At 24.6% G+C, this 123373-nt stretch overlaps 7 protein-coding genes across 11 annotated transcripts; 2 read left to right on the top strand and 5 right to left on the bottom strand.

Annotated features, from left to right (window-relative positions):
* Positions 1-3836: 3836 nt before the first annotated feature.
* LOC113549372 (dynein light chain 1, axonemal) lies at positions 3837-5399 on the bottom strand. The gene is made up of 5 exons (XM_026950645.1): positions 5371-5399; positions 5149-5300; positions 4790-5082; positions 4278-4424; positions 3837-3948 (listed from the first exon to the last, which is right to left on the bottom strand). Exons 1-4 carry the CDS (start codon positions 5374-5376, stop codon positions 4318-4320), a joined length of 558 nt encoding a protein of 185 aa, XP_026806446.1. The 5' UTR covers positions 5377-5399; the 3' UTR covers positions 3837-3948; positions 4278-4317.
* A 1331-nt stretch (positions 5400-6730) lies between these two features.
* On the bottom strand, positions 6731-13404 carry LOC113556016 (trifunctional purine biosynthetic protein adenosine-3). The gene is made up of 18 exons (XM_026960712.1): positions 13344-13404; positions 13161-13243; positions 11920-12009; positions 11419-11666; positions 11151-11331; positions 10871-11081; positions 10678-10808; positions 10464-10587; positions 10150-10363; positions 9860-10082; positions 8952-9150; positions 8641-8892; positions 8284-8487; positions 8059-8199; positions 7788-7930; positions 7582-7701; positions 7267-7524; positions 6731-7207 (listed from the first exon to the last, which is right to left on the bottom strand). Exons 2-18 carry the CDS (start codon positions 13233-13235, stop codon positions 6989-6991), a joined length of 3033 nt encoding a protein of 1010 aa, XP_026816513.1. The 5' UTR covers positions 13236-13243; positions 13344-13404; the 3' UTR covers positions 6731-6988.
* A 12055-nt stretch (positions 13405-25459) lies between these two features.
* Positions 25460-32701, top strand: LOC113549764 (WAS/WASL-interacting protein family member 3-like). 2 transcript variants are annotated; one of them, XM_026951226.1, is made up of 9 exons: positions 25463-26482; positions 26735-26878; positions 29690-29802; positions 29868-29963; positions 30057-30351; positions 30424-30713; positions 30778-30865; positions 30926-31030; positions 31731-32137. In XM_026951226.1, exons 1-9 carry the CDS (start codon positions 26257-26259, stop codon positions 31766-31768), a joined length of 1395 nt encoding a protein of 464 aa, XP_026807027.1. In that variant the 5' UTR covers positions 25463-26256; the 3' UTR covers positions 31769-32137. The 2 variants fall into 2 exon arrangements, with proteins under 2 accessions (XP_026807028.1, XP_026807027.1); XM_026951227.1 differs by lacking the exon at positions 26735-26878 and having other exon boundaries at positions 25460-26482; positions 31731-32701.
* A 1260-nt stretch (positions 32702-33961) lies between these two features.
* LOC113549172 (biogenesis of lysosome-related organelles complex 1 subunit 1) lies at positions 33962-34988 on the bottom strand. Its single transcript, XM_026950354.1, has 4 exons — positions 34771-34988; positions 34572-34644; positions 34179-34396; positions 33962-34110 (listed from the first exon to the last, which is right to left on the bottom strand). The coding sequence occupies exons 1-4, from the start codon at positions 34829-34831 to the stop codon at positions 34094-34096; spliced, it is 369 nt and encodes a 122-aa protein (XP_026806155.1). The 5' UTR covers positions 34832-34988; the 3' UTR covers positions 33962-34093.
* Positions 34989-35070: 82 nt separating this feature from the next.
* Positions 35071-36104, top strand: LOC113548609. The gene is made up of 3 exons (XM_026949571.1): positions 35071-35503; positions 35575-35667; positions 35856-36104. Exons 1-3 carry the CDS (start codon positions 35219-35221, stop codon positions 35982-35984), a joined length of 507 nt encoding a protein of 168 aa, XP_026805372.1. The 5' UTR covers positions 35071-35218; the 3' UTR covers positions 35985-36104.
* Positions 36105-37519: 1415 nt separating this feature from the next.
* LOC113548845 (inhibitor of growth protein 1-like) lies at positions 37520-43364 on the bottom strand. 3 transcript variants are annotated; one of them, XM_026949931.1, is made up of 2 exons: positions 43172-43364; positions 37520-38681 (listed from the first exon to the last, which is right to left on the bottom strand). In XM_026949931.1, exon 2 carries the CDS (start codon positions 38658-38660, stop codon positions 37791-37793), a length of 870 nt encoding a protein of 289 aa, XP_026805732.1. In that variant the 5' UTR covers positions 38661-38681; positions 43172-43364; the 3' UTR covers positions 37520-37790. The 3 variants fall into 3 exon arrangements, with proteins under 3 accessions (XP_026805732.1, XP_026805731.1, XP_026805730.1); XM_026949930.1 differs by having other exon boundaries at positions 43176-43364; XM_026949929.1 differs by lacking the exon at positions 43172-43364 and adding an exon at positions 42417-42711.
* Positions 43365-53524: 10160 nt separating this feature from the next.
* Positions 53525-108727, bottom strand: LOC113547901. 2 transcript variants are annotated; one of them, XM_026948477.1, is made up of 7 exons: positions 108567-108727; positions 72637-72806; positions 71281-71416; positions 69302-69447; positions 66782-66921; positions 65268-65480; positions 53525-54870 (listed from the first exon to the last, which is right to left on the bottom strand). In XM_026948477.1, the coding sequence occupies exons 2-7, from the start codon at positions 72683-72685 to the stop codon at positions 54439-54441; spliced, it is 1116 nt and encodes a 371-aa protein (XP_026804278.1). In that variant the 5' UTR covers positions 72686-72806; positions 108567-108727; the 3' UTR covers positions 53525-54438. The 2 variants fall into 2 exon arrangements, with proteins under 2 accessions (XP_026804278.1, XP_026804279.1); XM_026948478.1 differs by lacking the exon at positions 108567-108727 and adding an exon at positions 82372-82405.
* Between the last annotated feature and the right edge of the window lie 14646 nt (positions 108728-123373).

The raw sequence follows: 123373 nt of genomic DNA, 5'->3' as shown, positions 1-123373 counted from the left end.
TGACCAGTGTTTAGTGTATACATGAGCCATATATTTTTGTAAACGTGTTGCATCACCATTGGTAAAATGTATTAAAATTTTATAAATGTTAAAATAATATTTTATAATTTACGAGTATATAGTTGTTATTATTTTTAATTACACGATTTTAATGCTTGTTCATTTGAAAACCAAGAAAAAATGTTACAAAAACAAAATGTCTATTAGTACCTAGGTATCTATGTTTAAATAATGGATTTAATCGTTTTAACATCTTTGATCCAATAATTTTTTTAGGACAGACGAGAGGATTGTATAAAATCTTTTTTTTTGAAAGGGGGGGAGGGTCAAGTATTTGATAACTAATAGATATGTGAGGGGTCTTGCCCCAACACCTCCATCCGTTTTATAAAGTTACAATGTTTTATTTTTATAGACTTTTTTGTTATGTTAACAAAACCGACCATGCCTAACTAGGGGGGGTTGAACCCCCCGTATATGCCCCTGCATATACTTATAATATTATATATGTCTACGTGCACATTTGAATCGAAGAGTTCTACGACGGGAAATTGTATAAGTAGGTATATTAAATATGTATTCAATATAACTATACATAATCAGTAATCACTACAAAAGTACAAAATTACTAATTAGTGACGAAATCGCATCAGTTTCTATATTTTGCTTAGACTAATTATTTATATTTACCTATGGTCGGGCTTTAGATTTCAATAAGGTTTGACTAGTTGTGTACGTGAATACGTATCTTGTGATACTTGGGAGTTGGGGATGCCGCCACAGGGTGACTTATCACTTCTATATTCTGAATATTTCAACTACCTACACATTATATATTAAACAGATTGTAAATATCTTTTATATGTATACAAAAAAGAAAAAGAATGAGAAAAAAAGTGCGTGCAAAATGCAATAAAGTAATTATGTTTTGTGGAATGTATAAAAATATGTATCCTACTCATCGGCATAGGCGCAACTAAACCTCTAAAACGCGGGGTGCTAATATTGTTGACAGTTTACCAATTGATGGTATTTCAATTAAATAATAATTGTTAAGTATTAAAAACAAGGGGTACTAAAAACCTTTTTGCACCCCCCTAGTTGCGTTACTGCGTCATCGGGTTTTATCGAACTCGCCAGCTTAAAATAAAATATATTATTTAATACATAGATAAACAAAATAATTTAATTAAAATACCTATATATATATTTTTTAACGATTTTTTGACATTGTCCATTCACAAAGGTAAAACCCAAATATGCACGGTACGATAAAAAAAAAATATGAGGTTCTGTTAATGAATGGTCTCCTCTTTACATGATTCATGTTTGTTTATACTTTTTCTTCTATTATGTTATCATTATTACTTATTGTTTTGTATTTTAAGCAGATTGAATATTTAAAAAAAAAAAGAAAAAAAATATAGATGCCTAGAATATAAGATTTGTTACAAATTATAAATTAAATTGCCATATTTAAATTAGTGATTTTATATACCAGTTTAATATATTAAGTAAATCAATAAATTTTTAAATTTAAATAATTATCAACAATTTTTGTTATTTTTTTTCTGATCCAAAATGTTTGTTTTTACCGACCTAATTTGTATCGTCTACGTAAGAGAGTCCGTCGAAACGGGTGTAATAAGATAATGTGAGCGTGAGGATTCTGACGTTCCAAAAAATGAAACAAGACCGTTGTTGAAAGAAAAATGGTTTATTGAGTAAGTTTATGACATGATTAATTAAATTATAATTTACTTAATGTTAAACTGGTACGTCTTACAACTACGAAATAGGTCGAATATAACACGATTGACTTAACTACACTGGGTAGTGTCGTGTTAAAATCAGACATAAATGCCCATTCAGCAATAAACCCCACATTCAGAGACGTACACAGGAGGGTGTTTTGGGTGTTCAAACACCCACCGAAATATTTGGTTTTTGTATGGTTATTCACTTATTCTATTTTAATGTTAATTGCCATAATTATACTTTGATAGACAGGTATGATATAATAGGTAGGTAAATTGAGTCCGAAATACCGTTTTTGTGGTAAATTGAGTCCCGGATTTGAAAAGGTTTAAGATAAACGGAGTTCCTGGTTATAATAGGTTTAGTTTCCAAAACAGCACATTTTCTTTCTCACTTTTACAGGCTTAGTACTAATAGTATTATCTGTTATGTTAAAAATGTGCTTTTTTGTTTTTAATATCTAATATAATTCACAACGTCGTACATACAAATTACAATTAATTAAATATATAATAATATACAAATTCAAGTCAATTTTTTTTATTATTATTACTATTTATTGTTATTATGTACATGATAAAAATGTATTTAATATATTTTGAACGAATTCATATCTTGAAATATTTTTATTTTCTTATTTCAACATTTCTTGTCTCAAAAAAAAATTTTTCTATTGTTATTTTTTTCATTTTAATTATCTCTTTGCTACGTATTTTTATAAATGTATCTATTTGAATGTATTTAAGTAAGCAAATCGATAATCAATAATCATTAATTGGTGACTAATCACTATACAGTACTCATTGAATGTATCGACTTTTTATTTTTAAGTATAAGTACATTGTTGTTATTTATTAATTATTCTTTCGAAAAATGTTATTACTCGGGACTCAGTTTACTTAGCACGTTAAAGTGTTAACACATTGTGTTTGTGAAAAACTGGTTAAAGCAAAATAAAAATTTAATATTGAAAAATTAAAATAATTAATAAATTTGAATAAAAATAAAAATACTTAAACAGGATTTATAAATAAAATAAAATTATACGTTTTGTGTATTGACGTGGGTACGTATTTACGTAACAAAACTGGCGACGAAAGATTAGATTAATTAGTATTGTTAAATTTAGAGACATAACCACATAGGTGTTAATTGGAAGATATTCTTAATACAATGGCTAAAACTTCGTAAAAATTAGATTTAATATTGTAATTTTTTCTTTATATCAATATTTATACTTAAAAAGTAGGTATAGCTAGTTTTCATAAAAAAATTTTGTATGTTTTTAAAAAAAAAGTTCTACAACTGATTTTCAAAAACACATCCCGAAACTTTTTTCTACGTACGTCCCTGCCCATATTACTTATAATAATATACTTAATACATAAATACATGTATAATAAATAATAATTAATAATAACAGTATAAAAGTAGGTACTAGATAATAATAATCATGACGTTCATAACACTATTATTTTCTGAAAGGTTTCTATGCTGATTATTAGGGCTTAGATTTCAATGCATTTGCATTTTTTGGGGGAGATTCATTAAACAATACTCTCTAAGCTACAAATATGTTTCATATAGGTACTTTATTTTTTAATTACAATTTTTTTTCAGCATTTTTGACGTTTTAAATACTTTTTTTAAAATTTTATAAAGTTATTTTTGATCTATTTTTCATATCATGACTAAAAATTTGACTTAACTGAAATATAAATATAGTGTATAGGTTGTACAAATGTGCAATATAGGTACATAATGAAATACAAAATGTAATTTGTTAAATTTAAATTTTCACTCATTTTTTAGATTCTAAACGAAGTGATGAATGTATTGATTTTACAATGATGTGTTTTATTTTTTGTTGATATTTTAGTGCATTTAAATCCGAGCCCTTCTGATTATCATATTCATCACTTACATCATTAAATAATATATAAATTGCTATTATTATAGTATTAATAACTAGAATTTATGAGGATGTATGTGTGTGAACAAAAACCTTTAGGACTACCTAGGTACCTAAGGGAATACGTGAAATGTAGGTACAACTTGACATAGTTTCTTATTACATTTTACGATTTAGATTTTTTAGTCTTTTTCATTGAATATGTGAATAATGTGTGCAATTTCAAAATAATATGATATTATCCATCCAGACGGTTTATTCAAATAATTATACGGTTCCTAAAGATGATAAAATTAAATATAATTTTAATTAAAAACTAATTTTACGTGTACAAATCACAATGCCAATTTAATCATAGTCTCATTATCAACATTGATAGCTGATACTCCATATACGAGTATATCAAATATTTTGAGTATCTGCATAACATTATGAATAATAATAGACTCAGAAACTTAATTACTTTAAATAATAAAAATTTTAGATACCTATTAATTAATTCAAAGCTCAAGATTTGACATAACTTCAGTCAATAAATATGTTAATCTGGCATCGTAATAATAAATCATACATTTTAATTTTTAAATACGATAAAATATTAAATTACTTAGTAAATTTAGACTTGCTTGTTTACAATTGAGATTCTTTTAATCTCTTATGATTGGTACTCCATCCAATATTACTAGTTTAGGAAGCTTTCTAATACAATCACTACGCCATACAGATTCATCTAAACAGTCGTAAAGTGGATTTCCTAAGGAAATTGTAATTATTTATTATTCATTATTATGTTGTTAAATAAAGATAATGTGTGCAAATAATCTGATATCGTGCAATTTAAGAATATTGTGAACATTATTTTTTTTATAACTAGGTAACAATCTTAATTGAATAAATTAATATGGACTACTAACACATATACAATTAATATAATATACCTATATTATTGTAATATTATATCACGTATTAATTATTAATTAATAACAGTCAAAACTAAATAGAAAATAAATGTATATTTGTCCAGTATGAACAATTTTTAAGGTATTATTTGTTAATAATACAGTTAAGTGTGTATTAAATGCCTGATTTGAATAACATAGGTACATAATAATAAATTACCGACAAATAAAAAGTCTTTTAAGCTTTCCATTTCTGCAAGCTTATTTACTTCTGCCCATTCTTTAACATTATTATTAGACATGTGTAAAACTTTAAGTTTACGCATGCCTAGAACACCTTTCATTTTTTCAATAAAGTTATAAGATATCCACAATTCTTCTAAAGTATCAGCTAATGGTTCAAGCCCAGTAAAAGCCTTAATGTAGTTTCGTCCTAATGATAAAATTTTTAAATTCCTTAGAGCAGCAAGACCATTTATTTTCTCAATCATATTTGTACTTAATGATAATTTTCTATAAAAAAATATTAACAATTCTAAAAATATATAATATTTAAGAAACATTATTTTTATCACATACTCGCATTTAGTTAAAACTGATAAATTATTATCCATTTTTTCAATTGGCGGCCATTGAAATTGTAAACATATATTTGTAGCTTCACTTGCAGATTCCTTATTTTCATCTTCCCAATTTTTTATTGCATCTTTTATTGTAGTAGCTTTTAAATCCTATTAAATAAATAATATTTAATAATAAATATCAAGTTAATAATTGCTGATTTTATTATTATATACTTACTCCCATTTTTATTCAAAAAATAATCTGATTTTTAAACCTATGTTAAAATAGATAAAATATGCAATACAATATATTATGTTGCTATGGTTATATAGTTACTATTATGTTGTATTGTTGTGTATATCAATACCATTAAATTATTGATATAATATACTTAATTTCTATTTTCTACACTGAAAAAGTGAAAACTAAAGAATTAAATATTCTTTTATTATTGTAATACTGTGTAAAATTGTCTATTGTCTATAAGTAACAGTACTAAATTATACATTAAAACAATTGGAAAATATATTTAAATTGAAATTTCAAATTGTTATTGAGATTATTATTTTTTTTAATAGGTAATATTTATTTCATTATACACTTAATTAATTAGTTATGAAATATTCACTCCATAAAATATTTAATAAAACCTGTTAAATATACTGATACAGAATGATTATTTTATTATGAATTACACATTATTTCAAAAGCATGATTGATATAAATTGAAATATTCTGCTTCGGAACAGGAAATTAAAAATGTTATGTTTTCTTTCAAAAAAGTAAAAACCTAAAAATTATATCAATATAGAATATTAATATAGGTATAAATATTAAAAAGATGAGAAAGTGGGTATCACTCTGCTGTATAGTAGAGATGGAGAGTAGGTCACCATAATGGATGTGTTAAATTAGAATCCAATGACAGGTATCATTGTAAACAAAAACGATTCTAATACATGATTGTAATATATCGTTATTTTACTCGAAAAATAAATTTCATACGCTTATAAAATTTTAGATTCTGAACGAAGTGATGAATGTCTTTTTTTTTGATATTTAAGTGCATTTATATTCGAACCTTTCTTATTATCATATTCATCACTTACATTATTAAATAATATATAAATTGTTATTATTGTAGTGTGTGTGTCTTTTTTTATTTTTATGTCTGTCATCACATTTTGGAATAGTAATAGTGCTTTGATTTTTAACTTCAGCCCCTCTTTGAAAAGGAAATTGAATTTAGTTGGTACTTTGGGGAGGTCAAAAGTATTTTCTATATTGACGCTGGAGTTTTTTTTACAGTTCTTTGAAGAAAAAGTTATGGAAAACCTTGTGTTGAGTTTTTTAACCTTCTCTTAAATCAAAGCACTATTATTACTCCAAAACGTGATGACAGACAAAAAAATAAAAATACACATCATTGTAAAACATCACTGTATCACTCTGTTCAGAATCAAAAATGTTAAAAGAATAAAAAATAAAAGAATCACATTGTATATAAATATATATAAACATAAAAAATAAATGACGAAATAATAGTTTTATTTATTGAAACATATACATATTATAATTTAAAACAATAATGTATAATATTATTATAAATTGGTTGAAACAAAAATTGGTAAAAGAATGCATAAAAAATATAGATAATTTTACTTAAATACATAATATTATAGTAAAAATTAAACACAAGAAACATCAAAGTCAATAACAATATTTTAAGTATTGTATATGTATTCAGAAACAATTGTATAGTTATAACTAATGGAAATATTTATATCTAATAGAAAAATAAAATAAAAATTATAGAATATAAAATAAATGTAAAAATGATTTTTTAATTGTTTATTTAAATAATATTTCTTAATACATCACTTGAATTAGATAACCATTTTACTTTTCCAATATCTTTATCCAAACAAACTTGATTGGTAGCAAATAGTTTTAAAGCTTTTGGAAAAGCGATGTGTTCAACCTCCTTAATTTTTTCAGTAAGACTTTCTTCTGTTTCATCTAAACTTATATTCACACTTTCTTGTACAATAATTGCTCCAGCATCAATTTCCTCCTAAAAATTAAGAAATAAATTAAGATATATAAACAAAAAATAAAAACAAAAATATTTACTTCTACAAAATGAACTGTACAACCAGAAACTCGTACGCCAGATTCAATGGCTTGTTTTTGAGGACGAAGACCTTTGAATAAAGGCAAAAGTGAAGGGTGTATGTTTAATAGACGACCTCTCCATTTGCTCACAAAATTCTTTGTTAACACACGCATAAAACCAGCTAAGCAAACAACATCTACTTGTGTTTGTTCTAATTCATTCAATATTTTATTTTCAAATTCTTCACGTGATGTAAACTTAGTATGATCTATTGCCTAAATAATCAATATAAATAAATCACACTTACAAAATATAATTTATTAATGTATTACCAAAGCCAATATACCAGCACGTCTGGCACGCTTTAGACCTTCAACTCCAGGTTTATTGGAGATTACTAAGACAATTTCAGACATCATAGATGGATCATCAGTAGTAGTATCAATCAATGACTATATTAAAAAAAAAAAAGAATGATTGAGGGATTATTGAAATTATTTGGGCATTATAAATAATAATTAATACTATTATATTTTACCTGTAAATTGGTTCCAGATCCTGATATAAGAACAGCTACACGCATTTTAGGATGCATCCTGGATGCAACATAAGTCTGAATATGGGGACGCATCAAAGGCTCCATGGCATTCGCAAATTTTTTCACTTCAACTGGTTGTTCGTCTACAAGTATTAATGAAAGTTCACACTTTGAGCTCTCTTTTTTTCTAAATTATATATATGTATTGTTACATAGTCTACAAAAAGTTAATTATACTTTTTGATATATTATGTAAACTGGTGGGACTTACCAGACATTTTTTCATCAACTATGCCAACAACTTTACCATTAGTAGCAGATAGAACATCTTCAACGTGTTTCCTATCAACTATTAATATCATACCCAAACCACAATTCAGTGTTCGTAACATTTCCGTTTCATTGATGCTACCTATTCAACCAAATTAAATACATTTAACATAATAATAAAATTAATAATGGATTAAAATTAATATGTAATAAATATTAATTATACCTGTTGCAGCTATCCAACCATATACAGGCTGGATATTCCATTTTGTAGCATCTAAAACAACTTTTTTATTTTTTGGTAGAATACGTGGAATATTTTCTATTAAACCACCTCCAGTAATATGAGCCAATGCTTTTATATGATTATTTCTTATTGAAGGTAATACACGCTCAACATAAATTACTGTAGGAGTTAAAAGTTCTTCACCTAAAATTTTATTTAAACTTATAAGATATTTATAGCAAAAAAACAATTATTGAAATATTATTATAAATTAATTTTAATTATTGAGCTTAAATACATCAATATGCTGCTTTTATAATATACCTTCATAAACATATTTAAAAATGAAAAACTAACCATAAGTTTTCTTGTCCAAGCTAAAAGGGGCTTCATCTGTAAATTTATGACAACCCATGTCCATTATTTTACGAATCAAACTAAATCCATTAGCATGAACACCACTTGATTCTAAACCAATAACAACATCCCCAGAAACAATATCCTCAATATGAGGCAAAATCTTATTTCGCTCTACTGCTCCTACTGCAAAACCAGCTACATCATAGTCATTATTATGATAAAGGCCTGGCATTTCTGCTGTTTCTCCACCTAAAAATCAATGTCAATTAAATAATTTAGTTATATTAATAACAATAATAAATAATTACCTATAAGAGCACATCCAGATTGATGGCAACCATCTACAATGCCTTTAAAAACTTGAACAACAGCTCCTCCTTCCAATCGACCAGTTGCATAATAATCAAGGAAAAATAAAGGTTCAGCGCCATGAACTAATATATCATTAACACACATTGCAACAAGATCTTGTCCAATTGATTCATGACTATTACATGTTAGAGCAACCTTGGGAAAAATTGTGAATATAAATAATAAATCCAAGAAAAAATAAAAATATATTTTATACATTGAGACAACTGAGTTGTAACCACAATCATAAATAAATAGAAACAATTTAAATTTTATCCCAAACTTTTCTATACTTTAACTGTAGATATAAAAGAATTATTTATCCGTACATTAATTCCTCCAGTATACTGCAACCTTAGGGACTAAAGTGAACACATATCCAAAAATATAAGAAAATAATTTTGCTATCAAGAAAAGAACATCTCGGACTAAAAGAAATTAAAGTAGCACTGTTATCTATCTGTTCTAGCATCAGTTAAATTACAAACAAAAGCCGATTAATACTTTTTATTAGTATTAAAAATAATCAAAAAAACAATTATACAAAAAAGACTAGTTCAAATTAAACAAATAAATAACAAAAAAATATATAAAATGGAGATTTTATAAGAAAAAAAACGCTTTGATAATTGTAAATAATTTAAAATTATTGATTGCTAATTAAAAATAATGGTAACCACACCATTTAGATAAATTACACTATTCAGTCTATAGAAGTTGGATGAAATATAACATTTTTTAATTATTAAGGGGAATGACTTAAAATGTTTCTTTGAAAACCCCTAAGCGCCACTCTGACTTATCATTGAAAATTGTGAGATACAAATTCTAATACACTAAATAAAGTTATCCTAATTTTCCATACCTTTAATTTAGTACCAACTCCATCTGAACTGGACACAAGTATTGGATCCTGGAATGCAGCTGCTTTGAGATCAAACATGGCACCAAATGAACCCAAATCTCCAAGCACTCCTTGACGTTTTGTGATGGATACCATTTGTTTATAAATTGGAATTAAATTATTTCCAGCAGTTATGTCAACACCACTAGACTTATAGGTTGTTGCGCCCTTAGCAAGAATTGCTCTAAAAATATTAAAAACAACTACAGATAATTATCAAAAAAATAATAAAAATAAATAATGATTCAAACCTAGCAATTCCTCTATGGGCAATATCAGTTCTGAATTGAGCACCATTAAACATTATTCTGCCACAAGCCATAGTTGCTCTAGCAGCAGCTAAGACTAAGTCTTGATGAATAGTTATCACAATCAATACACGGCCTCCATTTGTAACTAATTCCCCATAATTGTTCAATTTAGTACCCATATGAAATACCATGCCTTTTGTTACACTAGGTAATCCTAAAAAATTCTCAATTATAACTATGTTTCAAAAAAAAAAAAAATTACAATGACAATAGCTTAATTAAATACTAATTAATAACTCAGTTACATAAATTACCAGATATTACATCGCCTTTACTGGATGTTAACGGATATCCTCTACTAGCCATTACAACACCGACACAAAATTTATCAGTTTTCCAATTAACTTCAACTTTATTCAAAGTACGATCACAACATGCCTAGTTAAGTACAAACATTTATAAATTTAAAATAATAGTTGTTAGGTAATATCTTAAAATTAATATCAATAATAATTACTAATTACACACTTTCATAATATCATAAAGGTCTGAATTTAATAGTGGCAATATTGTCTGGGTTTCAGGATCACCAAAACGACAATTGAACTCTAAAACTCTAATACCATCATTAGTAACCATTAATCCGGCATAAAGAACACCTAAAAAATATAAAATAAATAATAATTTTTAAAACTAACAATGATCAATAAAAAATACTCACCCACAAAAGGAGACCCACGATTACGGAGACCATCAACGGCCCTTTGTAAAATATTTTTTGCCTCGTCCAACTCATTTTGAGGCATGTTGTAACAAGGACAAAATGCTCCCATACCTCCAGTATTTGGACCCTTGTCTTGATTATATGCCCTTTTGTAATCTTGACTTGGTAGCATGACCTTTATATTAACACCATCAGTAAAACATAAAACCTATATAAAAAAAAAAAATACCAAATATAAATATAAACACTTTTCCAAATTAAAATGAATGTATCATACAGAAACTTCTTCTCCTTGTAACAATTCTTCAACTACAACAGTCTGACCAGCTTTACCAAAGCGATTTTCTGTTAAGATAGCATCTAATGCTAAGCATGCTTCTTGTTTATTAGAAGCAACTACCACTCCTTTGCCTGCAGCAAGGCCACTTGCTTTTATTACTAATGCAGGATAATCAGCCCTAGTACAATATATATACATAGATTAAATAAGTGTCATATACAAATAGCATTTAATACTATTTATAAATATTAGTAAGAATAATTACGAATAAACAAAATCTGTTGCTTGTTTAACATCATTGAATGATCTCCATTTGGCTGTTGGAATATTAAATTCATCCATAAATTGTTTTGACCATTCTTTATCACTTTCAATACGGGCCGCTTTAGCAGATGGTCCAAAACAATTCAAGTTGTGAGCAGCTAATACATCAGCAATTCCTGATGCAAGAGGATCTTCAGGACCAACAATTATTAAGTCTATAGATGTCTCTACACACCATTTTGCCAATAACTATAATTAAAAAAAAATTAATGTAAAATAATTTCCAAAAATAATATTTAAATTAATATAAGGTTTATTTTATTGTCTATGTGACACTCCTATATTACTGCTGTATCTATTTACTTTTTATCACAGAAAAATATTCAAAATATACCACTAAAAATAAACAATTAAAAATAGTAACTTCTTTATTTAAGTTAAAGTATACTATCAGTTGACATGATCCTCAATAAAAATTATAATAATACTTTTATCTTCATACTTCAAAATTGTTAACATCCAAATCTACAAATTCGACTTGAGGGAATAACGTAGCTCCAATATTGTTTGGTGTAATATAAATTTTATTCACCTGTAAAAAGAAAAAAGGTATAATAAGATATTTATAAATAATAGACATATAAATCTTCAAATAGGTTAACTTATCTACATATACAATTATTATAATTTCATTGTCTAGTATTTCCATTACTGGTTAAATACTATAAAATCTTGAATAATACTTAATTAATGTACACCATAGCTTATTTTGATGTAAAATGGATGGCTATTACTCTCACTCATTTAATACTATTATAGGATAAATAAATTAATTTTATTAAATTAAAAACAAATAAACAAAAATGTATCCTATTATTCTTATTAAATTTTATCTAAACCATGTTTCTGAAAACTATTAATATAAAATACTTGCATGGGTCTAATTTTAATATTTATTACATTGATACAACTTACAATATTATATTCTTTATTAAATGAGAAAAAATGACAGTAAGCATACAAATATATATATATATATATATAGCTCATGCTGGCTATTACAGAATTATGTATTTTGATGTACATAGGTTTTAATGAATCTAGCAAAAAAAAGCCCTGTACCAACTAAGTACATTATTTGCTATTTTATTATGATTTACATAATTAAATATAATCATTATATTTATCTATGTAACACTTCCTTAACATATCTATAAGTATAGCTGAAATCTGCATTTAACATTGTCGCTAATTGTCATTTATACCTAGATAATTAAAAAAAAAAATTGAAAATAATTAAAAAATGTTGAAGGTAAAAATTTAAAATAATTGTCATTTATCATTTGTATTATATAATTTAAAAAACGTTAAATAAATTTAAAAATGATTTAAAATATTAAATGCTGATTGCAGCTATACTTTTACATATGTTAAAGATGTGTTACATAGATAAATGTAAAGATTAAATTTAATTATGTTAATCGTAAAAAAAAAATGAATAATGTATTTAGTTGGTATAGGGCTTTTTTTTCCAATAAATGTTGTTAGAGGTTTTTTTCTAAATACCAATATATACATATACCTATCAAAACCAATTTTATACCAGCTTAAAATCAAATAAATAATAAAACATATATCTGATTAATTGGTTTTGTATTTTTGTTTGATGTATATAATTAATACTCAATATAAAAAATATTGACTTAATTTAATATTATTATTATACATTTAAATTATTCTTACTTTTGAAGAACTTGATAATTTCCAGGCAATTGCATTTTCTCGACCTCCGCCACCAACCACAAGTACACTAGCCATTACAAGATCTATAAAAATAAATGATATTTATAAAATTAATGAAAAATCCATTGACTTTTCAAAAAATATAAATTATTATTATATGAATCACTCGTTGGGTAAGACTACCTGAGTGATCAGGCTGAAACCGCAAAAAACCACGTGGAAAAAACAAATAAAACGAATATTGCACACAGCGCGAGAAGTACGTCTGTACTACAGTAGGAGTATCTAATAACAATTAATTATGAAATATATAGTTATTACTTATTAGGTATTAGTTATCAGACATTTAGATTCGCTTATAATACTCGTATGTAAAATAAGAATAATGATTATGAATTCCGATTAAGATTGAGGACCACAACATTTAATAGTGGTCAGTGCCCAGTGGATAATAATAATATATCAAATAATAGGTATTGCTTAATAATGGAAGAGGAAATATTAAACATGATAATATCTGTTTGTTGATAAATAGATCACGAAACGTGATTTTATAATCACTAACCAATATCAGTTTAATTTATTATATAATAACCTTAAAGAGTATGTTAACCGCCAAAATTGAGTATACGATTATTGTATTATTTTCTTGAGTGAAAAAGCGGGAATGACATTTGAAATATTCAGGTTTCGTGTGGTTTAAGTATTTAACGACATCTAATTTATAAAAAAGTAAAATTTAAATTGTTATTAATATTTTCCTTCCACAGATAATTAAATAATTAAATAGGTATTCAAATTTGTATTGTGTATAATAATAATAATATGCATTATAACGTCTATATGCTACTTAAATAATATGTTCCTTTTTTGTCTAAAATTAAAAATGGTTATTTTTAATTCATATTACTACAGACAAACACTATAGCATAATTGTTTTTTATTCTGATCAAATTATGAATAAAAATAATTACCGATTACAGATAATAATTTAAGAGGACGCTAGAATTTTAAAACGTTCATAACTTGCATTAAAATTAAAATATGTATAAAAAAAACCTATGAGGTTCACTAGGTAATATTTTAACTTTTAAATTGAAAAAGTATAATGAGTAAATTCACTGTATTATTTAAACATAGCGGAAAAAACCGAATTAAATGTTAAATGGATTCCTCAGAATGTACAATTTGCTGTGTTTTTAAAACGGAGACAACACATACAAACTACAAACACACGTTAAAAACTATAAGCTATTAAACTATATACATATAGTTCTGTGTTCTTGTATTGTTATTTGTTGGGTAAGTATATTGTATACCATATGTACCTATACATTATTACATTTTAAATATAATTAATAAGTATATTATTTTAGACAACGAAGACTATTCAGATTTTGAGATATCTAAGAATATTGTCGTCCTGGCAGTACTACAGTCCATTAAAGTCTCTAAATACCTACTTGAATAGCGATAAAAGACATACAGTTGTACAATTAATAAATTGAACCATTAATTTTATAATATATTATAAAATCAATGATCAAACTTAATATATTTATTGATAAAACATGAAAATCTATTAAATATTCGGTATATAAAAACATTGAAAACGTACGGTGAATGGTTATTTTATTATACTAAAATATTAATAATATTAAATATTAATACATAGGTATATATGTAATATATGTGAAGGTAAGTATAGGTATTATACTAGTGTAAACAATTTGGAATATTATAGTGTGTGAGTGTGTGACTTAGTCCTAGTCAAACTTAAAAACCTTAGATATTTTAAAAGACTGTGTAGATATTATTATATGTCGTTTGATTGAAATCACCCAACGGTAACAATTTTTTTTACTCGATATCAATAATCATTGTTTTTATATGAATAATAAATTTGCAATAGGTACTTGTGACTTATGGATGTTATGGTACACTCGAAACGTGTTAGGTTAGGATTATAATAAGTATACTTATAATATTATATTATTATAATAACCAGGGCTCAGGACTTATAGCACTTAAATTATTAAAATAAGCATTTAAAAAACTTAAATTTGAGCAAAAATATTTAATCAAAAAAAAAAATTCTTTTTTTACATGATGAAGTAGGTACTAGACATAATTTGTAACTGTGCTAAAAATAATATAATTCAAAATTACAAAAAATATTGAAATAAAATGATTAAGAAAAGTTTCTAACTAAAAAATCAGGAAAAAAAACCTTTATATTATAAAAAAATCAAATTTCACTTTCGAGACATTGTGCCTTATTGTTTATAGATTTTCCGAGGGATTTTCTGAAAAAAGTAGAAAAAACTGGTCAAAAAAGCAAATAAAAATCAGAAAAACTGGATATAAACATCGTTTTAAAAAATTGTTGAAAAAGGCAAAAAAAGCACTTTCATAATTTATCAATTTCATAATTGAATGTGTTATAACATGGCATACGCTTCTATAGCACTCTGCTACATTTTAAGTCAATCCATAAAAATAAACAAATACTAACTATTAGAAATTAGGATCAATATTATGTAATACAGTGGGGATCTTATTGAATATTATACAAAATATCTATAATAGATTTAAATCCAATGCCCACCAGTCGCCATAAAAAAGGTTTAAAGGTCAGATAATACAAGTATACAACTCTACATAATAACTAAATAGCTACTGATATATTGACGTAGCTAGTTCACATTATTTCATTTGAACAATCACATTATTGTATATTTGTATGGTATAGTTATATCATAATAGAATATAATGATAGTTTGATAATTCTATAATAATAATTGAATTTTTCTGTATCTAATTAAAAAATAATTTTGAAGTTTTATTCATTGTCTCGTTGATAGCTGATAGGTAATGACTAATGAATAATAACTTATAAATAAAACGAAAAACTATAGGACCAATAATAACAACAAGTAGTTAAACCAGTGATGCATTTAAGCCGGGGCTATCAGAGCCCCAAAATATGTCCAGGTTAATAAATTGTATTTATAATAAAAATAGTCATAATTAAAATACGAAAAATATTGTATAGTATCAAACTGTTTCTAGCATCACTATTTAATAATTTAATTTTTGAGTTTAAGCTCCTCACCTCCTTATCCTAGGGCACTAAGTTTCGTGTTACGCCACCAAGTTAAACCTATAGGTACTAGACAGGATAATTAAACATTTGAATACATATTGGTCACTAAAATAGTGTAAGCAATAAACAAGTAAGTACCTACTATAAGTAGGTATGTCTATTTATCTAAATATTTTTATATAATTTAACTTAAGTACCTACTTAACTTGACTTGACTTTATAACGTTTATTTTTACCTAATATATATATATATAAATAAGTACCTATAATATGTATGATTATATTATATTTAACCATTACTTCATTTAATTTATTGCAATTATTGCATTCAACTCATTCAAGTAAGAAAAAAGAAAAACATTAAATAGATAAATATAGTATACCTATATAATAACTAATAAGGAACTAATAATAGGAATTTATCTATGAATTCATAATTTCAACTAAAACATTAAATTATAACTATATATATGACATCGACATGCTTATCATAAATAATATTTTAGGTTTAATCTGTGCTCTTGAGCTTTGCACGTCTTATTTAGGAAGTTTAGGTAGGTACATAACCTGTCTGCAATGTTATAAAAAACGACAATAAATTAATGTACTTAATCTATGTAAGTTTTTATCAGGTTTTATTATACAGTTTATATTGATACAGTTAATTATAATTTATAATATCTATATGATTATATGAATACTATACCAATATCTTTTTATAATAATTTTCTTAAAACAATTTATCGTTAGATTAAATGATTATCTACATCATTGGTTTACAAAATTTTTAAAAATGCTGCATACCTAATTCATCTTTTACAAAGATTTTGCGGCACATTAATCCTTATGATACATGAAATATAAATATCATACAAAATCATAGGCACAATTTCAGTTTTAGACCTGTGGGGGCTCTGCCCAGTCTGCCCCCCCGTTCCTATAGGTATATGGTTATGGTATACCTATACCTATTAATTTGCGTGGGTAAATAGATAATATTATATATAAAATAAAATTTTTTTTCACCCACTTTCCTACGCATTTAATACAATTAATGGATTAATATATTATAGTACATCTATATATTATTAAAATGAAAAATATTTTGATAAAACTATATTTATTTATTTTTTTAATAAAAATATTTTAATAATTAAATTCATAAACTAATAAGTAATAAGCAATAGTGCTATGCGTTATGAGTTAGGAGTAACAAAATGGAGAATTGAAATACAAAATTCAAGTATATAATGAGTAATGACTAATGAATAATGACTGGGGTTAATGTTATGGTATTAAAAATACGTTATTACCAACTTTATTCTCAATAAATTGAAATGATTATCACTTATCAGTAATATATTGTAATTCGTAATACAATTATAGTATTATTAAATCCACGGCCAAATGTCCTTAGCCATGATAGTATCTAAACTATGTTCCGCGTGTGGATCCGATATACTATCGAAAACGCACAAGTAGGTAATGAATTGTTAAAACTTTAAAAAATTATTTTTTCAAACAACATTAACTATTATTGTGTAGATTAGATAATTAATGAAGAATTTCAAGAATTTAATACTTCAAAAAAAATATAAATTATTGGATGATCTAATTTTAATATTGGAGAAGCAAAACGTTCCAAGTTTCCTCAAACTATGCCTTAAGCAAATTACAATTCTTAATAAATGATGATGCTTTTAGATTCAGAACGAAGTGAGTCATATATATGATATAGAAACCTGATCATTTATAATATTAGGCATTTAGATTTTAGTTATTAAATGCAATACCTAGTATTGAACAGTATGTTATAATAATATTTGTAATGGGGGGGGGGGGGTAAACATTTTCAAAAATATTTGCATTCCCTAAACATGAAGGCTGATGGCTATGTTAAAATATTAAAAATGCGGCACTCTTCAAGGACGCTCGTGACACACCAGCCGCTGAGCATCGTAGTTAAAAACCACCGAATTTTTCATAGTCGGTTATTACAATTTTAGTTTAGTTATTACAAAATCAGTAATAAAAAATATATATTTATAAATTATAGAAAAAATCATGGTGGACACTTCGTAAAACACGTAATAAATTCATAATATATTATGTTTTAAATTGTTAAGCTTTTTGAAAAAAAGTATTTAGAAATATTTATCAACATTTAAAGAAAAAAAACTAAAAAACTTAGAAAAATCCATGTCTATAAAAGAGTTTAAAATTAGTCATCATTTTTTTATAATTGCATTGTGTATTGAAAATAGTTATTTCATTAATATCAGAAAGTTTTAAGTTCAATGATTAGTATTTTTCGAATAATAACAAAATAACAAAAACAAAAGGTAAAATGATTTTGCGGAAAACTGGTGTTACGTAAAAATGCACGCTTTTCAAAAATTTTAAATTCTGAGTGAAGCGACTATTGTTTTGACTTTATAATCATGTTTTTTTTTTTGTTGCTGTAGAAAAATGATTATATTTTAAACTTAAATATATTTTCTGAAAAGAAATGTTAGTTAGTACTTTAAATTGTCAGTAATTTTTTTAATAATTGGGGAAAAATAAGTGTCGAGCATCATCTCAAATGTGAGGAATAAGGATCATGTAAATGGATGTGTTAATACGAGTAGGTTGAATTTAATGATATATCATTGTATAAGTGTAAAATTATAAGTAAGTTATGATATGTTTTTCATATTTCTTATAAATTAATTAATTAATCTATTATTATTTCGATTATTATGGTAGAATTATTATATTATTGTGCTTATAAATATTTATATTATTTAATTATTATAAGAATATATATTTGTACCAAATTATATTATTGTTAATTTTTGAATGAATAACGGCACCTCATTGTAAAATAGTTCTGTTTATAAGTACACATTTTGAAAATATCGTTGCGTATCGTGAAATTAATAATAAATACGTATAAGTTTTAAGGCTCAAGAAATAATTTTTTGAATTATTACCAAATAATTAACATCTTTATTTATCATTTATGACGGAGAAATTCGACATTATGTACTATAAAGAAGAGTGGGTTATTATATCTACTATTCCCTCTTTTTTTTTTATTGAAGCTTGAATTTTTTTATATTATCAGTCATGATCCGTGACCTTTTAGTATAGAAGAAAATTATTTAATTTTTAATAGTAACTTTTTATAATTAGATGTTGACAAATTCATTAAATCCACAAAAAGTATAGATTATTTTTTAATTAAAAACTCATATAATCTACAAATGATCGCTAGAAATACATGTGTAATATGTAAGTACTCTAGTACTATATGCTATGATTATTAGTAACTATGATGCAGTTTTTACCTAAGCTATTCTACCTATTTTGCCCTTAGATCATCTTCATAATATGTGTATAAATTGTTTTATCTGATTACTTAATATTTTATTGTTATTTCAATTATTACCTATATTATCTATCAAGTATCAACTATAAAAACTAATTATTTGAAATTACAATTTCATTATTATTTCAATTTATTCAGATACAATAGTTACAATGAAAAGTAAAAGGATAAGTTGGGTAGGGCATGTATAGTGAGGTCGAGAACAGACTATCGGTCAAGTCACCAGCTGGAAGCTAAAGAGGAAAAGACTGCTCAGCAGTCTAAGTCGTCTAAGAAAAAAATGGATAGATAGGGTCCATAAAGACCTGAATATGCTGGGATTTTTAACGGTGAAGCATTAGTCATAGTCAGAGACAGATGGAGAGAAGTGGTGGTTGCGGCAAAGGACCTAAATGGTATATACTAAGCCAAAAAAAAAAAAAAAAAATGTCAACTTATTATAAAATGTATTTCTTTATGATGAAAATATTTTGGAGCTTAATACATTGGAAATATTATATAAAAAAAAATAGAAATATTTTAATACATGATTATTTAAAAAATAAAACTTTAAATACGTTAATATGTTTCCTACCTACGCATTTAATTTTAATAACCTTATTATATATCTATATTATTTTGTATTAATATTGCATTAATAGATTGAACCATGAAATATAAATTAATACTCAAATTATAAAAAAAATGTTATCATGTATTACCCCGTAATATTGTCAAAATATAGTATAATTTCATGTACTTAATACTATTGTTCTATTGTTGAGGACATTAGGATAATGCATCATAAAAGAGTACTGTCCTATGAACAAGAGTATGTGTCTGGCTATCATCATAATTCTTAAGTATAATCTAAAATTTCATAAATAGCTGTTGACAACAAAACCAAATTTCATATATATTTGATAATACCTAATTAATAATCGTACAAATTGTTTTACAATTTTATCGATAAGACTACACGAATATTTACTATTTAAATTCGATGACAATAACAATGTTGGTGATCACTGGTCGTGAGCTTTTACTACGTCACGGGCTCCCACGTAGTGCGATGCTGCGATGGGTATTGCGACGGCCAAGGATGAGATTTTCGAAGACTAAAATAAAATACACGTGAGAGTTCAACGAAACGTAACTATATTGGTACCATGTTTAATTTTATAACTCATGTATTTAAATAAATGTTCGTCGAAGGCGGTCGTATTACGTATCTGTGTATCGTTATTCGTTGATTATATAATATTAATTATAAATACATAATGTATATAAATAAACGCACCGCCTCACGCATAGAGCTTTGTTTAATTTTAAGCTACATTATAGATACTAAATATTGTGTAGGCATCTTAATAGAAGTATCTGAGATACTTTTTAAGATACAATTATTATATTATGCTGCAAAATGTAAAGTATTTAAATGAAAACTAAACTGAATTAAACCATGTATCAAAGAGTCCTGAGTTCTGAAGATGAAATATTTAAGTTTAGAGAATAATGATGGCAATACTGTTGAATAACCACTCAAGTTGTATAGACATTATCAAGATATTTTTAATAAAAAGTCCAATAACAATTTCTTAAAGTATTTAGTACGTAATGTTTATAAAGTATTCATGGAATATAATTCGATTCACCCTTCTATTATAGCGCTCTGTTGAGTCACTATTTATTATTGGTAGATACACAAATATATTAACCCCAAAAGTAAATTTACTTGATGGCGAATGTATTGGAGTATTTGTCTTACTTAATACTTTATTTAAAAATGGACACTAAAATCTAAGATTGTGTTTTTTTATTATAATTAATATTGATTTATTAACAATTAACGGATGACCTGGTGGGTAATACATTAATAATACCAGTTGGCTATTACTTATATTATTAAATATAATAATTTTTTATTTTATTTTCTTAAATTATAAAACACATAACTATTATTATTGTATTTGTATAAAATTATATTCAAAATCTGCTATAAAAATGATTACAACGATTTTGAATTATGTATTATTTATTTTTATATTAAATATTTACAAAGAAAATGGTTTGTTTTTAAATGTATCTTAAGATACTTAAAGTACTTATTACAGATATTGGCACAATTAGGGAAGGACCTCAAAATGTATTTTAGCCCCCCCCCCAAATTTGTTTAATTATTTAAAATTTTATAATAATTTAAACATAAGATAGTGAGATACATCCTATGACCTGTAAAAACCTAACCTAACCTGTATTACCTATACAATATGTCGTAGCGAATTATTGTAACAGAATTATTAAAAAGTAAATTGTATAAGTATTCAATATTAAAGTTTATTTTTCAATAATGTGTAATTTAATAATAACATTTTTATCTAAAAAAGTAATAAATATTATGCGGGCAAGGAACATTGACCAGCGACATTGCGGCGGTCACCATAATCAGAGCTGTGCCGTTAAGATTTGACGCCCAGGGCAAAATTAAAAATGTTCGCCCACTATTTTATTTATCATAATGCATTTAAATTTTTTTGGCGCCCCTTTAAACTATACGCCTGGGGCACATGTCCCCTAGGTCCCCCCACGGCACAGCTCTGACCAAAATACAATATTTTTATTTTATTTTGGTGATTAAAAATGGACAAAAAAAACTTATTTAGTAATTTTAATTTATCAAAAAAGTTGTAATCCAGTTGTATTCGAAAATTTGTTACTATTGAAAATGAAAATAACCCATACAATATCCCTAGTTTTTTGGTAAGCATGAAACTAAGTAAATTATATTAGGTATTTATTTGTGGAGCTATACAGCCCCCCTAATATTTTAGACCCAATTGCCCAATGTCTATATCTAGATACTATAATTGAAAGTATCTATAATTATAATTAGTAATTACAACACTGCCTATAAATATTTTAAAAATGTTTGCTCTTTCTCGTCAAAATACTTAACAATTAACGTATTGTTATTTATCGTTAAATACAAGTAATTTTGTCCAAATTGTAATTTAAAATGTCTATAAAAATAATTGTCTTTACTCTTTATATATTTTACTTTTTTTAGATTTTATGGTTTTAGTATAAATTACTTATGCAAATTTTTGTATTTAAAGTTTTCACAAAAAAAAGTGTCTATGCATTTTTTTACTATAATAAATAACTTTTATTATAATTATCATAATTTTAACAATTTTATCGAATTTCGGCAAAATTCTAATTTCAGATGCATATAAAAAAAAATGTTACCTATATATTTTTGTATTATTATAAAAGGTTATAAAGTACTAAGAATAACTTTTGTAAATTTCTTATTACATTTTTAAGAATTTTAACCCGACTTATAATTTTTTATTGACATTTGTAGGAAAAACTAAAAAAAATTGAAAATTTCTTATATCAATAAATAACGTATAATGCAAATGATTATATAATTATTTTAGTAAACATTTCAAGTATCTATTGTTTTTTTTTTTTTTAAATACAATAAAATATAAAACATTTTTGAGGAGAATTAATTATTTAACGGGTGAATTATATGGAATGCCGTAAACATTTGAACTTGACATGTTCTTAAAAATTGAATTTAGCTTTGAGTTAGATATTTTTTTTTAATAAAAAAACTTGATTATATAGCTCAAAAACAGTTGAAATATTTTGAAAATATTATTATAAATATATGTATATACATATATATATAATATATATATATATATATGTATATGTCTAGGGTGGCGTCAAACCCGGTCACTTGCCCCGAAAGTCTTTATCGAGGAGTGCCAAATTACCAAATAACAGTGGCATAATAGAGGGGGGCTAAATTATGAAAGGACACTAATTTTATACTTTGTATGCCCCGGGTAAAATTTATGCTAGATCCGGAATATAGGCTGACAAATATCATCAGTCACTGCTCAGAATCATTTTTTGTATACAAAATCATTGAATTTAAATTTAACACATCCACTATAATGATCCACTCGACAGTTACAGATACTATAGTAGTACAGTACAACATAGCTGTACCCACTTGTCCACCTCATGAAAAAAAAAAAAAAAATGTATACTTATGATACAAATATTTAATACATCAAATATTTGATATGAATGATTTGATAAAAGAAATTACTCAGCAGTATAACTTTAGACAAAAATTCGATTTAAATAATTAAATTTTAAAGATAGTTTTTGTTAAAGGTTTTTTGATTTGTATACGTATATCGGATACGTAAAGAGGAAATGTGTTAAATGCCTAACGTAGGATCATAAATTCTTAATGTATAATTAACCAACGCGTAGGTTCCAGGAACCTAACCAAAAATAATAAAAAGTATTTTATCTTTTTAATTTTTTGAACCCATTACTAAAATTAAGAATCTTTAATCTCAATAATACTTACTAATTTTTAATTTGTACCCATTAAAATCATACAAAACCCATATTTATCATAATATGAAAAAATTAAATAAAACATGTGTTTATTACTTTACAAACTATATAAGGTACGAAAATTTGAAAGTAAATTTAGATTGGTTTAGTTTATTTATGTGTAACATAAACCTCCAATTATCTTTCGCTTTATATTATTTTTAGAATTCTTCAAACCGTCCACCGTAAATTACAAATTATGTTTGTACTTAATTTGCATAATAAAAGCGTTTGAAAAAATAATTACTTCGAGTGAAGTGATAAAATTTTTATTTATTTAATTGTAAAGTTTTTTTTTATTAAAAACACACACACATTTATATATTATATACTATCAACGCTTTCCTCGTGCGTTATATAGACAGGTAGGTAGGTAGGTAGGTAGGTGGCAATGAAAAAAACGCTATAATTAAGTAAATAAAAAAATTACACTGGATACCTACCCATGCATATTTTAGCAATACTGACTGTACACTATTTATAGGATTATATATTTGTATTTTTACATTTGTCTACATTATAATATTATCTAGTGCCCTCGATAGTTTTACTTTATTATTGTTAAAGTATTAGACTGTATCCGTATGTTCGTAGTTTGTGAAACATTTTTTTTGTATCAAAATATTATGATTTCGATATTTGTAAACAAATACGGAAACAGATTATTGTTGATTTGGCCCCTTATTTATTCGGTAAACATTATAGGGGGCAGTGATCGACACCGGTGCATATTATAATACATTAATTCTCGTACACCAATGGAGTCCCCGACTCCCTGAACAGAAGAAAAACATTCTAATAGGTATTGAATCCACACTTGGCGAATAGCAAAACATGATGTATCAATTGAGTCTGCTAAGCTCTCCTCCTCCTCGTCATCACTATGGACGCGGTTGTTGGTAATTATTTAATGATGCTGCAATCAGGATTAGTGAGCAGTGGAGCTTATGAGCACTAAGAACCCCAGGGACTTGGTCCATGATGAGTATATTATTATACATTATTATTATTATACGGAGTGCGCTGTGCGTGGTGTTTTCCACACGGCCACACGTAGAGATATCGTCCACCGTCGGTGATGACGATGATGACGACGACGGCCTTGTGCCGCCGCCATGTTGCCCCTCCGCTCGAACGCGCGTGTTTCTTATTTTATCATATGTGTTTTTCACACGCACGTACACACCCGTGTCTCACAGTACACACACACTACAGTACTACACATTACACAAGCAATATACTATGTGTATACGTCATGTCACCTCGAGCGCACCTACATGATAATATAAATATTAATTTGTAATTTTTTTTTTTCTATTTATTATTATTATTTACAAATATAGTTATTATTATTATTATTATTAGTAGTAAATATAATATATGTATATATACACTACTGAATGCTGTATAGACATAATGTCATGTAGTTGTAATCAGTAACTGTCAACACAGAAGATCGAACGTATCTATATACTGTTTTAATATCGATAAAAAATAAGAAATAAAATTATTAATATTATAATAAAAATAATAATCGCACGCGATAACGGCGGTACGGTTGTTGTAGTTTGGTGATGATCTGAAATGAATTTAATTATTTCGTTATGGAAATGAATAATCGACGCCACATAATAATAATATTATTATTATTATAAGTACACACGGCAGTTGTACGACACACACACATGCACGTCGTACACACACACAATCTCAGCTGACTATCACGTCCGGTTGATCGTCCAGCGATATGCCCGTCGATTTGAAATTCGCGATCGTCGACGGCAACAAATCGTCCGCGACCTCGACGACGGCGGAAAAGAACCGTCGATGATCGACGCTAACAGGCAGCCGCAGCAGCAGCAGCAGTAGTCCCGGTCCGTACGAATCTCGCGGTAAGTGGACGCGACGCGCTCGACCGGAGTAGTGATAACCGCTCTCGGTAAAATCCTCTTATTGCGTACTTTCGTCATCGCCGCCGTCGCTTCCACTATGTCGCGCGCGCGTGACTCACACACGTCGTTCCGTCATTGACGGTGGGCCCCGCCGTGTCGCCAACACACATTACACACACGGTCCGACCGCGACACACCGCGTCCTCGCTCCGCCGGTCCTTAAGGCGAATGTTGGTCCGACCGTCGTAGTGGTGTCCCGTACGACTGACCTGACACTGCTTGTTTTTGTCTGATTTTCCGGCACGGGCGCAGACCGCTATGCCGTTCCCGCCTCCTCCGCCGCCGCCGCCTGCCCCTACAGCCCTGTCGGGCCCACCGCCGCCTCCGCCGCCGTCCGGACCGCCGCCGATGTTCGGTACGGGTGCGAGCAAGAAGGGCGGCAACAACCCGCTGCAGGCCAGGGACCAGCTGCTGCAGTCCATCAGGCTCGGCAAGCCCCTGAAGAAGACCGTGACCAACGACAAGAGCAGCCCGCTCATCAACAGTGAGTACTTACCCAGTGATGTGACCTGACCTGGTCGTATGTCCCCTTTTTTACAGTTTGCTCTGGGCCGTTGCATTGTTGTTTGACCGCGACCAATAGTATTATTGTCTGCCGTCATGACGTATGTAACCAACTGTTATAGTTAGCGTATTGATCAGTGTTTTGTACAAGACTCAATTACACAAATCATGCCTGTAGTATTTCATTTAGTTGCTTATGTGAAACGTTCAAGTCTGATTTTTAATAATATAGATTCACCAAAAACACCCGTAAAATGTAATGGTACTGTAAAAAACGGAGAAATGAGTTCTATAGCTGCACGAACACCTAATGGCTTAGCAGAGTTGTTTGCTGGAGGCATGCCTAAACTTAAACCGACTGGATTAGCTGTAACAGGTATGATTATGCTCTGATAAAATCAGAAAATTTGAAAAATAAAAATTTAATACAGTATCAGATCAGTAGGACAGAAAGACTAAGTCATTTGATACTATTAAAAAAACAGTTCTGACTTATAAATTGTAAGTACTTACTTATTATGATATTCCCAAGTTGTTTGGTTACCTATTTAGTATAATAATATCTAATAAGCTTACTTAAACTGTCATAAATGACTTAGTTTTTCTGACCTATATTGTGAATACCATCAAACATGTAAGTTGTTAGTAAACATTTAATAGTTAAAGGTAGGTAGTACTACCTATTTAGAATTTTTGTGAATGTTTATGTAATTTAAGAATTTAAGATCCTTAAGATCCTAATAAAGGATTAGGAATATGTATTGAAAAGTCACTTAACGTAACTCACTAATTTGTTTAGTAAAATCAAAGTAAAAAACATTATCAAAACATATAAATTATTATAACTATAGTCCATAAATGTTATATTATGATAATGTATTTATATTAAATGTTAATAGTAAAAACTATTATATTCTGCTTATATCTAAATCATATAAGTTGTTTAATACTGTTATTTTCTAATCTCATAGACTATACCCAACATTAAAAATAGAAAACATTACGTTCTTATTTTAATTTGTTAATAAGTATTTATTCCGTATCTGTCATTACATCATTACTCTACTTTCTTACAATTGTATTAATTATGTAGATTGTATTTTACTTGCAGATATCAATATATTTTCCATATTCTAAATGTGATAAAAATAATAAAAGAGAACAACTTATATCTATACCAATTATGCTGATTTGTATAAAGTTTCTATAAATGCTTAACATTTTAAGATTTGTCCTTTGACTATAATTTAGTTAAAATAATTAATATATTTTATTTTTATGGGTTTGACATCTTAATTGAACGAGTTATACAGAATTCATTAATGTGTATTCACTATTGACTTTCTTAGAAATTAGTAAATAATCTTTATTTCTTGTGCCATTAATTTGAGTTAAATTTACTTCTATTATAATTTGTTTTAATCAACTGATTTATAATAATTTAAATCAATAAACTTGGATATACTCAATTAATTTTAATTGCTAAATTACATTATTAAGTGATAACTGATAATAAAACAGTAACTTATAACCACATATTTATGTTATTTACACATACTATTATAATAGTTCTATTAGATTTTGTATTATAATGTTATTAATTTATTATACTATACTTAAATTACATCTTATTGCCTTTAAATAGTTACTAAATAAATACATTTGTAATATACATATTTTATAATAATGTATTCTACTAAATATTATTAAAATAATAATTTTTTATTTTAACTTTTGTATGGTATATGAAGAGCAATTTTTTATTTTGTATTATGAACCAGAAACATCTAAAAAAGAGAGAATTTTTGATATTTTATGGTTTACTCAGAAATACATGAAGTACTTAGTAAGTTTTTAACCAAAAAATAAATGATTTAAAAGTCATCTGTATTTTCAAAGATATTTGCTTAGTTTACTATGAAAAAACCATTCAAACATATATTTTTTTAATGTCTAGGAAACTATGAGAGAACTAATAATTCAATATTAATAATATGATCTATAAGATTAAAATATACTTTAAAAAACATACTTAAAACTATATATTTGACAAGAATATAATTTTTGTTGGTATATTTATAAAATTTATAAAAAAATTTATTTAATTCTTATATTTTTGTGGTTATACAAAATCGCTTATAATTTTTTATTTTATTGCAAGTAATTTATTAACATATTATTACATAAGTTGCTACCAGTACTGTCATCATATTTGCTTCACATGTGTTTCTTTTGTTAATAACTGTATTTAATCTAGATTTATTTGTGCATTATAGATAATTGTATAATAGTAGTTGTGTAACTACTTATCATTTCTTTTATACTATTGTTTCTTAAAATTAAGGTTAAAATGTTTATGAAGGAGATGATAAATATAACTATGTATTAAGTATTTACCAACATTAAACTATTTGTGTAGGCATTGATTTGATTGATGTTTAAAAAAAGTTTTTATTATGACCTTGATGAGATGACCTAATTTTTTTACCTGGACCTAAAAAAGGAAATGTTAGCATCTTGTATGTCAGTTAGTTATGCAGTTGATATTTCTTCACATTTTTCTTCATTTCTCCATTTGGATGCAATTGTCATATAGATGTACAAAGAGTGAATAGATCGTTGCTTGTAAATTGTAATACATTGATTGATTTCACTTTGAACACTATATAAATATATATTGTATTATGAATTTATTGAAATTTATTTTATTTAATGGCAAAATGTAAAGATTATTTTATTCTTTAGAAAATGTTTTTATCTAGATTTCTTATTGTTATTAACAGAATAAATTATTATTGGTAATTTGTTCTTATTTTATTTTCCAATAAATCATTATAATATGTATTCTAAAAAATGAAAAACAAAATGTTTATTTTATTATAATATTGGATATCAATATGACAAGTACATTTTTTTATTAATTTCATTATCTTTATTTTTAAAAATTAAATACATTTTATACAAGATGATGCAATATTGCCGATTGAATATTCAATACCTAATACATTTATAAACTTTATCAGGGGAAATATGGGATATCTGTATTTATACTTATTTTATTATTTTACTATGTCATATAAAAATAGTTAAAAATATTAGAGTATATTATGATTAGATTACTTTGAAAACTTATGACTTATACCAGTTATACCAATTTGTAAGATAAATAATAAATCACTAATTTTAGGACAATCAAGAACTCAAATGCCACCAACTAATAATTTATCACCGGTCTCATTGTTTAATCAAACAACTGCAAACCCCTCTCCTTCTAATACAAGTACTCTTCCATTACAGAAAGTGAGTTATAGGGTTTAGAAAATGTGTATGTATGAAAATTGATTATTTTATTATGATGTTTTTAGAAAAATGATGGCATAAGAAAAATTCAAAATGATATTAAACTAAGAGGACCACCTCCGCAACCACCACCATTCAATCAAAAACCAACTATTCCTTCGGTAATTTTATTTAAATAATATAATTTTTATATTTATTTTAAATTTTATTCATATAAATACATGTTGGTTAATTTTTTTTTTTTTGTTTTCTAGAGTACTTCTGAACCTGTTTCAATAATACCACCTGGCGTTGGTCACAACCTGACAGGTAGTGTCCCAAGTCTTGTGTCTGATAATGCGGCAGGAAGAGGTCCTCCACCAGGTGGATATGGCAAACCAAATGTAGCCCCAAAACCACCATCTATTAGGCCAGCTGTGCCCACAAAAAAGTCAACGTTGACAGTTAGTTCAACTAATTTAGTAACTGCAGTTGATGGAAGAAATCTTGTATCTAGAGCACAAAGCATGAGGATACCAAAAACACCTCCAGTTGCTCCAAATAGTCAACGTATGTGTTTATATAAAAAAATTGTATTAATAAACTGTGGTGTTTATAATGTTTTAATATTATTTTTTACAGCACCTCAATTTAATAACTTGACCATTAGTAGTAAAAATCAATTACCTGCTTTCCATCAATCACAAGACAGTATTTTGAGGAATTCTCAGAATCCTTCACCAAATGCCCAATGGGGATCACGTACATTACGGCCTATTAAACATCCAAACACTAGGCCACCACCTCCACCCATCAAGGCACCATTGAATCCACCGGTGTGTGCTCCACCGCCACCACCACCTCCACATCGAAGTGGGCCTCCTCCACCACCACCAAATGTACCCCCTCATAAAAGCTACCAAAATAACAATGTAAGTATTGACTTACATTCATTTAAAATTTAATAATTTATAGTTATTATAAATATTTATTTAGGTAACTAATGGAGCTCCTCCAACACCTCCAACACGTCATTCTTCTATGCGAAATGGTCCAACTTCTGTTTTAAGCATGTCCTTGTTGGGTAATATGACTTATTAATTTAATATGAATGATATTTAATATGGAAGTATAATTTTTGTAGAGGAAATGGAAATGAAGTTTTCTACTATGTTCAAACCATTGGTTAGGATTCCATCGCCTCCAATTTTCCAAAGAGTCGATAAAATTTATAATAGCAGACTAGTCGGTAAGCATAAACTTTTCTTCGTAGAAAATTTAAGTATACAGGGTGATTCTTTTATCATGAACCATTTATTATTGCAAAAAGTATTATGTTTTTGAAAATATTTTTTTACATTGTTTCAAGTTGTTAAAAAATCAACGTTTTTTAAAAAAAAATTATATTATTAAATATTTTTTATCCTTATATTTTTTTTAAGTTTTTACTTTTTTGAATGACAACATAGAGTTTTAATTTCATATTCTAAAGCAGATTAATTTCCTGAATATTTTGATATATAAAAATCAAATTTAGGACGAGCAGTTTATGAGTTATTCTTTTTAAAGTTTAGAAGATGCACAGAGTGGAGTAGTACGAGGTTATCCCGCAAAATGTTTGTCCACTACTCCGCTTGTCTAAACTTTAAATAAGAATAACTCATAGGTTACTCGCCCTAAATTCGAATTTTATGTATCAGAATACTCAGGAAATTATTTTGCTTTGGAATATGAAATTAAAACTCTATGTTGTCATTCAAAAAAGTAAAAAACTTACAAAAAATATAAGAATAAAATTTTTTTAATAAAAAGGTTTTTTAACAACTTGAAACTGTGTAAAAAAATATTTACAAAAACATGAATACTTTTTGAAATAATGAGTGGTTCATGATAAAAGAATCACCCCCCGTATATATTATATTAATGTTAAAATGTATTATTGATTTCAGTTGCAAAACACCAAGCTCCTAAGCCACCAGGCTATTGAACAGTATAATTTGTTTTGCTCAAGTGTGAGAAATTTTGGATTTATATTCCAATAATTTTACTTTCTACATAGGTTTGTATGTTAAATAATTTTTTCCTCAAGACAAAACTATATTTTTGCTTGTAAAAGTACAATATTATTTCTTTTAAACCAAAGGCATTATTGTGATAAAGATAATTTGAAAGTATCATTAATGGTGAAGAAAAAGAGAAAAGTATTTATTTTTGTTTTTACATGAATTATTCCAACAATAACTTTACAGTACTATTGTTATTGATATTATATTTTTAAATATACATTTTAAGTTTAAATTATAACATTTTGAAAAGAAACAATTTCCCCAAAAATTTGTGATAATATTTTTGCACTTGTTATTGTACTAAATGTGCTTTTATTTTTATACTTAAAAACCGAGGTTTTTTTTTTTTTAATGTAAATTAACCAAGTTGATTAGTCTGTTTTTATGGCATGTATCAATAAGAAAATATTATTTTTTCAAAATTAATTTGCCTAGTTGGCATTAAATTTTATACCATATAGGACAATATTCAGTCAATTTCTTCTGTTATTATGATTACATTTGCTAATAAGGGGGGTAATATATATGTTTTTATTTTATGATAAACTATATTACATTATTATTTATTGCATACATTTTTATTTTACTTAATCTCTCCTAGTCATAAATTTAGATAAATAATTGTGTGTACAGTTGCATTGTATATAATCATTAGGGAAAGGGATAATGAAAATTTTATAGTTGAATGAAATTTATAAGATAAATATAATCAAAAAAAACCAACATAAATTTCCATGAAATTTGTTTGGTCTTTGTATCATTAAACTGACTACCATTTTTATTTTTACTTTCTTATTGCTATTCTTTTCTATTACTATCCCTACTACATCAACAATCATACAATCATTTTTATTCATAAATAACATAGTTTATATATTTTAAATTAATTATTTTTAATTAATTTTATTGCGTTTTTATAGTTTTACAGTATATGTATAAGCATGATTGCATGTTTAAGTCTTAAACTATGTTTAATTTCTTTTAATTACATAGTATGTAAACTATTTAAAAAATGTAATTTTAACATCTTATTGTTAAAATATTAAATTGTACACCGATACAAGTTACTGTTGTTATCAAGAATTCTATTTGATGTATAAAATATATACACATAATAAAATGCATTGATTATTATTATACAAAAAATATTTGTTTTAATACCTTTCTGTGTTTAGTTCACTTGTATAATATTAAGTTTGTTGGGTATATTGTTTATGTATTTTTATCCTTCATCCTGTAATTTTTTTCAATTCCAATTTATTTTTAATATGCCGTAGAAATCAAAACTCAAATAAGGGTAATGTACAGAGTAATTATTTTCTTTATCAATTAATTACATTCACGTATTTCGACAAATTGTCAAACTTGAGCTTGGGTATTGAATATTTTTTTATTATTTAGAATATGTAAATAATTATAGGTTATTACTAATTAATTTAAAAAATGTTGTAGTAGTTCTGCTCTTTTCAAATTTAAATATTTGTTGATTAACAGCAAGTCAAACATATTGTATTTTGTATACCACCAATTATTTTTATTAACTAACATTTTTAATGATAAACTCTTTAAAACTTAAAAACAATTGTTTAGTATTATAAGACAATTCTGAATTCTTTGTTAAACTGATGACATTTTTAGTATTCAAACCCCTAATAGGTTTTTACAAATCCAGGATTAGAGGGCAGATTGATAGAGATTCATTCAAGATTAAATTTAATAAAAACCAATTTTGTTTTTTTCATGTCATTCATTTTAACGAGTAAAATAAAATAATGAGTGTATTTTTACTTTTTTTTAATCTTATATTGAAAATCTCAATTTTAATGAATAATTAATTTATAATCTTTTCAAAGTAAACATTTATTCTAATAATATGAAATTTAATATGTTATGTATCATAATTAAAGGAGACTCATGAATAGTTATAATTGCTTTTTTATGATGAGGTCATCAATGCTGAACAAACTAAGCAAATGGTAGCACTTCAATTTAATAAATACTGAATCATTTCAGATGTCATCGCATGTAGTTAGGTATGTGTTATCATTGTCGTTACTTAGTCATCATTAACATTAACGGTTGTATGCAAACCGTCACAGTAAAATAAAACACTATTATAGAAAAAACATAGCTTTATGAATACGAAAATAATAACAAATAATGTATTCAGTTATTTTAAATAAGTACAAATGAACAATGAAAACTGAGATTGAGAAAGCAAACCATATTTTTTTGGTCCGTGTTAATTAAGGTTTTTGTGAAACTGAAAAATAATTAATTAATTAAAACCCATCTATAGTATTTAATTATTCATATACATGTGAAAATTACCTTTGTATGCATATTCCAGGGTAGTGGTGATATTTTGCATGTCATTTTCAATGGTACGCGTCCAGTTCTCAACATCACCCAACTCCTTAAGTGCACTATTAAAGTTGTCGATCAGTGACAGCCATTGAGAAGTTTGTTTGGAAAAAACAATAGCACTCTGGTGTAATTGTTTTGCTTCGGCATCCAATTTTTTTTGATTGAGATATGCTTGGGCAACACTATTGGGAATTATAAAAACGATTATATACAAATATATTTTTTCAAATTAAAATGTTAATACAATATTTTTGTTAAAAGTCTCAGCATTGCAGTTTAATAGTTGCAATAATTTAATTTAAAACAATTCAAGAAATTTGTTTTACCTTATGAATAAAATAAACATATTTTCCTTACCCAACGTTAAGGTGTTCGACCAGTGCGTTGGTTAATTCATTGGCAGCATTTACCGCCTCTTTTCTTTTTATATCTTTTGAATAAACATAAATGATGTGTTATGAGTATACTATTTAATATAATACAGAACCACAAAATGTGGATATTTTAGTGTCATAAGCTATATGTAAAGGGTAATTATGAGACAAAATATGTTCACCTTGGCTTTCCTTGCGTGCAGCTTGTTTTACTTGATGTTCTTTGACAAGGGAAGATAACATTTTAATTAGAATATTATTTCGAAAATATTTGACTAAGTTGTAAAATGCATAAGACAATAAGCTATATCACACCAATTTATAATAACAATTGTCAATAATAAAAATGTATAATAACGTAGTGTAATATACCTTAGTTTAACAATATAAATTTCAATATAATATTGAATATAGTCAATATTATTGTTCGTTATCAGTTATCACTAAAATTATTATAGCAACGTACAGTGATAACACAATAATATAATATTTATTATTGAGCGGATCAGTTTAAATTTGTTTTAACTTCATAAATCATAAGTGTTTCTGTTAATAGTTATAATACACGCACAAACGTTAAAGCTAAATCGTTAGCTGTTGTACGGTTTCATCAGAAATCTGTGACCGAAAATGAGTTCAAAGTACAAATCACCACTAATAAGATCAAAAAATACATCAGTTACCTCAGATAACCCATTGCCATTTCCAAATGTAGAATCGCCTTCGAATCCAATTCATCAAACTTTAAAAGATAATATTTTGTTGTATGACAACACACCTCAACTATCACCTGCCCAACAAAATTGGCGAGGACGTGGTAGTAGTTCACCGAGATTCAATAGCCCACGATCCAGAGGTAGAGGATCGCCATACCAATGGACTCCTAACAGATTTAACAACAGTAGCGGTTCAGATGTAACTAATTTTATTAAAATAATTACTTTATTTTACCACTAGTTTCTCTAACTCTTAATTTTTTTCATTAGCGAAACAACATGTATGGTTATTCGCCACGTCAACAAAATAATCATTCCTCATACAGACCACAATTTAACAAATATAAAAGTCAAAATCATAATGTAAGTAAGGATTTTAATAAAATGTTATTTGCAACTGTTAATTAATAAAATATTTTTAAAGTAGTGCATGTGATTATTATGGTTTATGAAACAATAAATCTACTTAATTAACTTATACAATATCTAACATATGTATGTTTTCATTATTAATTAGCATGGTCTATTAAAGTACTGTTAATTTGTTTTAGAGATCTCAAAATTGGAATAATGATAATATTGATGAAAGTTACTTTCATCAATCAATGTTGGAAGATCCGTGGGCATCATTATTAAATGATTCAACTAATAACACTGAAGATAAAATCCTTACAACATGAATAAATGAATTGTGTATTACTACTACCAGTGATTTTGTATCTTTGTATTAATTATGTTTTACTATTGTGTTATAAAAAATTAAATATATTTAAATATTATTTTACATGATACGTAGCTAACGTAGCAAGTTTAGTACAAATGATAAAAAAATTATTTAATTACAATTATTCAGAAGGTTTTCCTAACACTTTTAAACCACTTTTTAAGAATGAATCAAATAAATATGTTTTCATTATGGGATATAATTTAATTTATACTCTACCACAGGTCATGATACAATTTGGGCAACTTTAGTCTATAGTTTAAAATGTTAAAATTACAAACCTAATGTAATTCATATTATCACTTACTTTTCATCAATGCCTATGGAAAGCTTCAGCTATATTCAATGTATGGTTGTCATCATTTGATCTTCCAGCTCACAAGGACAGGGTTGTGTCAACATTTGAACTAGGTAAAATATATAAGGCAAAAAAATAATATCTCTATTCTGGAGGTTAATCATATAAATATTAAACCATTTACCTATATAATTATTTTTATACTCCCATAACGACGAATCATTAATCTATATCTAACAAAATCAAGATTGGAATAAACGAAATCAAAAAGTACAAGGTTTTGAAAACAGTATTTTATAGTTTATATACATTTTTCTTAATAAGTGGCCGATTGAGAATGCGAGTGGGTACATACATTTTGAAGCATTTCCCAAATGACTGTATCACTTTGTACACGTTTATATTTAAAAAAAAAAAAAATACTACTGGGCACTGGCACATAAAAATAATTGTAAATCTGAATAATATACAGCTGAGTAAACAATTTTGAGTAACAGGAAAAAAATATATACATATTATAAATGCATAATATATTATTATACAAATAAGTTCAGTTTTAAACGGGAAATAGTATAAACTGTATAAACCAATTGTAGCCTAAAACTTGACCAGTGTAGCATTATTTGATATTTTTATACCTAGTCAGAAACTTAGGTAGTAGTTTATTACCGAAAATAAAGTCTAATATTTGTAGGTGTTTGTTAAGAAGTTTTAATGTATAATTATTAAAATGATAAGCAGAAATATGATATGTGATATTTATTTATTTATAATAAAAAAGAATAAAAATTACTACATTCAATAGAACTTAATCATGATGCTTTAATTGATACTATGTAGGTAATTTTTAGTTTTAATATAATGACATATATTTTATATCAAAACATTTTTTTTTAAATATAAAATAATAAGACTATTTTTTCAAAATAAAATTAATAACTTTTCATTATAAGAAATAATAGTTCAGTAAAACAATTAAGTAATGTTTTTATTTCAAATATTGAAAAATTATTTGACAGTTTTAAATGGATATGTATTAACTATTACATAAAATAAAATAACATAACTTTTAAGATCTTATTTATAGACAAATTTATTGGATTTTAAATTATTAGAAAGAAATAATCACTATGTATATGATTATTAAATACTTACTACTATATAATAACTTTTTCAATATGATAGTATTTGGAACAATTTTTAATATATAATTTTATATTTGAACAAACAAATTGTATTTTTGTTTGAAATAATTAAATAAAGGATATTAGGATGATCAATTATGTTTTTCCATTTAGCTGTGTAGAAAAACCAAGAGATGCTATTCTATGTGTAGTACTATTATTAATTAATACAAATAATATCATTCATGATAATTGAATTTGCTTAGTGAAATGACACTTAATGTATAATTTTTAAATTAAATATAATATAATCTTTAAATAATTAAATGAATTGTATCATTCACCAGTTTTCTTCTTTACGTTTATTATACTCCTCAAGTTCTTTAAGAATTATTTCTTTAGGCTTCATGGTTTTGGAATTAGGTCCTCTGCATCGTGGACAATACCATTTTCCTTTGGGTTTCTTTCTTAAAGACACACAGCCAAAATGAAACCACTCGTTTGGACATAAATCATTATCACAACAAACCATATCTCCATAAGATATTTCTTCACAAATACAGTAATTAACTTTTAATTCACTTTCACTATCAGAACTTTCAGATTCTGAAACTATTTTTCTTTTTTTGGGTGGCTGTGCTTTGGACATTTTGTTCAATGTGGTGTTTTTTATAATTTTATTAGTGCTTGATTTTCTTTTCAAATTTGCGTTATTTTCTGCACTTTTGTTTGATGTTGTGGTGATTGTTTTTTTTATATTTCTTTTAGGACGCTTATTAGAGTTATCTATGTTTAATAAATCATTAGAACATGAATTAATTTCCTTTAAGTCAGGTGTACATTTTAACAATCCTTTAGTATTTTTATTTGATTTATTAACACATAGTTTTGTCATTTTAAATTCTTCAAAGTTCATATTTAAAGTAACTATGCTTTTTCCAACCATGTCCAATACACACTCCGAGATGTGAACTTTTCTATCTGCCAAGTCTAATGACTCTATTAACATTTTTTTCATACGCTGTCCATCTTTAGATGATAATTTTTTAGCATTTTTAGTATAATTTGTCAACTTGTTTAGAATATGTGAGTGACGACAATCTATTTCAAAAAAACGACTTGCTTGTCTTTGTACATCTGGAGGTAATTCTTTTAGAACATCATCATAATTGCCCAAGTAGCGGTCAACCGCATATTCTAAGTCAGTCATAATATTTATTTCTTATGATACCTGAAAAATAGTTGCAAAAATATTAATAAAAACTAAATCTGTTGAAAGTTATTATTTAGCTATAATTATTCAACAAATTAAAAACTATTTGTTCAACATAAAATATTTTCATCAGTTTTAAAAAATATATTTTGCAACATCATACACCCATATAGGTTAGGTATAAGGTATATTATACAAGTGTCAAAAGTTCTAGATTTTAAACAGCAATCTAAAACAAAAATGCCTTAAATATTACTTTTGAAAAAATAGCATTTAGATACATTGACTTCTGACACAGATAGCTTATGTAATACTGGCCATTTGGAATATACAGGGATGGATAGATCTACTGGGACATTGATATTTTACCAGTGGGCTACTACCTATATTGACGAAAATGAACTAATATTTTACATCTGGATCTTGGATATGATCATGCATTCACGTGGGCCGCTAGATTTTATTTTCCTGAGCCTATATCAGATTATGCCTATTTGTCTCTGGGAATACATTTTATAAATGAGTAAAAGATTATAAATTCAGGTTACTAAAAAAGAATTATGAAAAAAACATAAAAAAATGATATAATATATTATTTTAAGGTATTTTGAATTGAATTAAATTTATGTGCTTATTGGGGAATTAATTGTACACCTGGAGATAATATATTAATATCTGTATGATTAAAATTATACAAGACAAACTTTCTTTCACAGTAGGCATACTAATTAGTTGAAAAGTCACTAAACATAACATAGTTAAGGTTGTAGTGTGAATATTTTAATGTAGTTTTTTTTTTTAATGCAATAATGGTTAATATTCTTCCTTTTACCATGATTTAAGTATGTATAGGAACTAGGAAGTGCATAAGTATACAGCATTAATATTTTTAAGGCCCTTAACTAATCTATATCAGAAAAAGAATACTTTCCAAATTTGAAATAGTTAACTTTTATTTTCTGCTTTTAAATATATAACTTACATTATTTACACAAGAAAAATCACTCTATCATTAATGGTAATTAATTACGATGTTATAAGATATCAATACTGCATTGTCAAAGAAAAAAAATATTATATGCTATAACTAACTTTGAAAAAACAATTGTAATTTATGGATTAAATTTGTATTTGGTAGTTAACTATACATTTTAAACTTTAAATATTAATAATTAGTGAGATAGAAAAAAAAATCATGTAAATAGAAAATTATATATACAAAAAATTATTTTACTAAAAACTCGGTTAAATATTTTTAATTAAAAATTAACCTAAAGTAAATATTGTGCACAATTTCTATTATTTTAAATCAAGCCTTGGATTTACAAAAAAAAAAAAAATGTTTTATCAACTTTTCAATTAACATATAAAAGGTATATTGATTTATACAATTTAGCAATTCAGGGGGATATTTTGGACAAAATTATGAGTTAATATTTAATCAAAACTTGCATTTTCTAAATAAAACAAGACATGATTTGACCAGTGCAGTAACTACCGGGGGTGCACAAAACCCCTGGGCCCTAAATTAATTCATAACAATAGGCCTATGGCTGAACTATTTGGAACTTTTTTTTCTAAATATTATTATGGTTACAATTTATTATATGTCTGACCAGAATGAAAATTTTTTAGACTATAGGAGCATTATTATTCAATAATGCTAATAATAACAATTATGTTTATTAAGAAATTAAATTAATTTTTTATTATTTAAAAATAGAAGGATTTTGTATAAAATTTATGCATGTCAAATAGTTTATCGCACCGCACCACCCCCCAACACGTTTCATATAAGTATATTATATATTATAAGGTAATTTTTTAAGCATGCTCACCCCATTTTAATGCTTAAATTATGTACACTTTTAAATTCTGAGTTTTGGAATTTTTAAATGTAATTAAAGACGATAGTTTCGAATACTTAGATTTTTCACAACATTTTAGAAGCATTCTGTGGCAATAACAACATTGGTTTTTCAAATGAGATTATATATTATGTTTTAAAGCAAAATGTGAATCAAGTAATTTTTTTGAAAATGTTGACGTATTATAATTGAAATTTGAATGAAAACTTCCGGAGTTATTCTACTTTAAATACTAAGAATTAAGGATAATAATCTATTATACAAAAATAGTTTGTAAATGGATACAAGCTTGATAATTATAATTCGGTATGCAATATAAACTATTCGTTAATAATTACTACTTATTACTAAATGCTTATAGATTAATATTGCACCTGACAGTTTTCAAAACATGGACTATTATCTTCATTTGTTAGTATTTAAAATACTCCGAAAGTTTTCGTTCAAATTTCGCTTAAAACATGAAACATATATGTTCTCATTAAAAAAAATAAAGTTGGTATCGCCACAGGAATACAGGATACTCCTTAAATGTTGAGAAAAATATAAGTACTCAAAAATATTATCTATAATTACATTTAAAAATTTAAAAGAAAATCAAAATTTGAATATATGCATAATTTAAGTATAAAAATGGAGTGGGCATATTTGAATAATTACTTTGTGTAGTGACATTTATAACAACAATACATTAAGAGGATGCCAGCGTAGTATTTGTTATCTCTCTTTAACCCACGCGCAACATAGCAAATTTTATATTCACAAAAATGATTATAACCATATTAATTTCTCAAATTAAGAGTGAAATGACCTATTATAAAATTTAAAGTTAAGAACATTATCTAGGGCATCTCATATGATATGATATGCCCTAGATAATGTTTTTAACTTTAAATTCTATAATAGGTCACTTCACTCTAATTTGAGAAATTAATATGGTTATAGTCATTTTTGTGAACGTAAAATTTGCTATGTTGCATGTGGGTTAGAGAGAAACAACAAATACTACGCTGGCATCCTCTTAAGCACAAAAAAATAATGGTACAAGAAACATATTTTCATATTAATAGTTTTATAAAAAACATTATTGATGTTTCCCAATTTCCCAATTGAAATTGTAAAACCAATAGACTGTTTTAGGAACTACTTGTCATTTTACTTCTCATTCATCAATGTACAATAATGTATATAGCTACAAACAGAAAGTTATATTCTTAAGGATGTATTAGGTATTTAGGTCCTTGGCTAAATAGGCCCTATAATATTTGCTTGCACACCCACCAATATATACCAAGTTGTGGCACTGGATTTGACTAGAAATATTTACTAAAATGTTAAGACTTATATACATAGATTCGTTTCATAAAATGTTGTGTATATTTTTATTTATTTAAGTAAAATTTTTTATGGCTTAATAATGAAAGGAAAAATATAGATATATCTTCACATTTTTAATAATTATGATTTCTGAATTATCGCTAAAGAGGCATTACATGTTATCAAGAGTTGTAATTTTACTTTACAAAGAAATTAAATAATTAATTTTTGTGCAGGTTGATAAAATACAAGGTGCCACATGTAACTTGTAAGTGAAATATAATTTGACCTAAGTCTGAATTAGATATGGACATGTGGTTACCGCTAAAGTGACAATATCTTAAAGATTATATAGAAAAATAATATAAAAATTACGCAGAAATATATTATATTCAGTTCTGCTACGATATATAAATAAGTACAATCAACTTTTAAGTAAGGTAAATCAATATAGGCTATATATTAATACATTTAAGCATAAAATATTTTCAAAATAAAAACCTCCAAATGTATGATGAATTTTTATAAATAATATTAATAGCTATTAGCTAGTACAATTTGCACTTACTTTATTGAAATAAATCGATGATTATTATTTTCAGTTACTTTCTAGTGTGAGCACTAGGAAAGTAGAAATAAAAACTGGATCACATTTATTTAACCGAATTTTTCTATTAAAATATAAATGTTTCAAAATGTTGGTGTAATCGTTAGACGATACTTTTATAAATTACAAAAAAAAATATATATTACCATTTATACTTAGGTGAATAATTTAAATAACGCGAATGGATTATTAAATTTAAAATTTAAATAGTTTATAGTATAGTATAATGTACTGTGTTATACTGGAAACAGTGGAAATACTAAATAATTAAACGTAAATACAAATTATTAACGCATGTCGCATAATATTATGATATAAACACGAAGTTAAAACGGAACGGATTCAAATGTCGAGAAATCAAAAACAACACTCATATTTTAGGTTAGGTATAATTGTATGCATTATTAATATTATTATTTATTAATAATAACTGTTATTATTTTGCTATTTGTAAAACTCATACAATAGTATTATAAAAATAAATCATCTCCGTCTCGATGAAAACATCGAATAACAGTGTAACCAACAATGTATAGGTATAGTGAATATTTTATATAACCATAATTTTTTTTCACGTGGTTATGCTAAGTAAAATTTTGAATTAATTAATCACACTGCATTGACTTTTCGATTATTTACATTCACGTCTAACCCAATACATAATAATTGCAATTTTACAAGTTTACAAACATAGTTTATAGTTTTATATTATATACCTACTTATCCTTGCTGCATCCGTCGTGGCATCGTGTCGCGCACTCGTGCTAGTGAGCGTTGGTTTTATTATTTTTGTTTTTAGTAGTGTTTGAATAATGTCAGATAAAAAACGTAAAATTGATGACGAACATTTGACCAGTTGAAAACAAAATTTCCCACTATTAAGTATTAACGTAATCAATGTTTGCAACAATTGTAGCTACTTACGTACCCATGTGAATGTGTACATTTTCTAACATGAAGCATATGCAATTAAAGGTATGAAATCGTCTAACAGATTTAACCTTAGAACCTCTATTACGTGTTTCAACTGTAGATATAGAAGTAATATAAGTCGATACATCTGAAACATAATCTGCAACTGTACAGACGCTCTAATCTTATATTAAAACAATTTTAAACAAATTGTAAATGTAAATAAATTAAACTAAAGAATTAATGTTAATTGTAAATTGTAATGATATTCTTTTTGTTTTCTAGGCTCTCTTGGCCTACCAGATTTTTAAGTTCTATAAAAATTGGACCTTTAGTAATTTTGAGTTACCTATCTTTGATTGGAATAAACGAGACTTCTGTTGATTTTGAAAAATATATGTAATTATATATTTTAACGATTTTATTATACGTTTTAATTCTATGACAATGATTTATAAACTCCAACGATAAGAAAAAAAAGTACTTGTGTATATTTTATTAGGATAGTATAAAAACAGTTTTTTTAAAATGATATAGAATATAATATGTTTTATTCGTTTAAAATGTTGTTTTTTATTTTAAGCGTTTTTTAGTAGTTAATGTTTTATACAATTTACGAAAAAAAAAATGTAATTTGTAACTATACTTTGTTTCAAGTGTAATATATAAGTATATAATAAAGTATATTTTACAGTAGTTTAAAAACAAATTCAATTTTAATTAAAAATATTGCTTGTGAATTATGTACCCATATTAATATATTATTTGTAGGTACGTATATTGGTTGTATATTGGTTGTATATACTATATTATTAATATATTATCATGGTGATCTACTGATCTACATTTATTCTGTTACGATACAATTTTATGTTTTTTTTTTCGAATAAAACGTTTATACGTTGATATAAATGTACTTAAAAAATTTTTAAAACAAAATAAATTGTTTAAAACACATTCCATCCCTGATGTAAAAAATCAAGGATTTTGGATACTATGTATTAAGCCAGCGGTTCTCAAACTGTGCTCCGCGGAGCCCTAGGGCTCCGCAAGAGTAGTCTAAGGGCTCCGTGGCTCCTTGGGTATATCCGTATTAATTAAATTCAAATTATTAAATTATTATTATATTTCTTTTATACTATATTCAATATTATTTGGACCGTACCAATATGTATTATTTTAAACATTTGAAACTTTATACTATTTATAAATCTACATATTTTGTGTAATAGTCAAAATGAGATTAGATAAAAGTCGGGTTTTTCGTTCATTTGACATATTTTACGATAATTTAGTTTACTTATCTACAATAGTACAATCTACATTGTAGAGAAATCTACGAAATTTCTTCAGTCATTACTTATTATTCGTTATTCATCGGCCGCTGACGCAAATATTGTTATTTCGGTGTTTATTTCGTATTATTACGTGTGATACTATTTTACCATCAATTATTTTTTATTGTTAACAATTTTTTTTTTGTGAATAAAAATTTAAATAGATCGTTGGCTAAAAAAATAAAAAATAGATCATGTATCATTAAATACAAATGAAAAAATATGTATCACACCGACTAATAGTGCGAGTTTCAAAACAGAAAATAATCTACCTAACAAACAATCTGATATCTTAATCAATGATTAACTTGTTGCTGTTTTGCTAATTCTATTCTGGTTGCAGATCCGTTCAAGGGCGGATCCAGGCCAAGATAACAGGGGAGGGGCGATTTTTAAAGGGCACACATTAATTTAGATAAAGTATTTATTTAGGTACATACATATGTTACTTTCCACAGTTTCGTGCAGAACAAAAAAAAATATTTTTATAGTAATAGTTATAAAAAAATATATATTTATATAATTCGGTTACCCTTGAAGAATAATTACGTAAAAAACTGAAATCAGGGACTTCAAACTATTTTTTCTTGATCACCCTCCCTGGATCCGCCATTGGATCCGTTGAATAAATTTTTAGGTAGGTAATTTCAAAAAGCCTAATAATTGTATTCTTAAAATAAATCTTTTTTTCAAGTTGGTATTGTTTTATTGCTGAAATGTCCTAAAATTTAAAAAAATATATATAATTGTTAATAATTCATAGGTAATTTTTTTTTTTATAATATGAATTAAAAATATATTTATTACATTCTCAATTTCTTATTGTAAGAAAATGGTCAAGATTAATTTTTCACTACTTGGCGGAAAATGGTCATAGAAAAAAAATATGGTATCTCATTATGAGAGAAAAATGATTACGACCATGTATAAAAGGACAACTTATGTTGGATTTTATATTCAATTTATAAGCTTTTTAACTGAGCAGAAAACTTTTTATCAACATTACTGTAAATTCAGGTACTTATATTGGAAGTAAGTCGATTAAATAACCCACTTCCTGCAGCTTGCAGTAACTATTATGTTGAAGAGGGAGCGCATGAATATAGTAATATTCATATAATATTATAAGATATCATTATACGTGTATATTTATTATATGCCATTTAGTTATATTAGAATACCATTCATGTAAAACTTAACAAGCTTCACTTAAAATTTTAGTCTTAAAACTTATAACCCAAATGTACCTAATAATGTAATACTCTATAATAGTCTAATGCGTATACAATAAACATTATAAAAGTATCAGGTTATACTTTACAACTTATATAATTATATACTGTGAATACACTTAACCAGAGATATATTCAGAAATTTAGTGTAAGGCCGTTAATATTTTTCCGTCTTCCTTCTCAATCTATAAAAAATATGATTTTTTTTTTATTAATAGTAAAAGTTCGACTATCAAAATTTTGTCATTTAATCATTTATGATACAGTAGAATACTTTTAATCTACCGAAGGCAAACTACCTAATTTCTACCTAGCACCTATTGACCATCTATGGTACTCATCACAATTAAGTGATGGTTTAATAATTAAGCCAATTAGAATTATTCTACCTAACAATATTAGGATATACCCTATCAGTTAATTTTATTTTGTGATGAAGAAAATATTAGTTTGAATTTGAATTCTATAAAATTTTAGTTGTAAACATTTAAAGATTAGTTGCAAAATATTACCAATGATTTGGAATCGAATTATTTTTTTTTTGAGAGGAGGAGACTCGAATGGACGTTGCAGTACGACTTAAATCAAATTAATTATTAATTATTTTTTGAGGATAAAATTAATATGTATTTTCTTTCAGTCATTCATATATAAGCTTCAAGTTTTGGGATAGAATACGTGACGTTAAATATAATGTTTAGAGATGAAACATTAAAATCTGTCATAGTATGTGTACGATTATATAATATATGCATATGATATAAATACGATATAATATCCAAAACCCAACTAATATAAACACATGAAGCAAAAAAAAAAGGTCAATAATAAAAAACCTGGACCAACGGATTATTAGTCATCTCATGTGCTTTGGTCGACTGCGTTTTTCATCATGCAAAATGTCTCGACGGGAACTCCATTTGGCCGGTGTGTGTATATTTGAAAATATATGTTTTTGGGCGAGCTTGTTGACCACACATGAATACGGGAATTTTTTCATTTTCTTTTGTTATGCAATAGTAAATTTAACATAAAGTGTAATTGTGAACTAGTATTAAAATGGACTTTCACACGAAAGTTACACCGCGAATACTGAGATGCTTTAAAATGTATTTAAAACTTGATGGTTAAGCGTCATGTGTTATTAATAGTATAAGACGTACATTTTATATAAATGTATATTTTATGAATTTTTTAAGAACTCACATTTGGAATTATGTTTTTAATATTACATTATGCTATTACAATTTCAAAATGTATTTAAAAAATACTTATTCTGAACGAAATAAAGTACAATTTTACGTTGTATGTGCAGTGTGCACTTATAGGTCGGCCACTTATAACCATCCATATGAGTCGGGTGTAGTTGTCCGAAAAATGAAAACACTTCGTCAAATCCGGCCCAGAATATACTTAATAAAAGACATTTTTTCCAACTAAATTTTTAATCAGACTTGTGTTTCTATTGTTTTTAAGTTTTCAACGATAATAGTTTATTAGACATCGGACTTGAATATCGAGGACTAATTCTACCTTTGTGTATATTATTAATAACTATTGTCTGTGTTTTTGAAAACGAAATCGTCGTCGTTACAATATGCCAATCAATTGGCTTTGAATCGCTGCAAATTTAAATGTTGGTATTTCGTGATGTATGGCAATATCGATATGTATTATTAATATTATTTTGCATTACATTTGATTCGTATAATTTAAGCAAAATTTTTAACAAATGTATTATCGAATCTAGTTTAAGTCACAACTGTTATAATTATAACCAATAATATAAAAGGAATATCGTATTTTATTTTTCATTAGTATAAAACGGTATTAAAAAAAAAATATTTCGAGTTTTTTGTCGTTGTAATAATTTTATTGTTTTTTGTTATATATTATAAAAAAAATCATCACTGTTGTAACAATGTTCTTATTTATAGTGCAGTGCTGTATATACAGTATAATATACCTACAGTAGATAGTGTTCGCAGATGAGCCCGAGGTGCTTTTGAGGAGATGAGACGTTGCGGCTGGTTTTCCTTCACAATTTATTCTGTGAAGTAGCACGTAAATACTAGTACTTAAGTAAAATATAATATAGTGATAATAGTTCATAATAATACCCGTAGGCTGTAGAGACGTTTTGAAGCATTTATTTTTAATGAGTCGTTTCTTAATATTTATACATAATGTACTAGATAATATAGCGAAAGTTATAATTTTATTAATAAAAATAATATTCATAAGTATACTGTTGTTTTAAAATACAAGATACGATATTGTATTTTATTCATCTGACATTAACATGAATTAAAACTAATAAATTTACATTATATACTAACACTATGTCTTTGTGCAATCTGTGTTTATATTGAATATAATAAATATAATTTTCCATACTGTTACTGTGCGCACGCTTATGTACCTACAGTTAGTATAATATTATTACGTATTATATGGTAAAGGTAACAAAAGCACTAATATTGTTCTTAATGAAGGTGTTTTGTGGGTGTGTGTGATAGGAGAATTAATTAAATCACAAAAAATATTAAACTTGGTTGGTAAAAAAAATAGCTTAATTAAATTAATATAAAGCTAATGTCTGTTGTATGTATATTAATAATAAAAAAACAAGTGGATTTACCGAAAGCTTATAAGCAAAACAATGAATAGAAAATAAAGAAAACCGTTTTTATTCATGTTGTATCAAAATATATTCTTCAAATGATAAGTCCCAACTCGTATCCATTTATATTTTCTATATTTTTTTATGAATGTTTTAAAATTCTGAGTATATTATAAAATAGTTTACTTTTATTAATTTTTATAAAAAAAAATGTTGTTGAGATAATTCAGATATAAAAAACACTGTCAAAACTCTACAAATAAATTTCAACGAGCCCACGGGCCCACGGGCCCTTAAAATAACAGGGCCTCTGTACTCAAGGTTCATTAGCCCCCCATTGCGAGGGCCCTGATAGTAATGTCAATTATTATTTATCGGACTCAATACTCAAAAGATATCTTTAAATTATGAAAACTATAAGTTAAATTGATTTTGAAAATATATTGTTTAAGTACACATTAATTAAAAAAACTAATATTTCGGTAATTGAATACAAACAATAAAATTTATTGTATGTATGAGTCACTATCAGCTAGGGTAGACGAGTATATATTTTTAACATTTGAAAGCAGTAAAAATATATAAAAACGATTTTGACCAGAAAAAAATGGTCAAGTTTTTGTAATTATATATTTGGTACAGTTTTTCACAATTGTGTATATTGAATAATCATGTCTGTCTAATTAATTTTTTCTATATTTATAAAAATTGGTATGAAACTTTTGAAGTAGTTTTATCAGAAAAAGTAAAAATATATATAACTAAACATAAAAAAAAAACATTACCTATTGTAAAACTGATAGTTTATTTAGAATCTAAAAGTTTTGAGCTTTATTCTTTGTTAAGTGTCGTGAACTATACAACAGACTATATTAATAATGCGAGAAGTTTTAAATTGAATGTGTTTTTAATCATTTGAAAATCGCAATACCTCTATATGTTATCGACAAATTCCGGTCACTAGCTACTAGCTAGGTTTTATTAGTTAATGCTAGGATTTACTAATCGTACCAGTAAATGCTGAAAAGCATAACTTTTATTCAGGATTACGTCTTGTAGTACCTATAGGATAGTACAAGTAAATTACAGATGACAGTAAAAGTGGATTAATCCATGCATAATAAGAAACTAACATAATTTTTACTAATAATTAAAAATTAAGAACTAGGTTATATAAAAATTAAATTATAAATTTGTTTATCAACACACATTTATTTTGCTTGAAGATTATAATTAAACACTATTAAAATGAATAACATTATACCATACTAAAAATATTTGTAAATAGGTACTATACATATTTACACTATATATTGATCTAAATATTATTATTAACATATTTTTGATATTTATAAAAATAAAATAACTTAATTATTTTAATTTAATTTCAACTTTTAATTTTTAAATGACAGTTCATATTTTTAATTTCATGATTTTAAGTTGAATATTTGTATGAATTAATATTTATAAATCATAAGAATTTAAAGTTTAGATAATAATATAAGGACTGAAATACGTATATCATGTGCAATTTGTATTTCGTGGAGCACTTATTCGTATTTAAATTGTCAATAAGTATCGTTTAAAATGTGATGTTTTATAAACGTCAAAATGTTTAAAAATATAAATTGTTTTAGATTATGGAATTAAATATATAGATAGCCATTTAAAAATTAGTAATGTGTTACTAAAAAAATTACAGCAGTATAAAATATTGGATTATTATGTAGGTATCTTAAATTATCCAATAAAAGATTTGAAAACATAGTAACTCATGAAATAATGAGTGCACTATTAAAATAATCTGCTTATAATTAGTAATAACATTGATTTTCTTATTCTGTCGGTTGTAAATGATAATTAAAAAGGGAATATAAATGTAATTTTTTATTTACCGTTTCAGTGTGTAATTAATATTATATTGTTCAATAGTATAAATATAAGTATAGATTATAGGTATGTTGGTACGCGTGTAAATATCTATTTTTTTTTGATAAATAATAACTTAAGTTTCAATGACTAAGAATTAATCAAGTATTTTTATAACACTGATCAACAACCTCCATTAAATAAATAAAAACATACAATTAGACGATATAAATATGAAATAATATATTTTATTTAAACATTATATAGGACTACGTAGATAGTAGTTATTTTTAAAGTTAATATTTTATTACAATACACATTGAATTCGGTTGATTATATAAATAATAATAATAATAATAGTAATAATATTTTGTATAAACATATAAATTAAGTAGATGAGAGTTAATAATATTTTTAATTTTTTTTATTAAGTTTTGGCAGCCGGACCATTGGATGCTTAATTGTTTCGAAATAATGACTGATAAATTAAAATCATAACTTTTTTAACTTATCGTTCTTAAGTTTACTGAAATGGTCTTATATTTAACATTTAATTATTTAGGATATTACTTTTTATTTATAATTATTAATAGTTATATAACAATGTTACAGAAATACAGAATATTGAATTCATTCACATTAAGAAAATTAATTTTACAGAAGTGCTATTTTTTTAAAACTAAAATTAAATTTGTGAGTTGGTTTTTATTAATTTTAAATTAATAATAAATTTATTGTTGTTGAGTTAGTCTTAGAAAATTGTATATTATCTGGATATAATATAAGTCTATTATTTTTTTACACAGTATTCATGAAAAGGTCGAGTGTACAAAAGAACATAATATTCTATTATTGGTTAAAAAAGTCTTGTTCCAAAAGAAATATAATACATAAAGTAACCTACAAAGACAATATTTTTGAAATGATTTACTACTTCGTTGATTACCTATTTTATACACTAAAAGATCCCATTCAAAAGATTAAACGTGGATAATACATTATAATTTATGACTATAAAAAGAAAAGATAATATATGAATTGGGGAAAATTACTTTTTCTTACCATATTTTATACCTACTTATATTTAATTTATTAATGGTAGTGGTGATTTGATATAGGTTCTTTTAAATATATATTAATACTGCTTTTTAATTTTTTTACATTTAAATTTATTGTTGTATAAACAAAAATATTTTTTATCAATATAATTATGAGAAATGGTATTTTTAACAGGAGCTTACATCTTAGTGATTTAAGAATAAATAATTTAAATTAAATTATGATACACATTGTTTTTAATTTAAAGTTGATTATATTTATATGCTATATTAGTTATGTATTTGTATAAATACATAGGTAGATACTTATAATATTATATGCTAATTGTAGGTACATATGCTAAATATTAGTATTTCAAAAAATTATATAAACTATTTTTAAGTCAAATGCTTGTTATTAAAATTATTAAGATCGATTATGTAAATATGAAGATACATATTACATAATATATCATAATTTATAGGTACACACGCCACACACATATAATAAGCTTTAATGTATTAATATAGGTTTATAATAATTATGAATCTAAGTTTAATCAAATAAACAAAATATATTATATATATTAAATATCTATATCTATGTATATATGTATTATATTTTATTAAATACATAGATTACAATATATTTAAATTATAAATTTGAATACCTAATAAGTGATTTTTAATAATTATCAATAAATGTTATTAAATATTAAAAAAAAAAATGTACATTATAAGTGGATTGATTGGCAGATGTAGATTGATATCGTATTAATCGTATTTATTAATTTAATTTTTATCTTTTTGGTTTCAGAAAAATGCTTAAATGAACTGATTAATCCTCAAAAATATATAGTATTACTTTGTTATTTGTTTTTATTAATTATATTATTAGACTACTCAGATTTATTTCATCTCATATATTTTTATTTTTATATAAAATATTTGCAATAAGTATATGGTTTTGAAAAAGGTAGAATAAACTTATACGTAATAGCTGATGATGTGTATATAGTTTAGTGTGTAAGTAAATCAATAATACTATTATCAATACATTAACATTAAATGTTATATATTACCCTACTTTGATAGAGATCAAGATTTATTTTTAAATTAATATTAGATAAAAAAGTAATATTAACGTATTTAACAATAATTAATTATAAAAAAATATATGAATATTAAACTATGTACAATTTGTCCCAAAACCTCATGTTACTTATATATCAATTTTTATAATAAGTATTTACAGATTGTTGCAGGTAGGTAGTGATAAATGTAAATCATCCAGAAATCCAATCAAGCGAGACTTTTAATTAATGGAGGATATTAATATTTTTATATATTGAATTATGGAATTTGACTTCATTTGAGCATGAACTTGCAGGGAACGCATAAGTATTGACTACATATTATTTTGCTTGCATATCTATGTGATCCCAATAAACCGAGTGTTTATTTTAACAGTCATTATTTCAAAAAAATGTTTAAGTTTTTTAAAATAAGAGTTTTTATATAATTTTAAGTCTACAACAAAATTTTTACCTTTTTAAAGAACACCAATTTTTTTAAATTCCATTATTCAAAAATAGAATAACAGAATATATTTTCGAAAAATGTTTTGTACAAATTTAACTTGTGTATGCTGTTGAAATAATCACACTGTATTTTGGAATTTAATATAAATAATATTTTTAATATGTAAAGATTCTATTTCTATAATCATATTAAATTTAAATAAATAATTAAATATAATAAGTAGTTAGCGTGGAAAAAATTATGTGTTGAATCTGTATTATGTAATATTATACTGTGTGTGTTAAATAATAATTAATAATCAAGTCGAATTTCTCATATCAACTATAAGTGATGTGTATAAATTTGTTATTTAACTATACATTTCAATTAAAAGCATTCTATTTTATTGGATAGTTTTGGGTGATTTATCCTATAGAATATAATATTATTATGATGAGCTGTTTTAAATAGATAAAAACTATAAATGTGTAACGGTTAGAACGAGACTTAAATACATTTAGTTTTTAGTGTATCGTAGAATTGATTGTAAATAACATTTTTATAATTTATAATCAATAATAGTTTAGTTATTTAATGTTTACTTACAACCTATTCGAATATCTATTGTATATACTTAAATAACATTTTAATATGATATCATGTATTAGATACTTTTATTGATATCACACACGGAATGTTCTAATTACTTACGTTGTTTTGGAACACGACAACAAAAGTACTGAATACTAATTCCATTAGGTACTTAACTACATTACGTAATATTATTTATCGTACGTTTATCGATATAATATTATCTATTATCATGCCAGAAAAGTCTCATAGGTCTTACAGGTATATTGTAATACACGATACACAGCAGTGCGTATATATTTTTATTTTGTTTATACGTATAGTACTATAGAGGATCGGACTATACAGCGAATTAACCTTTCGATACGAAATCGGTCGTCAATCGGTCACTTAGATTATGTTTTTTACCCAGATTACCGTCGAAACGAAAGAAACAAAATAATATAAGATGATAACCGCAGTACATAGACGCAAATGGTGTTCTATTTTTTTTGTTTTATTTAGGTAGGTGAAGTATTTTACTGTTATACAGGACTTTGATAAGGCTTTTCCGGTGTTAAAATAACCCGATACGTAAATTTATAAATATGTAACATTTTCAGTTTTATTATAATAATTTTTTTTTTTTGGGGGGAGGGACAAGGTGAATACCAAGCCTTTTTCGTTATTTGGGTCTATGAACTAACGTGATATTATAATGATATTATTTCGTATAGCACGACGGAAAAAACGTAGTTGCCGTGAAACGTTTTATGGGAACCTCGCGGGTGCGATGCGTATCGAAACAATCTATACGACGATTATAATAATAATAGAGAAGCGATGACCTAAGGTGCCGGAAAACCACGGTAGGTACGTATTTTAGATGAGCAGTTCGTTGAGCGCCTTATCCGAGTCGGACGCGATGGATATGGAAACGGTGGGCAGTTGGAACCGTTTGATATGCCGCTGGTGAACGGTACTGTCGACGGTGCCGGCACAGACGCCTCCGGTACAGACGCCGCCGGCACAGACGCCGCCGCCGGTACAGACGCCGACGCCACCGCCGCCTCCGCCGGAAGCCAGTGGCAACGAGAACTGCTGGTAGTTGGCCCAGCCGCTGTAGTCGTACTTGGGCAGGAAGTCCGCGCTCTGGGCCTTCCGTATCGGCCTCACCGATATGCCGTTTCGGATGTGCGCGTCCTGGTAGATGGGACTGATGTAGATGGCCGAGTTGACGCGGGACCGGGACCGCAACAGGTTCCGGACGCGCCAGTCCAGCGGGTCGGCCAGGCCGCAGCGCATCAGGTGCCTCTGGAAAAACACCAACGCGCGCGCACGTCGCGGTTCAATAAACCATCGAAACAACAATAACTATGCGATAATAATAATATAATATATTATGATTATCTGCACGTGCAGAGATGGTGTACCTATACAATAATACAAATATTAGGTATTTTACGGAAAAAAAAAACACGTACAAGTGCGGTGAGTGGCTGTTATCGTTTCGTTTTGTCGAGCTGCGTTTTAGCAGAACACAATAATAGTGATTTAGGCATTACCTATATTGTACTTTGACTTTGAAGTAACCACCCGACCTAACAGACTTTGCCGGTTCGCGTGTATATATTAATGTATCGCAAACTTCACGTTATTTTGGCACGATGAGTGCTATTGCGATTAGTAAATTTTGATTGTTTGCTAGCAGTTGAACAAACAATAATATTATTTACGAATATATTATTTACACGGTGGGCTGTGTGATTTATGCAATTCAAACGTATTTAAATAGATAATTGCATCGACCGATTGCATTTTGTAACGTATAAGCGTGCTCTAACAATGTGATTTTTTTAAGAGTATAATGAGTATATAGGTATTTAAAAATGTTTACTTACAATTATTCCGATCGTGACAAATTAGATATCTAAACTTAGCGTTATGACGAGGAATTGATTTAGTATCAGTTGATATAATTGATCTCGTGTTACTCGTAAATATCAATGATCATCAGATTTATATTATTTATATTATGCATTTAGTTTCATTTATAATATTAATATGTATTTAATCATTTTAATTTATTTTGGCGAAACATTAAATTCCCTAAATATCTATTAGTTATAATAATACATACCTACGCCTTAAAAATAAATAATAGAATAATAAATTTTATTGTACTTTTGGTATTTATTAGTTCATTTTTATATCATAATTATTGGTCTAAGTAATTTTTAAGTTTTAAAGCTTTACCAAGTAAAGCATTGAATTATTAAAATTCAAAAATTATTTAAGTTCAAATAACCTTATATTGTGTAAATGTTTTGTTGGATGAGTTGGTTGTATTCATATTAGACACTAAGCTGTATATATAATGTCTGTTGTAAAATAATTGTCAATATTTTTAACAGGTATTTTATTTGTTTAATATTTTAAAATTCACCTGGTTACAATGTTTTATTTTAAACTCTTTCTTGTCTTGTCTATTAATAATTTTAGATTGTTTTTTCATCAAGTGTCCTAGTATATATTTTCCAAAATTATAAAAGATATCTATCAGTTTTAAAAGTGAATCAATTTTAATGTTGTGTGGTATTAATAGTAGTCATAGTAACCTGACACAGTGAAAAGTGACATTTGTAAAAAAAATAACATTTTTATAATAGTATTGATAATATTTTGGGCTATGTTTATTTTCCGTGTAAACATTGTAAACATCTTTTGAGTGCACTGTCCGTCATTTTTTATATCTACAAATAATTAATTTATATTTTTTTTACTATATTATCTGATAATATAGTATTATAGACTATGGATAATATACCTATTGTCTTAAATATTTAAATTAGCATTTATAAAGGTATTTTATTATATTCTAACATTTCATATAGTTTTTAACATTTTTTGTTTTCTTGTATTCAAATGTATGCTGGATATTAAAATCACGTAGTTTAGAATATACATTTAGAAATTGATTTATATGAAATTAATAAGTGATATCTATTGAAATACCTTTTTTTTTTATTTTTTTTATAATTAATTATACAACTATAGTATATTATGTATTTTTATTTCTTTTATTTTTCGTATAAATTATTGAAAGTTCAGGCAATTTCTCTTTAATTATTAATCATAAGGAATTCATTGTTTACAGACTTAATAAGTATTTTACGACGTTATTCCATAATGTAGAGCTAGGTTAAATCAAATAATTATATGATAATAGTATAAAGACTTAATTTGGAAGTCTGTATAGTTTTACTATACAGGAAAGTAAAAACTAAGAGTCTAGAAAACGTAAAAGCCATTTAACGATTTGAGAATTGATTAAGAGACTTGTGTTAAATAATCCGGGAATCTGAACAAATTGCATCATTATAATAATTTGTTTACTATAATAAAACTTTGAATATTTTAATGTTGAAAACATTGTTAATAAAATAGTAAATACACAACTATTAATAAAAATAATGACAAATGTTGTACATTATTTAACTATAATTCTATAAGCTTTTGATTACCTATTGAAAAAATAATTTACACAGTACGTGTAATTATTGTAATTTAATTTTTAAATTTTTAAATATCTATTTCATCTAGATATACTGGTTGTTCAGTGGCGTAGCGTGGGTTTCAGCTTAGTGTATGCATTGAAATAGTAAGATAATAAAATTGTGGGGGGCGTAGCCCCCCACACCCCCTTATACTCTTCTTAAAATTTAACTTGAAACATACAATGACACAATGTTGTACGTGTTTGTTAATATATATTACGTAAATACATAATACAATATTATATTTAATAAACAAAAAATAAATGGCTGACGATAGCGTATGCAAAACTGATCCTGCGTACACGAATGACAAAAACACGACCGCGAGCATTCTATGTTTTGTTATTAATATTATCGATAAGAAATATAAATAGCTGTCGCTGAATGTCTGTACCCGTATGCAATCGCCAACGTGCATACTGCGTACATAACGAACATGATAGGTACTAGCCATTAAATATAGCGGGACTATAGCACAGCGCGGCTGTAGTGTTGCGGATTAATCAATCCTAATGGACTTAGAAGAAAATTCACAAAATATTATATTATGAAATACTAAATTAATACAATCAAAAATTTTGTTATAAAAATATTACATTATTAAAAATAAAAAAATTATTTTTTCAATTTGTGAAGTACGCACACGCTACGCCACTTTGGTTGTTATTTTAAATTATAATTTATATTAAATAGAAAATATGTACACTACGCATTACAGTTTTTGGTCGTTTTAGAAACTAGTTTAGGGGATGAGTTAGTTTACAGTTTTCCATAAATCAGTCTTTTTATTTAAAAACATAAATAATTTGTATTTAAATATTATAAAGGTAAAGTTATTGTCTGAAATTGATTTTAATAAGGAAGAAACAGTATCAGGTATTTTTAAATAATTAATCACTATTGTAATTATTACTTATAGCATTAGGTATAATATAACTAAAATAATTGTATTATACATAAGTATGTAATAGAAAAGTGTACCTATATTTCGATTAGACGTTGTTAATACATTTTAAGTTATCTCAGTTATCGACTATTGCTATAATATAATACGACTAACATAGTGGTACACTTTACAATGAAAGTTTATTTTATACTGTATTACACTATAACCACACACTATTTCAATATACGCAGAACTGCTTTAGTCTGTTAAAGTTTTAACTGTGCAATTAAAGCACCTCCTTAAGCTTCAATGAACCATATCTTGACTTATATAGGTAGTTGAGTAGATATTATTTCACCACAAAATGTTATTTATTAAACGTGAAACATGATTATACATACATTTGTGATGTGAATATGTGTGTGTATCAAAACTATTAATACCTAAAAAAGTTATTGGTAATTAATTAATGTTATTTGCCAATCAACACTAAATACATTATTTTTAAACAAACTAGATATAAAAAAAAAACCAAAAACATACCTTAAACTAAAAAAAAAAACCGAAAACCGTGCTTTTATTGTGGTATGGTAATTGTATGAACCGTAAAATCTGTCAATTAAATTTACCTAGTATAATATTAAGTTTTCGGCTTAAATAAACTTCTGTCTAAAATCCTTTCCATCATTTTATGCAGATTTTACAGTACATAATAATATATACATAATATATAATAGTTACGCATATAAAATATAAATATGTTAGTGTGCTAAAATATAAAAATAAAATCAATAACCAAAACAAATACGATTGTGAAAACCACAATTTTTGATTACGTGTCGCAATATTATTTGTTGTCTTGGAATTTACAATATGTATACTTAACGGTTATTCGGACGACGGCGCTCTATGCAGCAAAGCGAACCGACACGTGCAGTCTCTGGGATGTACGTCCGGCGACGGAGGTGAATACTTGAAACAATGGTCCAAGATGCAGCAACTGCTCTGCTGTTATATGTAAAATAAAACAGAAAAACACACGGGAAAAATAAGCAAACATTTCTATTAGTGCCATGCGAAACGAACCTGGAAAGGGCAATCACGTGCACATTCAATCTGTGATGTAAATTGTCAACATTTTGGGTAATTTATTTTATTTTATTGTACCTAGCTATGGCAATCGATGTAAATATAATGTTAAGTGAAAATCATTATTCGCCGTACATACCAATAAACGGTATATTTACTAAAGTTATTTTATTAATATTGAACCTACTACCGTAGAGCATTGGAGGTTATCAAAATTGGATGTCTGTAATAATGATAATTCGTTTTTAAGTATAAAAGTATAAAATAATTTACTAAAAAAGCGTGTTGGTAATAAATAAGACGATATTGTTATAATTTCTCAAATTGTTTACATACAGTTGTTTTGTTGAAGGTCTTGACAATTTAATCATATCTAAAATATAGATATAACTATGAGGAAAAGTAAAATACCTTCATTATTATGGTTCGACTTCTGTTACTAGAAAATTGAATAATGTGACAGTATATTAAATCATGCAAACGATACGTTTTAGTAATAATCGATTTCACGTGATCGTTAAACTGCATATAAATTATTGTACTGTACAGAATAGTGCCAAAGTCCCGAACCGGACTAATGATAAAAGACGCAATACTGATTTGTTGATTTAATATGAAATTGAGGACCAATACAGAAAATGGAAATTAATTTTCGTTTATAAACATAATAATACATAGAAAGATTGCTTGAAATTATTTTATGAAAGTGTCTACTTAAGTCCTTCTATTGTTCATGGAAATTTAAACAGACAACAGTAAGTTATTAAAGAACTCAACTGTTACGTAGTATGATTTTAAATTACCAGTTAGTAAATAAACTATTACTCGTTTTAATTAATATTTTTTATTTTTAAAAATATCTTGTGGAACATCAAATGCAATAAAACTACGTTTGAAAATTTTTTTTTGAAGTCATCATTGATTTTGACAATCTCTGATCGTTCGAAGAGGTTATTGAGATTATCAAGATGAAAGAAATAGGTTTAGATACATGAAAATAAAATGTCCCCTAAAGATGTATTATTTATTTTTAAGAAACTCAATTTATTTAGAAGATGCCTTTCAGTAATATATTTTTTGATGTAATTTTAGGTTCTAAGCTGAGACATAATAGTATTGATTTTACAATATCGTTTTGTGTCTAAATACACTTTTTGTAGAAGAAAAAACGCTTTAATTTTCAATTTTTTTGACTATAAATTATTTTTGGTAAAAATAAAATTTTTTTATAAAACAATCATATTTAAAATAATTGAAAATATACGTTTTTAAAATTTAAAAATGTTCTTTTAAAAATTTCCAATAGCACCAGATTTTTGAATTCTTTTTACATTAGAAAAATAAATAAATCCTTTTCTTTGATATTTCCAATATTATAAAAAATGTATTACATGTAAAAATTCAGTATTTTCCAAAGTGGGAATGTTTGTTATAAAATTTGTTTATTTTTCCATTATGAAAATCTTTAACATAACCCCAAGTATATGGAATTATTATAATACAAGATTATTAGATAAAAAGTGTGACAATTCTAATAATTTTTAATTAACTTAATTTATTTAACTTTTCTGTTTACGGATGAAGCACTTAATAACCTTAATACACAAACTCCGAGTTATAGATTCAAACGTTCCAATAAGTATTCTAGTCCTATATCTATTTATTCACATAAAAGTGTTTTGGGGTAAAATATCGATTACTCGTGTTGAATTCATAATTATTTATATCAATATTACATTTAGTATAGGTACATATAATTCACAACGATCTCACCATATTTTCTTTATAATTTCGGGAGAAATAAATTTTCCAAACAGATACGTAGGTTTAGTAATTTGAACATTGAATTTAGTCCCACTAATATAGTAATACATACCTAATAATATATACTAATAACAAACACACGAGGTTATCGAAAGCATACAGTAGACATTATACATATGTAAGTATATATACATATATGTACTCGCATAAATTCGTATATATACTAGCTATGTAATCCGACTTCCCCATGGATAAAATGAATCAACATACGGCGCTATAATATCAGTATATCATTGCATTTCGGTTTTAGTATACCTCAATTCATTAGTGGATCGTTAATATTTTTATTTATAGATTTTCATAACCATTATTTTAAAATTAACATAAAAATTTAAGTTTATATCCAAAATATTGAAAAATTTATTTATCTGCCTTACCTGACTAAGTCAGGGAAAAGTTTTTATATTTTTATCTATATTTTTAAATTTTATTTTACTGGGAATATGTGCATCTGCAGATGGCGCTACTGGTGTATTCATATTTTATCGTCCAATATTACGTTGACAAGATTCAGGTCCGTAAAACTATGCTACTCTATAGTGAGCTTTAAAAATTGAAAAAACCTCGTTCGAATCCGTTCGGTAATTTCCAAGATTATACCGGACATAAAAAAGCACTATGTTATATATACATATATAAAAAAGATATGTATATGCAGGGTACAACAGACAAACTGACAGATGTAACTAACTGACTAACTTTTATGCTTATGAAATATTTTAAAAATATTTTTACTAGATATTTTATGAGTATTATTGTTAATTAAATATTTAAAATAATAAAATATTGATAAAAAACAAAAGTTATTACATAGACATATATGAAGTTAATTAAATTTGTTTTTTTTTTAAAAAAAGGACGAAAGTAGGTAGTCACTCTATTATATAAAATGGTGATGAGTATACATTGAAGAGTAACTAGTAATTAAGTGTAGTGTATGTGTTAAATATTTGAATTCAATGATAAAACATTGTTCACGAAAAACGGTTCTGAGCGAAGACGTCCTGTTATACAAAAAGAAAATCGACTTTGTCAAATACTGGTTTTACAAAAAAAATTCTTGTTTTCTTTATTTTTTTTTTGTTTTTTTTCTAGTTATTTTGAAAAATACTGCAATATTTTTCTTTTGACTTCTCAAAGTACCATATTATAGATACCATTTTCTACCAGGAACCATCCCCAAAGCAGTATATCGAAGCATTTTTATTATTCCAAAAGGTGATGACAAACAGAAAAAAAATCTTTGTAAAATTAAAACATTCATTGCTCTGTACAATATATAAAATAGTAAAACGATCATAAAGTTTAATGGTAACAGAGTTTAGCGATGATTGATGAATAATATTAATATACTTTTTACATACTGAATATATAAACTTTTTATAAGATATTACACTTTAATATATTGAGTTTATATTAAAGTTTTATGCAAAGTAAATTCATGTATGTTTATGTACATTGTACAACATACATATTTAAAAATTATAAATACGAACAAAGCATATTATAACGTATAATACATAATACCCTTCTAAGTGTGTTCTCGTCAATTAGTTGTTTTTAACATGCCAATAACTTTTGTTTCAAAGAATTTATTACAGAATTATTACGAATTCTCTTTATAGTAGAAAATGTAATAGTTATGTAACTGTGGGTTAGTTAATTAGTTATTGAATTGAAACAATAACTTTCCATCACCACACATACTTACTCATATTTCTAGCCAAAATTAAACATTTCTTATAAATTAATAAATTTGATATAATTTGGTAACGAAAACGTTTATGGTTAATGGAATAAATATATAATATTATAATAATTATATTTTTGGAAATGAATGCACTATGATTTTTCATTGAAATAATTTATAGATTATCATAAAAAAAGGGTTGGAGTTATAGATTTTAACAAGAAATGTATTAACTAAAAAAAACGAAAAGAAAAATCTTAATTACTACGTGGGTTCTAGTTTTCTGGTTTGTATGAATATAAAACAAAATATAATCATTAATTAATTATGTCCTATTGCTTAATGATGAAATTCAATATGTGCAAATTAACGTTTCTCTAAGTTTAAACGACTAGGTATACATCAAAGGAAAACATGTTACATAACTGTATAGCGGACAACTTAATTTAATTAACTAATTTGGTGTTAATAAAATTATATGTAAATTATACTTATAGAAGAATAATAATTTTATAAAATTAACTGGCAACCAAAGAAATGAAATTAGCGATGGACCAACACAGCGGGTACATTGAGTATTTTATATAATTACTATATTTATTTAATTTATTTATTAAAATAATTTTATAATTGCTTATACTTTTATAATAATAAATTGAGTATAGATAAAATGTTAAAATGTTAAACTAAAAATATTGTAAAATTAGTAAGATAAAATAGGAAATGTTAAATTATTTTATATTTATATATGTAATATATAATAAATAGCTTTGCGTTCAATGTATATATTATTCAATATTGTACCCAGATAGGCTTAGAAAATTTTGAGCTAGTGTGTTTAGAGATAGCCTATAGTAATTTTTGTGGAAGTCCCCTGTTTGAAGTCTGTTCTTTTACTTAAACAATTTTTATTGGTAATGTATAGTAAATAATATTATTATATATTATCATGTATTATATTATTATTATTCATAAACAAAAAAATTTTGAATTACAGTTTTGTTGATTATATATTTATATGATAAAACAATAGCTTAAGTAAAATTTTTTAAATATTAATTTTATTTTTGATGTATTTTTCTGGGAAGGTATCGGCTATTTCTAATATTATTTGTTTTCCCATTTTTCAGAATATGTCAACCCTTGTTCCCACACTATTTCTATGACACGTGTATATTATATATATATAGATATATTCACATTTCACTGTCATCAAAAGTACCAAGGTTGTTGTTATGAAATTATATTGATCTTAGCTTATTTACACGATCGAATATAAAGTTATATTTATAACAACGTCGTGTACTCGTGTGTACCAATATCCAAAGCTGGTTATGACACTAACAAGGGACATGGATAATATTAGTGGAAATACCCAGTGCACATCTGGTCAAATTTTTTAGTTGTATGGAATTGAATACCTAATTTATTTAATATACACTTATAATATTGTATATATCTATTATAAAGTAGGTATTTTATATTCTCGATTATTTAATGTAATTATTGAATATAAAATGTTGAATACTGTAAGTATGAAAAACAATTAAATATATTTTAAAATTATCTTCTCATAATTTAACTATCGCTTTAAAATAAATATGATTTTAAATTTATTGAATTACTTGCGTTATCATCTATAATTTACTGTAAACGTTGTATAACATATGAATATTTAAAAAAATCATTGGTAGATAATAATTGAGATCTTGTAATTAAATCATAACTTAAATTTAAATATACTTATATATTCCTATATAATCCTTTAAAATATAGGTAATATTTAGAATGATTTTTTAAAATATATTCATTTAGTTGAAAATGTATGTTTGATTAATTGGCAATTGCTATTCAATTGTTATGGTTTTTGATTGGAAATATGGAATTTATAATGTTTTGAGTATATTCAAGGTTTGAAGATTTAAAAAAATAAATACATTAATGTTAAAAGATTATTAAATATTAAATAAGTAATAATAGTATTTCTTGGTTTAAAGTAAATGCACATAATATTGTACAACAAAGTTTTTAAAAATTTGTAAATTTACTAAGCCATAACATTTATTTATTGTAAACATTTTATGTAAATTTATTTTTTGTGGATATATTTAGGTAAAATAAGTATAAGATAAAAATAAAGTTAACCATATTATATCATACAAAATATAATTATTTTTATATTCAGTCAGCGAGTCAAAATTTCAAAACATTATTATTCATATTTAATATAACTCATTAAATAGTAGGTACCTTAATAATTTTCCATTTTTCATTTAGTTGAATATAATTTTTTTTTAGAAGACCATCCAACATTTGATAATTTCACTCCATTTACCATTACAAACGAGGTAAGGGTTGTTGCCTGTTAATATTTTTTATTTTCCTTTTCATATAATACGGTTAGTTTCTTTAAAAATATTGTGATCCCCGGTCTCTGGTGACTAATGGTATGCAACAAAAAATGCATTATACGCTACGTTGTACTACATTATGTTGATACCCAACTTCTATTATATATGTCGTATCGCTGCATTTAGATTGATAAATTAAAAAAAAAAAAAATAAACGATAGTAAATAGAAGAATGTTCAAAAATCAAATTTTCACGTGCATCATACAATTTAAATGAGCATTTAGTTTTTTAACACAGAAAACACAATACTGACCTGCGAACAGCAAAAACTTGGTCCCGTTTGATTTTGGCACGAATTGGTTGTATTGCATGCACCTGTTCCGGGCACTTTGAGTTGTGTGTCTTTATAGTCTGGTTGATATGGTATAAGCATCCTTATTTTACCCCAGCGGTTGAAAAACATTATTATAGCACCGACCCAGACCATTAAGACGAGCACTACAATAGTAATTTCTATTCCTCGCACCTAAATAAACATAAATATTTATAACTTATTGTAGTGGGTAGTATTTTGACATACATGAAAATATATTGTAAATACTACGAAACTATTATTTTGATTGTCTACAGTTTTAATTTAATTATTTACGTTTAACACCGAAGCCACAAATGACGAGTTACTTTATTGACGTAAAATACGTTTTTAGATAGTTTATTTTTTAATAAGCAATACGAAATTAAGAGACCTTATTGTAATTAATTTGAAAATATAAAGCCTACTTAAGTATTTATTTGGTTCGTGTGATTAATGGTTAGGTGATACGTATATTCTCTTAAAATTGTTGTTTATTTTATTATTATTTGTTTATATATTTTAAGTACGATTTAAATTTTTCCATAAAAAATAAAAACTATTAATAATTCTCATCTCCTAGTTATTCAAGACAACTAGTCTTTAATTACATTTGCTTATTATACACATAATAATATGATTTGTTCTAATTTCAACTTGTATTTTATACTTATATATATTAAATTGTACTAAGTACAATATACTTACTACCTAGTGTATGTGTATTCGATTAAATTAACAAAACAACTTCATAAAATATATAGATAAAATTGATCCACAGACTCGTACCTAAATATATTATCTATAACGTCGTGTGATTATAGTTTTTTTGCTTATTGAAATTAATTAAAAAAAATATAACACTAAGTTAAAGGAAAAATTGATTTAACGAGGTAAAAAAAAAACTTATTGAAAAACTGTCGAATTGGATGATTTTAAAGTTGTACGTGCTTATTTCAGCTGTAGACAATACTTGTATACAAAAAGAATATTTTTTTTTTTTAGATTTTTGTTATTGTACTATTATATTATAAAAATTAAAAAACTAGTAAGACTACACATTAAGTTATGTTGAGTTATCTATACTATTTTAGTGATATTTATTTAGCAGAGTTCGTGACTTATAATAATTTAACGAAAATGTATTTTTAGTACCTAGCATTATTATATTATGAACAGGAAAATAATACATTTCGTTTAAGAATTATGGAATATTTTATTAACTATCTAATTCAATTTATTTGTTTTATTTGATAATATTCTAAATCAATTTTAATAGAATAAACGTATAATTTATCGTTTAATTATGACTTAAATCATATTTTAGTAAATAGATAATTTTTTATATATTCATAAATATAATATAGATATATTTTCATAAATTTCTTTATGGGACATAGGTCAAACTGGGTGGTTTGCTGTTATGGATGTTTTATTTTCAATAATAATAATAATAAGTAAAATTAATCTATTACCTGTACATAGGGAGGGGAAGTAGGGCCTTCTGGTGGTACTGAATGTCCAACACCACCTACAACATCAGGTGGCGATATATCTACATCACCACTAGAATTCATTTGTGAATGACGAATATCTGGCCACGAAACACCTTTATCTTAAACATGTATTAAAAAAAATAATATTAGTTTTTAACTTAATATGTTAAACAATATTGAACAGATAATAATAAATTAATTATAGATGATGAGTATATTAAAAACAATTTTTGGCAAGTAACTTAAAGATAGCTAATTTTTTAATGGAAAATGTAGCACTTATTTTTATAAAATAGTATTTATCATAGACAATTTTAAAGAAAAATAAGTTTCAATAAGTTTAACAATGGGTGTCCTATTTTAAAACAATCAATTTATGTACGGTGTGTCAGGACCTATGTATGTATTAATAATATCTTTAAGACGAAAATTAGTTACATAATAAATTATGTTATTTGTTGTGTAATATATGTATATATAATATATATAAATTAATGTACGTTTGTATGTAACATATAGACTTGGAAATCACATAACCGATTGGCATCAATTTTTCACACGTATTTTTTAAGACGCAGTAAGTGTTTTTTGCTTCATTTATCAGCCCCTATTTCGTTATGGCTCACAAATATCAAATATTATTTAGTAGTTTATACATGAGGTTATCGTTGGATAGAGATAGACAATTTAAAAAAAAGTTGTATAGCTAGACTATCCTAACAGCCATACGTAGTTGTGGTTTTTTTTTTTAAATTTCTTGTTTTTCATTCAAATATAAATCAAAAGGCAATGTTTGTTAACCTTATGTTTGTAGTTTATGTATTCAAAAAAAACTTTTAACGATTTCGACTAAAATTTCCGAGATTGTTTTTAGAGATATCAGAAAAGTTTAGAATGTAGTTTAAACCACGTTAAAAAATCTACCAAGTGCTATATTCATAATAATATAATACGGCATATTTAACCTATCTTGATTGAATTAGTTTACAAAATCGATTCCGATTTGCCGTGAAATGAAGTATATTAAAACTGTGATACATCTATATATTATAACCACTGTTTTAAATATTTGATTATTTTTTTTTTTTTTTTTAATGGCCAAGTTGGGTTATACAAACGCATATAGATACTAATTAAATCAATACAATTAAGTAATAACAGGTACTGGTTATAATAGTAAATTAATTACTGTGTATAATTTTAGATTGAAAATAATTTATATTATTAAAGTAAATATTATATAGCGTAAAGCGTAATACAATATAATACGCACGTACTATATTTATTTATGTTTGAAATTAAAATAGTTTGTATTTGTTCATAAAATACTATTTTATTTTAATTTTCAGTAAAAAAAATCATTTAACCGTACCTTGAGGGGAGTTAAAAATATATGTAGTAATTTTCAATCAATTAATATGTCTGTTCAGTGTAAATATTTGGAGTTTTCCATTTTAAATCCTAGGGGAAGGACAGGACTGTGTTGGTTTTATAAACATTATAATAATATAATAGTTATAAAAATATCATATTTTTTAATTTCAAAATTGGAATTTGATACTGAATATTTTTATTATTGATGGATTGGACATAAAAAAATAATAATGTGAAAAGGATAGTCTATAATTATCTCATGGTTTCAGAATAGAAATACATTTAGCTAATTAAAAAAAAAAAAAAAAAAAAAAATACTTGCAATCCTGTAACTATTCTTATTGTCAAAATTAAGAAAACATATTTTTATTTAAATTATATCTTTGTTTGTACAAAATAATTTTTAATAACAATAACTTATTAACAATTATTTTAATGTAGCTATTATATACTAGGCATATATATAAATATATATATCAAGGTAATTAGTTATGATTATTATGGAAAAATTAAATGTTTTTCTTTATAAAATGGTTAAGTTCATAATAATTTATAACTATAATATTATAGTTTGAGGATAGAAAGTTAACTTATGTTAATTTTATGATATAGAAACAAAAATTGATACATAGTTATTACATACCCCTCGAACATAGGTCGTTACATATATAAATACTTAACATTTTTAAATATTTTTTTTTTTTATTAACAGAAACAGTCCGCGGCTGCTAAGGCTATCAGACGTAGCATACATTATACATTAAATTACATAATAAAGATATTAATATATAGAGATTAAGTTAAAGAGTAATTTTTAAATATTATTATAGTGTGTTTAGGAATGTGTAGCAGAGATATCTATAAAAAAATTTAATGAAAATTGTATCGTCAAACTTGTGTTGAAAAAATAGGTTTACGCTTAAAGTATACCATAATTTTACTTTGAGTTTCATTTTTAATTTAAAAAGTGGTATAATAATACTAGAAATATTTTCCAAGTTTTGAAATTACTCAAGAACTATTAGTTTAATTATAATTAAACATTAGTTTTGTGTATCACGTATAATTCAATTTACTTAAAAATATTGTTTTATTAGACATTAAATATTATTTGATTTTACTTACCAAGTGTTTTAAATATAACTGGTCTACTCCGAAATCGGCGACCTGCTTTGAACGCTGTCACAGTTACTTGATATTGTGTATTTGGCATCAAGTTACCGAGTGTCACGGAATCAGAGTTGACCGCTATCTCCGCTACTACCTTGTAACTGACCAATGGAAAAAAACACCCACTCAAATAAACAAATCGTTACATATTTAATCGCGATGGCAGACTGGTGGTTGGTTAGCCATAGCTATATATAATGTACCTACCTATAATAATATATATGACTATATGATACGTATCGTGACCTGGTGGCGGTAAGAAGGAGTTATTCGATAAAATTATATAGTTGCATGTTCGTAATATAACGTTGACGTAAAGCATTGTAATTTGTTGATTTTTAATTTTAAGGGAAATCAAAATACCAATAATTTTTTTCTTTTTTTTTAGCTAATTATATTATAGAAAATGACGTATCCACGTTAATAGTCAAATATAATTATTTAATTAGAATAGAATAATAGTAGGTAATAAATTAAAATTGAGTTTATTTTTAAATAAAATATAGAACGGACAATTGAAATATTATAATGATGTTTACCCATCTGGAGTTTTTGTTACTTAGACAATTGTTCTTATGTTCTACTTCCTTCAAACAGCATTCATATACAAAACACAAATACTTGAAAACTTTCCTACTGTGTAAAAGTAAATATTTCGTTAAAATGATTTTAATCGCTACATAATATAAATCAAGTTTCATGAAATAAAGGATATTCAATGTTTAATTAGTTAAAATATTTACATTAAAAAGAAAAAACAACAGTCACATAATGTTAATAATATATATTTTCTCTCATTATTTTTATTTTATTAAACAAATTCTAGCTTGTCAACTCAAGAAATATACGTTCTCGTTATTTTGTATTTTTTCGACTGCAAAAATACGTTTAAAATCTTCATGGAATTGTTTTACTTCATTTGTTTTTCTCTTGTTATATGTATAAGATTTTTCATTTACATTTTGTGTGACTTCTGCCTACAAAATTACTGTACACGTGTATTTTTTATTTTTATATAAAGAGATAAAATGCTTATATCGCTCAAAATTAATTATAAGGTTTTTGTAAGTAAACAGCTTTTAGAACTTGTTTTTATATGTTTAATCATGTAAGAAATTATGCATTTTATAACACGGCGAAAAGTAAAATTTAAAACGGTATTACATAATGATATTAGAATTAGTTATTATCAAACGATGTGTATGATTAAAAGTTATATTATGTTATGGAACACAAAATCTGTGGGTATTTTATTTTAGATTATTTTAGTCATAGAAAGTTTTTTACTTTGGGTCTTTATTCGATTTTGCATTGTCCATTGGGAATTTTTTTCTTTTATAGTTATTCTATCTAAATCATATTAGATAATCCCAAAAGAGATTTAGTAGAAATACTTCATACCTATAGGTTATATAAAATATATAAATTTTATATATATAATATATTATTGAGAGACAGCACAAAGATATTAATACATTTAAGCTTAATTTCGAATAATTAAAAATTAAACAAAATTTGTACAATATTATAATTTATTTCTATAACAATTTATAATTGTTTAACATTTAAAAAGGGATGTAGGCAACCGCTCAGTTGGTGTTTGTTTAGGGTACCTCGGCATTGAGTAGGTCAACCTAATGTATGTGTTAAACTTGAATTCAATGATAAATCATTGACTTATATGAAAGACGATTGCGATTGAAGACAATCCGTCAGTCTATATTATTTTATAATTTTATTACCATTATTATAATTTATTTTACTTTGGTAATTCTGTAGAACAATTAATTATAACGGAAAAGTTGAAAAGTAAAGAAAATCAATTCTTGTGAATACGTATTCACGTAGGATAGAATCAGATTTTTATACGATTAAATAATTTTGTAGATCATAACGTAAGTAGCTATAAACCTAAAATAGTTGTGTAATCATACCTGGCGTTGGTTGGTTTGTACATGACGTCATATTTTTCAATACCTATTAGTGATATTTTCCAAGATACTTTGACAGTGGTTGGACTTATGAACATGACCGTGATGTCACCAGGAGCTTGGCTGGCAGAAAAACTCCCTATAGGTGTATAAATATATATTTAATTAAACAATTTTCATAAATTATACAATTTGGAAATAGTAGCTTAATCTTATAACTCTTGTCAATTAATAATAATTACCTATGAACTTCTTTGCATTTTAAAGTGCAATAAATACTAAATGATGTATCATTAATATATTGTTTATATTTATTTAATATTGCTTGAATTTCAAATTTGATATAATAAATTGCGTTTTTATATTGAATTATTTAAAAAAAAAATTGGAATTTTACGAACATCTTAAATTTTAGACTGAGTAAATAAATAAATATATTGATTTTAGTATTTTACACAATGATATGGGTTTTTTCTTTGTTGCTGTCATTACTTTATGAAGAATTAAAAATGTACAAATTATCAATTTTGTGAGTGGTTTTTGATAGAAATCTAGATAAGCAGTCACTTGTGGAGGGGACGGCAGAGATAAAATAAGAATTTTCAATATTTTTTGAAATTTGAATTTTAATAATATTTTATTTTTCTATTATCGATTGTTTAATGGGCCAATAAATTATTATTTTCAAAGAATTGATAATAATATGTTAATAAAGAATCATAAAATATTGGTAAATGATTTGAGTTTCTGGGATTGACATATTTGATAATTTAATTTATCTAATACACATATAATTTAATATGTGTATTTGGATAGTTTTTTTAACATAGCCAAATACGTATTAACTGTTTCACGACATAATACATTTTTTTGACATTTTTTTCTCCAAAAAATATTAAAACGACAAAACACATTATTTTAAATTTATAGAGACATTCATATTAGAAAAAGTTTACCAGTCTTAAAAATGGATAATTTAAAAATAGTTTAACTTTTTGCTCCATCGTGCCGAGGAAAGGAAGTGCGATCAATGATCACTGATCATTGTTAATTTACATGTTTTCATTAAAATAATATATAGTACGTGGTGTTAACCTTGAAACAATGTATATGTTATGTGAATGTGTATGTAAGTGATTAAGTATGTATACATCTATTTGAAGATTATATACCGTACTGTAATTTAATTTTGTATTTAAAAAGATGATTAATAAAAAACGGACAATTGGTTGATGGACCTAAACTATTGATTTTGGGTGCACAGCAATAAAAGGTGAATATGTAATCATTTATGTATATTAAGTACATAATATACTTGACTAAATTACTTAACCATTTAATAAATTATGATATACTTACACACTGTTTGAAATCCATATAGTATGCAAAAAATCTGCCACAGTATCATACTAAGCTACGCATATTGATGTTAATTAATTTTCTCGTTGACGATCATACATGAGAATCGTTGATATTAAATTAAATTTAGGAAATATAATTTTAAAATCATTATTCCAATTTATAATATTCTGAAACAAAATAGATTTAATAAATATTAGTAGAATTTAGTTTTCATTATATTTTTGCAATACCTAATGTTTAATTAAAATTAATAAAATTTAATATTGTATCAACATGTAAAAAATAGTCTTATAGATTTTGTCATTGTATATAAATAGATATATTAATAAAAAGATAAATTTATCTTTTATATCATATCATATATGTTTAGACTTATACTTGTGGTCATTAGTATTTCATATTTATATCTCTTGTTTGGACCTTCAAATAGTCTATACTCCATTTTTATTTTAACACAATATTGATAATTTAACAATAATATTGTGTTTTTATCGTGTCTGCGGTTATTGTTTAGGGTATAATATTAAATAAATTTATATCCACAGAGTTGTGTAAGATTATACATATTCATTCATCAAGCACGATCACCTCCCTTTTAATTTTTAAAATCCGTTTTTTTCACATTTTTAAATATACCTACGTACTTCAATATTTTCAAATTCTTGAGATTTTTTTGTACTATTTTAGGAGTGTTTAAGATTCTGATTTTTTATTGAAAAGCTTTCTATTTTACTTTAAATTATTTAGTTGATAGTTTTTTTTGAACATTTTGATTTATCTAATTCAAAATTTAAACGACTAATTTTTTAGTTATTATAATGTTTATATTATTAAAGATAAAAGTCCTTAAATATGGATTTATAAAAATATATGTACTCGTATTTTTCAATTTGGATAATTTTTTTTTAAATAATAAATATTGATAGATTTATATAAATTACTTTTCAAATGACCATAGTCTTTATATTTCCAAACTCAACATCGTGGACTTATTATCTTTACTACACGGAGTTAAATAACTATAAAATACTCGTTCGAATTTTGATTTTGATACGTCAACATTTCTAGAAATATTATCTGATAAATAGTTTACAGTGAAAAAAGAGAGGTATGGAAAATAGAAGTTAGTATTGTGTAATATATAGATATAGACATATAAAATATACTATAAACAATTAACATAATCAAAATATTTAAAACTATACTTAATTATTGATCCATTTAAAAACAATAACAGTATTATCTCAATTGTCTGAAAAGTCTACCACCTACGCACGCTTATGGCTGAATATTTTAAGTAAATTGGTATAATAAGTTATTAAATGTTTGTTGATTTATGGTAAAATGTTTTAAGGATATAATAGAGGGTGTGGGAGCCAAAGCCGCCTACGATTATATTAGGTGTATTAAGAGGGCGTCACACCCACATATTGTGTTGTCTTCGTCTTACCAGTACGTAACATTGCAAATTTACGCACAGCAGATCACGTTTAGTTCCATTAGTTTAAAAATTAGAGTGAATCAACCTGTTATGAAACTTGACGGTAAGAAAATTATCTGTGTTTGTATGGTGGATTTAACGATAGTTCAATATTTTTGCAAGTTATGCGTATATAATATAGCGTAAATTAAAAAGGCTCATAACTCACTTAAAAACTGAATAATCGTAAAAAACCAACATACAAACATAGATAATGTTCTTACCATTAAGTTTCATAATAGTTAGATTCACTCTAATTTTTAAACTAACGGAGTTGAACGTGATCTGCTGAGCGTAAATTTGCTATGTTGCTCAGTTGTAAGACGGAGACAACATATTATGCAAGTGTTGCGTCCTCGTAATTAGCTAGGGACACACATTTTTTTCTTAATTTTTTGTTTTATAATTTACCAGAGGCTATTATTTCTATTTCAAGTCGAGCACTATTTTTAAAGTTATATAGTATTACGTCTACATATTTTGCTGAGTTTATAAGAAATATCATCATTCACATATTAAATTATGCATGATCACATACATTTTTCATTAAGCAGTCCTTTATGGTTCAAAAGAGTATCGTTGTTTCTAAATACAATAAGACCTTTTATTTTTAATACTGAATTATTCTTAGATCATTCAATATGAATTTGAAATAAAATAATAGATATCTGGGAATAAACAAGTTTAAAAAATGTACAACATATATCTATTTTATTAGTAAATTAACTATTAAGTAAATTATATATTTAATGTTTAATTAGTTTTATAACGATTTTTTTTTATTGTTTATGAGTGTTGAAACAGATTTATACGGCTGTATTGGTCATTGAATTTAGTAATTTGTTGAGATTTTGAAAAGGTATCTTATACCTAGTTTTAAACTATCAACCAACATTAAATACATTTGACTTAAATTCAATATTAATATCATTTTTGAAATTTGAATAATGTGACGATTTATCATTGCAGTTTAAGTTATAAAATAACTAATAACATAATATGCATCTGTCGTTTATTCTGTGTTAAAGTGAACTAAGTGAGACGGGTACCAAAGTATCCAATAACCGCTGCCTGAACTCTGTTCGGTTTTTGAAGATATTTATTTATTAATTAAATTTATATTGGATGTGGAAACTTGGACAAAAGTGTAACTGAACAAAATAAACAGAAAGCAAGTAATTTTGATCAAAATTAATTAGAGAAAGTTTCTGATAGATTTTTTTGATAAATTATTTTTTTCACTAGTGCTGGAATTGAATATTAAATTATTTTGAATTATTATAATGAAAAAAATACAATTATTGAATAATTTAGGTTTTATATGAAAAATTAAAATACATTTTAAATTTTACCATTTTTTTTATAGGTTTTTATAGAAAGGAATATTACTTTAACAGTTCATAACATACTTAAGGTACCTACCTAATAAATATTAATTTATTTTGATATTTCAGACAAAAATATATTTACAAACATTTTTTTATAAAATAACATATTTAAATATTATTTTTTTTAAATTTAACATTAAATTAAAAACATTTTTTGATTATTTTATAGACAGTTGATTTAAATTTATTTAGATAACATAATATTATATAATATGATTTTTATACTATTATTTATAAATATATTTTTATTTTAATGTGTTAACAAATATTTAGTTTTCAGATACTTCAAACGCCTTAATAAATAATAATATATATTATGTCACATCCATTGGACGCACTGATCCGTTTCATAACTTTATTATTTGTTTGGACACGCAAATATATTATGACGATGATTATGTTGTATTTATTTTAAAAACTAGTAGAGGTTCCCTATCAGGCTAAATGTTATTTTATTAATCAAATAAATGTTTTATATGAGCTATTTGAAAAGCAATATTTATTGTTCAAATCAAAAAAATCAAGGAATTATGTGAACACACTTATTGTTTAATGTTTTTTATGCTTAATAAAAGAACATAGCCTTCTGGCGTCTCTCCAGCTTACCTCTACTAATTTTTAAATACAATAGTCTGTTACCTTTACTCTATTAAAAATGTATACATATTTTTTTACTTAATAATTTATGTGAATGTATTGGTTTTAATAAATGATTTTTAGTTAAAATTTAATTAAAATTTTAAACGAGTTTCTATTTTTATAATAATTTGAATTGTATTATTGTTCCACTATTATGCGAATGGATATATACACCAAGAATCATGTTTTGTGCTATTAAATTTTATTTTTATGTTTGGAAATTTATCCATATTCTGTAATTATATGTTAGATACATTGAATAGTAACGGATCAGAAGTCAAATGAATTCGAAATTTATAATTATTATTTATATTTTATTATTGTGAAACGTTGAAGAGTGATTTTTATATTACTTTAATAAAGATGAGCAGTTAGGTATGTTACACACACTGTAATAATCAACGTATTAGTTAATACATAAATGCATTTCGGTGCAACTGTCAAATATTAATTAAATGATATTTGACACGTTAACTCTATTAAAGCATTATATCTACAGTCACAGTGATATTATTATCAGTTATTTAATATTTTGATACCATTGGATATAAATTGAGATAGGGTGAATTTTTTTATTTCAGTTTTTTATTATGTCTTTTAATCAATAAATTTTAACGTTGACATCTAAAAACGAACATGGCTGTTAGATATTATCAGTACATAATAATTCAACTAAATAATACGTATACAACAATGAATAATATGTACGATGTACGGAATATATAAGTTGTGTAATTATATCACGTTAAAATTATATATTAACTATTCTAGTGATAGACTATTATTTATTAAAATACAAAATAATATAACATAACAATAATTATATTGTATTCGCGGTTCTATTCATTCTGTTATATTTTATCTGTCTGATACCGGTACATAAATTAATTTTTTTAATACTAGTAAAAAAATTAAAAATTATAATAGGTACTTTATGAAATATACACTAAAAAAAGTAAATATATTGCAGTTTCCAATATTGTTGAATATTTACTTATACCCAACTTATTAGTCCTATATAAACCTGATTTATTTGAAAATAACAAATCAAATTTTTCGAATATGTATTTTAAATATTTATTCTGATATTTGATTTATAAATAATTTGGTACTAATTCCCTCAACTATTTACAAATGTTTGCTTATTTAAATCATACTCGTTAAAATGTATAGATTCAGTAATTGCTTGCATTTAAAAATACAATAGTTGAACGATTCTGCAGAAAGTTTTAAGAAAAATTGTAATGAGTATAACCATTGGTTCAGTTTAAAATACCTAAATTATCTTCAGGATACCGTACTTAAAAAGCTTTAAAAAAATAATATTTAATTTTTCTCCATTAAATTTATTGTGAGAACTCACATTTGGTATTTTATAATAAGGAAAAATATTAATAACCATTTATATATCAAATTGTGAAATAATTAAAAATTTTTTTTGAAATATTAATGTTTCTATTATTATAGCTAAAGTATTTAAAATATTAGTATTAAATTAAATATAATATACAAATAAAATAGAAATATAGAAAAAAAATAGTAACAATAAATAATAAATAATATAAGTTAATGCTAGTAAAACATGATTACTTTAGAAATATAATAGTTTTATTTTACGATTCGAAATTAATTATTAATATGTACCCCATTTGAAAAAAATATAATGTTAGTTCTCGAAATTAATTTTATTACTAATGAAAAAAGCAGAATTATCATTAGTTTTACTTTTGAGAAATGTCTAATCCTTTTATTTTTATTTTAATAAGAAATAATATACAATGTTTTCTTCACTTAAAATGCGATAAAAATAAAAATATAATATCTAATTTTGTTTTTCTGAATCATTGAAAAATTAAGAGTAGGTATGTATATATTAGAACCTACTTAGTAAATACTAATGTTTATCATATTAAATATATTTAAATAGTTTTTAATAGTTCTTATTACCGTTTAATATAAAAAAATTTTCTTTGTTTTTTTTGTATTAAAAAAATAATAATAATATTATTTAAATTGTTTGTTTATACGTTGAAATAACTATACAATTTTTCATAAAAACGATAAATGTATAAAAATATGTTTTGATAGTGAACTAATTGTGTGATATATCAATACGTGTACACACCAAATGACACATACTGACTTATAATGCAGGACACGAGAGGTCACCGTTTTGTATGAACAAAGGGCGTGGTGTCCTAGACTATATGTTTGCTCATTAATCAAGTACCGAATGTTAAACTTTTTCTTTTCTTGTCTACACCGGTTGCTTATATAGAACGATATTAATTCATCCACTTCTAGTCTTTCCTCCGTTGAATGTGTTTATTGTTTACTATAATGTTACCCAATTTTTTTTAGTTATGTTAAATTATATTACTATAGTACTTGCATATCATGTATTGTATTTGTATGCTATTAATAGTGAATATTATTAATATTTTATTTTGTTGTTCACATAATATTTTCTTAGAAACTTGCATTTAAGTTATAAGCTTATAGAAATGTTAAAAATTTTAATAATTCTTTCTCGATATAATATTATTCTGCTATATTATTAATAATTTTGCAGAATTCGATATTTTTTTAACATTTATTTTTTGCGATATAATACTATTATTATTGTTGACTAACATTTTGCAGTAAATTATTTTTCCAAGGAATTAGTTAGTTACATTAGAACCTTTAATGATAAGTAATTATTGGACTATCCGGAGCTATAATAGACTAATTCATTAGACCAATAATAATATTGCAGTTATTAATTTATTATTTTTTTTTCTGTTCCTAAATAAATTATATTATTTTTAATTAAACGTAGGTTTTGTAATATTAGCTTATACATTTTACGATGGTATTTTTATCAATAATTTGGGTACAAGAAAAATAATTTTGTTACCATAATTAATGATATATATAAAATCTTAAATTGATATATCCTAATTTATAATTTATACAAATGATCAGAAAAGATAGTAATTTACTAATTGTTGATATACTCCGTATATGTTTTAATTATTACTACCATATATAATATTGTTCAAACATAAATGCATAAGTAATGTACGTTTGTAATTTTAAATTTGATTATTTTATAAACCGTTATTTATATCAAACTGAGAGATAATATGATTCTCTTACTATATTATTGTTTAATAAATTTCAATAAGATGTCATCGTGCAGTGTTTTGAAATAAATTATCATTTTCCTGAAAACCTTTTGATTTAACTCATCATCAAATAGTTTCGACTAAATTCAATTAATATTTGCATTTCAATTATTTGTGAACTAGTATTATAGGTGTTTTCATTTGTGTGCATTGTTATGGTAATTATTTATCAGACTTTGATATCCCAAACCTAACATAATATTATACACATCTGGATGTATACCCCTTATAGATTTAGATTTAGATTAACCTATCAATAATTTATTTTTTTAATTTTCTTATATGTTGAATCAAAATTGTTAACTTTATTTAATATTAATATTATAAAAAATGATGCCTATCTTTTTTTCTTATAAGAATAATTTTAATCAAAATATAATTGTTTAAGTATAAAAAAATGTTTTTAATGTATATTTTATTTTAAATTTTTTTTGGTTAAAATTCTTAATTAAAGTTAAATTATTGTAAATATTTGTTTGGTAAGTCTTTATCACGACGATGTTGAATAAATCTAATAAAAATAAAAATGTATGTTTTATGATGTGTTAGGAAGTTTAAAGCGGCCATAGTAATCAAATAACTGAGCAAATTATAAAAGTAATATAATAAAGTAATAATAACATGCTAATTACAAGATAAATATTTACTCCAGATCATCTCATATTTGTACACACGTAAAAGTTGACGTATACATTTCACACTATGATTAAGTTATTTTAAAATAATATTGTTAATTTTTTTTTATTTTTACTTAATGTATATTTTGAAACTGAAGAAAATTTCAAAAAACTAGCATTTTAAGTACAAAGTTTATTTTTTTTCAATACGTCTCATCTAAAAATAGGAATTTTCATGATATAATATTTATAGTGACATGCATTGAAATATAAACAAAAAATAGTTATGACGGGGAACTGCACGAGTGTCCATTGTCCGGGCTTGGGAGTGTGTAGTAATGTTTATCAAAAATAACTCTTCTAGTAATTATTGAAAAAAAATCTGTTTTGAAATTCTGATTTCAGTATCATCTTTTGGCACAAATATAAACATAAAAAAAACATTTAAATTGATATAGTTATACAATTTGAAAGTCGGTAAATCGTTGTATAAGTATAAAACTTTTTTATGCATGAATAGGAAATTGTACAATATTGGGACCACTGATGTCTAGCGCTTTTATCAATTTTTGATTAACAATAAAGTGAATTGATACGATACAAACTTCCAATATCATTTTTCTTAGAATTCAACATATTTTTAAACAAAAAAAATGTTGTATGTGGTGTGTATTTTTATAAATTGAATTATATCATTGTCTTACTTTGCGAATGGATAGTTACAATATAATGATCATATTCCATATTATTAAATTGTATTTTCTTATTTGTTTTGTAAAGAGTTATTGATATTCTTTAATAATTACGAATTAGTTAAATTTGATAGTAACGGATTAGAACTTAGAAGGTCAAGTGAACTCGAAATTTATAATTATTATTTATATTTCAGAATTGTGAAACGTTGAAGAGTCATTTTTACATTATATTAATGAAGATGAACAATTAAATTACACACACTATAATAATTGTAATAATACGTGTTATATTGATATTTTTGGATGATTGGTCGGAGGTGTGACATTTTTAAATAGTGCCCGGACTGTATAAAATAGTTGTGATACAACCATGTGCCACAGACAAGATAAAAATAATATTTATTCTATTAGATGTATGCAACATATTTTGGAAACGTACGTTAAACATACTTAATAAAAATTGAAGATTAAAATGTAGGTTTTAAGTATAGCTCGTCGCCGAGGAGTAAGTAACTGTAATGTAGGTACGTGTTAAACATTAATTCAATAATAATTTTAATTGAAGTAATACAGGGTTATTCAAAATGATTAATCCGATTTAAAATGCTTATATATTTTTAGTTTTTAAGTTTAGGGTAACGTCTGACACATAAAATAAAAAGATAATATTTTAAATTTATGTAATGGTACCAAAATGTTCCATGTGGCTACCATTGTCACATTAATACAATCTAATCGAAACGCATATCTGTTGTAATTGATTGCACTAATTTGAAGGTTGATAATAATGGTAAATATACAGTATTTAAAATGCTATATTTTTGACATATCCCCGAAATATCTAGTTATATATTGCGTAAGAAGAAGTGACCAAGAAAGCCAAGTGCAAAACATTGGATGATACATTTTGAATGACTCTGTTTATTATTAATCATATATTATTTTATATTTATATTGCTTTTAGAGTAATTTATTTTATTATTAGTAATATTATAGATTGAATTAATATTTCCTGAAAATAGTGAAAACATTATGAAATTTAGAAAATGCCACTGTGTGTACAAAATATTATAATATACAATAGAAGTTATATGTACCAATAAGTAGTATAAAACAAATAACAAAAAGTTTAATCGTAATTCTTCGTTTAAATATTTAATTTTATAAAAATTTGAATTTAAAATGTCTATAAAAAACTTTGTTTATTTATTTCTTAGATTCTTTGGTTACTTTATGAACTACTTTTGAGAAACCATGAATTCAATTTTAAGTTTTTCGAAAATTAGAAATGTATGTTAATAGCTCAAATTGAGTAAAAATATTTTAAAAATGTTATCATGTGTTGGAAATGATAAAATTAATATTTAGTGAAAATTTCAAGTGTATTTTAAGAAACTCAAATTATCTTTAAAGAATTTTTTTCACTTTTGCAGTCTTATGTTTTATGGTAAAATTTGTTGGTGGAATATTTTTTATGATTTATACAAATATTGAACTTATTAACATAAAACTAATGAATGGAATTTGGTTAATGAGTTCATTAGTTTTTAAAAATAAAATAATATTTGTTATAATTAAATCCTTGTATTTTAACTTTCAACTGGTTTTGTTATTAAATTGTTTAAACAAACTGTTTTGCAAAAATAATTTTTATATTACTAAATTATTATAATTTTTAACGATATTATAGTTTTTTTCAAAATTGTATACGTCGAATAATGTAGTGAAATAATAAGCTCATACTTGAAAAAAATTCCATTCTGTGATTTTCAATTGAATGCCAAGATATTGCATTCGTATAAATCGTATGTATAGCCTTTAAACAAACAAAAAAAAAAAAACACTTGTAACTCAATATTATATATATATATGTACATATAAATACAATTATCTTTTGGTTATAAAATGATTTAATTTAATTTGTATATATTTTATACAAAGAAGAATTATAAATATAAATTGTATTATTAACTGGATTAAAAATTTAAGTATCTATTTAAGTTGAGAAAGTAGTAAAACGGGATAAATTATTTTAAACCGATAAGAGTATATTTAAATGTTATTTTATTGCATTTTTATAGTTTTAATAAGTGTAGTAGGTACCTAGTGTAGTGGATACGCTTACGAGTTATGAAATATGATAATATTATGTTCTTTTTAGTTGAAATATGCTAAGTTTTTATTAATAATTTTAATACCTTTTTATGGTTTTTTTTATTTTAATATTACCAGAATAAAATAATCATTATTACATTTCTTGTTATTTATTTAAAAAACCACTAAAATAAAAAATTATTTATTTTGTTTTTTAATAATTAGATTATATCTATTTTATACACATAGTCTTTTTCTAGTACAATTATATTGGTGTAAGAGCAAATTTTGTTGAACAGTAGTGTTAGGTCATAAAGTGTTTTTAGTTTTGTTTTACACTATGAGAATATTGATAAAAATACCATCTGGATAAAATGTTTGATCTACTTTACATAACTATATAAGATGTTTTATAAAACTTTAATTCTACTCAAATTCGATGTCATATAAATTTAAAAAAAAAGTAAAACGCTTTGTAAATCTAATATATTACTTGGTTCACTCAGATTATATTAACGTAAAAATCTGTTTATTTACTCAAGGTACCTACAGAATATTTAGAAATATTTGAAACTCAATACATTTTTTTTAAATATACCATATTATATATATGTATATATCATTAAGGTTCTTATATTTTTACGTTAAGTGCTATAGTTTCTGAATTAAATAAAATAATAAAAAAAAAACTATGCTCTTGTGCCCTCTGTCCTCTATTTCAACTCTAATACGGCACCAGAAGGAGTTGAGTGAAACTTTACAAATTTTATCCAAATTCCTTACTCATGGAACTTAACGAATAAAGGGACTACTGTCTAAAAAGAATTATGTTGAAAAAATAAGGACCACCATTATACTATATATAATTTATAAAAATGTATAATTGAGATAGTAATGTAATAATTTTGATTTCCATTGTTGTTCATAATTTTTAATGATCTTACTACGTATATTTTGAATTAAAAAAAACAGTTAGATATTTTATTTTATGCAATGAAATGATAAAAATACGATTCAAAATACATTTAGGTATTTAAAATTAATTTATACTTTAAAATATTTAACTAAGTGAAAAAAATATATCTTATATTCTTTGGTCATATAATGTAAAAGTACTTACATACATATTCATCCGGTAGTTTTTCTAGGATTCTTAACCTAATTTAATTAAAATATCTGCACAATAATAATTGATATATATTTTTTTTAAATTCACAAATATGTTTAATTGGTTTGGTGACTGTTTATTGGTAAGTATAGAATTGTTTAATAAGCTGAAAGGTGGTTTTAAATCCTTTTCAAATAGGATTTTTTTTTATAACATCAAAAAGCTCAATTTATGTGATGAGATACAAGTTGTTTTTAAAACTACCACTGATTTATTATAGTTTTCTAACTGAAGGTCTATGAAGAAGTACCTACTGATTAATGGTATAATATATTTTTGGTCCAATAAAATATTTATACAATGAATAGATGAATAGACTGAAAAAACTTTTAATCCAATAATAGACAAAATAATATGTTTTATATACAATATACATCCTATTATTATAATTCTATTAATTTAGATTCAGTAAAATTAATGCTAAGATATATTTTGAGTTTTTATTGAATGTCGAGTAAATTTTATTCAATTTATAATAAACTTTTTAAATGTTTAGAGTAAATTATAATTTACTGAACAATGTAGTTGTGTAACATTATTTAAAGACACGGCTTAGGATAGTGGTGTGCTAATTTGCGTTGGTATTGAATTCGAGAGTAATGATAACTCATCGTATTATTCAAATAGAATTGGAGTAAAGTTTGGTTTAAACCATATGTCTTTTGCTATGTTATTGGAAATGGTGATACAATTTCCATAATATACATTTCACTAAAAGATAATATATTTCAGAACATTAACTCCTTATACATCTCTATATATTCATAGTTGAAAATCGTTTGCAAAATAAAACCTCAAGGCACTCATGAGTATAAGTTTTTAGAAAGTTCTTTCGAAAGTTGAACTAGATTTCAATTCATAATAAACAAAATAAAATGACGGTTAAAACATTCTCACTCCATATCATATGTCAAACTGTGTGTAATACACGTTGAATTACTTTCTTTAAACTCTTTCTAAAATGTTTGAAGGTTTAAATGTAACAAGTTCAAACCAATTTAATAGTTTTGATTAATAGACTAAACTTTTATTAAGCCATATTTTACGAAAAATAAAATAAAGTTTAGAAAAAGGATACAACTTAAGGTTATTTTAAATAAAACTTGTATTATAACATTAAAATACGTGTAATTTGTTTTTTTATAAATAGTACTAATAATTAAAGTTTAGGCAAGAAGAATAGAGTGATTATGTTTTAAACGTTTAGCAATTGTTAAAAATGTCTTATTTATTTTTGAATTAAATAACCACAATATAACATTACAAATTAGTACCTAATTTATTATTCATTGGTTGATAATTTTGTTTATGTCAGTTAACATTTTCATAAAAAATTTTTGAATATACTTTATTATTTATGTTAAAAATAAAAGTGTATTTTACTTAATAAAAAAAGAATACGGGAATTTCGAAAACTTTATTAAAAAAAAAAAAAAAATGTAACTATCAATTTGAGGTTTAGAGCTTATAATGTGTATAATTTGATCTGTTAAGTAATATCTTAACATATTGAATCTTTATTTTTATGTAAATATACAAATAAATAATGAAGATTAAAAATATGTAATTTTAGCTGTTGATTAATAATTCTATAGACAAAATATTTAATTTATATTTTAGTTAATTTAATAACTTTTAGATTATAATTTTTCATTGTTAAATGATAAAAATGAATAGTTTGGAAACAATAACTACCTTCGTAAGACATCTTATAATTATTTAAAAATGTTTTAGTATAATTTATGTTTTATTTAAAAATTTCGCATTTTTATTTAGAACTGTAGTATGTGTGCACATATGGTCCACAACGTTTGTTTTGGTATTGAAATACGATATCACCGTGGATCATTAATTACAATTATTTTAATTAATGGAACCATTTGTCTATATTTAAGTCGAATTTTCTATACAAGTGTATATAATATGTCATTAATTCGAACTATATTTGATAAGGTTTTTTTTTTGTTCGATTGTCGTAAAAACATTATTCAGAGGTCGTCAAATGGTATTTTTTTTTATCGTCTTTAGTAATTTCACACCCATAATATTGATTGAACTACACATTGGACATGGTCAATGAAACTGTGAATTTTGTGGCCCCCCATGAGGCACTGGACGTGAGTCATTGCATTGGATTTGCAATAGATCGAGCACGTTTCGGTAATTTCACATATACGTGTTTTACGATGGGATTCTTACACACATAAATAATCTGGGAAAGTTTATGATGAGATTTTTTTCATTCCCATATCTTGAATCAAGAACAGTCGTAAATTTTAAATATGCCCGTTGACTTAGTAATGTGAAAATAAAAATGGATTTTGGCGTGTAGTAGTCAATATTCCGGAAACAAAACAGTATTTATTATTCAATAATATTCAAACAATAAGTTAATAGGATTTAAAAACAATTAGATAAGAGTACGATAATTATCGTTATATACATATTATATTGTATTTACTGAATTTGGTTTATGTGTATTTTAATTTCATTTTTACCTTTAACGTTGTTTTGATTACGATATCTTAACATTCTTAACTGCTTTTGTATACGTTATATATGTAACATGGGCGGTGTTTATAAATAGGCTAGGTTAGATTATTTTTGGATTATTACAGAACTTTTTCAGATTAAATTAAAAGACTTCAAAAAACTTAAGTAAATGTGATATACAATATTGTTAAGAGAAATTGTTACGCATATTATTTTAAATTATAAACTTTAATTATAATTTTAAAGTTAATACGCAATATTAAAAATTAAAGTTTGATTAGTTTTAAAATTAAGTTAATAAAAAGCTTTTTAAATAAAATAAATCATTCTATTTATTTCAATTTTGAGCTAATGGCATAATATTTAATTAAACATTTATTTATTACATAATTTGAATAGCTCTGACAATTTATTAAACTATCTATAAATCTTCTAAATACACGGATAGTTAAAATAATGTTTATGCGTTTAAGCAGCCATTTTTTTCAAAATCATTCATTCTAACATTTTCTAATAATAAGTATATATAATCTGGTTTTATTATGTCATCACATAATATTATCTATATACTTTTAAGATTCTTATACTATTGATTTTATGTAATATATATGTATATTATTGAATCAGTAAATCATTCGTGGATTTTTTTTATTTTACAGATTTTACGTTTCATGGTTCAACATTGAACATACATTTTACAAGATATAATTAAATGAACACGTGTATAATATTGTATAATATGATAAGGTAGAATTAATGACACACATAGTATCGAATAACAGTAAATTTGTTCGACGTCAGCCATATAAATTACTCTTGACATTGGCGCAAAGTCCTTTCCGTATTTCATCCCGTTTTATTAAACAGTATATTTACTGTGTTAACATGACGGAATAGTGAAGGGAATTTCATTTGCGCCTTGAAAATTGGAATGACCTTTACAACACGTGCAACACACGATCATGTCATTTTCTGGATACACTAAGGGATTATTTTTTGCATAGTCTGGATAAAGTTTTCGTTTAAAAAACATTGCTACGCAGTCAAAATAATAAATACATTTTGTTATTTATTTATTTTTAAATATTTAGGTGGAAAATTCATTTGCTTAGAAATAGGAATACTTAAGTTTAATATCATAGAATATTTAATGTTGTAGGTATTTATATTGACGTAGTTATACGCATAAAATGTTTCGAATTGCATAGTTAAGAATGCTGGAGTCGGTTATTTATTAATTTTTAGTTATGCGAAGCGGTGGCAGTAAAATAACTAATAAAAAATAAAATCAAACCGTTTCAACGATCAAAGATGGTTTAACAGGAAAAAAGGATTACGCCTTATAGAAATGTGAGATTTTAAACTTTTTTTTTATCTCTATTTAAGTCACATCAAATTCTGATTTTTTTAAATAACGCCAGAAAAGTATATTTCAAGATAATCAACAATTCCTGACATTTAGACGTTTATTTCAACTGCTGAAAATAAAGTTTTTAAAATTGGAGTCCAATACAACCTGCATTAAGTCTTCACCTTTCAAATAATAAAAAAAAAATTGAAATCTGACCATTTCAGTCTATTTCAGTAGTGGTAGTTTTTCTTACGACAAACGGTTTTTGTACTAACATCGCTTTGTTCTTATATGTACAATAAATCACAACACAGTTCTTTTTTCTTTAATTTAGATTCCTCTGTAATGTTTGAAAAGGGATGACTATGTATATTAAATTTTATTCTTGGATTAATTAATGACTTAAAATACAATTGGAAATAGTAAGTTATGTTATGGATAGTGTGAATTTATGCAAATATTATTCATTTAAACAATGTACGATGTATCTTGCAGTAAGTTACAGTATGGTTATATTGAATATTTTAACACTCATTAATTTAAGCATTTTAAATATTTTGAACTATAATTTATATTAAGTTATACATTATTCGAATGACAATAGGCGAATAAATAATTATATCAGTATTTATAGGAATATTTTTCTCTTTATATTTACATCAATTATATATTCTGTAATGATTTTTAACCAACATATAAATTTAAATAATGAGTCATGAATTTTGAACGGAAAAGGTATAGTGTTTACTATGTTAAAAATGTAATTAATGGTAAAGAAGAAAATTTAATTAAAAGTGCCTACATAGATGTTTTATTGGAACTTTAAATATTGAAAAAGAGATAATAAATGTACATTGTTCAACAATAAATGATGAGGAAAAATTTAATTTTATTTACGTACACATTTTTAAAATGCTATACATTTTTTATTCATTTATATTATATATTTTTTATTAAACGATTAAGAAATAATAATAAAACTACTGTTTTACTGTAAATTATAATTGTATTTTTTCAAATTATATGTATACATCATAAACTGAACTAGCCAAGTGTTGATGAGGTAAATCAGCTTAAGATTAATTCTTTAGTAAATATAGTTAATAGTTAACATTGTATAATTACTAATATATATTTAATTTTTGGTGTATTTTTAATTTGTAAAAATTTTATTTACAATATTATACACTAATTTAATTTTTTTCTAAGACCTAAGTGATTTAAATATTATTGGTCTAGGGCTGTGTCTTGGATATCTTTAACCATCCATACGTATATTTGCATTTAGTTAATTTTTAGTTTTTTAACCAGTAAATCACTTTATTTGTATAACTAGATGAAAAGAAACAAATTTAAAATGTAATATAAAGTTCCACACAAGCTATTATTACAGAAATCAAACAATATAAAAAATAATATTGTTTTCTTAAAAGCATTCGATTTTCAAATGTTAATAAAATTCGTTAAAATCATGGAAATTTGCAAATTAGTTTATATTTAAAAATTTATTTATTTATACCTCAGGTTTGATAATTTATTACAATGTTTCTCACTTGTTTTCTGTACAAGAATTAAAAATAAAGTTAAACGTAAACCCATATAAATATTTTATGAGTGTTTGAATTTTAAACTTTGACGAAAATTTTGTCAAAGTTGTGAATTATTTTGTTAACATAGTAAGCTAACCAGTAAACCATACTGTCTTTGATCAGAATCGTTTTTTATCGTAGTTGATGATTTATTTTTCAATTCAAAATTAACATATCAATTACAGCAGAGTGATTTTCCTGGTTTAATTGTATTGATACTCATTACTCAAAAATTGAATATTTATGTAAATAGACATATACAATGTAACTTTAATTCATAATGTTATAGAATAATTCAATTTTTTAATGATTTAAACTAAAAAGAACTCTACAACAAATTGCGTAGAATAAATTTTTGATAGTTTTCCTAAAATAAGCGTACGAGTGACTACTTTATTTAATTTGACATGATATTTGTTTAATTTATAAATTGTTAGATGTTTTCCCCGTGTTACCCAGCATAGTTCGACAAACCGTAAAAATGTCCCGCTTGTTGAAGATTTAATTATTTGGAATTTATTAGTGAACAACATGCTACTGTAATTTAATTTTTTTAAGCCATGTGTTAATTTACATATGTGGTAATTTGTAATGGCTTTATAAAAATGTTCTAAGTTATTAGTGGTTATTTTCATTCAAAATATATGTGTTGTGTAGTGTTTAAATGAAAACAATTACAGTAAAAAAAGTGGGTTAAAGTACCTATACAGTTAGTGAGCTATAAAATGTAATGTATTGTTGTATTATTATTTTCTGCTTGAAGTGCCATTAAGTGAAAATTATTTATTATTTAAGTTTCAACAAATATTTATCATAAATGGTGAGAAGTTTGTATGAAGGGGGGGATGAATGTCTATTAAATTGGGTTTGGAGGTTAATCTAAAATAATTCATCTCTATCAATTATTATACTTTTCTTAATTTATGAATAAATGTATCACAATTCACAGTAGTTTGGCTTTTAAGCTTACACCGTTACATTATACAAGCAAATGACGAAGGGATCTTAGTAATAATAACGGACTACCGACACCGTTATTCAATTACTAGAAATCTATATTCTACTCGATTTTGCAGGCTATCATTTAGTAAACATAGTCCATTCCATTTGCATAGTTGATGAGTAGATCAGTGATTATTTTATGTATCTATAGTTTTAAACGTGTGATTAAATGATATCCATTGCATAACAAAAAAAAAAAACAAAATTATAGCAGTATATACAATTACAAGTTGAATAAATAAACAGTAAAATGATGTACGATAAAAAAATACACACATTTTTATGTACAAAAATACACACGCTGTGCACTCTTCACAAATTTGACACAAGTGCTTTTGTCTCCCAACGACCTACAGCCTAACCCTCACTTTTCGTTTGAGCATCTGACTTTTGAGGTTATCCAGTGGAATGGTCGCAAAAAAAAAAAAAATGTTTAGTTTCTTAGTTATTTTATATACTAGACATATATTTCAATGTGAATATAAAAATATGTATAATATTGTAGAACTTAATATAACCAATTGATTTTTTGGAAGTAATTTTTCTGTACTAAAATTATTTAATAATATATTGTAATTTTTGGTTGGTTTAAATTACAAAGTGTTGATAAAATAAAATCATAAAATAAACTTTCTACAAGCTAGTTGACATAATTGCATTTTATCTGAATAGTTGAAAAACAAGGAGAGTTACAAAATTAGTTATTACTGAAGTAAGACTTCTTTATAGAAGGTAGACACGAAAAAAAACCTAACAGATTTCACATGTCACAAAATAAAAAAAGAATTACGTTTCCATGGTAGTGGTAAATATTATCCAGCTGAATTTAATCAACCTAACGTAAACGACTACAGTATAATGTGAGTCTTAATAAAAAAATATATGATAAAATGATAAATAATTTTTTATCATTATTCACGAATGTTTTTTAATTTTTGTTTATGGGTTTATTAGTATTTAAATTTTAAAGTTAAATTAATTTTATTTTTTACCGAAATAATTTTCATTTTACGGGCGTGCACTCCCATAAGTACACTCTTTTAACAGGCGATAGCGTGAACAAATAAGATATACAATCGTCATTATCATTTATAGTTTTACCTATACCATCAAAAATAATGGCTATGTATTTAATTTGGTCGTCTTTGAACGCATTCCATCCAACTAGGTATATGAGAATTTATAGATTCGTTTAAGAAAGAGGAAAGTCGTAACCTATAACGGTTGTGCTGTGTACACAGCACATTTATTCGCAGGGAATCTAATAGGCGTTAAGCACATGTATAAAGACCACGTAAAATTAATTACAAAAATATGTGGCGTTCATCATGATATAAGTTATGTAGAATTTTTAAAATGAATAACCAATAATTTATTTTCAACTTTAATGATGTATGTCTTATTCTTATATATTTTTTTAAATTAAATTTATTTATTGTTTTAGATCATTTTATGTAAAGAAAGTGCATAACAGACTGCGTTTTAATATTTGCGTAATGTTTAATATATCTGTACACTAAGTACGTCAAATTCAAAGTATCAAGTGGGCCATATATACTACATGATCCGCAAACAAAAATTTCACGAAAAAAAAAATATATACTTATACCAACTATACAATTCTCTAAGAATTTAAGATAGTTGTGACACGACATTAATATTTTACTATTATTTTTTTTTGTCCATTAATATTGGTAGCCGCAGGCCACAAAAAAATGAGCTGAGAGCCGCGTGTTTGACATGCCCGCTGTACACGAAATGTAGTATACATATAATATAATGATTAAAAGGTTTTTGAAATAATTTTTATTTAATGATCGAGTTTCCTGGGGATCTGCATTTGAGTCAATGTATCCGAGAGCAGTATACACCAAAAAAAACCAATCGAGTTTTACCAGAACTGTTGTATGATAAAAATAAAAAAAATACACGGTAAGTTTATTTAGACATAGGTATTTAAATAAAAATAAGCGTATTTTAGGTGTTTAAATTTTTAATTTTTATACACATACCAATAATGTCATTGTTATTGTCTTGTTATTATTTGGTTACTATTACAATATAGGTACATAATAAATAAACACTTTTAACAATCGTTGCTTAATTTCGTGATCTCATAAAATGATAGTATATTATTGTTTATTACCAAGTAGTAATACATAAATTATAAATACATCACTGGTGATTGTACCCACAATAATTACATTTGTATGATAAATAATAATTTTATCAATACGTATGAATATCGTAAATTTAATAACAAATTGTACGGAGAATGATTATGATATACTTTATGCACTCGTATGTGAGTAAAATGCGCATTCATTTGTATGTTACACCTAATTTTATTATTTTATTTCAAATAAATAGGGAAAAAGAGAAGACAATTATGATTACTTCTGGGCCATTCCTAGTAATACACAAACAAAACAATAATAATCGGTAGGTAGCAAGTACTTACTTATCAATAATCAATGACGTATATTGCAAACAATATACAATAAGTATTATATAATTTATAGTATCAATAAAAAATTTAAATTAAAATCCAACACTACTCAAATTTGTTCTTTTAGGACAATTAAAAAAATATTTTATTTCGTTGAAATTGATACACAAAGCGCACTAAATTTATATACAATAATAAATTACTATGATAAATGAGTTTTTCCTAGGCGATCGACAACAACTATCACTGCTATTGATTTTATATCGTATGCGCATGATGTATTTTTGGTGAAGCAACAAGTAGATGAGTTTACATTGACTTTTCAAAAGCTTTTTTTTTATTGATCACGAAGCACTGATTTATATCCTGGATCAGTCAGAAATTGATGACTCACTTCTAACCTGAATGAGATTCTACATTTACGAACGCGTGCCGTTTGATCTCTTTAATATGAAATATAAACAGTTTAAAGTATTATTGGGTATTTCTCAAAAAAGAACCGAGATTTTTACTTTACAAAATATTCGTAAATTCAGTCTGTTTCATTGGTTTTTTAGGTCAGGTTCTGTTATTTGCCAATGACGCAAAATATTTCATCCGCTATCTTTTATTAAAGAATGTAAATTACTTCAAAGTATTTAAAAATAAATGTTAAATCTGGTGAGGCAATGTTGCGCTATCCCTGAATATTTGTGGGAAATATAAAGTTATGTCATTCCATGGAACTCGAGTCATGATAATATTTGATTATTGTCTCGGCGGTTTGCCTCTTGACTGTGTTTACTAAGTTAAAGATTTGGGGTTTATTTACAGTCCCATCGTTAGATTTTCGACCTCATATGGATTTTATCGTTTGCAAAGGTGTACCTACGCGTATTTAGTTTTCTATACGACATTCGTCAAACTTAAACTTCCTCAAATATCTTTGTGTGCTCATTGTGCACGTAAAAATACGTTTGGTATTAGAGTATGACGCTATTTTTCGGTCTAAATTTACGACGAGTAGATAAAATGCACAATCGGTTTTTGAACTATATAGGGCACTGTTTAAATATAGTTCACACATTCCACGATAATCAGCATTTAACCAAGATGCTTGGTCTCATACAGGCGAGGACTGGGAGTATATCAGCCCAGGTGGAGATGAAATATACCGGCCCAAAAGTATAATAATAATAATATCTTTATTATCATAGGTGTAAATATGGTGATGCTGTCGCGCTTTCCCCTCCAACTAAAAAAACATGCAAGTTTCCCAATTTTTTTCTAATTTGAATATTGTAGCCCCAACTAAATAGTAGTATTAGTAATATTTTTAGCTCTAATGATTATGCCTACGTTATTGTTTGTAATATAAAATAAATGATAATTCCAAAAAAAAAAAAAAATAATAAAAAATAATAATGGAAAAAAAAATAAAAAAAAATAAATAAATGTAGGTAGATGAAAAAAAAAGTTAATAATTTATTATTAAAGAACAACATAATAATATCACAACCACATCATTAATTTTTTTATATTCGTGTTTCTATAATTAATTAACAATAAATAGGTACAATTATGAATAATGAATATAAATAAAATGCTATGAAAATGTAAATAAATTATAATAAATAACTCCAAATATTGTTGTTGCAAAAATACTAACTTACCGTATAAGAATAAAGATATTATTATTAAAATCATTGTGTTTGATATTGATTTTTGAGAGCTTTGTTATTAATAAACATTTTTATATTGAGCCGGTTTTATTTTATTTATTTATTTTTTCTTTCCCGTTCTTTAGCAGCCCCTCCTAATCGTTTCTTTACATTTTTAGTTGTATCCATTTCCAAATTTTATTAGTTTATAAACGAAAACTATTATATGTAGCCGACTATATAACTAGTATATTATTCAGTATCCACACACCACACGTATTTGTGTGTATGTGTATTGGCTGTTGGGTGACGGCGGATACAATAACAATATTACAATAAGTAGATATCAAGAGCTATTAATAGCTAAATATACTTATTGACGACAATGACAGCACACTAAGCTGATAACTGAATTATGTAACACTATATAAAGAATCATATTCATATTATATGATTATTGATTATAGCGGATACGAAATTAAAATAATAGAATGCATGAGCATGACAGACAGCCAATTTATCATAATAGCACAAATTTATAATTTCAATTTAGAGCCCCTAAATTGACCGGCCCAGGTGGATTTCTTCGCCTTTCCGCCCTGGTCAGTCCGCCCCTGGTCTCATATTTTGTTATCATCCAGACATAATTCCTTCTGTTATCAATTTATTTTGGAACTATTAAATGACCAAAAATACGCACCTTGTTTACCTCGATAGACAAGGTATACTTAGCATCTGCGTTCCTTTAATAATACCACATATCAAAGCTCTTTTTTCAAATCAGTAAGTCAATCTAACTTTGCCACCAATGCATCTCTAATTAGAATGAAGTATGTAGTCAATGAAAATATTGTAGTCGGGTCTAACATTCCATTTCCCTTATTGTCATCTCATTATAATGTGTTCACTATAATATTAGTTATACAATTTCTTTACTACTGTTGTAAAAGCTACACGATGAGAATTTATAAAAATAAAAATAAAATCAATAAAGAGACAATAGATTTTATTTAGATCAATAATATTCATATATATCTTTATTTTGTGTATTAGTTTTTTTTTTTAAATCAATAAATATAATATAAATATGACAATTTACAATCTGTAAAATTAAAAATAATAAGTAAATTTGGTGTGGAATCACAAAAAAACTAGATACCCTGGTTAAAAACTTAATACCAAACAAATACCTTTAACAAATTATATGATTGAATGTAAAATGAATTATCTTATATATATATATATATATATATAAATAAAAATATTTATAGCAATTTAGTACAACAGTTGTAACCAAATAGCTTACTAACTGTGATGACTAGCGGGTCATAGTGGATATAAAAATATTTAACGCCGTTAATGATATTCACATACGGTTTATAAGACAATTTAATATGCCATCGGTATCTGGGTGAAGTATCTAATAAAATAATGAAACGCTTATATTATATTATCGTCAATTGTATTAGGCTTTAGAAAAATGGTATTTTGTCTATCCACGTCAACCTTGAAGATATATTTGCCAGTATATTCATATAGCGGTTAGTATCATAAATTTAATATTGCACTATAACGACTATATAATTATGCTAACAATAGAAATACGTTTTCTTAAAGGACTTAAATATTGACTTGGAAGGTCATAACTCACCTCTATACATAGTGTTACTTATATTAGTAAAAAAAAAAGAAGCATTACGTTCTATGTATATGTATATAAATAATTTTTTAGCTAAATAACATTACCAGCATTACCTATATGATCAATCACATTATCGATTATATGTCTATTTATCATGAGAACAATAAGTATTTTATTTTATTTATTTTTTAACGAAATGTTGTCCGAATTTATAGTAATATTTAAAATTTAAAATTATAAATAAACTGTATAATAAATTAACAACTACGTATTATGTATGTTATTGAAAAAATATAGTAAGTTTATTAATAAAACGTTTTTAGTTTTTCAAGTGATAATTATTGTTATCTTACAATACAAGTAAAAGGCGTAACTGATGTTTTCTACGATGGATCATAGACATTTCGTTAAAAAATAATATAACCAATCTCTAAATTGTAGGTATAAGAAGTAGGCAAAAAGCTAAAAATCAAAATAAGTATAGTTAAATAAACTATAGTTTACATTTTTTTTTAACCAGTTTTAAAACTTTTTTAGTTTAAAAACTATATTGTTTTTTAATTGGTTTAATTTTTTTTAAATGTCAGTGAAGATAAATTAAACTATTATATAATTATTAATTTGCCACAAGTGTTTATTTTTATCACTCACAAGTTGGGTATTAAATATAAATATTTTTTCTATAAACTAAGAGATCGATATATAAATCTTAATTAAATTTCGCTGTAATATAAAGTAGGTATTTCATGCATTTATGAAGCATTACTGTTTTTATAATTCCTTGTTTAGATACGTCCCAGTTATTTTAATAGTAATGCTTTTGTTGAAAGATTAATATTTTTTAACCTTCTTATAATCAAAACCCATTGGTTTTAAATTTGTATAAGATTTCCATTCAGCTAAGATTAGTGTGGAACTTGGCAATGCTCCTTTTTTGTTATTGGAATTAGAGTTTCCGTATCACGATTATCTACGATAAAAAACGCTTTAAAGCTATAACCAATAAAACACCAAAAGCTTTGCCAGTGTTTGGCTGTAATACCATTTTGATTGTTGTTAGTTTTTTTTTTTTTTTTTATTGTTTTTGTGTTAAAGTCACTATTTCACAATTCTTGTAAGCACCATCGTCTATCGTATAGATCAGGGATGGGCAACTGAAAGTTATTAGAGAGCCAATTTTTAGAAAATTAAAATTTAACGGGCCAGAATATAGAGAAAAAAAATATGCATTTTAATTTAGCATAGACGTAGCATAGAGTATAGACGATTGACTTTGAAATGGTATGATGTAATTTGAAAATGTAGCACGCGTTAGGATAAAAAAGGTTCGCGGGCCGGATGTTATAGATCATAATATATCATATTAAATACAAAAATATATTTATTAATATTTTTAATGTTTGTTTTAAAAATATATTAGTTAGAATCACAAATTTCATAGTAAATATTAAAGTAAAAACAATTTTTTAAATAACATATATTAATAATAAATGTTGATTCTTTAATGCACGGATAGATTATGTAAAGTATAAATTATATTTACAAATTATTAAAAATTAAAAATACATATATTTAAAAAAATAATAGTTAAAACTGTATTTAAAGTAGAGTTATTTATAACAATCGTAACTTTATTCCCTCGCAGATTAATAAAACATATCAATCAATTTATTTTAGGTAGGTATTTGAATATATAAAAAATCTCATGTAAATTGAATGTATTCAATTTATTAATATTTAATTTGACATAGTTATATATGATTGATTTATAACTATACTCATTAGTGTTTTGTTTTGTATATATAAATATATTAAATCGTTCGTCTCTTTATAGCAACTAAAATTCCTTACCATTAAGATATATTTATTTTGAACACTTTAGTTGGTAATTAATTAAAAATAAATTATCTAAGAAAATAATTTTGGTATATAATTATTTACATAAATGAATGTTAAGTTTGTTTTAAGAGTACTATTGATGTGAAATTGAATATTGTTAATTTTTATAGGCATTTTTAATTGGATATAATATATAATATGGATTTTCAAGCTTTAGTATTGTTGAGGGATTACACTAATGAGTAATGGACAAAAAAAATAATAAAAATATGTAATTTCTGTGTTGTCATTATTTTTTATCGAGTAGGTACTACATAATAATTTATTAGAAATATTAGTGACTATTAAAGAATTAAAGGTATTAAACAATTTTTTTGTATATTAAATAGTTTTTGAATCTTTCCAAATAATAGTATAGCACGAAGTTTTCGATTTATTTTACTGTTTAAAAGTGTTATATTGTTATTATTATAGATGTAAAAACGAAATATATGATATACTAGCATAGTTAAATATTATAAATTTAATTAGAAATATATTATTATTACATTTTTATGTTAAGTATTCCTATTTATAAACCTTGTTTTATATGAAATATAATTTATATGTTAACGCACTATTTGATATCTCTCTATGACTCATGCGCAATATAGCAAGTTTGTATTAGCAGAATTAATCTAGTATTGTTAACATTAATATTGAAATTGGTTGACTTATTATCAAACTTTATGTTAAGAGTATCATCTAAGACACCTTATAGATATCATTGATATATACATTTTATAGTGAGTCTATACACATTCTAGATGGGTAATATAGTGATAATTAAATTTGATTATAGGCCAATGTAATATAATATTTATATAACAATATGTATTAAAATACATTTGTATTGTTTTTATACAGATAATAAAAGAATAACTAATGTTTAAACTTGTGTTGAATATTAAGTCAATTTTGCAAAAAAAAAAACTTTACCAGTACTATGTGTAGAAAATGCTAAAAATAAATAAATGGTGAAAGTTCTAAATATAACAAATTAAAAAAAAAATATATATATATATATTTGAGGAGAAATAGTTATTTTAAGGGTAAATATGCAGTGTTTTAATTTGTAAATATTCAATCTACTTATTGATATTTTTTTATAAAATAATTATAAGTTTAAATATAATTACTGATAATTTAAAAGCATTTATCCATTTTAAAATTTGAGATTTTATTATAAACATTTAATATTGAATATTTTAATGATATTCATTATATTGTTATCTTAAATATATAATATAATAAATTTTAGTATTATATTTGAACCATACAGAAGTATACTTCGTAAATATAGCTCAGAACTTTAATAATTAAAATTATACATTTTTAATTAAATTATTTATTATAATTTATATTTATAATAACTATATTGTTTTATTATTTAATATTGCGAATTGTGATCACAATGACTATTTCAAAATGAATCATTAAGAATATTTAGTATATTTATTATTTTATGGCTAGATAACAAAAACCGTGGTTATTTTTGTCATTTTGTCAAATATTTCGCCTCAATATTTATTAGCTGCTTTGTTTACAATGTTTAAAGAACTTGAAACAGTAAATCATTAAAATTTATTAATTAAAAATTAATAAAGACACACATTTTTCAATATAAGTGGTGGTTTTAATTTTAATTTTTTAATTTTAATTAACAAAGCAATTTAATTTTTCTATATTTTAGTTGTTAATGCATTTTTTTATGAGTTTTAAATAATATAATTTGTTTAATGCAAAATGGAATTTTCAGTTATATGATGTGAGTACTTTTTACAATTTTGAACTTCATAAGATATAGTCTGAGCAATTTACTTTTTTTTGAACAAAAATATTGTTTTAACGAAAGAAATATTAGAATTTCAGGTTCTTAGAAATTAAAAAAAAAAAAATAAAAACATATTAAGATAAAAAATAACTTAAAAATTGTAAACACTCTTATAAGTATTTTTAGGTAGTTTTGTATAAATCCATTGTCTGAACAAATATTAGCCTTCATAAATTATTTTTATACAGTTCCTGATGGTTAGTATATAACCATGACAACTAAATCATGATGAACGCGTATGGAATAAGAATATACAAAATTATAATATGCATTTTATGTACATAAACACCTAATATAAAAATGTAAAATAGCTATATGTAGTTCATATTAATGATTCGGTAAATGTTTACAATACGAGTAAGGTAACTAAGTTCTGCGTTATATTAAAATTAAATTATAACTCGAAGAGCGTCGAAATGTTTAGATGAATATACGTTGTTTATGTTTCATACTAATTATGATAGTAATTAGTATAGGTATACATAACCAATTCTGAATTAGAATAGTGGCGTAGTAAAAATATTACGAATATTATGTATTTAAATTTCTAACTTCAGTCACAATATTACATAAATTCAATCAGACATCAAAAGTTTCGACTGAAAGGTGCAACAGGCATGTACTCGTTCGAATAATCGGTAGATTTTATCATAACATAGACTAGCGATATAAAAGTAAAGTGATTTACTGTTTTAATGGTAGTTTGGCGGTAAAGTGGAAAATATTTTTTGAATATAAAGTGATTCTTGACACGTATCGATTTGTTTTAAATGTATTTTGATTGCTTATTATTTATTCTGAATCTGTCCACACAATTAGTTAATGCAATATTATTAAGCACAGTACAAAAAACTTATTTAACTTAAATGTAGCTATACATTTTATGTTATTGTTGTCATTGCATTTATTTGTAAATATTGTATAGGTGCAAAGTTAGATTTGATATAAGTAATGTTATAGTCGGCTATATAAAATATCTGTTTGGTGGAGTTTGATCGGTCTGGAGTTTCCCTGAAACCGAACACTACCCTTTGTTCCATTACCTTACAATTGTTCATGATCTAGTATATATTCTTACATCAGTCAGAGAGCGGTGCACTATGTTCTCATGTCATTTAACTATCCATAAAACTTAGAATTATTTTCTCTGGCATGACGACAAACACTTTAAATTTGATCCTTTTTTTTATTGTCCATAATATTTTAAAACGAAACCACTATAATAGTATTTTCTTGACATCCTTATTTGTTATCTGTAAATCTTCTAGTTTTTTATCATCTACTGTATTAAATTCACAGTTAAACTTATCCTATTTGAAGGATTTTTTCCATAAAATATTCGTTTTTTTTATTTTGCTGTCTGGTTGCATATTTAATAGTTTATTTTTAACAATTTTTATTTTATAAAAAATTTTATTTTAAATACTTTCTGTTATAGCAAAAGTGTATTTAAAATGTATAAATTTAAAAATTACAAAAATATAAACATGTTATTTTTAGTATAAGACTATAATATTAAAAAGGTATAGTGATATATATATATATATGGTGGGGTATTGGACTTAAGTTTTTAATTTCAAAATAATAATTTCGCTGTTTACAATAAATTTTCTTTAATTTTAATAATTTTACTTTTAAATATAATTTACTATGATTCATAACCTATGAATAATAAATAAATACAACGTGGTGATCAATAATTTAACATTTAGGTTGGTATATGCTTAGAACTTTTTCAAGGAATATTTTGAAATAATTTTTAAAATAATTATGTGTTTTTTATTTTTATACGATCCTGGGTGAAGTTTTGTAGTAGTTTTGGGATTTTAACATGCTTTAGTTTTTAAGTGGTTATACTATACAAGTCAAATATATTTTGCATAAAACGTTTTAAATAATTTAAAAAAAAAACAAAGTTATTATGTTACTTAAAAAAAAAACATTAATAATATATTTTACGAAGTGGAGTATCAAGTCTATTTTGTTATAATTAGTCTTTATTTATTATACAATATTTGGTATATTTAAATTAAAAATGCGAATAATAATGAATTAGTCTTTTTTAATTTTACTCTAATATAGTGTTAATAGGTATATCAATTTATTTATTAATTCATCTGATTGAAGTTAAATATTATTTTTAGTGTTGCGAAATTTAACACAATAATTATTTGGTATATTGATAATTTATATCATTATTATATTGTGTAATATAAATAATATATAAGTTAATTTGTATTTTTTTTTATAAAGTAATTTAGCTAGTTTATTAGGTGATAATAAGGCAATGTGATAAACATTTTACAGATAAGATGACTCATGAAACATATCGATTTGTCTTATGTATTTTGACTGTCCAGTATTGACTCGCTTTTGAAATTGCCTATATAATTTATAAAATTAGTTTTTGATTCTATAAAACATGTCGTATACGTTTATAGTTCATTAAACTAAAACTTTAATCGATTTATAAGTTCATTGTCTATTTTAATATATAATTTGTTTTGAGAAATCTGAATTAAGAAATTAAGATAATATAATATACGTAGGTATCGGTATTAATTATGAATTTAAAACTAGAAAACGTTTTAATATATTTATATTTATAATATAATTTGTCCCAAGCTGAATAACTTAATAAATTGTCATTGGGATATATAAAAATTATTGTTCTATCATGAGCTGTACAGTTTTAGAAACACCTTTTAAATTAAATAAAGGCATTCCAAATATGTAATTATTATTATCGGATTATTTTTTAATCAAATTTAATCATGTTGAATATGAACATATTAGAATATTGTTCTAAAAATAAATCCTATAGAGAAACGCAGGCAAATGTTTATTGTAGAAATATCAAGAAAAATTATTTATAATCATTAATTATTCTAATATTATGAAATAAGTGTGTAATAACTTGAAAAGTTTAGATAAAAATGATTAAATTTATATGAAAATTTAAGATGGCTACTTAATTAACGCGCTCAATGGGTTTTACATATTATTATGTAATGTAGAAATCACGTTTCTATTTTTCTAATATCATACACAAAAATACTAATCTAATATTTAATGAATGGAGACGATTAAATAAATAATTAGAATTGTTCAGAAATGCTTACATAAATAACATTATTTAATTAAACGAATTATACGTATATTTAAATTGTTTTTTGATAAATTATACGAATTAATGTTTAATATTCTTTAAAAAATAATAAAATGTCTGTACTTAGAGAGAGATCCGTCAAATTAAAAGTGTTCGAAATTTGATGTATTACATGGTCATGATGATATTAATTCATCAAGTTACGATGGTAGGTTACTAGTATAATATGAACGTTGTTAGTAATTTAATTTTGCGGCCACTTGCTTATTAGATATACTGTGTAAAAATAACAAACCTTTATATATACCACAGTATTAAAATCGATAACGGGCGGATTTAACTTTTGCCTCACACTGTCAATAATGAATGATTTTATTTATTCCTTTTTACAAAACAGTGTGTTATAATAAAACAAAATTCATATTCAATGAATACAAAATATAACAAGTACCTAGTTACTAATTGTTTAATTGAAGAAATACTAAACTTATAACTTTCCAATTAAAACTGTTTTAGTGCAATCAAGGTAAAAAAAACTTCAGGACAAGTATAGCACTATGAGTACATAATAAACAGTTATATTAATTGAAATATTCTTATTATCTGATCAATTAATATTTAAAATTTTTGTTTTCATTTAAAATTAACAGTATCTTAATCTTGTCATATGGAAATATAAAATAACGATAGACAATTTACAAACGTAAAAACATACGGTTTTCAACTAATAGCAAATCTTCCTAGCTAATATAGGTAATAATTTAATTTTTAAATGTATTCATTGATTATACATGTATTATAGATAATAAATGATGTATTTCTAATCGGCTTTTTGAATTTATTCTAATAGCTATTTCGAAGTAAATGATTTTTAAATTTTCGTGGGTCTCTGATCAGTAGTGATCAATTAATTATGATTTATATGTTTTAATGGTAAATGACTAATTATAGGGAGTTACTATTTCTCTCAGAACCCTATTATGCGACACGCATTAGCGTATTATGCATAATGTTCTAAATTAATGGCACACAATTTCAGTTATAGGTAACAAGTTGCAGTTAGCAGATAAAAGAGTAGATTTAGTATTTGCGTTTTGATAATAATATTTAATTGATTAATATTAAAGTGGTTAAAAATTAAAATGTATATTATAGTTAAACCTTTAAATTTGTTAAATAAAAATATTTATAATGCAATAAATATTAATTTAAATATTCATATTTATTGCATTTTATCGAATAAGCTTCTTTTTACCCAGCTTGATCTCACATTGCGCATATTATTATTGAATTTATAGGTTTTATATGTTATAGTGTAACATTAAAAAATTAGCTTTTATAAATATTATAAGATAGTTCAAATATTTTATTGTTTTCAATTCCAATATTACAAAACCGTCGTTATATTTTTAAACGATTTGAAGTGCATATCAAAAATATTTCTGTTTATGATTTGTCTTGGCTTATAATAATTTTGAATAATAGTGAATTTGCTCAAGCGGCTCATTAAAAAGTATAATTTATAGAAAAACTATACTACACTTCTGATAATATAAAAATGGTTACGATTTGAAATACACAAATATTATAGTTATAAAACAATTTGTTTTTATTCAGATCTGCAATATTTTAATGTAAGTACAATTATAATATATAAATGGCCAATATACAATAAAGTATTATTATAGTATAAAATATTGTATTATTAAAACGTCGAAAGACAAATTGAAACTATTGATTTTTTTTTTTTTATGACCATAGTTTTGTTGTCGTCTTCACACGATTTATTGTAGTCCAATCGCATTCAATATGTTCTCCCTACTTTACACATGGAAACATTCTTAAATCATACAACTATTATAGTTATTTTTATTATATGCTATGAGCAAATAAAAAATAAAAATAATAAAAAAATATAAAATAATATAAAAATAATAAAAATAATAAATATTATAAAAATCATTCATTACAATTAGAATAGCATATTATTTATTATTATAAACACAATATGTTTATTTTTTGTATATTTTTTAAATATTTAAAATAGTTGGTTCATAAGAACATTAATTAATTTTTTTGTTTTTAAATTATAAGCATTTATGGAATTAATATAATTACCATACAGATATCATTAATTAAAATTATTTTACTACGATTTTTGTAATAAACGTTTATTTTTTTAAACGTATTTTTCCCTCTTTATTTTTTTTCTCTATCATTAGGGTTTAATACTATTGTATTGAAGGAAAAAAAAATAAATGAGATAAAATCAGTTCATTCACTTTTTTTTTTTTAATATTGAATGCACTATCTCTCCGATTAGAAGCATTCTGTAGAAACCCTTAATGAATCGTTAAGATATAAAGGTTTAAGATAGACACTTTGATAATACCACCAATGAAATAAAATGTACGTCTGTTACTTAAGATGGAATGCTGACATTTTAAATGCATTTGACGAGACTTCTTTATTTTAAAAATAACACATGACAAAGTCGTTGTTAGTCGTAACTTGTAAACAAATTGTAAAAATGCTTAATACTTATAAAATATTATTTTATGCACGGTGTTTGTTCTTAAGTATCTGTGTGTTTTATTCAGAGAAGTGTCCATTAGCAAAAAAAAAAAAATTCACCTTTTTTAGAAGAAAAACCAACAAACATTTTTAGAAAAAATACTTTAAAAAACCACCTTATACAAAATAAACGAATGTATTTTATTATTTTTAAGGATAGATTCCGGGATTTCGGTTTTTAGGTATTATTGGTTTTGACAGTTTTACATAAATCTACATTCTTTTTATTGGAATACAGAGCACGATTGAGTGGTTAACTATTTATTTGAGCATTTTTACGTAAAACTACAACCATAAAATAATTTATATTTTTAGAATCATAGATTAAAAACTCTTAAAAATTTGCCATTACGGATCGCTACATATTATATATATTACATTCTTAAATTCGCAGATGATGTAATCTATATATATTAAAGTGAGATACATTTAGGACATAGGTAAAAACATACATAAGTGTAATTAAAATAATAGCGATACAATTAGAAAAACAAAAATATTTTAATATTTATTCATTGGAAAGTTAAAGTAATTTAATTTATTTTGCTCCAAATCAATTTTTGTTTCTAAATGAAACAGTTTATTACAAATTTATTGTATTTTAGTTATTTTGTAATAATTAGATATTTAATATTTTTTTAATTTGCATTATTTTAATTATTATATAGAATATAGAATTATAGATGCATATTGTATAATAAAATTTGTGATAATCATTTCTTAAAAGTTAGCACAGAGAGTCGATAATATAAAATATGTATCATGAAATATATTAACACAAGACTAACTATAGCAATTATAAAAAAAAAAATTAAATTTATTTTAATTGTATTTGTAGCTTTTAATATTATCATTTTATTAGTTTTACTTGCTTACTTAGATATTAATTTAATGTTACTTATAAATGTGTTACTATTTTCAACACATTTTAAGAATATTTAATCATTTACTGTTTTGGTAAGTAGTTTAAAATTGTTAAATAGACCAATAAACTCTGCAGTAACCGAGTTCAACCCAGAGTTAGTTTTTGATTAAATCAGTTTAAATTAAAGCCGTCTTTGTATCCTGTCTGGTTTTTTATTTTTGATTACTCTGTATTAAACTTTCACTGAGATTACAAAACAAATTATTTTATTTATTTTATTTAATTGAAATTAAAAATTAAACAAATTAATAAAAAAAAAATAGATTACATTTTATAGTTTTATTGGTTTATTTAATATTAACGTTTATTTTAAAATTGTTAATGTTTGAAATTAAAGGTTTTTCCTTATCGCTGATTATTTATCATAAATAATTTAAATATTTTATTAATACATGATTAAATTAGGTTCACTATTCTCGTATTAATTGTCTTTAAGGCATTATATTTTGTAATAATACGTATTTTAAATTGTCTCTAAAGACAATTCGTATTAAAATAATTACAGAACTATATCTATTAATTAAGCTACATTGCTCTTTACAAGTTGTCATAGAAGTTTTGAATTAACCAAACGAAATTCTAAACTTTTAACATCATAGTCTTACCTAAATAGGCTTATACATCAAACTATTATAGAAATTATACTTGCAACCGTAAATCCTATAATTGAAAAGTTTTAATTCTTTTTTATGAAATTTAATTAGAATATAATAACATTTTCACAAGGTTTTTGAACAGTTTTAATTAAAAATTAAGTATGGATTTACAAATTAAATTACCGTAATTGCGTTTTTACAATTTATGTTATCGTATCTATATAACTGATATTAATGTTCATTATTTGACAAAAATAAAAATATATATTATATATATTATTATATAGTATGAGTAAGTGTACATGATAATAAATTAAAACAGATATCAGTAACTAAATATAATTATTAATTCTTTTTGTTTCATCCCAATTCACTAAATATAATTACAAGCACTTAAGGTTTAAAATTTTTAGTTGAAAGTTTCCAATTTAAAACATGTAAGGTACCTAATTTAATTAAATATCTCGTAAAAATAATTATTTTAATACATAAAAATGGATCTATTCAGAAAATACTTTTTGTCGTAATTTATTGGGTCATAATCCATCATAAACAAAATACCAATATAATTTTCAGTTTAAAAATTTATCAAATTTCATTCTTTTAGGAAAAATACTAAAACGGCTCTCATTTAAGTATTTACATGAATACATAATAATACATAATAAAACATTGAGAAGTTATATAATAGCAAATTGTATAATGTATATCTATTTACAATCTAAATCATTTTAACAACAAGAAGAATTACAAGCTTTTTTCATGGTGTATTTAAGATATAATAAAATACATTTAACTATGGATTCTATATTAACGGTAACCTAACCATTTTTAAGTATGCTGTTTTACATACTGCATTCTATTGATAGATTTATTAACCAGTAGTTGAGATATCAATTCAAACGTACGTGTATAAAGTCATTTGTTCATTGTTTTCCTTATTATTACTTATTGTCATCTATACCCTATATCAACTTGTTGTTTTTGTTTTGTATTAAAATTTATTATGATTATTTAAATACCCAAAATTACAGGTTTTATACATATTTTTTTGAATGTATAAAACTTTATTAATAGATTGGTCAATATCTAATGAAGTAAAATTATACATTTTTATATTATAAAAACATATAGCTCGGCCATTTTCATATATTAAGCATACTTACTTATTTTGTTATGTTATTCCAAATAATCTAGTAAATAAACATTATTACACTTATAAAATAGTACAAGTTAGGTTAAAATGTTTAAAAAATATGAATAATGGTTATTATTTTTAAGTATAAAATATTTTAAATTTTTAAGTAAGTATTTTTTTTAAATATTGTTGAAATTTATTTTAAGAGCTTAATTTTAATTTTATTTTTTTTAAATATTTTTTTTTTTTTGTAAATTTATTTATCAAAATAAATATCTATTAAGTTTATGGAAATTGTATTTGGTATTATAAAAACAAGTAATATATTTCAAAGTAATACAATGTAATTTTAGTAGACTTATTTTGCAAAATAATTTTTGTTTCAATGGGTTGTTATGTATTTAAAATAAAGTGTGTATACGTATTTTTAAAACAGAAAACAATTATTTTACTTACAACTTTTGTAATTTGCATCGAACTACATAGATAGAAGAAAATGATAAATAATTAACACTAATAATAATTCACAACATTTATTATGAATGTGTAACAGATTGTGACTTACGAATTTTACTTTTACATTTACAAACTGCGCGATCTAAAGAATAAAGTTTACATATTACAACAGACGTCGCTCGGCAGCGAGCCTATGTAATACTGACTAAAATTCCAAATGTTGGTCGTTGATATTGGACAAACGGGGCGGAACAGAATAAAATTACCAATGCGCACTCGTCAAACTTCCCATACGGAACATTCAGCAACCACTCATACTTATATAATTTTCTTTCAATTCAATTTCTCAGTAATATAATTATATTGATTCAGAATATGTGTTTTCAGTGTAATTATTTTCCTCAATGTAAGTACATAAATATCTATATATAAAAAAAAAAAAATTAAAATATTAAGATCAGTCATAAAGGCGTTAAGACAATTTTTACACTTTAAGCTCTTTTTAGGTTGTTGAATATTGTTTTCACATCTAAAACAATGATTAAGAACTGATAAATGAAAATTTTGAATATTTACTCTCGATAAAATCCAAAGGTTGCATGTTTCGCTTTATATTATTATATCGCTTCAAATATTATAAATATAGATGTAATTAATGTTAAGTATAATATTAACTATACTAATTAATACTTTATTATCTAATTAATATTTTAATTTTTTTTTTATTTATTACGTTAAAAAAAAATACCTCATAAAAATACTCTAACTTTAAACAAACAATTTATTAATTTGTCATTAATTTCTTAAAATCTTCCATATTTTCATTGAAAAGTTACTAAGTTCCTTTTTTTTTTTTACTAAATGTATCACTGCAACGTATCGTGTTGTGATTTGTAGTTTAAAAATGATATGTTAATTTAGGTTTTTGAATTAATTTTTTTCTAAAACTCTGACTTTTTTGATGACTTAAATGTTTGATATTAATTTGTACGTTTAGAATTTCACATTTTCTATTTTTATATTTTGGAAAATATATGATTGAATAACGTATGGCGAGGACCCTTCGCAATGTATGTGATATTATGAAATACAAATAGATAATAAATATAAATTTTTTATGACGGTGTTGTCATATAAATATAATGCTTTCAACTAGAAAGTATATCAAGTCATCATTATGACTGATATGGGAATGTTTAAACAGTTGTTTACGAAATGAGAAAAGATGCAATCAGTTATAGTAAATTAGAGTAGGTTCAGAGTAGTCTATTTTAGTACTCTGTAAAATAACGAAATGTACAGAATGAATGCGTTGCAACACTTACGATTTTACAAAAGTGAATTGTACGTTTACTTTGTATTGCCATTAATTTCATGATACTAGAATTGAGAACAATTGTGTTATTTTATTTTCACCCCTCGACATCGCTATTATTGATGACTATTTAAATATTCTTTCGGTTTTATTTCTATGTTATTAAGATAGCACAAACATATTGATTTTTTTATGGGTTCTAAGCAGGCTATATTGAATGTTTTGTTTTATTATTTAGGAAAATAAAAATTGAAGAATTAAAAAATAAAAATAAATAATGTTTTAATACATTTTATAGTAGTTTATAAGTGATCCCGTGTTAGTACTAATTGTAATTACTTATTGTACTATAAATACGAAATATTCACCATAAAACTATTTGGAGTTAGAAATTAAATAATTGCATGTGATCTAAATTTTTACAATTGATTAGAATTTTCAGGGGTTATACACAACGTCAAAATTTATACGTTTGAAAAGTTATTTGATTTTAAGTATTTAAAAAAAAATTTCCGCTGTAAAATTTTTATTAAGTTTCATAATTAATAAAAATTATTTACACTATGCGAGTGATTTATTTAATTTATAATAAATATTCTAGTTTTATTCGTTTTTCACACAAATTCTAGTGGATATGATTTTTGATGATAGACGAGCAGGAAAAGTTTTTTATTTCATTAAAGATGGATTTAAAATATAATTGAAATTAAATTAAATTTTTAATATTATAGAGAAAATTATCATATTTAAAACTGTGTTCAAAATATATTGTCTGGCATGAATATTATATATATTTTATTTAATTATACGTGCAAATCAAAGCATTATCATAGTTATCATTATAATATAGTAAAAAACCCCTATGAATAATTATGTTAGTATGTATAGACAGTTTTTAGTACACTGCAAATAAGTAAATGTATATTCTATTATAGAAGATACTACTAAAGGAAAGTACTAAAATCTCAATAGCTTAAATTCTAAGGGAAGGAAAAAACAATTTATTGAAAAATAAATAACATATGTGTGTGTGTAAAGGGTAAAGCAAAGATAATTTTATGAGGATTTATTTTTCTACGGTCTATTGAAAATTTCAAGAAATGTATACTTAATTAAACATTTTATACTTTTGCTATCTAAGGCATAGTATTATAAATTATAACCTTACAATTTTTAATATACACATCTTTGAAAGTGTAAACATTTATTATTTTTCTATTTAAATAAATTATAACAAAAAAAGGTTAATTATAAATTTTATATTATATGTTATGTATATTTGAAATAGACAATATTACGTACAGGTACAGTAAGTTGTATTTAAAATATAATTTAAAATTGTTTATCATAATATGTTTATAGTTTGTTAATTCGTAGTAGAAATATTTATAAATAATTAAAGTTTTGATATAGCCTTTTATTTTTAAATACCTAAATTAAATTAAAAATTTTTTTATGTTAAGAATATGATGAATTACTATTTTTGATGAAAAGAAGTTTGCCAATGACAAAAATTTATTTTTTTGATTTTGTATTGTTAATTAAAATTTAGGTCTCTATACTGTCTTAGTTTAAGCCTTCTTGGACTGTTACCACAGGTTAAAGTTCAGATAGAAGATTAAGGGCTTTAAATGATTTATTAGTCGGGAGTAAAGATATTTATACATAATTGAAGGTATTTCAGAGATGGTCTATAAATATAAGTCCACTTTTAGATTGAGGTTAGATATATAAAATAAGGTTTTAGAAATCATACGAAGTTGTGGGATTTTTAAAAAAATATTTAAGCGTTTGATTGTTTAACAGCAACCAAATGAAAATAATTAAAGTTTTGCAAATTAATAACTTTAAATTGAGATACATTTTTGAGTGCTTTTAGTTATTAATGTGTGTCTTTCTTCTGAAATGTAATAAAAGGTGTATAGATTTATCGTGATCTGCCCAAGTCAGACGTTTGTTGAGAGTTAAACTTATAAAACGGAAACTGAGGGCTTTAATTTTATTTTAAAGTGTACATGTTTAGTGTACTGATTAATATCTATAATATTTATTTTATATTTTTAATATCAAGATGGCATATTATTTAAACGGTTTTAAAGATATAAAGTCAATTACTAGTTTATTCTTCTTGTGAATTATAAATTAAAATATCGTCAGAAAATTTTGCTACGTGAAGTTTGGCACATCCATGCAGTGCGAGAGATAGTTGGTCCACGGTGTATAAATTAAATAAAAGTTGAAAAAACATAGAATCTCAAGAGATATCTGCTAAATTAAGTGTTAATGATAACATTTCAGTGTTTATTCTAGTGACGTAATCACGGTGAGATTTGATACAAACAAATAATGTTTTCCTTTAGTTTACAACGAATTCTAGAGTATTTTATATTATAGTCTTGGGTGACGTTTAGTAAAATATCTGATTTTGTTTTTTCAAACGAACAATAATCCATAGCATCAGTTATATGTACGATGAATATTGTATATTCTTTTGAATGTTTACTTATTGATATAACCAAATTAAGTATTAGGGATAATTTGATAAATTAATCGAAAATACCCACGCTTTAACATTAATTTTTCACATGACTTGGCAAAGACGGGGAGGAGACTTATAGAATGGTATATATCAAATTAAGTTCCGTTGAAAAGGGAGATATAACAACTATGGTAATTGAATATAATTATGCGTAAGATGAGTTAAGATTTTTTTGGTAATTAGCGAATTATTCCAGCCGTAAGTAAGTCTGGTCCATGAGACATTTTAAAAAGGGACATTTCAAATTAGTACTTGAGAGAAACAGAACTGTTTAGGAAATAAAATATAAAGTAGCAGTGGAGATATAAAGGATGTTTTTAACATATTCTGAGAACATAATGTCATTAGTGTCGTCATAAGGTTTGATATTTTTAGGATAGATGAAAACGGAAGAGTTACACTTTTTCTTTGTCAGTTTTCCACAAAGTGTCATCTAGATTTTATAATGGTGAAGATATTGATTTCTTTTTAAGACATTGACGAGTTATTTTTCAAATAGAATTATCTTTGTTGTTAGGAACGAAACTCGTAACTTGACACTTGTAGTTTACAAAGTTATTATTATTTATATTATTTTCTTTGTTATCATAGGTGTTTTGCTTATTTGTTGAAGTATTGCAATGGCATTTAACTTCAATGTGTATACCATTATACTTTACATTCTTTGTAATTCATCACGTGGTCACGTGGTCTTCTTTGAAAGTACACATTTGTTACCAAGTATTTAATAATTATTATAGTTTGTATTAAGATTGCAAATTTTTCGCTTGTTAAGGTATGTTGATTTTTTTCTTTTTTAACAGAACGTACAAACAATCACTTTGAAGACGATTCAACTACATATAAGTGGTGGTGAGCGAAACTTAGAAAATTGTAGGGAAATAAGAAGTACCTGTATAAATATTAGACATAACGTTATGCACAGATGACTGAACGGTGCCGTGCTTGTTATTGCAACTATATTAATTTCCAGGATAAAAATATTTCGTAAAATTATTAAAACCTAAAAAGTTTTAACCTTAATAATTGTTGATATTTGAGTATAACTAAATTGAAAATAATATAAATAAATCCTTAATTCGAGTTGTGGTTATTAATTTTTATTTTAATTATGTACATCTATTTGTAATAAAGTAGTTAAAAAAATAGAAGTTTAAATCAATATTAAAGAATGGACTTTTAAACTACTGTAGTATCTTAGAAATTAATACATTTTATAAATTTAATAACTTTTTGTATTTTTTTTACAATGTTCAATGCATTACTTATAAAATTAAGTTATATTTTTTATTGTTTTGAATATTAAATTTACAATAATATTTACCCAACATAAATTATTATATTTACATAAAAATACATATTATATAATAATAGTATGAGCCTCTGTATAGTATATACTCTTATTTACAAATATATCTTTTTAAAGTTTTTTCTTCAGAGATAGAACAAAGTGTTGTGTCGGTTTCATAAACAATATATTATTTTTGTGACATTTATCAAAAAAATTCATAAAATTCTTTGAATTGAAATGAATCTAGAAGTGTCTTTGAAGTAAGTACTATATTTAAATAAAATATTTTGTAACCAAAAGTCATAATGTTTAAAATAAAAGATTTAATACTTATAAATAATAATGAAAAAAAAAATGAATTGCAATTTAAATAAATAAATATTAAAAAAAATTATAAATTTAAACTTTTTAGTTTTTAACAAGCGAATAACTAAATATCCAATTTTAATAATAGCTTTTTTAATTTAAATTATTTTCTCTTTAGAAATTATAATAATTATATATAAATATAAAAATGTTTGTAGTCCTAAGTAAGTGAAATTTTAGTATGTATTGATGAAACATCGAATTCGTATAGATTTTTTAAAACATGTTTTGCAGTTTGTACCTAATATGGTTTTTTTTTAAACCATACATGAATCGATATGACATTAACATCGGTTAGGTGTTACCACATGGCACAACACCTCAGATATGAGCCATATTTTTTGTGGAATCTCATCGTGCTTTTTTCGTTAGTAAGTTTTTAATATTTATTACTTACGAGTATATTAAGCTGTATTTATTAAATTGGGCGTTATTGTTTTTTACATATTTTTTTGTGCTTTGTACCTTCTTAACGCACGTTTAAATATTTTCTATTCTTAATTTATGTTTAAATGTTCAACAATTATATGATAAGTCATGTGAATTTTAATGTTGATATATAGATATGTGTAATTTGATAGGTGGGAATATACAATTATAATTAATAGTGTAATCTAATCACTATATACCTTGTCTTTTAGCGAATACAATAATTGTTTGAAAATTAATTTTATAGCTATCCATTAATAAATTACTGATAATATTTTACACTGTTACTCAATAAGTATTTACATAAAAATTGTAAAAAATATAATTTTTCAACTTAAATTTTAACATGGTAATTTTGTTTATTGCACTTTACTTAGTAGTTTTGAACAATACAATCTACCTAAGGCCATCATTTTATAGGTTATTCTTTTCAATTTCCAAAACCATTTTTATAAAAATAAAAAGAAGAAAAGAAAACTTAATCTAATATAAAAGCTGTAATATATTTATATATATATTCCTTTTTATTGATTGCCTTACTTCTTAGAATATGATCTAATAAAGATATCGAAAGATGATATCAAAAATTATTACTTTAACGGTAAATATATTTGAGTTCATATACATTTTATGGTCTTCTTTTTAGTTGTAAACACTTTGGGGAATAATATAAGCAATTTAAATTTATAACATAAACAGTTTATTAATAGGCATACCATATATTAATTTAAAATATAAAATCAATAAAAATAATACTTATGGTTTACGAATAATATATCATAGTTTCAATAACATATAACCACCATCTTCAGTATTAATTATTGTAATATTATATTAATATATTACTGAAAGTAATGATAGTATTGCCAATACATTGTTATTTTTGAACATAAAATAGCAAAAAATATGTTTGATTAAATTGTTATATACAATAATTGCTTGTCAGTAAGAATATCTTATCAACGATTATCTCATAATTAATCAAAAAACATAAAAATGCAACTTTAAATATTTCAGTTTTCCAGTGTTTTTGTGTTTTATATTAGATAAATGATCTATTTCATACATTTATTTGAATGAATGTTTTTATAATTAAGTAAGTATCATTTTTACATATATTTTTACCTTTTTGTGTTTGTTTTGGGTTGCTCGGGCATTTGTTAATTTTTCATTTTCACAATAATCCTCATTAAAAAAAAAAAAAAAAACAGAGTATGTTTACTTATGCATATTGTTGTATACATAATTATGGGTCGGTTTTTAGAAAAAAAGAAATGTCGGTTATACATTATTATACCGTGCAGATTATTAATATGGAAAATATATTTTTTAACAATAAAAATTGTGATGTTGGTTATACAAATAAAATAGGAATTATATTTATATTAATATTTTTTATAAAAATTTAGTTTAATTTTGTATATGATATATAAATTTAATTTACAAATATATGTATTAATTTAATACATTTTAATTAGTTTTACGAAATACGTGTTAAATTTAATTTGAAATATTAACTATTAAATATCTTAAGACTAAGTTTGACTAATAACTACTGACACGTTTATTATTTATGCAGGTTAAAACCATAAATTATTATTTTGATTAGTTGTATTTTATTATATTATGTAATAAATAATGATTTCCTTAAATACTGTATTTACAATAATAATATATAGTAATAATTATTATACTCGTGTTTTTAATTAAATTTTATCTTTTGTTAATTGTTAACTACATTATTTTAAAATTATTTTGTGTGTCTTTAGGTATTATTTTGTGTATTTTATAATGTATACAAAGGGCTTGTTCCGCGTTTCTATAATAACTAAATAAATTAATATTTACTTATTATATGATATATTCATATAAGTAGCAAAATTGCCTATTCAGTGCGCCAGCTTTAAAATATTAGAAAAGTGTAGGTAGTGTATTAAGCCGAGTCAATTTAATTTATTATGATTAAATTCATAGGTTAATGGTCGAAAATTATATCAAAAAAATACTGAAATATTTATTTTGATGCAAAATAAAGTTTTGTTAAATAAATAATATACATATAAGATCACGTATTGAAAAAAACAAATTGTATACTTTACTATATCATTATTAATTATTATAGAATTATGCATTATATTGATTTATACATTTTAAACAACAATACATATCACGTTGATTATATTTTGCACTGAAAATTAAAATAGTGATTAAATTTTTTCTATATTTAGAATGGTAAAAGTAATATAGTAATACAATAGCATCTATAATGTAAATGTACTTATTACCTATAAAATTTTATTAATTTAAAAGAAAATGCACGTATTATGTTTTACTTTAAATATTAACGCTGTTTATTTATTGTTATAACAATGTTTTTTTTTATCGCTATTATTTTTCTAATATTTTACTTATTTTAAATAACAAGTATCTAATCATAATGTAGAATATATTTACAAGCATTCTAACGGACCAATAATCAGTAGTTATTTAATTTAAAGTATTTTAAGTTATAAATAATTAACAATTTATTTAAAATTAAATATGTGTAAGTATAGTGGAATTCACAGAAAAATATTTTTTTTACTTGAGGTTTTAAATTAAAAATGTATACTGTCGTTAAAAATATGTAAAAAATTATTGTAATGATATAAAATAGTAATAAATACGATTTTTTTAAAAATCTGTACTAAATTGAAGTAATTAAATTAGTCGATTATTTATATTTTTAATTGTTTTAAAAATGACCTACTGTTTTGGTTAAGTCTTGAGTATATGTATGAGAATGACTTTGTTTAGTTCAATTAAATTTATATTTATTAAAAACAAAAATTCGGTTTTATAATTGTAAAAAATTAAAGTTCTTTGATGTCATATATTATACACAATTTTATAATGACATTGATTTTTAATGTTACGCTTTTTTTGGCACAAATAATATACATTTTTTATATCATAGGCGTTTATATAAAATTATAAAATACACCCTTTAGCCTAGTATAATGCCTTCTTACAATTTAATAGAAAACAGTAATCAACTATTACTAAAATGACCACAACAAATCGAATACGAATTTCCGTTTAAATAATTACTTACTTATTATTTTTTTTTGAGTATACTTTTAAAAGGCCTCATATTATAAAAGTTTAATTAATTTTAGTAATGGATAAAATATTATTTTACTATAATATTTAGGTCTTAGTCATTATCTATTGAATATAGTGCTCTATTAAATTTTATATTGCAAGTGAGGTATATAAGCTGAATGGGGTCATTCAAATGATTTATCACGAAGCACTTTTAATTTTATTTTAATAATAATAATTTAAGTATACGGTCCATTAAAATAAATCTAAACTTAAAAGATTAAATATTTAATTTTTAATATGTACCTTACACTTCCTTCGGGTTCATTATTGTTATCTTAATAAACAAAATAAAAGTTAAATTACATTGAATTATTTATACAAATAAAAGTGTAATAAAATTTAATAGATGCATACAATTTTATAATTAGAAAAGTCTAATTTAATATAATAGAGTTGTATTCGTTAGTTTTATTCATTCTTGTTGTTAAATTGTTCAATTGTTTTTAATAGTTTTCTTAAGATAGACATCTTTCTATTGCGATCTAGTTTTCTTGTTTAAATAATATTTTATACGGATTTAATGATAATATTTAACATACACATGTGACACGTGCTAGTCCTGTTTAACAAACATAATATCATATTATAAGTGAGTTATTTGAAGTGTACAAAAACTACATTATTTATTTTATTATCTGTCAAATATTTCTAGTGAATAAGTTAAGACTATGACTATAATTGTATTATTTATTTGTATAGTATAAACTAGATTTGTATTATTTTAATATATCGTAGAATTTAAATAAGAATTTCTAAAATAAAATTTTAATGTATATATTATATATATATAATTGTGTGTGTGTGTGTGTTTATTAATTGTACAAATATAATAGATAAAATTATATTTATTGAAAATTATCAAAATATGTGGATACTGGTTTAATAATTAATATTCATTTTCAGTATTAAACAAACTGTTTGTACATTAAATAATTGTCGAGTTATAATAATATCACGAGCGATGTACTAGGTAAAGCTTTCTGGTAGACTAAATCTAAATTTATGTATAATGAATATTGTATAATCCCTTTATATAATCCTATCTGATAAATTATTTATTATTAAATTTACATATAATATTTTAATGTAGACATTTTCTAAAATGAGTATCTTAAAGTTGATTGTCTACACTATATAATTTAGTTGTACATTCATACCACCAAATATCATCGTGATTCCCATTTTATGTATTAAAAAAAATATACATAATTAGGTGACTGATAATGTTATCTTTTTCTTAAACTTTTTTAAGAGTATGATAAGTATATTTTATTTTATTAATATATTTAATGTTACAATGTAGGTGTTATATATTTTTACATTATTATGATTGTAGTATAATAATTATATTTTACAAAAATATAAAAATATAACTATAATTCATGCATATAATAAAAAACATTATATTTTTTAAATACTTTTAGTGAATAATTATTAAGATTATAAACATTAATTGAATTTAATGTATGCTAACACATATTTAAACAAACGTTCCTAGGTTCTATTAAATATTTCAAATTTGAAGTATTTAAAAATGTGGAATATTCGAACTATTAATTATTTTTAGTTAAATATTTTTATTTTAAGCCTAGTATCTTAGCGTGCTTTATTTTTTAATTTTTTTTTATTATTTAACTATTTTTAAATTTATTCTTAGATACCTTATTATTTTTATCATATAAAACAAGTATTTGATATAAAAAAGGAAAGATATTCTCAAACTTTTGTTTTTAGTATAGCAAAATATTAAAAATTGAAGAATAATTCTAAGAAATAAAACAAAGGCTCTGCATTAAAGTTGGACTTTAAAATAATTAATTAATAAATATTGTCTTTAAACTGCATATGGTTTATAGTGTTTATACTATAACAAGTGAAATCAATATAATTAAAATAAAGGCACTCATCAGTACAACGATGACAAACATACTAAAACATATACTAAAAAAAACTTATTGTTTAGTATGTATGTATTATGAAAAGCTCAATGATGGCCGATGGGTTAAAATTGTGTCAATGCAGGAAAAATAACTGTTATTAAAAACACTTTATTTTTCTAGTTATTCAGTAGCATGAGTCACGAAAATTCGATATATTTTAATTTTTAATCATTAATTTGATATGAATTTCGACCAACAAGTATTGTTACCTATCTATTATAATGTTCAACGTATAAAATGTGTTCCTAAAATGGTTTTTCTTCATAATATATGTTATACTAATAAACTAGGTCGGTGAAAACATAGTTTGAGTAGGTTTCGTGTCAGGTGTACAATGTTTTTTTTTTTTAAGCTAGAGCGACATGGTTGCTTGCCGTATTCGAGTAGCAGGTAATTAGTGGTTAGTTATAGTTAGTCTTTAAACTTGTTTTTACACTGTAACTTTTCACTGGTAGGCATGTCTTAAAAGTGTACAAGATTAAATACATTTATCGTGTGTGCATGTAAAAATGTAATTATAATTTTACATTTAAAAAACAAATAAAATAGGAAAAAATATCATTGTCACGTAATATTGGAAAAAAAATAGTACACGACAATCAAATTGCCAATATAACACTCCTGTAGGTCATCATAGTTTTAAAATTGCAACGTAGTGATGATGAAAGTTTATATCAAAACCAAATAATTATGTACAGTAGAAACAGTGATTGTCAATGAAAAATATTTAGTGCTTACTGTTGCGTATATTTATTATTTCAACTCCAATCTATTTAAATGTATTGTTTCAAGTATGGAAATTATGGTTTTATATTTTATCTCAAATATAAAGTTATATTAAAAACAATATTATATGAAGGATACAGTGGAAAAACAGTAGCAATCCATTTGATTTTATGGTTTGATTCGATATCAGAGATTAGGAGTAATATTGACTGTTGAAATCCGTTGAGTGAAAAAAATCTTTCAATTCACTATTATTAAATGAAAGGATTAGATATAGAGACTGCTTAAGAAAGATTATAGTCTATGTGGTTTTGGAGAAAAAAGTTTGAAGTTCAACTCCGAAATATTAATGAACTAATACCATTTTCCCCTTGTATCCTTAATATTACATCATATTTCATTAGTATATATTTCTCGAAAAAAAAAAAAAGAGTATGCATATAAAATTGGTTAGTTCAGCTAATCGCATTAGTGCTTATGATTTGTTTTGGTAATTTTAGTAAGTAACGGAGTAATTGATTTGTTACTCTCGAGGGAGTTGTGTTTTCAAGTATTTTTCACTATTTTTTGTATTCATTACATATCAAATAATGAATAGTAATTTGATATATATTTGAAAACATGATATTATATTATATAACTGTCTAATAGAGCGAGTTTATTCATTAAGTTTTTACGAATGATTTATAAATAATGAAACAGAGGCATGTGTTCCATAATGTATTTATTTTTTATTCTCTTAAGTTAATATTTAGTGTTTTATATATTGATTTTATGCTGTTGAAAGGATTTTTCCGTTAATTTTCGTTGGTTGTCTTTGACAACCATTGAAAAATAATGATTTTTTTATTGTGACATCGTTGAAGTTTTATAGGATTGCATGTAAAATTGAGCTCTGTATTATAAATAAGGTAGATTTAGTGTTCGTCTATATTATACTACTAATAGCTAATATGTAATCGTTAATATTTTAAAAACGTCATATATTTTTTCCATTTGAAACACGCAATATGAAAAAAGACCTCTGTAAATAATTAATCGAGAGGGAATTGGTATATTTCATAGGTACTATAGAAAGCGAAATCTAGTGAATGGTATGTACAACTTTCGTCGCGTATATATTTTTATATTGTAAAGATTGCGCTCTACAAATATTTTCAACTAATATTTTCTACTTATAACCAATGATTAGTGTGAAATCCTCTGATATAGAATATAATGTTAAGATGTAATTTGATAGATACGAAAAATAAATTAATAAATTGTATTTGCATGTTTGCATTAATCAACTGCGTTGAAACTCGTATTGATAATAATAGTATCTATATAATTATATAAGTATAATTAAGTTTTCGTATATTTTTTTAAATTAACCAATCATTGGATTCATCAAAATTCAAAATAATGAAAATTATAATTTGCATTACATATTTCCAATAACACTTATTGATTATAAAAGTTAGGTATGAATGTATAATTTACAACGATGTGATTCTTCAAAAATGGATATTTCAGTTTTAATGTGAACTAAAGCATTTTAATAATATTATTTATTTAATGAGTTAATTTTATTTAAAATTTTTTTTTCTGAATTATCTCCTCGGGCTTATTTAAATATCGCGATTCAACTAAACTTGTATTATTTGTATGTTGTAAATGGCATATGGAGCACGGACAAGTTGCCCTCAACATATAATTAAATATATTTTATAATCAATGCACCGATTGAGCCAATACTTATATTTTATGGTTAGTAAACCGATTTTACCTTTTAGTGTTATCTTCATTCATGAAATGTAGCTATGTTTTTTACCAATACCATTCCATTAATAACGATTTACCACACGTTACACAAGAACTATATACTTATATTCAAATAATTGAAAATTGAAAACTCATATCAAATTGATCAATTGACAAATATTTTTTGTTTTCAAAAAAAAAAAATAATATTTTTGAATTTCTTAAATTTTAATATCTGATTGTCGTCAAATATTTTATAAGCATATCGGGACTTTTATGAAACGTTTTAACCGAAACATACACAGGTATCAATTTTAATTGTATCTATCGACAAAATAAATAGTTTTTATATTTATATATATTTATAATAAGCTCCTATCATTTATTATATAATCATTTATTAATTTGATTATATTTTTACTCGCTGCTAAAAAAGTATTTTAGACCTTTAAACATTTGTTTCTCATTGTCGCGTCTATTCGTTATATAATAATATTGATACTTTACGATATTACCAATAAAAACATAATATACAACTTTATTAATAGTTCTCACCATATAAAACTATCCTATAATTATTTTCTAATTCCTTCAACCTTTTTTCACTAATAGGCACTAACTTCTTTAAGAAATATTTTTATTCTAAAAGCTCTCCTAGACGTCTTTAGTTATTAGTTTTGAAAATTAATTATTCAAAACCCTAGAAGGTTAGGTTGCTTTATTGTATAATATATTTCGAGTGTAACTTGTCATTAGGTAGGTTATTATTCATAGATGAGCTAAATTGGAATTCAATAATCAACCAATGTAAAAAAAAAGATTTTTATATTTTAAGTCAATTAATTTAATTAAGGTAAATGTTTTAAAACAATTTGTAGTAAAATAATATATTGTGTTATGTTATTATTATTTGACTTTATGGTTGTGTATATTAAAGAAATTCAAAAAGGTACAATCGTACATTTTATAAATATTTGAATTCATAATAATATTGTATTTATTGTGTTTAACAAAAAAAAAATAAAAAATAATAAGCACAAACAATAGATATAGGTAGGTAAGTAAGCTGCACTCGTATATATGGAAAATTACGGTATAAAATTAGATACCTGCAGGATGTGTCATTCAAGTTAAATCAAAATACAAATACGCCGGTGCTTACGTAAAATATCATCGATGTACTGTCCAATTAGTTCAAAGAAATGAAAGGAATTTCCTAAATTTTGTAATTTATTTACTGATGACTAATTACACTAATTGGTTTTTCGAGAAATCGAAAAAAATGGAAAATGACTTAGCAGTAACATGTTT

Source organism: Rhopalosiphum maidis, chromosome 1 (genome assembly GCF_003676215.2).
Source record: "Rhopalosiphum maidis isolate BTI-1 chromosome 1, ASM367621v3, whole genome shotgun sequence".
NCBI classification, from domain to species: Eukaryota; Metazoa; Arthropoda; class Insecta; order Hemiptera; family Aphididae; genus Rhopalosiphum; species Rhopalosiphum maidis.
The sequence above is the reverse complement of the archived record's forward strand: the minus strand, read 5'-3'. Positions and strand labels throughout refer to the sequence as shown.

Bases quoted from the DNA above. Each gene is read 5' to 3' on its own strand.
- LOC113549172 (XM_026950354.1), bottom strand. From the start codon at position 34,831: ATGTTATCTTCCCTTGTCAAAGAACATCAAGTAAAACAAGCTGCACGC. The intron at 34,645-34,770 runs GTGAACATATTT...TTTATTCAAAAG, and splicing joins TGCACGCAAGGAAAGCCAAG to ATATAAAAAGAAAAGAGGCG. The intron at 34,397-34,571 runs GTAAGGAAAATA...AATTCCCAATAG, and splicing joins GTCGAACACCTTAACGTTGG to TGTTGCCCAAGCATATCTCA.
- LOC113549764 (XM_026951226.1), top strand. From the start codon at position 26,257: ATGCCGTTCCCGCCTCCTCCGCCGCCGCCGCCTGCCCCTACAGCCCTG. The intron at 30,714-30,777 runs GTAAGTATTGAC...ATATTTATTTAG, and splicing joins AAAGCTACCAAAATAACAAT to GTAACTAATGGAGCTCCTCC. The intron at 30,866-30,925 runs GTAATATGACTT...TAATTTTTGTAG, and splicing joins TTTAAGCATGTCCTTGTTGG to AGGAAATGGAAATGAAGTTT.
- LOC113549372 (XM_026950645.1), bottom strand. The intron at 5,083-5,148 runs GTATGTGATAAA...ATTTTTTTATAG, and splicing joins TCAGTTTTAACTAAATGCGA to AAAATTATCATTAAGTACAA. The intron at 4,425-4,789 runs GTAATTTATTAT...CAATTTCCTTAG, and splicing joins AAAAGACTTTTTATTTGTCG to GAAATCCACTTTACGACTGT.
- LOC113556016 (XM_026960712.1), bottom strand. From the start codon at position 13,235: ATGGCTAGTGTACTTGTGGTTGGTGGCGGAGGTCGAGAAAATGCAATT. The intron at 10,809-10,870 runs GTGAGTATTTTT...TATATTTTTTAG, and splicing joins TCGTGGGTCTCCTTTTGTGG to GTGTTCTTTATGCCGGATTA. The intron at 7,525-7,581 runs GTAATACATTAA...TTGATTATTTAG, and splicing joins GTGCTGGTATATTGGCTTTG to GCAATAGATCATACTAAGTT.
- LOC113548845 (XM_026949931.1), bottom strand. From the start codon at position 38,660: ATGACTGACTTAGAATATGCGGTTGACCGCTACTTGGGCAATTATGAT.
- LOC113547901 (XM_026948477.1), bottom strand. From the start codon at position 72,685: ATGATACTGTGGCAGATTTTTTGCATACTATATGGATTTCAAACAGTG. The intron at 69,448-71,280 runs GTATGATTACAC...TCCATTGGTCAG, and splicing joins TACAAACCAACCAACGCCAG to TTACAAGGTAGTAGCGGAGA. The intron at 66,922-69,301 runs GTAAGTAAAATC...TACATGTTTAAG, and splicing joins AGTTATATTTAAAACACTTG to ATAAAGGTGTTTCGTGGCCA.
- LOC113548609 (XM_026949571.1), top strand. From the start codon at position 35,219: ATGAGTTCAAAGTACAAATCACCACTAATAAGATCAAAAAATACATCA. The intron at 35,504-35,574 runs GTAACTAATTTT...TTTTTTCATTAG, and splicing joins ACAACAGTAGCGGTTCAGAT to CGAAACAACATGTATGGTTA. The intron at 35,668-35,855 runs GTAAGTAAGGAT...AATTTGTTTTAG, and splicing joins ATAAAAGTCAAAATCATAAT to AGATCTCAAAATTGGAATAA.